The sequence below is a fragment of the Bufo bufo genome, chromosome 6 (assembly GCF_905171765.1).
Source record: "Bufo bufo chromosome 6, aBufBuf1.1, whole genome shotgun sequence".
Lineage (NCBI taxonomy): Eukaryota > Metazoa > Chordata > Amphibia > Anura > Bufonidae > Bufo > Bufo bufo.
This window is the reverse complement of record NC_053394.1, coordinates 236539018-236683196: the sequence shown is the minus strand read 5'-3', so window position 1 is coordinate 236683196 and position 144179 is coordinate 236539018. Positions and strand designations below refer to the sequence as shown.

Genomic DNA, 144179 nt, shown 5'->3' with positions numbered 1-144179 from the left:
AGTGTTAGTGAGAGCAGGGAGAGTGCTGCTGCTGCTGATTTAATAGGGAAATCGTTAGCTAGGCCAGTGTTCTGTGTCCACTCCAGTCCTCAAAGACTCATCTGATCTGCTGTAAGGACAGTGTCCTGACAGCTCCCCAAAAAGCCCTTTTTAGGGCTAGTACATCAGTCAGCTTTTTTTTTTTCTTCTCTGTAATATAATTAGTTCAACTAGATTAACACAGCCTGTTATCAACAGGGATATACCATATAAATATATATCAACTTAAAGGAGAAGCGGTACTCTATATTATCCATTAAAATAATTTGTTATTTTTATTAAATGACATAAAAGACATGTACATAAAACACATTAACACAAACATGAAATGCAGAGACCATACAGAGTGCCATAAAAACTATCCTCATGAACATCACTAAAATAGCTGCTATTAATTAAATATCTAGCTGTATGAGAGCTGTGTGAAAACGCCCAGGTCAGCATATAAATATATCAGCTGACTCCGGATGTGCTCACAGCAATCTGAGCTAAAGTACATCAGCATAAATATATAACAAATCTGGGTGATATTAAGGTGCTGTGGCCGACATGGAATAACTTATAAAGTGCATCTGCAGGTGCTACCATATCTATATTCGCAGGTCAGTCAAAGTTTCCTAGTTCTTACCCTGTATAAAGTAGTGTGTCAATCTGGATGAGTTCTGTTTGGCGTGCTCCTCGACGCACGTTTCGCTTTATTGCTTCATCAGGAGGGGCTGGTTTTCCAATGAATGGTGAGGTCTTTAAATACGGTTGTTGACCAATGGCTAGGTCTATATGTGTCATGTGATTCCACTGCCGTCGATTTCTTACGTGGCGCGTCATGCGATGGCTAGATGAGAATTCAAATAGGACTTCCGCCCTTCCGTCTGCGTGATCCAAGCGAGGGCAGAATACGTCTGACGTCACTGGGATCTTTGCCTGACGGGACGGCGAAAGTCCTCCCACCCGCAATCCATGACGCGCTCTGAAATCTCGGTGTGTTTACTGGTATATACGGAGAGGTAAAAATATCATGTGAGCTAGATATAGATGGTAAATTTCCCATTGTTTTATTCATACCATATATTGTCAGGTAGTGGCCGTACTTCCTAGATGTTATATATAAGAAACTCTGACTGATCCGCTACCATACATATGTAGCCCTGCATGATATCGCTATATTGACATGACCATCTCATATTTCATATATCATATGTTAACCCATCCCACATATACAATATAGATCTATAAATCCATATAAATAAAAGTGCATAACGTCTTCGTAATTATATCATGTTATATATGGTGCACGTGATAGAATCCCAAGTTGTATATTACTCAAAAATATAAATGTGATAACTAATACATATTGATCAAAATAATATAATTTAATATTTTTTATTCTTTATATATATCTACACTTTTGTGCATATTTTTTTATAATTATTTTTCTAAAACAATTTTTTATAATAAATATATATAGTTAAAGTGACATGTGCATATTTAGGCTATATCTACCATACATATATAAAGTGTTAAAGTGCATAATTAATCAATATAATCTTCAGTGACAATACATAAATATAGTGTTGCGGTAATATGTGGCACATATATATAGTATCATGCATATACATACTGTTGATTGCTATGGATCTGTCTAACTTGATCCCACTAAGTATGTCTTATTTTGTTTTGGATACCATAAATATTTATTCTTTTTATTCATAGTCTATTGTCAGATAGAGGTGGGTATATATGAATTATTACCCCCTATATATTATATTATCTCACTATTTTTTTCCCCTCTTAGGTATGTATATACTAGATACTCTATTTTTCATCTTTTTCTTAATCATTGTGCTCACACATTAGGCCACAAATCAGTGACATTCATATACATAGTCATATGAGATAACATGTGGATACTAACATCTCTCACAGATCTATGGTTCTGTTATTGATGATAGCTATACAGACATTATATAAAAGATAGTCAGGTATACTTATTAGGTATCCAATCTTTCCTATTGGTTTTTATGGGTTTCTTTATCTTTTCTCTTTCTTTTTCTCTTCGTATATTTCTTCAGTGGACCTCCCCCAGGACAACAGCCATCGGTCAATCCAATACGTACCGGTAAGTTCTACAATCATTGCAATAAGACAGTATTAAAATTTTATACATTAATTTCTAAACTTAAATATTAAAACTTATCTAAAACCTCCTACAGTTAAAGGAAGGAACTAAATCCAAGGGTTTCATTAAGTCCCCTAGGTGCCATCGTTCCCAGTCTAAAAATCCACTTGCTCTCGATTTGAGCCAGTCTTTTATTCAAGTCTCCTCCCCGTATTCCCATATGCACCTGATCTATGCCTGTAAATTTTAATAATTTTTCATCACTTTGGTGGTATAATTTAAAGTGCCTGGGTATATACCAGTAAACACACCGAGATTTCAGAGCGCGTCATGGATTGCGGGTGGGAGGACTTTCGCCGTCCCGTCAGGCAAAGATCCCAGTGACGTCAGACGTATTCTGCCCTCGCTTGGATCACGCAGACGGAAGGGTGGAAGTCCTATTTGAATTCTCATCTAGCCATCGCATGACGCGCCACGTAAGAAATCGACGGCAGTGGAATCACATGACACATATAGACCTAGCCATTGGTCAACAACCGTATTTAAAGACCTCGCCATTCATTGGAAAACCAGCCCCTCCTGATGAAGCAATAAAGCGAAACGTGCGTCGAGGAGCACGCCAAACAGAACTCATCCAGATTGACACACTACTTTATACAGGGTAAGAACTAGGAAACTTTGACTGACCTGCGAATATAGATATGGTAGCACCTGCAGATGCACTTTATAAGTTATTCCATGTCGGCCACAGCACCTTAATATCACCCAGACCTGTTATATATTTATGCTGATGTACTTTAGCTCAGATTGCTGTGAGCACATCCGGAGTCAGCTGATATATTTATATGCTGACCTGGGCGTTTTCACACAGCTCTCATACAGCTAGATATTTAATTAATAGCAGCTATTTTAGTGATGTTCATGAGGATAGTTTTTATGGCACTCTGTATGGCCTCTGCATTTCATGTTTGTGTTAATGTGTTTTATGTACATGTCTTTTATGTCATTTAATAAAAATAACAAATTATTTTAATGGATAATATAGAGTACCGCTTCTCCTTTAAGTTGATATATCTGTAATATAATTGCAGTTGCCTGCCAGTGTGTGTCAGGCCCACAGAGTGTACTGTGCCCACTGCCAGTGCCCACCACTCATAACTGGTGGCACAGTAGCTTGCAGTTAAAACAGTAAAACAATTTTTTCTCTGTAATATTTTTGCAGTTGCCTGCCAGTGTGTGTCAGGCCCACAGAGTGTACTGTGCCCACTGCCAGTGCCCACCACTCATATATGGTGGCACAGTAGCTTGCATTTAAAACAGTAAAACTATTTTTTCTCTGTAATATAATTGCTTTTGCCTGCCAGTGTGTGTCAGGTTCACAGAGTGTACTGTGCCCACTGCCAGTGCCCACCACACATATCTGGTGGCACAGTAGCTTGCATTTAAAACAGTAAAACAATTTTTTCTCTGTAATATAATTGCAGTTGTCTGCCAGTGTGTGTCGTCAGGCCCACAGAGAGTACTGTGCCCACTTCTAGTGCCCACCACTCATATCTGGTGGCACAGTAGCTTGCATTTAAAACAGTAAAACAATTTTTTCTCTGTAATATAATTGCAGTTGCCTGCCAGTGTGTGTCAGGCCCACAGAGTGTACTGTGTCCACTGCCAGTGCCCACCACTCATATCTGGTGGCACAGTAGCTTGCATTTAAAACAGTAAAACAATTTTTTCTCTGTAATATAATTGCAGTTGCCTGCCAGTGTGTGTCAGGTTCACAGAGTGTACTGTGCCCACTGCCAGTGCCCACCACTCATATCTGGTGGCACAGTAGCTTGCATTTAAAACAGTAAAACAATTTTTTCTCTGTGATATAATTGCAGTTGTCTGCCAGTGTGTGTCGTCAGGCCCACAGAGTGTACTGTGCCCACTTCTAGTGCCCACCACTCATATCTGGTGGCACAGTAGCTTGCATTTAAAACAGTAAAACAAATTATTTTTCTCTGTAATATAATTGCAGTTGCCTGCCAGTGTGTGTCAGGGTCACAGAGTGTACTGTGCCCACTACCAGTGCCCACCACTCATATCTGGTGGCACAGTAGCTTGCACTTAAAACAGTAAAAAAAAAATTCTCTGTAACATAATTGCAGTTGTCTGCCAGTGTGTGTCGTCAGGCCCACAGAGTGTACTGTGCCCACTTCTAGTGCCCACCACTCATATCTGGTGGCACAGTAGCTTGCATTTAGAACAGTAAAACAATTTTTTCTCTGTAATATAATTGCAGTTGCCTGCCAGTGTGTGTCAGGCCCACAGAGTGTACTGTGCCCACTGCCAGTGCCCACCACTCATATCTGGTGGCACAGTAGCTTGCAGTTAAAACAGTAAAACAATTTTTTCTCTGTAATATAATTGCAGTTGCCTGCCAGTGTGTGTCAGGACCACAGAGTGTACTGTGCCCACTGCCAGTGCCCACCACTCATATCTGGTGGCACGGTAGCTTGCATTTAAAACAGTAAAACAATTTTTTTTCTCTGTAATATAATTGCAGTTGCCTGCCAGTGTGTGTCAGGCCCACAGAGTGTACTGTGCCCACTGCCAGTGCCCACCACTCATATCTGGTGGCACAGTAGCTTGCATTTAAAACAGTAAAAAAAAAAATCTCTGTAATATAATTGCAGTTGCCTGCCAGTGTGTGTCAGGCCCACAGAGTGTACTGTGCCCACTGCCAGTGCCCACCACTCATATTTGGTGGCACAGTAGCTTGCATTTAAAACAGTAAAACAATTTTTTCTCTGTAATATAATTGCAGTTGCCTGCCAGTGTGTGTCAGGCCCACAGAGTGTACTGTGCCCACTGCCAGTGCCCACCACTCATATCTGGTGGCACAGTAGCTTGCATTTAGAACAGTAAAACAATTTTTTCTCTGTAATATAATTGCAGTTGCCTGCCAGTGTGTGTCAGGCCCACAGAGTGTACTGTGCCCACTGCCAGTGCCCACCACTCATATCTGGTGGCACAGTAGCTTGCATTTAAAACAGTAAAAAAAAAAATCTCTGTAATATAATTGCAGTTGCCTGCCAGTGTGTGTCAGGCCCACAGAGTGTACTGTGCCCACTGCCAGTGCCCACCACTCATATTTGGTGGCACAGTAGCTTGCATTTAAAACAGTAAAACAATTTTTTCTCTGTAATATAATTGCAGTTGCCTGCCAGTGTGTGTCAGGACCACAGAGTGTACTGTGCCCACTGCCAGTGCCCACCACTCATATCTGGTGGCACAGTAGCTTGCATTTAAAACAGTAAAACAATTTTTTCTTTGTAATATAATTGCAGTTGCCTGCCAGTGTGTGTCAGGCCCACAGAGTGTACTGTGCCCACTGCCAGTGCCCACCACTCATATCTGGTGGCACAGTAGCTTGCATTTAAAACAGTAAAATATTTTTTTCTCTGTAATATAATTGCAGTTGCCTGCCAGTGTGTGTCAGGCCCACAGAGTGTACTGTGCCCACTGCCATTGCCCACCACTCATATCTGGTGGCACAGTAGCTTGCATTTAAAACAGTAAAACAATTTTTTCTCTGTAATATAATTGCAGTTGCCTGCCAGTGTGTGTCAGGCCCACAGAGTGTACTGTGCCCACTGCCAGTGCCCACCAGTCATATCTGGTGGCACAGTAGCTTGCATTTAAAACAGTAAAATCATTTTTTCTCTGTAACATAATTGCAGTTGCCTGCCAGTGTGTGTCAGGCCCACAGAGTGTACTGTGCCCACTGCCATTGCCCACCACTCATATCTGGTGGCACAGTAGCTTGCATTTAAAACAGTAAAACAATTTTTTCTCTGTAATATAATTGCAGTTGTCTGCCAGTGTGTGTCGTCAGGCCCACAGAGAGTACTGTGCCCACTTCTAGTGCCCACCACTCATATCTGGTGGCACAGTAGCTTGCATTTAAAACAGTAAAACAATTTTTTCTCTGTAATATAATTGCAGTTGCCTGCCAGTGTGTGTCAGGCCCACAGAGTGTACTGTGTCCACTGCCAGTGCCCACCACTCATATCTGGTGGCACAGTAGCTTGCATTTAAAACAGTAAAACAATTTTTTCTCTGTAATATAATTGCAGTTGCCTGCCAGTGTGTGTCAGGTTCACAGAGTGTACTGTGCCCACTGCCAGTGCCCACCACTCATATCTGGTGGCACAGTAGCTTGCATTTAAAACAGTAAAACAATTTTTTCTCTGTGATATAATTGCAGTTGTCTGCCAGTGTGTGTCGTCAGGCCCACAGAGTGTACTGTGCCCACTTCTAGTGCCCACCACTCATATCTGGTGGCACAGTAGCTTGCATTTAAAACAGTAAAACAAATTATTTTTCTCTGTAATATAATTGCAGTTGCCTGCCAGTGTGTGTCAGGGTCACAGAGTGTACTGTGCCCACTACCAGTGCCCACCACTCATATCTGGTGGCACAGTAGCTTGCACTTAAAACAGTAAAAAAAAAATTCTCTGTAACATAATTGCAGTTGTCTGCCAGTGTGTGTCGTCAGGCCCACAGAGTGTACTGTGCCCACTTCTAGTGCCCACCACTCATATCTGGTGGCACAGTAGCTTGCATTTAGAACAGTAAAACAATTTTTTCTCTGTAATATAATTGCAGTTGCCTGCCAGTGTGTGTCAGGCCCACAGAGTGTACTGTGCCCACTGCCAGTGCCCACCACTCATATCTGGTGGCACAGTAGCTTGCATTTAAAACAGTAAAAAAAAAAATCTCTGTAATATAATTGCAGTTGCCTGCCAGTGTGTGTCAGGCCCACAGAGTGTACTGTGCCCACTGCCAGTGCCCACCACTCATATTTGGTGGCACAGTAGCTTGCATTTAAAACAGTAAAACAATTTTTTCTCTGTAATATAATTGCAGTTGCCTGCCAGTGTGTGTCAGGCCCACAGAGTGTACTGTGCCCACTGCCAGTGCCCACCACTCATATCTGGTGGCACAGTAGCTTGCATTTAGAACAGTAAAACAATTTTTTCTCTGTAATATAATTGCAGTTGCCTGCCAGTGTGTGTCAGGCCCACAGAGTGTACTGTGCCCACTGCCAGTGCCCACCACTCATATCTGGTGGCACAGTAGCTTGCATTTAAAACAGTAAAAAAAAAAATCTCTGTAATATAATTGCAGTTGCCTGCCAGTGTGTGTCAGGCCCACAGAGTGTACTGTGCCCACTGCCAGTGCCCACCACTCATATTTGGTGGCACAGTAGCTTGCATTTAAAACAGTAAAACAATTTTTTCTCTGTAATATAATTGCAGTTGCCTGCCAGTGTGTGTCAGGACCACAGAGTGTACTGTGCCCACTGCCAGTGCCCACCACTCATATCTGGTGGCACAGTAGCTTGCATTTAAAACAGTAAAACAATTTTTTCTTTGTAATATAATTGCAGTTGCCTGCCAGTGTGTGTCAGGCCCACAGAGTGTACTGTGCCCACTGCCAGTGCCCACCACTCATATCTGGTGGCACAGTAGCTTGCATTTAAAACAGTAAAATATTTTTTTCTCTGTAATATAATTGCAGTTGCCTGCCAGTGTGTGTCAGGCCCACAGAGTGTACTGTGCCCACTGCCATTGCCCACCACTCATATCTGGTGGCACAGTAGCTTGCATTTAAAACAGTAAAACAATTTTTTCTCTGTAATATAATTGCAGTTGCCTGCCAGTGTGTGTCAGGCCCACAGAGTGTACTGTGCCCACTGCCAGTGCCCACCAGTCATATCTGGTGGCACAGTAGCTTGCATTTAAAACAGTAAAATCATTTTTTCTCTGTAACATAATTGCAGTTGCCTGCCAGTGTGTGTCAGGCCCACAGAGTGTACTGTGCCCACTGCCATTGCCCACCACTCATATCTGGTGGCACAGTAGCTTGCATTTAAAACAGTAAAACAAATTTTTCTCTGTAATATAATTGCAGTTGCCTGCCAGTGTGTGTCAGGCCCACAGAGTGTACTGTGCCCACTGCCAGTGCCCACCACTCACATCTGGTGGCACAGTAGCTTGCATTTAAAACAGTAAAACAATTTTTTCTTTGTAATATAATTGCAGTTGCCTGCCAGTGTGTGTCAGGCCCACAGAGTGTACTGTGCCCACTGCCCAGCACTCATATCAGGGGGCACAGTACCTTGCAAGCATAGTACCACTAATCTAAAAAAAATGACAGGCAGAGGCAGGCCACCCGGCAGGGGCCATCGTGGTCGTTATGCTGTGATTTCCTTTGGCCCTAGAATAATGCCCAGTGTTCAGAGGCCACGTACCCTGAACTCTAAAAGTTCTGAGGACATAGTTGACTGGCTAACACAGGACAACTAATCTTCTACAGCTCCGCTCGGAACCTTGACGCACCATCCTCCTCCAGCTCAGCTTCGGGCACCTCTCAAGTTACCACTCGCCCGCCTGCCGCCACCACCAACACTAGCACCACAGCCGTTTCACTTGATCTGTCAGAGGAGTTATTTACACATCAGTTGGAAGAAATGAGTGATGCGCAACCATTATTGCCAGAGGATGTAGATAACAGGGATATGTCTCAGTCAGGCAGCATTACACACATGGACGTACGGTGTGATGATGATGATGTTGTACCCGCTGCTGCTTCCTTTGCTGAGTTGTCAGATACAAGTGAAGTTGGTGACACCGCCACGACTTGCAGGCATTCCTGCTGCCACCTCCTCTACTCCTCCTACTCCATCCTCTTTGCTAACCTCCTCGGCTGAGTCCTCTTCTGTTGCTCCGTCTTGCTCCACATCAACTGCACCCCCCAGCTCCCCAGGGGCTATTCCACATCCCGGATATGACAGTGTCACGCCGTCTTGGGGTTGACTTGCCTGAAAGCAGAGAGTCACACCGGAACAGCACTCCTGTCCGCCCTGAACGCAAAGGTGGATCAGTGGCTGACCCCGCACCAACTGGAGATCGGCAAAGTGGTGTGTGACAATGGAAGCAATTTGTTGGCGGCATTGAATTTGGGCAAGTTGACACGTGTGCCGTGCATGGCACATGTGTTGAATCTGATCGTACAACGCTTTGTGCATAAGTACCCAGGCTTACAGGACGTCCTCAAGCAGGCCAGGAAGGTGTGTGGCCATTTCAGGCGTTCCTACACGGCCATGGCGCACTTTTCAGATATTCAGCGAAGAAACAACATGCCAGTTAGGCGCTTGATTTGCGACAGCCCGACACGTTGGAATTCAACACTCCTAATGTTCGACCGCCTGCTCCAACAAGAAAAAGCCGTCAACGAGTATTTGTATGACCGGGGCTCTAGGACAGCATCTGCGGAGCTGGGTATTTTTTTGCCACGTTAGTGGACGCTCATGCGCAATGCCTGTAGGCTCATGCGTCCTTTTGAGGAGATGACAAACCTAGTCAGTCGCACCGAAGGCACTATCAGCGACATCATCCCATTTGTTTTCTTCCTGGAGCGTGCCCTGCGAAGAGTGCTGGATCAGGCCGTAGATGAGCGTGAAGAGGAAGAGTTGTGGTCACCATCACCACCAGAAACAGCCTTATCAGCATCGCTTGCTGGACCTGCGGCAACGCTAGAAGAGGAGTCTGAGGAAGAGGAGTCAGAGGAGGAATGTGGCTTTGAGGAGGAGGAAGACCAACTACAGCAGGCATCCCAGGGTGCTCATTGTCACCTATCTGGTACCCGTGGTGTTGTACGTGGCTGGGGGGAAGAACAGACCTTCAATGAGATCAGTGAGGACGAGGAACGGGACATGAGTAGCTCGGCATCCAACCTTGTGCAAATAGGGTCTTTCATGCTGTCATGCCTGTTGAGGGACCCTCGTTTAAAAAGGCTGAAGGAGAACGACCTGTACTGGGTGGCCACGCTACTAGACCCCCGGTATAAGCAGAAAGTGGCTGAAATGTTACCGAATTACCGGAAGTCGGAAAGGATGCAGAAGTTACAAAACAAGTTAAAAAGTATGCTTTACACAGCGTATAAGGGTGATGTCACAGCACAACGGGAATCTAACAGGGGAAGAGGTGAAAGTAATCCTCCTCCTACCACGACCATGCCGGCAAGGACAGGACGATTTACAGATGTGTTGTTGATGGAGGACATGAGGAGCTTTTTAAGTCCTACGCATCGCCACAGCCCTTCGGGGTTCACCCTCAGAGAACGACTCGACCGACAGGTAGCAGACTACCTCACCTTAACTGCAGATATCGACACTCTGAGGAGCGATGAACCCCTTGACTACTGGGTGTGCAGGCTTGACCTGTGGCCTGAGCTATCCCAATTTGCGATAGAACTTCTGGCCTGCCCTGCTTCAAGTGTCCTGTCAGAAAGGACCTTCAGCGCAGCAGGAGGTATTGTCACTGAGAAGAGAAGTCGCCTAGGTCAAAAAAGTCTAGATTACCTCACCTTTATTAAGATGAATGAGGCATGGATCCGGAAGGGACTGAAAGTGGGGGATGCATTTGACTAAAAAAGGCCTGATGAGATGCCTTGGGCTAAAAATGGTCCACACGCTGCAGTATTTAATCTCTGCACGCCGGATGACTTGCGTGACTTCTCCGCCACCAACTAGGGTTTAAGCCGCAATGTTTTACTGCACTTTCTGCCTGGAAACAGCTGCTGCAACAATACCTAATTTTTCAGGCATGTGTACATGCCTAATTTTTCTGGCGTCTGGTGCTGCACTGTGGCTGCAAAAACAAAACAAAAAAAAGGCATATACATGTGTCAATTCCCCTTCATGATCGTTACCTTGTTGTGGTGAAGGGGTTTGCGTATCACAATGAAGCGATCACCTCTATGAGTGTGTTGGCAATGGCAATGTTGGCACACCCCAGATGATAAGGTCGTTGCTTCATTGTGAACAGACCAAAAGCGATCGGCTGGATAATTTTGCATAGAAAAAACATACATTTTCTTTGTGATCATCTAAGGTGATCATTAAAGACTACTAGGCCAACAATGGGCCCACCCTGCAGAATCATTGTTTTCTGGGTCACTTAACTGTCACTGAACTACCTCAGCACGACCATAGGCTTTGAAAAACCGCCATCGCCTGCAATCTCCCAAACGTGCGCATGAGCACAGTCATCACTACACCAAGATTGACGCATAGAGAAATAAAATTTATGTCATGAGTGTGTCAACTATTGACAACTCTTTGCGGTTGTCTAAACTCTATTCGATACACGTCCCCTGATAGGGGACCTAACAGGGATTAAACTGATAAGAATAGTACTACTTAACACACCACTCATATAGGGTGGCACAATACATTGCACGGCGCACGCGCAGTGCCCCAAATTGGAATTAAGAGGACCGACCAAGCATCTTTTTCCATCTCCCGGTTCCTAAAATCTATTCCATACACCGGCCCCTGATAGTGGACGTAACAGGGATTAAACTGATAGGAATAGTACTACTTAACATACTACTCATATAGGGTGGCACAGTACATTGCACGGCGCACGCGCAGTGCCCCAAATTGGAAGTAAGAGGACCAACCAAGCATCTTTTTCCATCTCCCGGTTCCTAAAATCTATTCCATACACCGGCCCCTGATAGTGGACGTAACAGGGATTAAACTGATAGGACTAGTACTACTTAACATACTACTCATATAGGGTGGCACAGTACATTGCACAGCGCACGCGCAGTGCCCCAAATTGGAAGTAAGAGGACCAACCAAGCATCTTTTTCCATCTCCCGGTTCCTAAAATCTATTCCATACACCGGCCCCTGATAGGGGACGTAACAGGGATTAAACTGATAGGAATAGTACTACTTAACATACCACTCATATAGGGTGGCACAGTACATTGCACGGCGCACACGCAGTTCCCCAAATTGGAAGTAAGAGGACCAACCAAGCATCTTTTTCCATCTCTCGGTTCCTAAAATCTATTCCATACACCGGCCCCTGATAGGGGATGTAACAGGGAATAAACTGATAGGAATAGTACTACTTAACATACCACTCATATAGGGTAGCACAGTACACTGCACGGCGCACACGCAGTGCCCCAAATTGGAAGTAAGAGGACCGACCAAGCATCTTTTTCCATCTCCCGGTTCCTAAAATCTATTCCATACACCGGCCCCTGATAGGGGATGTAACAGGGAATAAACTGATAGGAATAGTACTACTTAACATACCACTCATATAAGGTAGCACAGTACACTGCACGGCGCACACGCAGTGCCCCAAATTGGAAGTAAGAGGACCTACCAAGCATCTTTTTCCATCTTCTGAGTTCCTAAAATCTATTCCATACACCGGCCCCTGATAGGGGACAAAACAGAGATTAAACTGGTAAGAACAGATTTTTTTTATTTAAATAAAAGAGTACAGCCTTTGCGGAGCTGGGAATTTTTTGGCCGCGTTACTGAATGCTCATGCACAATGACTGTAGGCTCATGCGTCCTTTTGCGGAGGTGACAAACCTGGACAGTCAAACCAAAAGCAAAATCATCGACCTCATCCCATATGTGTTTTTTCTGGAGCGTGCCCTGCGAAGAGTGCTGGATCAGGCCGTAGATGAGCATGAAGAGGAAGAGTTGTGGTCACCATCACCACCAGAAGCAGCCTTGTCGTCGTCGATTGCTGGACCTGCGGCAAAGCAGAGAGAGGAGTCTGAAGAAGAGGAGTCAGAGGAGGAAGGTGGCTTTGAGGAGGTGGAAGACCAACCACAGCAGGTGTCCCATGGGCTTGTTGTCACCTTTCGGGGACCCTTGGTGTTGTACGTGGCTGGGTGGAGGAAGAGACCTTCAATGACATCAGTGAGGACAAGGAACGGGACATGGCTAGCTTGGTATCCAACCTTGTGCAAATGGGGAGTTTGCGGTTGTGCAAATGGACTGTTTGCGGTTGTTTGCGGTGTGTTAAACGGGGAGTTTGGTCTGTCAGAGTTTGCTCTGTCACTGTGAAGCGGGTGTAACCCTTACACTACCTGATCGATACAACATCATACCTGATCGTATACACACACTGGATGTTTTAAAGCACGTTATTGCAAACAATTTAGGAATGTTAGGTGATTTATGTCCTTTATGGATTAAAACCCGACTCTGCGTCAACTACGTAATTTTCCATGGTAGTTTTGTCATGGATCCCCCTCCGGCATGCCACAGTCCAGGTGTTAGTCCCCTTGAAACAACTTTTCCATCACTATTGTGGCCAGAAAGAGTCCCTGTGGGTTTTAAAATTTGCCTGCCTATTGAAGTCAATGGCGGTTAGCCCGGTTCGCCTGTTCGCGAACGGAAAATTTTATGTTCGCGACATCTCTACTATAGGCCAGTAAGCCTGACATCAATAGTGGGGAAATTTATGAAAACCATACTTAAGGAGAGGATTGTGGAACATCTAAAATCCTATGGATTGAAAGATGAAAAACAGCATGGGTTTACTTCAGGGAGATCATGTCAAACTAATCTTATAGATTTTTTGGATTGGGTGACTAAAATAATAGATGGAGGAGGTGCAGTAGACATCGCTTATCTAGACTTTAGTAAGGCTTTTGATACTGTCCCACATAGAAGGCTTATCAATAAATTGCAGTCTTTGGGCTTAGACTCCCATATTGTTGAATGGATTAGGTAGTGGCTGAGGGACAGACAACAGAGGGTTGTAGTCAATGGAGTATATTCAGACCAAGGTCTTGTTACCAGTGGGGTACCTCATGGATATGTTCTGGGACCCATATTGTTTAATATCTTTATCAGTGAAATTGCAGAAGGCCTCGATGGTAAGGTGTGTCTTTTTGCAGATGACACAAAGATTTGTAACAGGGTTGATGTTCCTGGAGGGATACACCAAATGGAAAAGTATTTAGGAAAACTAGAGGAATGGTCAAAAATCTGGCAACTAAAATTGAATGTTGATAAGTGCAAGATAATGCACCTGGGGCGTAAAAACCCAAGAGCAGAATATAAAATCAGTGATACAGTCCTAACCTCAGTATCTGAGGAAAGGGATTTAGAAGTCATTATTTCAGAAGACTTAAAGGTAGGCAGACAACGTCATAGAGCAGCAGTAAATGCTAGCAGAATGCTTGGGTGTATAGGGAGAGGAATTACCAGTAGAAAGAGGGAGGTGCTCATGCCGCTCTACAGAGCACTAGTGAGACCTCCTTTGGAGTATTGTGCTCAGAACTGGAGACAATATCTCCAGAAGGATATTGATACTTTGGAGAGAGTTCAGAGAAGAGCTACTAAACTGGTACATGGATTGCAGGATAAAACTTACCAGGAAAGATTAAAGGACCTTAACATGTATAGCTTGGAAGAAAGACGAGACAGAGGGGATATGATAGAAACTTTAAAATACATAAAGGGAATCAACAAGGTAAAAGAGGAGAGAATATTTAAAAGAAGAAAAACTGCTACAAAAGGACATAGTTTTAAATTAGAGGGGCAAAGGTTTAAAAGTAATATCAGGAAGTATTACTTTACTGAGAGAGTAGTGGATGCATGGAATAGCCTTCCTGCAGAAGTGGTAGCTGCAAAAACAGTAAAGGAGTTTAAGCATGCATGGGATAGGCATAAGGCCATCCTTCATATAAGATAGGGCCAGGGGCTATCCATAGTATTCAGTATATTGTGCAGACTAGATGGGCCAAATGGTTCTTATCTGCCAACACAATCTATGTTTCTATGTTTCTATGTATTTGAATGTCTCAAAAGCACATATTTAATGCTAGTGCACTGAGCTTGCATAAAATGGCCGCCACCACCCACCTAACTAACAGACGGATAAAAAAAAAAAAAAATCTCTGTCACTGGGCTCAGAGCAGGGTAAAAAGATTGTGCACTGCACCCACACAACAAACTCTATGTAGATCGCTGGGTTCAATTGCAGTTCTGATTAAAGTTTCTTTCCTATTCTCTCCCTCACAGGCTCAGCATCCTCTCCCTACAGTACTAAGAGCAGAGTGACGTGCAGTGCTACATGACTCCAGCTTATATAGAGGCTGGGTCACATGCTGCACTGGCCAATCACAGCCATGCCATAAGTAGGCATGGCTGTGATGGCTTCTAAGGGAACAGAGTTAATCGCTCTGAAGCCTTTCAAAAAGCGCCATTAACTCGCTGAACACCAAACCCAAACCCAAACTTTTACTGAAATGTTCTTGTTCGGGTTCGGGGTCTAAAAATCCGAGTTCGTGTTTACTCAACCCTAGTTCTTACATCTCATGTAGAGCAAATAACTTCTGTATAGGACGTTCCAACTTGAGTGGAGTAGTGAGACATGTTTTTTTTTTTGTCAAGTTTTGAGTCTCGTATTTGTAACAACACTATTCTTACTAGTGTGTCTTCATCCTTTTGAACTTCTAGAACTTTGGCCAATTTCCATTGACTTCTAGGTAAATCTTCTTATTTTACTAATAATATGTCACCAACTTGGAAATTTCTTCTGGGTGTTTGCCATTTACTTCTTAGCATAAGATTGGCTAAGTACTCTTTCCTCCATCTATTCCAAAACTGTTCTGATGGTTGGGAGTTAAAGGGTCCAAACTTGTTGGGTCGTTGATATTATCAACTGTAAGTGGACGACTGTTAACAATAGACATTATTTCATAGAATAGGGTCCTAAGTGAAGCATCATCTATTCTTCTGGTGTTCTTTTTCAACACTGAACTTCAAATTCCAAGCCGCATGAGAAGCATTCATATTAAAATCACTAACAAATATTCTGTTACTTTTTCTCTACCAATCTCTTTAGAGCTTTCTTCAATTCATTCTTTGCTCCGACAAAATTTGATCCTTGGTCAGATCTAAGCTCTCTGACGGTACCTCTAATGGCTATGAAACATCTTAAGGCATTGATAAATGCATCAGTAGACATATCTTCGAACATTTCCAAGTGAATCACTCTGGAACTCAGACATGTAAATATTAGTATCTCTTGTACTCCTTGCGGTTCTGTTTGGTGATGAATGGGCTAAAACAATCCATTCCACTATAAAGAAATGGTGGTGATGGGTTTACACGATCTGCCGGTAAATCTGCATTCTTTTTTCATCTGTAGATCTACGTGCCTTTCTGCAGACTACACATCTACTTATATACTTTGCTATAACTTAGCTCATTTTCACAATCCAGTAACCGCCTGTCACGAGGGTGTCAAGAGCCACGCCTGACTCCGTTATACCCGGGGTCATGTCGGGTATTTATTTCATATAAGATATGAAATCATAAAAATTATGATTTTATATTTTTATGAAATATGAAAAATTAAAAATTAAAAATTTAATTGGCGGACATATAAACGCCAGTTCTTTTATTGATGAGATCTAAAGTTAATTTGTGCAGATAATGAAACAGGGTGCAATTAATTATATAAAATATAATTTATTACAAATAAATACATGCATTAAAAATGGCATACAAATGAATACAAGGATAATATCAAAATTGACCACAAGATGATGCTCCGCCGTTTACGCCGGGCTCACTTAATTTAGTACACCAAGTACAATATAATGTTATTCAAATTATTATCAAATTATTACCGATTAGTATACCGATTATTAAAATATTATAATGTAACAATAACAACAAAACAATAGAAATTAATCTGTGGAAAATCCCTTATGCTCAATCAAAGAATATGGCAGTAAGAGACATCTTATAAATACGCCCGTTGGCCTAACTACGGATAATAAAATCCGATCAGAGATTCCACTCTGATAGCAATATTACAAGAATTCTAATGATGTGCACGTTCATTAAAATTTCCCATAAAATTATTGTTTTAACACTATTGACCCACTAATAATGGGGTCTCAACTATATGCCAATTGGAGCGATTTATAATTACTGCAAATGAAATAGATTATACATTACCCCTGGCTTTGGGATAAAGAGCTTTTAGAATGGACCCAGCTTTCCAAGGTTCAGATATGTCCCGTCCTATGGTATGTTCCTGACGTGTGAAGTGATGCTGATGAATGAATCTTTGTGAAGTCCATGTGAAGTTTTTCTTTTGTGAAGTTTGTGAAGTGTCTGTGAAGAAGTTTTTTTTCTCTCCCCAAAAACTGGATCAGATATCCCCATCCTTATCTATGCCCATCCCCTCTTGGAATAGGGATTACCAATTAGATAAGGTGGGTGTGACGTATGTTAAACATGGGGATGATGTCACTTAACTGACATTCCTCAGAAACTTCTGCCCATCTGCCATTTGATGGCACTGTTGTATCATATACAATTTTAAAGAATTAACATATTATATTGCTTTATTATACCACTTAACCTCTGATCTTTTTCACCTTAAATCAATTAGGAGGGACTTTTTCTGACACTTTGCTCAGACTGACTGGCGGTATCAGAACTTTTCCTAATCCCGGTATTTATGGGGCAGATAGGAGTAATGATGGTTTTTCTGGTTTGTGTACCTTAACTGTCTTCAGCTATTGAGTAATGATGCTTGAAATAACATCAGCTCCTCTAAAATAAACCCTATTTAAGAAATTTCCACTTAAACACATTTTCTATATCCCCTAGAATATATCTTCTCAGTGGGATACAGACATATAAAGATACATTAATAATATTTGGTTATAATACATCAATATCACATAGTATATGTGAATCATTAATAAGTTCAAACGCTAAATAAATGCACACAGGAATATATATCTATATGCGAATATATGAATAGATATCTGTTCCACACCAGATGTGTTTTATGGACGTCTCTTATCAGATCATGGTTTAGCCATGAAACACCCATTGTTCCTCGGACAGACAAGTTTAGAGAAACCAGTGTAGATAAATCCATGTCTCTAAACAATAATAAAAGTATAGTCTTCTCTATATATCCTTTTTTAACACATTGAATTTGCTATGAACCCATCTTGGTTTTTTCAGGTTCATGCTGATCACATTCATGTTCATGCTGATCACATGTTAAAGGCAATGATCATCCATATTGAATATAGTATCATCAGAAATATTGTACACTTATGAAAATGCACAACAAATCCCCCTTCATTCCAAAATGTTCCATAAAATGTGAACGTATTTGGAATGCTAAAAAGGGCTTTTCATACATTTTCTTCGTGATTCCCTGAGCGCAGGCCTTGTTTGTGATGTTTTAACCATAGCTTGGCTACAGTTTTTTTTATAAATCTTATCCAACGTATCATTTGGATAGTCAACATACTCACCCATCCCATAGATCATGCAAAACAGGATATAAGTTCGATAAAGGTTTGTTTTGATTCTCCATCTCCACATGAATGTTTAATAGGTTCCTTTTCAATGAACCAATTTCAAGTTCCAATATCTTGATGGAAATGGAATCGGCAACTATCATACCGGTAGTTATAACAGTGCCCACTACGCCAAAGATTATGGCGGCTACGACTGCAAAAACATGAATCACTTTGGTTTGTAGAAAACTGTTCTCTGGTCAAAGTCTTCCTTGCTTGCTCCAGGATTTGCGTAATCTGTTCTTGGGAATATCCGATGTGCATCTGGTACCAGGCTTGGATTTCCGGTGACTGGATTTCGGACACGTTGAATTGCCTTTCGACGAAAACGCGTGGATCCAGGCTGATGTAGACCTTCTGGGATAATATCCTCTTGTTCGTCAAGATGAACCCCGCTGTATCTTGTAGCATGATCCCCGACGAAGCACCTGGCACAGCAATCGGCTCAGCATGGAATTCCTTCCCCAAGATCAGGACGACATAGATAATGGCAATCATCTTTGATGACATCTTACGTCCTTAAAATATTGTATGACACATATGAGTATATACATTTTTTTTAACTTTATCCTGCAAGAAAAGAGTTACTAATACCATATACCTCTGATTGGCATAAGTTCTTTTCTTGGACAGAGTAAGTTCTGGTTTCAGAGGTGAGTTAGGAGACATTTTGTTACAGAGGAAACATACATCAGGATGGGTTAGTATGCGTTAAAGATGTAGAATAACAGATAACGTTTTTCCGTTCATACGATACCAATCCTTATTTCCGTCTTTAGCTGGAACCATAAAGTCTTTTCACCTCTTTTCATCCAACTCCTTCAATCTCTCGAAGTCGTGCACTGGGATGACAAACACGTAGCTGATTAATGTGCACCCATTTTTCAATAAATTCATCCCCCTTAGGGATTTTGATCTTGTAGACCACTGGAGATAATTTGTCAGTGATGACATAGGGACCTTTCCAGGAAGGTAGGAATTTTCTCTCCTTCACTTGATCCCGAGCGAAGTTATAGAGATATACCCGATCGGAAATTTGATACTCCTTCTGTGTAGTCTTCAGATCATAGTATGTCTTAGCACTCACTGCGGCTTTCTCTATATTTTTCTGGGCGAACGCAAAAGCATGCTGAAGGTGCTTGCGTAAATTTTCCACATACTGATGCGACGTTGTAGCATTGATCAAGTTATGGTCTGTTGTCCTGTAAAGTAAATGCTGGGGTAACACCATCTTCCTTCCCGTGATCATCTCGAAGGGAGAAAGTTTAGTTGCTGCGCTTGGGGTGGCTCTGATGGCCATAAGCACCAAAGGCAATTTGACATCCCAGTCCTTACCAGATTCATTGACAAACTTTTTCAGGATGTTCACAATGGACTGGTTGTAACGTTCTACTCAACCACTAGAGGCTGGTCGATAAGCTATATGTAGCTTCCTCTTTACCCCCAGGATTTCCCACATCTTTGTCATCACCTCACTGGTGAAGTGACTTCCACGATCGGATTCGATGCGCTGGGGAAGACCAAATCTAGAAAATACATGGTTAATGAGTAGAGATGCACATGCGCTTGAACTGCATGTTTTGCACGGCAAACATTCCACCCATTTGGTGAACAAACAAGTTACGGTTAACATATACTTGTTGCCTCTTGATGAGGTTTTTACTGGTCCAATGAAGTCAATTTGGATGTCTGACCATGGCATGGACATCCCCCTTTTCATCAATGGTGCCCGATGAGTGGGTCCTTGTGGCTGGAATTGAGGGCAGATTAGACATCCCTGACAATATGTTCGCACATCTTGCAGCATATGTGGCCAGTAAGCGTAGTCCCGTAGTAACTCGTACGTTATTTTCTCACCTCGATGACCAGCTGTTGGGGCATCATGTGCATGTTGTAACATCAGACCTCGGTATGCTGCAGGTACTATCCATTGCGTGATACCATTCTTAGAGGTTCTTATCAGCAGTTCATCCTGTAATGAGAATTGGGACTTACCTTTCATCAAAATTCGTAACTCCTCCTTACCCACACAGTCTTCCGTGGTTATGGGATAGTTATGTGGATCCTCAATGTGCTTATAAAAGAGACCAATAATTGGATCCCCCTTTTGGCTTGCAATGAGATCCTCACTAGGGGAATTTTGGCTCCACTGCACCACATTGGCTTCAGCTCCCTTTTGGGCCTGACTCCTTGTCATAGCATCCACTTGGATAGTTCCCATGAGGTCATCAACGTCAAAGACTTCTCCGTCAATGGTTGCTTGCTTGGCAAGGGAATCCGCTAGGTCATTCCCCTCTTTATCCATGCCTGGATATTTTGAATGACCTCTTACCTTCTTCCAATAAATGGTAAGACTGTGGGCGGTAACCATCTCATCAATTTTACAAAACATCTTTCCATGCTTTACTAGCTTGTTATTACTTCTCATCCAGTCTGATCTTTTCCATCCGGGAAAGTACTCCACAAAGCTGTTACGAATATAGTCAGAATCTGTGATGATTACAAACTCCTTAACATTATATTCGATAGCCATTTGTACGGCTTTGTACACAGCAGTAAGTTCTGCAACTTGGCTGCTTTTGGAACCAATCTTGTATCCAACGGATACATCCAGGAATGTATTATTCCATACGACTCCAATACCTGCAACCAATGTACGTTCGGATCCTTTATCGACATGGAAGGAGCAGCCATCTACGTACACACATGGTAACAATTTGCAATACTCCTCTTCATAGGATTTATATGGTGATGATGATTGTTCATCCAGGAAATCATTTTCCGTTGATTCACTTTTACGTTCCGTATGGATACAGTCATGGAGGTCTGCTAATCCTTGAGCAACTGGGTTTTTATTATTTTGTTTGTACCTGATTTCCAATGGCCATCCCATTAAGGACATTGTCCAGGCGGTTATCCTGCTGTTTGACAAGTTTCCATCTCTTATACGATCACTCTGCAAGTATTGCAGTGGCTGATGTGCGGTCTCCACAATGATCCTTTCGCCTTGGATAAAACTCCTAAAATATTGCAAAGCCCACACAGTTGACAACAATGCTTTCTCACAATCATTGAATTTTACCTCAACGGTGACAAGGACTTGCTGGCATAGGCGATGATCTTGTTTCGGTTTTCCTGTTTTTGGAAAAGAACTGCACTTATGCTTTTATTAGTGAAACCTGTTTCCACGAAGAAAGGTTTTCCCCCTTCTGGATAAGCAAGGCATGGAGCCTGGATAAGTTTGGCCTTCAGCTCGATTACAGCTTGCTCATGACGCTCACTCCATTCCCATTTTACTCCTTTCTTTAGCAACGGTAAAAGAGGTTTTGTAATTTCGGCATAATTATCTATGAACTTACGTGAGTAGTTCATCATGCCCAGGAATGATCTCAACTCTTTGAGATTTGTAGGAGATTTTGTCTGGGTCACTGCTTCCACCTTCTTTTTCTGTGGGTTAATTCCATCCGCAGTGACTTCATGACCTAGGAAATCAACCTTGGTCCGGCACCATTGAGCCTTCTGCAAAGAAAGTTTTACACCTGCTTTCCTCAGTTGGGTTAGTACATGCCTCAACTCCTGAATATGTTCCTCAAAAGTTGTACTTTTTATCAGGATGTCATCCACATAGGATAAAGTACCTCGTTCAGTGGCATCAGGCATTGCCTTATGCATGAACACTGCAAACTCATGGCCTGCATTTATGTACCCGAAGGGCAGTCGGGTCCATGCATACTGTCGTTTGCCAAATGTAAAGGCCAGTTTGTACTGATCCCTTTCATCTATCTTAATCGTCCAATATCCTTGTGCACAGTCAAGGGCAGTGAAGATTTTGGATCCTTGTATTTGTGCCAAACACTGGTCAATATATGGCACGGGCCATCCGGACATATAAACACGTTTGTTCAACTGTCTTAGGTCCGAGCAGAGACGAAATTGACCGTTAGGTTTGAGGACTCCAAGTATCGGATGATTGAATGAACTGTGTACTGGACGGATGATACCTTTCTTCTCCAAGTTTTTGACGATTTCCGATAGTGACTCGTAAGCCGCCAGCGGAAGTCGGTATTGTTTGACAAAAACAGGGGGTGCATCGGGATCTGTCTGGATTCTTGTAACGTGTAGGTCTGTTTCCCCACAGTCATAAGAATCCTTGGCGAACATCTCCTGGAACTCTGCGAAGAGCATCGGAGCATGCGTCAGCCATGGAGATTTGTTCTTCCACCCGCTCCTGAAATTCTGGGAAAATCTCAGGCTGACTTAACTCGTAAGCTTCTTCAAGCTCACTAGTTAAATCGTTCTGGGTGTAGCATACCTTATCCTTTCCTTGCTGGTACGATTCATACTCTTTTTCATCGATCTCATGGTTGAAAACCAATGATGATTCTTCGATGAGGCATGTACCTTCTTCAGAGCTGAAAGGATAAACAGAGTGGATATTAAATAACCCCTCAGGGGTTGAGGAAAAATGTTGTTCCACTGTTTGTTCCTCTGTCAGGTATTCATCAGGAATTATTCCAATAACATCATTTTGGAATCCAAATGTGTAGTATTCCGAATCCATAGCCAAACCAATTACAGTGTCCTTTTGTAGGGATATGCTATGGGAAACCATGTTATGAATTACCATATGTAACGGATCCTGATGGATATTGATCAGGGGAGTAGGCTTTACCTTTAGGCCGAGTTGCTGTATTCTGTTGGATAAACAGATCAACGCGTCTGTGTTCTTCAGCTTCTGTCCCTTCTTTATTTTAATGGGTAGAAGAAATGGTTTGCATCCTTCAGGAATTTCAACTTTCTCAGCAACCATGATACTTACGGCATAGGGCATCTGTTGTCCCCATCGTAAGGCTTGTTCTATATCCTGGAATCCCTCTGGGTTTCCCGGCAATCTGGACCATAAGGTGTTATTCACCAGGTCAATCTGTACGGCAAATCGGTGCAGAAGGTCATTACCTATATACATTTGATACCGTGGTTCATTTATCACGATGAAAACGTGCTCCGTAGTTTTGTTTCCTATGGAGATAGACAAAACGCATCTTGCAACCACATTATGACTTTGGGAATCTCCATCCAGATCATGAACCCATTGATCCTGTGGAGAGAAACTTTTAATCATTTTAGGATTGGTGATCTGTTTCAAGAGTCCTAGGCTTATGTAACTTGCTTCGGATTTCAAATCCAACTTGGCAAATTTCACCTGGGCTATATTGTTTACCTGTAAGGGAAATCAATAAATTGTCATTGACCTTTTTAATCCGTACCATCGATTGAATGTGCCTTGTCAGGTCTGCGACTTCGTGATTACCCCTTTCAAGATAAATGGTTAATATATAATCATCCAGAGTTACCTTTTTGATTTTATCCCTCTGGATGGTAATGATGTGAGCGGCACCATTGACATCTTCCTCGGGCTTACCATTCTTCAGGATTGTGACCTCCGGTATTTGATTGTTCCTGAAATGCACTTCAATAGAGCTAGGTTTCTCTTCAATCACATGACAACTGTGTTGTGCTTGTGTGTTGCAAGAGTATTCATAGGCAATGGGTGCCTTCACCTGAGTCCATACTGCTTCATTAATGAAATCAACTATGGGACTCAATCTTTTTAATAAATCGATTCCTATGATCATCCGATCATATGGAAGATCCACAATCAATGTGGGATGTATAATTGTTTTCTTGCCAATCTTAAATGTCAACCAGGATGTTCCTTTTAGCTGTAAGGCATCTCCACCTACACTTATCAAAGAGCCATCAAATGACCTTAATCGTGGCTTCTTTGATGTTAAATTCAAAGTCTTTTGGAAATAACTGATAGATAAAATGGTGGCTTGTGATCCAGTGTCTATTAATCCTTTGATTGGTCCGATAAGTTCATTTTGGAGATATATCTCCACAAAGTATCGGCCATCTACCTGCAACAAATCACAGAGAAAGTTAGGATGTTTATCCATCTGTTGTCTGAGAGGTTGACCTCTTTGCAGCTCCGTGACCTCTGCATTCCTGAGTCTCGCTGGAGGAGCAGCGTCAGCCCCCCCCCTTTGTGACAAGCTGTGTGACACCACAAGTCACAGCTGGCTCACGGCTAGATGCTGGAACGATGGGATTACACACTGGAACAGACATCTGGTCATATGAATTGACATCATTAGACTGCAAGACAAATGACATATTAGACATTTCCCCCCTGGCCCTAATTTCAGGGTCAGGGGTACTGCAAGGAAATATAGAATTAGGAATCACATCAGATTCTACCACAATCAACTTAATATCCTTACAGTGGCCTGGGTTCTGACCCGGCCCAATTTGCTTTATGATGTTGAGCTGGGACCTGGTGTTGCCCCTAAAAAAGGCTCAGGCTGTTTTCCTGGAGATACCTGGGACAACTTTCTCACAATGTCGCTCAGCTGGGCCACTTGTTCTGCCAGCTGATCAAACCTGTTTGGTCTGGGCACATTTTGGCTTTGCTGGGCACCCTGGTTATCGGTAGGTGACCTACTCCTGGGTGAATTTGAGAATTCCTGCCTATCTTCCCTCTGTTGTCTGGGTCTATTATCCCAGCGCCTGTAACCCTGATAATTCCTATAGTTATAGGGCCCGTATCCTTGGGGGCCCCTATTGTAATAGGGACGGTAGTTAGACCTCCCACTACTTGAATTATTCCCCTCTGATCCATTAGTATTTTGGGGTTTGGTCTGTTTGGGCGGTCCTACCTGTTGTTGCTGGGCTTGTTGAGCAGGTCCTGTAGACTGAGGGAACCTTCGTGGCTGGCTTTCAAATCCCAAACTAGGGTTTACCTTAGTTTCAGCTACCTTTTGCTCTGGGGATTTTTTAAACCTTCTCTCCTCTGTTGCATGGCACTCACTGATATTATACAGCGTGGTGGCAGCAGTCACCAACCAATCCAAGGGGGCATCAATATCCAGATCTCTGGCTAAGTTAAATTTGATCTGGGTTGGCATAGCATCATAGAATAACTGTTTGAATTCTTCAGATTCCCATTTTGGGGATCTATATGCTAACCCATAGGCATTTTTGAGGACAGAGAGGAATTCACGGGGACTCTGATTGGGTCTACATGTAAGGCTATATATGTCCCGTTTTGCAGCAGTGGTGGTTCGGTACGGTCCGAATTCCAATTTAACCTCATGCAAAACACTTGGCCAATCTTGAATGCCTCTCTCCCCAAATGAGGTAAAGTAATGACGATACTTATCATCAAATGCCCATGGAAGGAATCTGATCCTGTCAGCATCAGAGTATAATTTTAAAGAATCCATAGTGGATTCATACATTTCCAAGTGATTGGCTATCTGAGAAGAACCTTTCTTGGAAAATTTGGATACTGTAGTATTCAAAAACTTAATTATGCTGGAGGAGCTCTGATCCTTATCTGAATATTGGGAATTTTTATTTCTAGAAACCACCTCAGCATATGTTGGTCGCCTGTGATCCTGTGGCAAGGAATAAGTCACATGCTTCCCCACATCACTGTCAGACTCACATGCCCTTTCAAGACATTCATGAGACTTATACGGCACAGGTGATTTAACCCTAACATCTCTTCTCAGGGGAACATGTGGTGGCATGTCTGGATAGTGGGGAGTAAGACATGGAGGATCAGGATATCCCACAGCGTTAGATGGATCCCTTTCAGCATTGACTATATTATGGGCTGATCCATCTGTCTGTTTAATTTTGGAATACTTGAGATATAAATCCTCTAAATCACTTTTTGCCTTTTGGTATGCATCATGGCTGTGACTAAGGTTGTACTCTAAGTCTTTGATCTTCGCTTCTGCGGATTGTAGTTCTGATTCCATCTTGGATACATATTTTTTTGTAGCCATTATAGACTCATACCTATCTTCGGAAAGGGTACTGACCGCCAACAATGCATACAAAACAGGTGGCAATGCACATAAGAGGTGTTGGTCACTTTTGGTATTATCAGTTGCCAAATCCATATATGTCAGGTATCTATCAACCATGCCACCTAACTTCCATATATCCCCACGTTCTTCATAGGCTCTTTCCAATAGCTCATTAGTCTATTCATCTATATTTTTATCTAACTTCAAACGGGAATAAATATACTTGATAACCTTAGGGATTATCTTTCCTGGATCAGATGGACTATCTGCTAAAACCTGGCCATTACCTGGGTCGCTGCCTGTTACACTCATGATTTTGATCAATAATCAATAACAACAACAATTTGACTTGCCAATAAGGATTAAGGAATATTTTCACTAATTGTACAAATTGGTTATAGAAATATCTCAATCAATCTCACTGGGGCCTCCAAAATATGTCGGGTATTTATTTCATATAAGATATGAAATCAGAAAAATTATGATTTCATATTTTTATGAAATATGAAAAATTAAAAATTAAAAATTTAATTGGCGGACATATAAACGCCAGTTCTTTTATTGATGAGATCTAAAGTTAATTTGTGCAGATAATGAAACAGGGTGCAATTAATTATATAAAATATAATTTATTACAAATAAATACATGCATTAAAAATGGCATACAAATGAATACAAGGATAATATCAAAATTGACCACAAGATGATGCTCCGCCGTTTACGCCGGGCTCACTTAATTTAGTACACCAAGTACAATATAATGTTATTCAAATTATTATCAAATTATTACCGATTAGTATACCGATTATTAAAATATTATAATGTAACAATAACAACAAAACAATAGAAATGAATCTGTGGAAAATCCCTTATGCTCAATCAAAGAATATGGCAGTAAGAGACATCTTATAAATACGCCCGTTGGCCTAACTACGGATAATAAAATCCGATCAGAGATTCCACTCTGATAGCAATATTACAAGAATTCTAATGATGTGCACGTTCATTAAAATTTCCCATAAAATTATTGTTTTAACACTATTGACCCACTAATAATGGGGTCTCAACTATATGCCAATTGGAGCGATTTATAATTACTGCAAATGAAATAGATTATACATTACACCTGGCTTTGGGATAAAGAGCTTTTAGAATGGACCCAGCTTTCCAAGGTTCAGATATGTCCCGTCCTATGGTATGTTCCTGACGTGTGAAGTGATGCTGATGAATGAATCTTTGTGAAGTCCTTGTGAAGTTTTTCTTTTGTGAAGTTTGTGAAGTGTCTGTGAAGAAGTTTTTTTTCTCTCCCCAAAAACTGGATCAGATATCCCCATCCTTATCTATGCCCATCCCCTCTTGGAATAGGGATTACCAATTAGATAAGGTCGGTGTGACGTATGTTAAACATGGGGATGATGTCACTTAACTGACATTCCTCAGAAACTTCTGCCCATCTACCATTTGATGGCACTGTTGTATCATATACAATTTTAAAGAATTAACATATTATATTGCTTTATTATACCACTTAACCTCTGATCTTTTTCACCTTAAATCAATTAGGAGGGACTTTTTCTGACACTTTGCTCAGACTGACTGGCGGTATCAGAACTTTTCCTAATCCCTGAATTTATGGGGCAGATAGGAGTAATGATGGTTTTCTGGTTTGTGTACCTTAACTGTCTTCAGCTATTGAGTAATGATGTTTGAAATAACATCAGCTCCTCTAAAATAAACCCTATTTAAGAAATTTCCACTTAAACACATTTTCTATATCCCCTAGAATATATATTCTCAGTGGGATACAGACATATAAAGATACATTAATAATATTTGGTTATAATACATCAATATCACATAGTATATATGAATCATTAATAAGTTCAAACGCTAAATAAATGCACACAGGAATATATATCTATATGCGAATATATGAATAGATATCTGTTCCACATCAGATGTGTTTTATGGACGTCTCTTATCAGATCATGGTTTAGCCATGAAACACCCATTGTTCCTCGGACAGACAAGTTTAGAGAAACCAGTGTAGATAAATCCATGTCTCTAAACAATAATAAAAGTATAGTCTTCTCTATATATCCACTTTTAACACATTGAACTTGCTATGAACCCATCTTGGTTTTTTTCAGGTTCATGCTGATCACATTCAGGTTCATGCTGATCACATGTTAAAGGCAATGATCATCCATATTGAATATAGTATCATCAGATACATTGTACACTTATGAAAATGCACAACAGTCAGAAAGTCGCAGCGGGTGGCTGCGCGCTCTATGTCTAAAGACAGTGCTGTTTATTAATGGTAGCTTTCTGGGTTTGCCTTGCAATCCTTTTTGGCTCACTCAGGGATCTGTAGCTTCTCCTCCTCAGCTGTTTCTTGTCCAGCGATCCCAACCTCCTTATATTCCCATCTCTCACTTCTCTGGTTGCCAGATATAAAGCTTCCTGCCTGGACTTCTATACTGACCCACTGGAGCTGTGTAGCTGTGTTCCCTGGTTGTTGTTCCAGAACGTTACCCTCCGGATCCCTGTTGGGCCTTGGTGGTCTGCTGTTGTCGCCCACCTGGTATTATATGTTTGTCTGTATTGTCTGTCCTCTCCTTGGTGTTTTCCTCTTCGTGTCAGTGGTGCGGACTAGTGATCCCACCGCCCTGTTCACTACATAGGGCTCATCTTAGGGAAAGCCAGGGTTTAGGCACGTGATCGGTGTACGGGTGAGGAACCCGTCTAGGGACGTCAGAACAGTCAGGTGCCAGCCGCAAGGTGAGTCAGGGGTCACCATCTTTCCCTCTCCCTTGGACAGGGCCTTCCCATTTCCCTCCCTTTGCGTGACGCCGGTCATTACACTACCTTCTCTCAAACAGCTTTGGGTAAAGCTTCTTCCTTGATGCAAGGATATGTTGTGGTAGTGATCAATAATCAATCTTGTGAAGGTCGGATTTTTGGGTAGAATTGTTGGATGCTTCACTCTGTTAGGTAACGATGCATTTCCCAGTCTCCCTCCCACCTTCAGTATACCATCCTGCAGAACAAGATTAAGCTTGTACAATGGGTGGTTGTTTGGAACCCTTTTAGGTTCTTCTCAAAGTCTCTTCAACTCTTCACTGTAGAGTCTCTGTTGAATGAGTATTATGACTGTTTCTTCAAATTTCATTTTTTCTTTTACATTTAATTCCTTTTTTCTGATTCCCTTTGCCAAACGTTGAATTCGAGCAACTACAATTATGCAACTGTCCATTTTAAAATAATTTGATAATTTCAGTGATTTCTTGTCTTTAATAAATATGTTTTGAAACACAAAAATGATACTAATGACAAAGCTTGTTGATTTTTAAATAGCTCAGGATGGAATTTGCTATATGTGTCAGCAAAATACAATCACATCTCCCTAACCTATTATTTATCTAGGCTCTTCCTTCATTTACTCATCCTAAAACTGGATCTTATTCATACAGTATTTAGGCACATTATTCAACAGGTGTATTCAAAATACCAGGATTTCTAAATCATTAGCCATAAAAGCACATTATTCTAGGATGTATATGACATGAGCTGTTCTCTTAGAAACACCCAACTACAAGAATATAATTATATGACAATAAACATTCTCTCAGTAATATCCTGATTTTCCATCTTGTAAAAACTAAAGGCGGTTTTGTTTACGCATGCCACACAGCATACCAAATTGTGTATATAAAAGGAAACTTTACAAAGGATCACTACAATCAACTGCAAATCTTCATATCTTGTGCTGTCCTAGGCAAAGATCACAAAAGCAAACATGTCTGGAGTTAAAGGAGGACATCAGAAAGCCCAATGCAAGGACCCGTGCCAGAAGCAGACAATCTGCCAGGATCCATGCCAGAAGCAAACCATCTGCCAAGATCCATGCCAGAAGCAGACTTTCTACCAGGATCCATGCCAGAAGCAGACCATCTGCCAGGATCCATGCCAGAAGCAGACTTTCTACCAGGATCCATGCCAGAAGCAGACCATCTGCCAAGACTCATGCCAAGATCGTAAGTAATACCAATATAAATTGAAGTACTAATTAAAAGACAAGAATCATAGTAGAGACTTCTTGTAGCTTATCAAAATATAGAAGGTTACATATTATGGACATTTCAAAGCATAAATTGTGAATCTTTTTATTTATTACTCATGCACATGAATGTATTTTGCGTCCGTGTCCATTCCCTTTTTTTTTCTTTTGCAGTTCATATGCAGAACCATTCCTTTCAGTGGGGCTGCAAATTTTTTTTACACCACTCACTCTAATTTAGAAAAGTGGGTGTAAATGTAGGTGTGCTTAGCTATGTTATTTGGTTTTCTTACAGATGTATCTCTGCAAATTTGAAGTCCAGTTTAGCGTGGCATAAAAATCTGGGTAGCTTTTCTAGACAAAAGTTTAAAGATGGGTCAAATTTAACAGACAATTTACAAGTGTACGACATACCAAAAAACTGTAAAATACACAATTTGCCATTTTTTGTCACCTCGTCCCCCTCCCTGAAAAAAATTGAATAACAGTGATCAAAATGTTGTATGCTCTAGACCCAAATATAAAAAAGTTAGGGCTGTCAGAAAATGGTGATGCAAAGAAATGTAGATTTTTTTCAAAGGTTTTTATTTCTTTAAAAGTAGTAAAAAAATATATTGAGCTGCAGAATAAGGACATCATGTAATTTTAACCCTGTAATATCTAAACCCAAAATATCTTGGCGGAATTGTGTGTTTTTTTCATAGCTAACCACACAAAGAATTTCTTTCCCCTTTTTACATTACAAGAGATGATAAACTAAAGGGAAAACCAAAAAGGGGCCCAGTACTTAAGAGGTTAAATATGGAAAATAATGTGAAGGGATACTATATTCTATTAGAAGTAGCCATTCGGTTATTTAACAAGGCATATTACATAACAGCTACTAACATGTATTGTTTCTTTCAGCCTGCAAGCCTATACAGCAGTGCCAAGGATATCAAAAAGGTATATACACTATAGATCATATTTAAATTTATATAAAATGATTAATTCTATTCTAAAAGGTGATATTTTACTGAGAAAATGTTTTATTTTAGGATGTTTCCGTTATGTTGATTTTACTATTTGTACTATATATTTAAAGACCAAATACCACAGCAGTTATTCATAGGATAAGAATAGCATGAGTATTTCAATTACAATAGTAAAACATTTTACAACAGTAAAAAAAAATTAAAGCTTAGATTTTTTATATTTTTTAAAATATTTTTAATTAACTCTTTTTGAGCAACTTAGTAAAATGCTGAGGGATGAGTACACTTTCTCCTAATGTATTTACTACAATTAAAGCTACCACATACAGGTGAAACTCGAAAAATTAGAATATCGTGCAAAAGTTCATTTATTTCAGTAATGCAAATTAAAAGGAATTGCATTAATGCAGCTTAAAACTTGAATTTTGTGAAAAGGTTCAATATTGTAGGCTCAAAGTGTCACACTATAGTCAGCTAATTAGTCCATACCACCTGAGCAAAGGGTACCTCAAAATTGTGACTTTGGGGTTTCATAGGCTGTAAGCCATAATCACCCAAATTATAAGAAATAAAGGCTTGAAATATCTCACTTTGCATGTAATGAGTCTATCTCATATGTTAATTTCACATTTTAAGTTGCATTACTTAAATAAATGAACTTTGCACGATATTCTAATTTTGAGAGTTTCACCTGTAAATTCCATAATCTCACGGAGACTCAAAGTGCAGTTTCTTTTGGCTGCATAACTAGGACCCTACATTTTGTGATGAAGGGCTCGTTCCCATGAACGTTATTTGTGTTCCGTATATGGGCCGTTTTTTGAGTTCCGTATAAGGTCCGTATACGGAACCATTCATTTCAATGGTTTTGCAAAAAAAATAAAACAATGTACTCCGTATGCATTCCGTTTCCGTATTTCCATTTTTCCGTTCCATTCAAAGATAGAACATGTCCTATTATTGCCCGCAAATCACGTTCCATGGCTCCATTCAAGTCAATGGGTCGGCAAAAAAAAAACTGAACACATATAAAATGTACCGTATGTCTTCCGTATCCGTTCCGTTTTTGCAGAGCCATCTATTGAAAATTTTATGCCCAACCCAATTTTTTCTATGTAATTACTTGATACTGTATATGCCATATGGAAAAACAGAACAGAAAAACGGAATGGAACCGGAAACACTACTGAAGCAAAAAATGGAAGAACGGATACGTTAAAAACAGGCCGCAAGACACTGAAAAAGCCATACGGTCATGTGAACAAGCCCGAAACTAGAGCAGCCAAAGAAAACCCACTTAAACCCAGAATCCATCCATTCTATATACTCAAGTAGCATCCTGGTTGGAATAAAATATGAATATTTATAGTTGTTTTATATCACTACAATTAAAACAGTGTATAGGAATGGAGTAGATTAAAAAGTAATATAAATGTTTATTTTCCTTGACAGATCCTTGCAACCCCTGTGTTCCTGATCCTTGCCAGTCTCAAGGAAAATATTACTGAAAGGACAAACCTGAGGCCATAGAGGAAGCAATGTTGCCTTTGATGTTAATAAGAACTTATATGCCTTAAATTATAAATGTAACTGAAATATTTTGCTTGCTTATCAATAAAAGTTTTCTGTTGCAAAATGTATTCTCTGTTTTTTTTTTTAAATCATATTTTATAAAGACAATACCTTTTTATATTCCTTGGCAGAGCAAATGGATGTTAAAGGGAGGGGTCCCCAAATCCATAAGAGCACATTTCATTCTGGTGAACTTGAACTGTTCATGTATTATATTGGTGGCCATTAGAGATGAGCAAAAATTGATTAGTTCATCAGAGTCCTTATGCAGCGAGTGACAGTCCCCACTCATGAGGCTCTCCCCTACCACTTGATTCACAGGATTAGACAATGGTCCAAGCCCAACAGCCTCGCGACCATCTAACATATTCTAGAAAAATATACTACAATTGTGGCTACAGAAAAATTCCATGATTTGAAAAATGGAGTAATAGTGATCAAAAAGACATATGTACCACAAAAATGGTAACAATAAAAACTACAGTTCATATTGCCAAAAAAAAAAAGCTTTCACACAGCTCTGTAAACTGAAATATAAAAAGTAATTTCTGTCAGAAAATAGCGATGCAAAGAAAAGTATGATTTTTATAAAGGTTTTTTTTTTAAAACAAAAAAACTAGACAAGTTTGGTATTGCTGGATTCATATTGAGCCACAGAATCATGTCCTCATCATTTTTAGTGCACAGTGAATGCCGGGATGTTAAAACCCGAAACATTGGTAGAATTATGTTTTGTTTAATCAATTTGACCTCACAAAGAATATATTTCCCGTTTGCCAATAAAAGACATGTTAAATTAAATGGTACCATTAAAAAAGACATCTTGTCCCATAAAAAAAATAAGCCCACATATGGCTATGCAAATAGGAAAATAAAAAGGTATGTCTATTGGAACGTGGGTTGGAAAAAACAAAAATGCAAAAACAAAAATGGGCCCGGTGCTTAGCAGCGCTGATGTGTGTAGGAGCATGTTGTCAGGAAAGTAGGATAGGGAACTTCGGGGCAAAGGGGGCCAAAACTCTGTGAGGTGGCACAAAAGTGTGCATAACTACACTGAGAGGGAACATATCTGCACATATCTGGTCATAACTACAATGAGGCGGCAGTGGGAACATATCTGGTTTAACTACTGTGAGGGGCACAAAGGTGGGCATAATTACTGCAAGGGAGAAAAAATATGGGCATATCTACTGTGAGGGGCACAAAGGTGGGCATAACTACTGTGAAGAGACACACAGATGAGCATAACTACCGTGACAAGCGCAAAGGTGGGCATAATTACTGTAAGGGAGAAAAAATATGGGCATATCTACTGTGAGGGTCACAAAGGTGGGTATAACTACTTTGAAGGGTCTCAAATATGGGCATAACTAGTAATACTATAGTGGGCACAATGATGAGATAAATACTGTGACAGGCACAAAAGTGGCATAACTACTGTGAAGAGGCACACAGATGGGCATAACTATTGTGACAGGCACAAAGGTTGGCATAACTACTGTGAAGGGTCCACAATGTGGGCATAACTACTGTGAGAAGGGCACATTTTAGGCATTTATGTAAAGTAGGCACAATGTGGGCATAATTATTGTGAAGGGGCACAATGTGGGTATTAGTACTGTGTGGTAGCACTAAGGGAAAATCCCTAGATTACCTGGTTATACATTGGGATGGCTCGGTCTTACAGGGCCAGCACAGTGCCCCTTCGTAGGTATTTCCCAGGTAGAGTCACCATCCCTTCCTGATGTGATTATTATTTTATCTCTATCACCACAGGGACCTAGTTCCGGATCCAGAGGACATTGCACCAATGCCAGTGATACCTTGCATGAGGTAGGACCAGTTGGGTCTTTTGTTTATTGCAAGAAGTATTTGTGCCACCATGTACCCTATGATAGATTTTATTTGGTGGGTGAGTATAGTTATGCATTGGGCAGAGTTAGAGCAGTGGCTTAACTACCCCCTCTTTATGTAAATTTGAGTTGCAGGGAAAGGGGGGAGGGGCAAATCGAAATCCTTGCGCCGGGTGCAGAAAAGCTTAGCTACACCCAACAGTGGCAAGACGAGGTCTATTCATGGGAATCACATGGAGGAGTGTGAAAATCCTCCAGAATCCAGGCTTGGTTCATTTTGACAAAAATGATGTTTTGGACACTAGTGGAGGACAACTTGGTCTGTGTGGGTGTCACCACTCCCCGTGCGGTGCTGAAAACCCTCACTTAGATGCTACTGGAGCATGGGCATGAAGGAAGATAGAGAGCGTGCTGTACCAGTCTGCCTGCCCAGAAATCCATAAGGTCAGGGAAATGGGTATGTGACAGAAACTTTCAATAGTTTAGGTAGGGCTGAACCTGGGCGTTGAAGCGGGAGCTGTTGGCTAGCTGCCTGACCTCAGTATGGTGTGGCACATGGAAAAACCGCTCCATCATGTTGAGGAGACTGCAGTGGCTGCTGTTGCTGCTACTGCTGCTGCAGCTTCTGCTGCTCTTGACGGTGGGAAGGGGGTGACTCTGCCAGGTGTGGAGAGGGGCTTCCCTTTCAGACACACCGGCGACAGGCGTCTGCTAACCATAAGCTGCGACAAGCTGCATGTACAGAGTTTCCAAGTAATAATGTTATTTGTCCTCCCTTTCTGCGAGAAGAAAACATTCCGCCAATTTGCCCTGGTAAGTAAGGGTCTAGAAGCATGGCTATCCAGTAATTATCAGACTGGTTTATATCGAGGATATGCCTGGCACTGTGTAAGCAAGCACGTCTAAAGGTCGCCATTCTGGCCCGTGTGCCCCAGGAGCTAGTTCTTTCCACCTCTGCTCTCCACTCAGACATTTGGGTGTCATGGCCAGTGTCACCGTCTTCATCATCATCCTCTTAGTCCTCCAACTTCCAATCCTCTTCCTCCTCTTCAAGTGGCAGCATCTCCTCTTCCTCCTCCCTCATGGGAGTTTCTCATTGTGGGTCCCCAACAGCTACAGGGTCACCTGTTGCATGAATGTCAGCATCTCGTCAAAAATACATATGAGTAATATGAGGGAAAATTGCAGCATCAATGAGATGAGCTGCTACTGCCCAACTACTACAGCGACTGAATCACCAGCAACTTGGCTAGGTAGACAAGCAAATTGCTGATGGAGAAAAGTTTTTTCATGGACAAACTTTCTGTTATACAGTGGGGGAAATAATTATTTGACCCCTCACTGATTTTGTAAGTTTGTCCAATGACAAAGAAATGAAAAGTCTCAGAACAGTATCATTTCAATGGTAGGTTTATTGTAACAGTGGCAGATAGCACATCAAAAGGAAAATCGAAAAAATAACTTTAAATAAAAGATAGCAACTGATTTGCATTTCATTGAGTGAAATAAGTATTTGAACCCTCTAACAAAAAAAGACTTAATACTTGGTGGAAAAACCCTTGTTTGCAAGCACAGAGGTCAAACGTTTCTTGTAATTGATGACCAAGTTTGCGCACATTTTAGGAGGAATGTTGGTCCACTCCTCTTTGCAGATCATCTCTAAATCCCTAAGGTTTCGAGGCTGTCTCTGTGCAACTCTGAGCTTGAGCTCCCTCCATAGGTTTTCGATTGGATTAAGGTCCGGAGACTGACTAGGCCACTCCATGACCTTAATGTGCTTCTTCTTGAGCCACTCCTTTGTTGCCTTTGCTGTATGTTTTGGGTCATTGTCGTGCTGGAACACCCATCCACGACCCATTTTCAGTTTCCTGGCAGAGGGAAGGAGGTTGTCGCTCAGGATTTCACGATACATGGCTCCGTCCATTTTCCCGTTTATGCGAATAAGTTGTCCTGTGCCCTTAGCAGAAAAACACCCCCAAAGCAAAATGTTTCCACCCCCATGCTTGACGGTGGGGACGGTGTTTTGGGGGTCATAGGCAGCATTTTTCTTCCTCCAAACACAGCGAGTTGAGTTAATGCCAAAGAGCTCTATTTTGGTCTCATCAGACCACAGCACCTTCTCCCAGTCACTCTCTGAATCATTCAGGTGTTCATTGGCAAACTTCAGACGGGCCTGCACATGTGCCTTCCTGAGCAGGGGGACCTTGCGAGCCCTGCAGGATTTTAATCCATTGCGGTGTAATGTGTTTCCAATGGTTTTCTTGGTGACTGTGGTCCCTGCTAATTTGAGGTCATTAACTAACTCCTCCCGTGTAGTTCTAGGATGCTTTTTCACCTTTCTCAGAACCATTGACACCCCACGAGGTGAGATCTTGCGTGGAGCCCCAGAGCGAGGTCGATTGATGGTCATTTTGTGCTCCTTCCATTTTCGAACAATCGCACCAACAGTTGTCACCTTCTCTCCCAGCTTCTTGCTAATGGTTTTGTAGCCCATTCCAGCCTTGTGCAGGTCTACAATTTTGTCTCTGACATCCTTGGACAGCTCTTTGGTCTTTCCCATGTTGGAGAGTTTGGAGTCTGCTTGATTGATTGATTCTGTGGACAGGTGTCTTTTATACAGGTGACTAGTTAAGACAGGTGTCCTTAATGAGGGTGACTAATTGAGTAGAAGTGTCTAACCACTCTGTGGGAGCCAGAACTCTTAATGGTTGGTAGGGGTTCAAATACTTATTTCACTCAATGAAATGCAAATCAGTTGCTATCTTTTATTTAAAGTTATTTTTTCGATTTTCCTTTTGATGTGCTATCTGCCACTGTTACAATAAACCTACCATTGAAATGATACTGTTCTGAGACTTTTCATTTCTTTGTCATTGGACAAACTTACAAAATCAGTGAGGGGTCAAATAATTATTTCCCCCACTGTAGATGTCTTACAATGGATCCGAGGAAAAAAAGGAGTCTTAGCAGAAGAAGAAAGTAATGATTAGAGATGAGCAAATTTAAAAAAAAATTGATTCGGATGGTTCACCGAATTTTCCAAAAAGATTTGATTTGATCCAAATTTATTATTGACGAATCGCATTACAGAAAAGCTATTTCCCGGGTGCAGAGAACCTATACATTGGTGTACAACACTGTGCATTGCAGAAACATGCATAGGTAGTCCGTTGTTGTAGTGAAACAGTTACTTTGCATCTATATGACAGGCAGTAGTCACAAACCAGTGGTGTGAACCCACTGTTTCACGTATCCTACCTTCTGTAAGGGCGTTGTCTAAGTGAACCCCTCGATTCTTCACAGTGCCCCAGATGGTGGGGATAGACTTTCCCAAAGGAATCACCAGGTTGTTACATCTTGAGGAGGATAGGCACACGAGGCAGCTGGTCCAAGCGGACCAGGAGATACCTGTGGCAGACTCAGCACTATGAAGTTCCTTTTGCGCTGTGGCATTGGAAGATTTTTGATATCTCTGACTTTTTTGTCTAATCAGACTGTCTATTACTCTGTAATTCCTCTAGCGTCGTTCTATGGAAACAGTAGGTTTAAATAGCACACCAAATGCTTGAAATAACTTCTTTATTAACTTCCACTTTTCTTCATATGTAAAACTGCCGCCTCCGCAGCAGATAGTCCATGTACAAGACACATGTTGAAAAGATATCACAAAATGGCGGTATGCATAAGATGGTGGTTCAACTGTTTAATCTTGGTATTCAACATAAAATGGTGGATATATTTCTCTCTTCGCTATCTGTACTCTCACTTTGTTATTTAAGTATTTTTTGATCTCTCTGAGAGGTATATCTGAGGTCTAACTAATAGTTCTGCTTGCTCAACTTGGTTTGCAGTATGCAATTGCTTATTATCTGGTATGAGCAGTTTGCAGTTTGTATGCAATTTGTATGGAATCTGGTTTGTATGCTTGCAATTTGTAGCTTGCAATTTGTATTTGCAATTGTATGGTTGCAATTGAATTTGGTGGAACTGTAAGTAAACACACATATAACAGGTTCAGTATACAGTTCTAATCACAATACTAACAATATGAACATTATATAACTGATTTATCTACCTATTTTGGCCTCTTGTTCCCATAGAACTCAGCTTTGAGTGGAGTGAATGTCTCTTCAGCTCCTGTCTCTGGTGAATAATGATTCTAGCAGCAGGGACTGGGGGAATTCCCAGACAGGCTGGGATTGGTAAAAACTCTTGCTGTGTGAGAAGCTGGCTGTGATTGGTCTAGACTTCTGTCCAGCAACAACAGATTAACACTATACTTTCTGTTGTTTCTGCTGTCACTGAGCTTACCTTACATTACTAAATGAATCTTAAAGGCATATTATCTTTTTCTCCTTCTGTGAACACAAAATATAACATTTGTATGGCATCCAAAACATGAAGTCACAGTGAATAACTCTGCCTTTGTCTTTAACACATAAACATAGGAACTGTATTAAGGCTATTGGCAGGTCTACCTGTATACACATATAAGCTATACTAGCAACCTAGGACAGGTCTTAGCTGGCCAGCTACACTCCCACTAAAATTACCTATAATTCTATGTTCTTAGTGGTAGGACTTGAACATGAATTTGAGGAATTTTCCATCAGGTTCTCACTAGAGTTGAGCGGACACCTGGATGTTCGGGTTCCACGGGTTCGGCCGAACTTCACAAAAAAGTTTGAGTTCGGGACCCGAACTTGACCCCGAGCCCCATTGAAGTCAATGGGGACCCGAACTTTTGAGCACTAAAATGGCTCTTAAAATGTCATGGAAAGGGCTAGAGGGCTGCAAATGCCAGCAAAATGTGGTAAAGAGCATGACAAGTGCTCTGCAAACAAATGTGGATAGGGAAATGACTTTAAATAACATAAAATACGTAAAAATAAAAAATAATAATCTTGATCTAGGAGGACTAGGTCCGTATGGAGTAGGAGGTTGAGGAGGCAATGGATGTGGCGGTGTAGGTGGAAGCGGAGGTGGAGAAGGAACAGGTAGCCAACACTGATTTTTGGTTTTAATTAATTTTATTTATTTATTTTTTTGTTTAAATTAGGGTGCACCCCAAAAGATTGGGAAATATACCTTGTGATAACCCCCTCCAGCCGTCCTAAACAAACATTCAGACAATACACTGGCTGCAGGGCAGGCCAGCACCTCCAAGGTGTAAAGGGCAAGCTCAGGCCATGTGCCCAATTTGGAGACCCAGAAGTTGCAGGGGGCAGACTCATCAGTCAGTTCGTGTAGGCGTGTGCAAACATATTGCCCCACCATGTCGCATGTCCTCGTGATGTTCACAATCAAATTGGATATCTGCTCTATCAACTTTCGATGTTCTTTTCTGCGCCTTCCATGTTGATCACAGTTAGCGGCGAATCAGGGTTCAATGCTGGAGAGGGAGCGTGAGAAAGAGAGACCACATCTTAGATCAATGGATGTAATTTTATTGTGATCGAGCAGAAATGTGGGAGAAGCTATTGAAATGGAAGAATTGAAGGTAAGGAGGGGGTGCGCGGCAATTACCCACTCCTGACTCGGGGAGGTAGTGACGATAAATATCAATACAGGACTCTTAAGATGCCCTGTTATTGGAATGATTAATAAAAAATTATAGGGAAGGTCACTGGGGTATTTTGGATTTGGAAACTTTAGACAGGAGAAGCCCTGCTGCCTTTTTGTTGACTCTAGATAACTTCTGCCTGATCGCACATCCCCGTGACGTCCAACATCCATTTGGATATCTTCTCTATCAACTTTCTATGTTCATTATTGAGCTTACCATGTTGATCATGGTTATCAGCAAATCAGGGTTTTCACGCCGGAGAGGGAGCAGAAGGATCGAATGAAAGGGCCAATTAAAGACGAATTTTACAAATTTAATTCCCTGCCACCTATGCAGAGCAAAGGTTTTTCATCAGCAGAAATGGGTTAATGTCACCCACTAATGGAACAGATGATTTTTTTAAATTTTATTCCCTGTCACCTATGCAGAGCAGGGGTTTATTCACGGCACAAATGGTAAAATGTCACCCAAGAATGTAACAGAAAAATTAATGATTTTTTTTTACCTGTCTGCTAGGTATAGCAGAGGTATTTTACACCCAAACATTGGTGAATTACACCCGAATATGTAACAGACAAATTAATGATTTATTTTTTTACCTGTCTACTAAGTATAGCAGTGGTATATCACAGCCAAAAGTTGGTGAATTTCACTTGAAAATGTAACGGACAAATTAGTGAATTTTTTTTACCTGTCTACTAGGTAGAGCATGGGTATATCACACCCAAAAATTGGTGAATTTCACCCGAAAATGTAACAGACAAATTAGTGAATTTCTTTTACCTGTCTACTAGGTAGAGCAGTGGTATTTCACACCCAAAAATTGGTGAATTCCACCCAAAAATGTAACAGACAAATTTGTGAATTTTTTTACCTGTCTACTAGGTATAGCAGTGGTATATCACACCCAAAAATTGGTAAATTTCTAACAAAAATGTAACCATTTTTTTTTTTACCTGTCTACTAGGTAGAGCAGTGGTATATCACACCCAAAAATTGGTGAATTTCACCCAAAAATGTAACAGACAAATTAGTGAAATTACATAAAATAAAATAGAATAAGTACAGATAAGAAAAAAAAACTTGATTTATGAGGTGGAGGTCCATATGGAGTAGGAGTTTGAGGAGGCGGTGGATGTAGGTGGAAGCGGCGGTGAAGGAGTACGAGGTAGCCAATACTGGTTTTTTGATGTCAGGTGAAAATGCCACCAGCACTGCGTCTACCAGCGTGTGCTTGTAATCGCGCATCTTGCGATCACGCTCCAGTGACGGAATTAAGGACGGTACGTTGTCCTTGTAAAGGGAATGCAGCAGCGTGGCCACCCAGTAATCAGCACAAGTTAGAATGTGGGCAACTCGGCGGTCGTTGCAGAGACACTGCAGCATGTAATCGCTTGTGCCCTGGCTGGACAATTGTGTACCTGGCGTTTGTGGGTGCAGGAACCCACCCTCGGAGCCACTTGTGAATGACTTGCCGGAAACCATATGTAATGATCCCTCCTACTCCTCCTCCTCCTGTGCCACATCCTCTTCCATCATCACCAGCAGTGTTTTCAAAACATCGCAACAAGGAACACAGGTCTCGCATAGAGGCCCAGTCATTGGTGGTGAAGTGGTGCTGTTCCGCAGAGCTACTCACACGTGCGTGCTGCAGCTGAAACTCCACTATCATCTGCTGCTGCTCGCACAGTCTGGCCAGCATGTGCAAGGTGGAGTTCCACCTTGTGGGCACGTCGCATATGAGGTGGTGAGCGAGAAGGCTGAAGTTACGCTGCAGCGATGACAGGTGAGCAGCAGCAGGATGAGAATGCAGAAAGCGCGCACAGATGGCCCGCACTTTATGCAGCAGCTCTGATATATTGGGGTAATTTTAAAGGAATCTCTGCACCCCCAAATTCAGCACATGCGCCAGGCAAGGGATGTGTGTCAAACCGGCTAGTCACAAAGCTGCTACGAGATTTCGCCCATTATCGCACACCACCATGCCGGGCTTGAGGCTCACTGGCACCAACCACTCATCTGTCTGTTGTTCAAGGCCCGTCCACAGTTCCTGCGCGGTGTGGGGTTTGTCCCCCAAAACAGATACATTTTAAAACTGCCTGCTGTCGTTTACCCCTGGCTGTGCTGAAGTTGGTGGTGAAGGTGTTATGCTGACCGGATGAGGAGCCGGTAGAGGATGAGGAAGCGGAAGCGGAGTAGGAGGAGGAAGCAACAAGAGGCAAACTGAAACGCCCTGCAATCCTCGGTGGTGGAAGGACATGCGCCAAACTGCTATCCGCCTCAGGCCCAGCCGTCACTGCATTTATCCAGTGTGCTGTTATGGAGATATAACGTCCCTGACCGTGCTAAATGGTCCACGTATCCGTAGTGAGGTGCACATTGCCACAGATGGCTTTTCGCAGTGCACACCTAATTTTGTCCCCGACTTGGTTGTTCAGGGAAGGGATGGCACGCCTGGAAAAGTAGTGGCGGCTGGGCACGACGTACTGTGGGACAGCCACCGCCATAAGGCTTTTAAAACTCTCCGTCTACACTATACGGAATGACAGCATTTCAAAGGCCAGTGATTTTGAAATGTTGGCATTCAGTGCCAGGGATCGCGGGTGGGTAGGGGGGTACTTCCTCTTCCGCTCCAGTGTTTGGGAGATGAAGAGTGTTGGTGGTGTTGCTGGCAGATCCTCTGTTTGCGGGGTGGCAAGTGGCACTGTCACTTCAGAGGTGGATGAAGAGGCCGAGACTGCAGCAGAAGAGGAAGCAGGAGGAGCCAGAGACCTTTCTTGGTTTTTAAGGTGTCTACTCCACTGCAGCTCGTGCTTTGCACTTAGATGCCTTTTCATGCAGGTGGTGCTTAGGTTGAGAACGTTTATGCCTCGCTTCAGGCTCTGATTGCACAGCGTGCAAACCACCACTACCAATAAAGGCTGCAAAATTATGATTTTTGCCCTAAAAGGGTGTTTTTTAAATAGCAGAATAGAACTGTCACGAGGGTGTCAAGAGCCACGTCTGACTCCGTTATACCCGGGGTCAGGAAGTCGCAGCGGGTGGCTGCGCGCTCGATGTACAAAGACAGTGCTGTTTCGTAATGGTAGCTTTCTGGGTTTGCCTTGCAATCCTTTTTGGCTCACTCAGGGATCCGTAGCTTCTCCTCCTCAGCTGTTTCTTGTCCAGCAATCCCAACCTCCTTATATTCCCATCTCCCACTTCTTTGGTTGCCAGATATAGAGCTTCCTGCCTGGACTTCTATACTGACCCACTGGAGCTGTGTAACTGTGTTCCCTGGTTGTTGTTCCAGAACGTTACCCTCCGGATCCCTGTTGGGCCTTGGTGGTCTGCTGTTGTCGCCCACCTGGTATTATATGTTTGTCTGTATTGTCTGTCCTCTCCTTGGTGTTTTCCTCTTAGTGTCAGTGGTGCGGACTAGTGATCCCACCGCCCCGTTCACTACACAGGGCTCATCTTAGGGAAAGCCAGGGTTTAGGCACGTGATTGGCGTACAAGTGAGGAACTGTGATTGGCGTACGGGTGAGGAGAAGTTGGGCAATGTGTTTTGGGGTGTTATTTTACATATACCCATGCTGGGTGAGAGAAATATCTTGGCAAAAGACAACTTTTCCAATTTTTTTATACAAAGTTGGCATTTGACCAAGATATTTATCTCACCCAGCATGGGTATATGAAAAATGACACCCCAAAACACATTGCCCAACTTCTCCTGAGTACGGAGATACCACATGTGTGACACTTTTTTGCAGCCTAGGTGGGCAAAGGGGCCCACATTCCAAAGAGCACCTTTCGGATTTCACCGGACATTTTTTACAGATTTTGATTTCAAACTACTTACCACACATTAGGGCCCCTAGAATGCCAGGGCAGTATAACTACCCCACAAGTGACCCCATTTTGGAAAGAAGACACCCCAAGGTATTCGCTGATGGGCATAGTGAGTTCATAGAAGTTTTATTTTTTGTCACAAGTTAGTGGAATATGAGACTTTGTAAGAAAAAAAAAAAAATCATAATTTTCCGCTAACTTGTGACAAAAAATAAAAAGTTCTATGAACTCACTATGCCCATCACCGAATACCTTAGGGTGTCTACTTTCCGAAATGGGGTCATTTGTGGGGGTTTTCTACTGTCTGGGCATTGTAGAACCTCAGGAAACATGACAGGTGCTCAGAAAGTCAGAGCTGCTTCAAAAAGCGGAAATTCACATTTTTGTACCATAGTTTGTAAACGCTATAACTTTTACCCAAACCATTTTTTTTTTTACCCAAACCTTTTTTTTTTTTTATCAAAGACATGTAGAACAATAAATTTAGAGAAAAATTTATATATGGATGTCGTTTTTTTTGCAAAATTTTACAACTGAAAGTGAAAAATGTCATTTTTTTGCAAAAAAATCGTTAAATTTCGATTAATAACAAAAAAAGTAAAAATGTCAGCAGCAATGAAATGCCAACAAATGAAAGCTCTATTAGTGAGAAGAAAAGGAGGTAAAATTCATTTGGGTGGTAAGTTGCATGACCGAGCAATAAACGGTGAAAGTAGGCTAGGTCAGAAGTATAAAAAGTGGCCTGGTCATTAAGGGTGTTTAAGCTAGGGGGGCTGAAGTGGTTAAGTGTTCCCTTTATTTTTTTGAGCAGTGTATTTAAAAGAGACAGACTTGGATGCTAGTGGGAAAAGAAGCTGTAGAAGTGTCAAGAATAAATCACAAAGTAATAAAGATCCTTTTACATAGGTCAAGGATTTGAGTGATTGTTAGGGGTAATTGTTTGCATGAATGGTTGTTTCCAGTAATTGCTGAGTGTGAATGTGCCACTGGTTATCCAATGGATAAGGAAACACTTGTTTATCAGGTTTTTGCCTTTTTTATGCGGCACATAAAATCATCATATGCCGGCAGCATATCTCCCTGTGCAAACTCAAATTGTGGTACTAACAAACAAAAAATTTAAATGGGGATGAGTGATCTCCATAGCAATCGTTCATCCCCATAGCAAGGACATAATTGTTGCAGGTAAATGCTTCTATGACCTCTGCTCAAGATTACTCAATTAATGTAAAAAATTGGTTCATTCCTGATTGTCTGTGCATTGGTCCATGTACTGTAACTGGGACTTTATAGTCCTCAAATGAAGCAGTCAGCTAGCTATTAACCTTCATTGATGCAGATATGATTAAAACAGTTGTGGGAGGATGTAGCATTTAAACCTGCTGTGTTCCTGAGTCTTCCTGTTCAACTGCATATACAGTGTATGCAGCAGGCACAGGGGCGCACTACTCACGTTTCTGCCATCCGTCCCCGCTCCTCTTCTTCCAACTCTGGTAGTTCCATCCACTATAGGCCTTGGCTATTATGTCTGATTTGTAGGCTTCCAGACCTGCTTCATAGGGCAGAGGCGCTCTTGGCCTCTTAAAAGGCAACCATGTGCACATTCAAATTGCTAGTCATCCACATGTATTCAAGATGTTCTCCCCAGTAGGAGGGTTCCTGAGCGTTCAGATTCCTAGTCTCTAGTGACCAGAAAAGGTGTATTCCCTGCTTGACTCCAGCCTGACAGCTGACTCCAATTTCTGGTCACCTGCCCTGACCTTAGCCTATTTTTCAAATTGCCCTAGTGCTGCCCGCCTTGACCTCTGACTAGCTTCTCAGATTTGTTTGTACGTGTTCTGCCCCCAACTTCGGCCTGTTACTGGACCTCGAATATTGCCTGTTCCTTGGTGCTGCGCATAAATGTCTGTTATTGATTCAGTATGAATCTATGAAAATAAAATGAAACTGTATGCCACCTATGGTATCAGAAGCACATGGAGTTCCATAAAACGATCTTTTGTGAAACAGCTGCAGGAAGAAACTTTTAACGTCTCTCTGAGAAACATAGATCGGATCTGTGTTGGCTGAGGATGATCTTGTACCCAAATAAAACAAATGTATCAGCTGAAAATAAATGTTTTATTCAGTAGCAGACTGTATTACAGAGAGCAGACAGAGACTGGATTTAAGGATGGTAAATCAAAGAAGACTATTATAGAAGAACAAGAGTGCAAGGAGAAGGGCATTCCATATTGTACTGTGATGTTTTCATTTATTAAAGGAGTAGCTTCCTTGATCCTGACAAGGGTCTGGACAGCAGGGATTGCAGGGATCTGCCAGGAAAGAGATAATAGTTTAGAACATGAGAAGAATACTACACTGCGTGCAGAATTATTAGGCAAATGAGTATTTTGACCACATCATCCTCTTTATGCATGTTGTCTTACTCCAAGCTGTGTAGGCTCGAAAGCCTACTACCAATTAAGGATATTAGGTGATGTGCATCTCTGTAATGAGAAGGGGTGTGGTCTAATGACATCAACACCCTATATTAGGTGTGCATAATTATTAGGCAACTTCCTTTCCTTTGGCAAAATGGGTCAAAAGAAGGACTTGACAGGCTCAGAAAAGTCACAAATAGTGAGATATCTTGCAGAGGGATGCAGCACTCTTAAAATTGCAAAGCTTCTGAAGCGTGATCATCGAACAATCAAGCGTTTCATTCAAAATAGTCAACAGGGTCGCAAGAAGCGTGTGGAAAAACCAAGGCGCAAAATAACTGCCCATGAACTGAGAAAAGTCAAGCGTGCAGCTGCCAAGATGCCACTTGCCACCAGTTTGGCCATATTTCAGAGCTGCAACATCACTGGAGTGCCCAAAAGCACAAGGTGTGCAATACTCAGAGACATGGCCAAGGTAAGAAAGGCTGAAAGACGACCACCACTGAACAAGACACACAAGCTGAAACGTCAAGACTGGGCCAAGAAATATCTCAAGACTGATTTTCTAAGGTTTTATGGACTGATGAAATGAGAGTGAGTCTTGATGGGCCAGATGGATGGGCCCGTGGCTGGATTGGTAAAGGGCAGAGAGCTCCAGTCCGACTCAGACGCCAGCAAGGTGGAGGTGGAGTACTGGTTTGGGCTGGTATCATCAAAGATGAGCTTGTGGGGCCTTTTCGGGTTGAGGATGGAGTCAAGCTCAACTCCCAGTCCTACTGCCAGTTTCTGGAAGACACCTTCTTCAAGCAGTGGTACAGGAAGAAGTCTGCATCCTTCAAGAAAAACATGATTTTCATGGAGGACAATGCTCCATCACACGTGACCAAGTACTCCACAGCGTGGCTGGCAAGAAAGGGTATAAAATAAGAAAATCTAATGACATGGCCTCCTTGTTCACCTGATCTGAACCGCATTGAGAACCTGTGGTCCATCATCAAATGTGAGATTTACAAGGAGGGAAAACAGTACACCTCTCTGAACAGTGTCTGGGAGGCTGTGGTTGCTGCTGCACGCAATGTTGATGGTGAACAGATCAAAACACTGACAGAATCCATGGATGGCAGGCTTTTGAGTGTCCTTGCAAAGAAAGGTGGCTATATTGGTCACTGATTTGTTTTTGTTTTGTTTTTGAATGTCAGAAATGTATATTTGTGAATGTTGAGATGTTATATTGGTTTCACTGGTAAAAATAAATAATTGAAATGGGTATATATTTGTTTTTTGTTAAGTTGCCTAATAATTATGCACAGTAATAGTCACCTGCACACACAGATATCCCCCTAAAATAGCTAAAACTAAAAACAAACTAAAAACTACTTCCAAAAATATTCAGCTTTGATATTAATGAGTTTTTTGGGTTCATTGAGAACATGGTTGTTGTTCAATAATAAAATTAATCCTCAAAAATACAACTTGCCTAATAATTCTGCACTCCCTGTATATGTATCATTATGCATCTACCATAACCTAATCATGTGTCATGATTTCCATAAAACTTGTTGGCTTGTAGGATCAAACCATGAGTACATAGTACAGAATTGTCACATTGATTGTAGTGTCCTTTCTGTGGTCTGCATATTATAGTGGAAGAGAGTCTGAGCAATCCATACATACTAAATTGTTGGAAAAAATTGCATTCCATGTAGTTTATTCAAATTCCTGTTAGCATTGGTTTAATTGTGTGCGAACATACATACAGAAATAGCTGTCAATCACTTATTGGGACCGACCACTGGACTCAAAGTTTCAAAATCAGCAGAGATTTTAATCAGTTACAAGTTGCGCTAAATCTGTTCTCTCAAAACTGCTCAATTATTACCCTACATCATCCTGCCCGCACATACTGTAGGATATGATCTTCAACTTGTACTGTATACAGTTATGCAAACCAGAACAGTTTTCATATACTCCAATCTATTGTCTACATGGTTTGCAAATATAATTGTCATATGCTTTAACATATGTTGGAAAATACAGCATTATGTATCAGTGTATGTAAGTCACAAATAAACAGAGGAAAACTATAATGGAAAGGTTTGAACCTCTTCCGTGTTTTTTTCACAATTCTGATTTTGGCTTACCAATATTAATGCATAATACCAACTAAAATCCTGGTAATCCCCTAATCTATACCCTGTGTGACGGGGAACCATATAAGTAATTTTGTTGCAGTAGTAACGGAGGCGTAGGGGGAAGGGGTGTTGAGTGCTGCATTCATAGTGTTATCTGCCTATCCATTTGTAGGCTTACAGAGGCTATGGAAACCTTCACCACTGTGCTGTAATTGTTTATGTGCTCCTGCACCACATAATACAAGAGAAGCACAACTTGTGAAGACATTGTTATAAAGCTTTTAAAGAGGTTGGTCACTTTCTATAAAAATTCCGAGAACCTGCTAACCTTGTGGACAGTAGCCTTGCTATGTCTTACCTGAGCTACCTGGTTCATTACCCCTCACTGCCCATGATTCCAGTCTGTAAACAGTCGATGCTGAAAACTGGCACATCCATGGCAATCAAGATGATAACTAGGCTTGAAGGTTTGTCAAGTAAATAATGGTTCTTAATCTGTTATTTTATGGTACTTCCCTTCTATTTTCTGTTTCAGAAATCCCCTTTAATCCATGCTTAGATACCCATCAATCTGGGACCCTTTATCTAAATGTTTCTGTCTGTATGTGTACAATGTTTTAAACCAGATAACATATTACATTGCATGCTTAGTTCTGTTTCATCTTCTCTTTTGCAATTCCCAGTTACAATACAGCACTTAGGCTTCATTCACACAGGAGGCAGAGCAATAGGGCAAACTGTTCCGGCAGACAAGGTCTCCGGATCCACCGTAGCCGGATAGTGCAGAATGCCCGCCGGACCCCATAGACTATAGTGGGCTCTAGTGGGAATCTCTATCCCTCCCCAGTATTTATGCCAGGATTTCGTTAGAAAAAATTTAAAGCATGTAACTAACAGTTTTTGTCTGCCCAAATCTTGGCATAAATAGAGGAAAGCAGCCGCAACCCTGCTAGATCCCCTTATAGTCAATGGGCTCCGACTCTTAATGGGGTTGTCCGGGTTCAGAGTTGAACCCGGACATATTACCATTTTCACCCAGGCAGCCCCCCTGACTTGAGCATCGGAGCCGTTCATTCTCCGATGCTTTCCTTTGCACTGCACTAAATCACGCAGGGCAAAGGCATTTTTGGGAGTTCCTGTTATCAACCGGGCTCTCCATGGGGCTTCCAGGCAAAAGGTTCTGCCCAGAAGTGAGCCCGGTGACGTCACCTGCACTGATGGGTAGGCTTTAGAGCTGCCCTATCCTGTAAAACGGCTAGGGCAACGCTAAAGCCCGCCCATCAGAGCCGATGACGTCACCAAATACCGGTAATTACATTTATTATAACATAAAAGTAAATGTCTTACAGTTTACATTTATTGTGTTTACTGCTGTGATATAAGCTTACCTTGCTTGTGGAAATGGTGTTGACCATGATGATTATGGTGAGAGCCAGGATTCTGAATTTCAAATTTACATGCTAAAAATACACAGAATGGGATTAAATTCATATTTACTGATGTATATTGTGCACAATTTTGTGTTACTTGTTCATACTGTGTATTAACAGACCTATTTATAAACTGTGGTAATATATCAGAAAGCATGTCCACATTTATACACCATTTTACAGTTTATACATGGACATAATCTATATGGATGGTTAAGCAACATTGGAAACAGTTAACAAGCTGGTCATCAGGCATGGTTCTTACAAATTAGCTGAGCTCATATAATATAGTGGTTGATTCCTACATCATAATGCTAAATTTTATATGGTGTTTCATATCATTCAAATCAATAGAGAAAGAATTGTGCAACCATTGAGTAAACCAAGGAATTCTGGAAGAATGAACATGTAAATCCATCACACCTGTGAATGCAGTTGTAAAAAGTCATATAGGTACTAATCAAAAAATTAAATTTATTAAAACTTTCATGTACTTTATATCCATGTAAAAACTATACAGTACAGTTTGATAAAAATTGATATTTGCTTTGGCTTTTATAGTAATATAATAGGGACTTTTTGGCAGGGGTCTTTGCATGGATTCTGGCACTGGATCTTTTGGCCACATCGTCCTCCTTTGATTCCAGACATGATTGGTTCCTGGTTCAGTTGTTTTGTCTTCTTGAAGAGTAGAAGCTTTTTTTCCCCAATGATGTTTGATTTCAGATTACTCTGTTTATATAAGGAAGCTGGAATCAGGATACATTCCTCGTATGGCTGGTCATAGCAACATTTACAAGGTGTTTACATATACACATGTCTGCAATAAAACTTAATTTAATATCACATGGAACATTCTTTTATTGATACATGAGCTAAATTAATAGTAATATCATGACTAGACATAAATAATTACAGATAAAATGTATCACATACCTTACTTATTGCATGTGCATGGAACAGAGGAGTTTGTCACACCTTGTGATAACAATTAATACGTGCAAACTAGAGATGAGCGAGTTTCTTGAAATTGGTTTTGGGTTCAATTTGTTGATTTTATTTCTTTTTTTTATAGATTTTTAGCTAAATTGTTTCTACACAAATCAAATATGTTCCAATTACTTATAAAATTGGTATATGACACCCTGAGATCTCCTAGGACTTTGATGTTTATATATTTTCGTTATCTTTTTTAAAAAGATTTCACAAATTTTTGCTCTTTCTCACAGAGACAGACATATATAGCTAAATGCTTGTTTGACTCTGTTAACTAACAGTGTGTTTAAAAATATACTGCACCGTCACATGTGTTTTTTCATATTAGAATTATTTTTAAAAAATGTACCTTATAGGGGGCAGATAGTGTTTAAACACACACAGTGTTATGCAGAAAAAAGCATCACCACCTCCTCAGGCAGAGAGTTCCATAGTCTCACTGCTCTTACCATAAAGAATCCTCTTCTATGTTTGTGTATAAACCTTCTTTCCTCCAGACACAGAAGATGTCCCCTCGTCACAGTCACAGTCCTGGGGATAAATAGATGATGGGAGAGATCTCTCTATTAGTGATGAGCGGCAGGTGCCATATTCGATTTCGACAAAATTTGCGAATATTTGATAGAATATTCGTTTCATATTCATCGAAAACGAATATTCGTCATTATTCTAGTTATCGCGATTATTATGCGATTTAAATAATCGCGTATTGCGATTTTAAATTAAGGCTACTTTCCTATTGGTTTGATATCTAGAATTAGCGAAGATGACGAATATGACAAATGTATTCGTCATATTCCTCAAAACGAAGATAACAAAGTATTCTACATCTTCATTTTAGCTACCTATTCGTCAACTTCGCTAATTCTAGCAATCAAATAGGAAAGTTGACTATAGAGACAGCTAAGTTTAATTCGCTATGCGATTATATTACTTTGCTTTTTTTTAAAAAAAATTGAATAGTTAAATACTTGATTATTATAATGATTCTATTTATAAAAAAAAAAAAAAGCAAAGTAATATAATCGCATAGCGAATTAAACACAGTGGTCTCTATAGTCAACCTTCCTATTTGATTGCTAGAATTAGCGAAGTTGACAAATAGGTAGCTAAAACGAAGATGGAGAATACTTCGTTATCTTTGTTTTGAGGAATATGACGAATACATTCGTCATATTCGCTAATTCTACCAAGCCAACCATAGTAAACCAGGTCCAAGTTGAAATAGCAATGCGATTAATTCAAGTTATAATAATCGAATTTCGATTTCAACTTAGCACTGCTATATTCCATATTAGGCTAGAATTAACGAATATGGAATATAGCAGTGCTAAGTTGAAATCGAAATTCGATTATTATAACTTGAATTAATCGAATTGCGATTTCAACGTAATTCTCAAATCCGACAGTACATTCTAGTATGGAGATGGTGATGGGCACGCTCCATGAGCACGGAAGTCGTCAGAAGCGGCAACGGGCACTGACTGGAGCAGCCAGGAAGCCAGGAATCCTAAGGACAGGTAAGAACTACTTTTGGGAAGTCGGAAAGGAAAAAATATAACAATAAAACAAAACAAAAAAAAACGAATATTCGAAATATCGAATTTATAGCACTATATTCGAAATATTCGCGAATTAGCGAAGTGCCGATATTCGCAAAAAAAATTTGATATTCGAATATTCGCGCTCAACACTACTCTCTATTGACCCCTGAGATATTTATACATTGCTATTAGATCTCCCCTTAGTCGTTTTTTTCTAAAGTGAATAACCGTAATTTTGATAATCTTTCAGGGTACTGTAGTTGCCCCATTCCAGTTATTACTTTAGTTGCCCTCCTCTGAAGCCTCTCCAGCACTGCTACATCTGCCTTGTTCACAGGAGCCCAGAACTATACACAGTACTCCATGTGGGGTCTGACTAGTGATTTGCAAAGTGGTAGGACTATGTTCTTATCACGGGCATCTATGCCCATTTGATGCAACCCATTATCTTATTGGCCTTGGCAGCAGCTGCCTGACACTGGTTTCTACAGCTTAGCTTGCCATTCACTAAAGTTCCTAGGTCCTTTTCAGTGGCGTGCCCAGGGTGTTTGGCACCCGGGCGGGTCCTTACTCTGCCCCTTCCCCCCAATACTTGACCACATACCTCTTATATCCAGGGACATCTCCTCTCATGTAGACCTTCTATTATCCCTTCTCCTCCGTTAGAAGCCATGACAAATTCTTTCAGTCGCATCTCGTCTCTACAGAGTTTGTAATACAGACACGTTAGATTTCTCAATTTTTCCATCAACCTCCCCATCCTGGTGTCCCCACAGTGTCATCCTGCTGCCACTCCCAATACTGTGCCCATTGTGCCCCCCAATGCCCCAGGTACTATACTGCTGAAAAAGTAGTGACCCCAGTAGACATAATTGGGGTCATTTATCAAACTGGTGTAAAGTAGAACTGGATTTCCAAAAGAGCTGTCAAATATGAAAAGTGAGATCTGATTGGCTGCTATGGGCAACTAAGCCAGTTATTCTTTACACCAGTTTGATAAATAACCCCAAATGTCCCTATAGTTTCCACAGCAGCTATAATGTCCCCTAGAGTGCCCCCCGTAATAATAACACCCTATATTGTGCTCCAGGTAATAATCCCTGTATAGTGTCCCCAGAAATAATAGAATTGCCCCTACAGTGCCTCCCCAATAGCAAGGACCACCACATTGCGCCCATATAGCAATTTCTCCCACACTACCCCATATAGTAATTTCCCTCAAGCTGCCCCATACAGTAATTTCCCCCACACTGCCCCCACACATTCATTTCCCCCACACTGCCCCATACAGTAATTTCCCCCACACTGCCCCATACAGTAATTTCCCCCACACTGCCCTATACAGTAATTTCCCCTTACACTGCCTTCCACAGTAATTTCCCCCACACTGCCCCATACAGTAAATTCCCCCACACTGCCCCATACAGTAATTTCCCCCACACTGCCCCATACAGTAATTTCCCCCACACTGTCCCTCTACAGTAATTTCACCTTACACTGCCTCCCACAGTAATTTCCCCCACACTGCCCCATACAGTAATTCCCCCCACACAGTAATTTCCCCCACACTGCCCCATACAGTAATTTCCCCCACACTCCCCCTATACAGTAATTTCCCCCACACTGCCCCTATACAGTAATTTCCCCCACACTGCCCCTATGCAGTAATTTGCCCCATACAGTAATTTGCTCCACACAGTAATTTCCCCCACACGCCCCATACAGTAATTTCCCCCACACTGCCCCCATACAGTAGTGTCCCCCACACTGCCCCCCACACAGTAGTGTCCGCCACACTGCCCCCACACAGTAGTGTCCCCCACACTGCCCCCACACAGTAGTGTCCCCCACACTGCCCCCCACACAGTAGTGTCCCCCACACTGCCCCCACACAGTAGTGTCCCTCACACTGCCCCCCACACAGTAGTGTCCCTCACACTGCCCCCCACACAGTAGTGTCCCTCACACTGCCCCCCACACAGTAGTGTCCCCCACACTGCCCATATAGTAATTTTTCCCCCACATAGTAATCCCTCCCATAATAATTTGCCCCCACACAGTATCCCACCATATTTCCCCCCCACGTCCTCCTGTGTGCACCCCCCTCATGTCCCCCAAAGTTGCCACATAAAATAAAATAAAAAATGTTGCCCCCACACAGTATCCCACCATATTCCACCCCCCCACGCGTCTTCCTGTGTGCACCCCGGCCCCCTCATGTCCCCCAAAGTTTGCACATAAAATAATAAAATAGAAATAAAAAAAAACTAAACGCTAAATACTCACCTGCGCTTGCTCACAGAGTCCCGTCACTGTGCTGCTGAGTCCCGACACAGGGGCGCGCAATGACGTCATCAGGCCTACTAGGCTTGAAACCTATGGTGGTGATCGGCGGCAGGGCAGGGAACTATGCGCTCCACTAATGTGCCCCGCCGCAGTATGTGGGTGTCAGCACTTCAGCAATAAGCGCTTCCATCTGTATTGATGGAAGCGCTCATTGCTTCTGGGCCTGCTGGCACCCCTGTGAGAGCGGCACCCGGGGCGGACGCTCTGCACTGCTTCTGTTTGGAACAGGATGATGTTCCTGGAAGAGGACATGGAGTAGGTAGGCAAGAGCCTTTTGTGAAAACCAGACTGACACAAACTTGGAGGTTTCAATAGGACTTAGTCTTGCTGCTGCAGTGCTGTTTCACTGTGAAGAACATTGACCCAGTGAGCAATGAAATACACTACTGTCTCCACCACTGTCTTTACTACTGTGAATGAATGATGTGACGGACTGAACCGTCACTGGGGCTGCTGGAGGAGCCTCCTTCCTACAGACTATGGACCGAGAACAATGGAGACCCCCTCAGACCTTTTGGGGTTACAAGGAACTATGAACCCTGATTTATGTGTGTAATTTATATGCCACATAATTCCTATGGCCCATAAAAAAGGCATGGTGTGGATTCAGCAACACAAAAAGGGTTAACTCTGCACTGAGACTCCCACTGATTGTGTTAGTGATGGGATTAAGATAGTTGATTATAATAGCAGCCGACTCCTATGATACACTCAGGAGATAATCCCATCACATGTGTCTCCTCGTCCCCTATTCATTCATTATGGAGGGGGTGAAGATATCTGTTTGCATGTTAATTGTTGATTGCGTCAAAGAAAATGCCAGTGTGTTTGTTAATTGCGTCACAGACAATGCCATTGTGTTTGTTGAATAGGGTTAGTTTTGTGTTTAAACTGTACAGGAATGGCAGCTATGTCATGTCCTCAGTATGTCATGTGTATATAAGTCAATGCTGTGTGTTCAATAAAGAGTTCCTGTTTTACCCTTCATCATGTTGAGGCTGGTGTTTGGGTAACTGATCAACACTGGGGATTGCTATACGCTGAACATTTGCTATACTCCCCTGGCTATAACTACTAGCTTTTGTAAGAGCTGTTCCTGCTCTCTGGATTTAGAAGAGGTTCACCCACTGGAGCCTTGAGCCTTGTCGTAGGTCCAGGGTGGGTAGGAGACGGCGAGACCTCAACCAAGCTTCGGCGGTTCGTGGGGTCTGTGTGCTTACAGTGTCAAGTGGAGTGCTTGGAGTCCTCGGGAAGCACTAGGAACAGCTATCGACGGAGGTACCCGGTCGGGGTGCCAGGAGATCCGTTACATTGGTGGCAGCAGTGGGATGGCGTCCTAGTGAGAGGAAAAGCAGCTCGTAGACACCATTCGTGGATTGACAAAATTGAGGGCAACGCTAGTATCCGTACAGCGCCCCTGGCTACAGCAGCATGATGGAACCAGCAGTGGCATACGATGAGGAAGACCTGGATGGCCGGGATGCATTAAGGAAAGGCATCTGGTACCAGATCCCTGGGTAATGTAAAATACCAGCGAGGTGAGAGTCTCCCCAGTGGAGAGCAGCGATTGCAGAAGCAAGTGGCCCTGCGGATGCCCTTCCTGGGAGAGCAGCCCCTGGAGGAATGGGTGAAGGAACTAGAGTACCGGGTATGGCAGGAGCTATGTTTGGAGGAGGCCTACCCGGCGCTCTGGTGGTATATGGCACAGTATATACCCTGGACAGCTGAGTATGACAAGCCAGAGGGAGAGGAGTTTGATGGTCCTGGCTTGTTATGGGAGTCCTTTGCAGAGCCTGACTTCGGGAGCCCTGCACAGTCCAGACTTCAGAACATTTTCTACGAGAGGGAGGCTAGGCAGGATTGGGATGACCCCCATGAGGTAGAGAAAGACTTGGCTCACCTAGCAACCCTGGAGTTTGAACTGGAGCAGGACTACCGAGATCTCTTCCACTCCATTGGGAAGGCTCAGCAGGACAGCAAGAAGTCAGACCCAGGTCCAGAGCCCTTTAGCTGGGAGGATATTGTGGATGTTTACTGGGAAGAACCCCAGGTGGCCGGTGGAGATGGGACCGAGGTCTCTCCACTGCTCCTGCAGGGAATTGGGAGCCCAGTCTCCATTCCCCAGCGCCAGGTTGAGTTACAGGGGACAGAGACAGTCGGTCCTTTCCCCCAGCGGCAATGGGAGTTATTGGGAATTGGGAGCCCAGTCTCCATTCTCCAGCGGCCATGTGATATGCAGGGAATTGGGAGCCCAGTCTCCATCTCCAGCGGCAGTGAGATATGCAGGGAATTGGGAGCCCAGTCTCCATTCCCCAGTGGCCGTGTGATGTACAGGGAATTGGGAGCCCAGTCTCCATTCCCCAGCGGCAGTGTGATATGCAGGGAATTAGGAGCCCAGTCTCCATTGCCCAGCGGCCGTGTGATATGCAGGGAATTGGGAGCCCAGTCTCCATCCCCCAGCGGCAGGCTGAGTTACAGGGGACAGAGACAGTCGGTCCTGTCCCCCAGCAACAGAGGGTTTTATTGGGAGAGGAGAGCTTTGTCCTTCCACCCCAGCGGCAGAGTGTCCAGCATGGAATAGAGAGCCCAGTCTCCTTTCCCCAGCAGCAGGACACTGTATTGGGAGCGGAGACGGTCAATCGCCCTCCCCAGCGGCTGGAAGTATGTATGGGAGAGGAGCTTGTTACCCCCTCTCTCCAGTGGCAGCTTAATGTACCAGGGGGAGACAGTAAGCCCCACAACAGTGGAGATGGAACCGAAGTCTCTCCACCGACCCTACAGGGATGCTGGGCAGTCGGCCAAGATCCCCAACGGCAGCCGGATTTTCAGGGAGTAGGGACAGTCGGTCCTGCTCCCCAGCGGCAGTATGTTTTGCAGGGAGAGAAGATCATCATCTTCATTCCCAGCAGCAGTGTACCTTGAAGGGAGAGGAGACAACCGGTTTCTCTCCCCAACCACAGGGGGACAGCACCCCTAACTCCGATGGTGCAGATGGGACTGCAGTCTCTGCACCAGGCCTACCGGGATGCTGGACGGCCGGTACAGATCCCCCACCAACCCCGCAGGAATACCAGGAGGAGAAGGTAAGCGCTCCATCCTCTCCACAGCTGATCTGCAACAAGGTCCTGGGGGTAGGATTCAATGACCCCATCCCAGCGGAAGAGCTGGCATCTGGGCAGAGTGCAGTTGGCCTCTGCCCTCCCCTATCCTCTTGTCCAGAGCCTGACTCCCCACTGGCTACCCCAGCGGTAGAGCTGGCATCTGAACAGAGCGCAGTCGGCCTCTGCCCACCAAGTACCTACAACTCCAAGCTAGAGAACAACAATGAAGCAAAGAGTAGCAGATGCCCACTCAACAGCTGGGGACATACAGAACAGTGCCAGGCCCCAGAGTTCAACAGGACCAGTGTTTGTTTATGGGTGAGCTACTCGACTAACTTAGGCATCGACCGACAGGAGGTCAGGTACCTGGTTAGTCTACTGTTGGGAGGGGAGAAATGTGACAGACTGAACCGTCACTGGGGCTGCTGGAGGAGCCTGAGGGCTAGCCTCCTTCCTACAGACTATGGACTGAGAACAATGGAGACCCCCTCAGACCTTTTGGGGTTACAAGGAACTATGAACCCTGATTTATGTGTGTAATTTATATGCCACATATTTCCTAGGGCCCCTTAAAAAGGCATGGTGTGGATTCAGCAACACAAAAAGGGTTAACTCTGCACTGAGACTCCCACTGATTGTGTTAGTGATGGGATTAAGATAGTTGATTATAATAGCAGCCGACTCCTATGATACACTCAGGAGATAATCCTATCACATGTGTCTCCTCGTACCCTATTCATTCATTATGGAGGGGGTGAAGATATCTGTTTGCATGTTAATTGTTGATTGCGTCAAAGACAATGCTAGTGTGTTTGTTAATTGCGTCACAGACAATGCCATTGTGTTTGTTGAATAGGGTTAGTTTTGTGTTTAAACTGTACAGGATTGGCTGCTATATCATGTCCTCAGTATGTCATGTGTATATAAGTTAATGCTGTTTGTTCAATAAAGAGTTCCTGTTTTACCCTTCATCATGTTGAGGCTGGTGTTTGGGTAACTGATCAACACTGGGGATTGCTATACGCTGAAGATTTGTTATACTCCCCTGGCTATAACTACTAGCTCTTGTAAGAGCTGTTCCTGCTCTCTGGATTTAGGAGAGGTTTACCCACTGGAGCCTGGAGCCTTGTCGTAGGTCCAGGGTGGGTAGGAGATGGCGAGACCGCAACCAAGCTTCGGTGGTTCGTGGGGTCTGTGTGCTTACGGTGTCAAGTGGAGTGCTTGGAGTCCTCGGGAAGCACTAAAAGCATCTATCGATGGAGGTACCCGGTCGGGGTGCCAGGAGATCCGTTACAAATGATTTTTAGCGCAATGTACAACTCAAAAATAAAAAATTTCCCCAAAGGTGTACAGATCTAGCCAAGCTAAAATTGTCTTTGATAACACGTCACAGTGTTATTTTGTGACAAAAGCCATTGCAATCCATTGAAAAGGTCAATTAACATTTTCTTGTCATTGTTTACTTAACATGTTAAACATTAAGGTTATCTCAGCTACATCTGTACACAGCTTTTAAGAAGACTTATCGCTCTCCTGACATGCCTGTTTTAGTAACTACTTGCATTCCCTATGTAATAACAACTTGGGAGCAACTATTCTTATGTGTCTATATTGTGCCTTTCCTCTGTTATTTCTACTAGAAGTTATGAATAAATTGTCAGAAGCTTGCTGTAAAGGTACAGATTAGTGTAAACAGTTGGGTGGTTGTCCCTGCACAGTCTGACACCAGCAGCACGGATTGGACAGAGTCAGGCACGCCTGCTAATGGTAACACCCAGCAGTGCCTTCACTGCAATGTTTTTGTAAAATTCTAGCAGAAATAATACAGAAATGGCACAGCAAAAACGTTAAATTAGTTTGGCGGGAAGATTTTTATGTAATTCGTAACTAGGGATGAGCGAACCCGAACTAAATATTGTCTTTAAAAAAGAAATAATTATGGTTAGAGTTGAGCGAACCCGAACTGTAAAAGATCGTACCGAACTTTAGGTTTTTCGGCACCCGGACCAGAACCCGAACATTTACGTAAAAGTTCGGGTTCGGTGTTCGGCGCTTTCTTGGCACTTTTTGAAAGGCTGCAAAGCAGCCAATCAACAAGCGTCATACTACTTGCCCCAAGAGGCCATCACAGCCATGCCTACTATTGGCATGGCTGTGATTGGCCAGTGCAGCATGTGACCCAGCCTCTATTTAAGCTGGAGTCAGGTAGCGCCTCACGTCACTCTGCTCTGATCAGTGTAGGGAGAGGATACAGCTGCTGTTAGGGCGAGATTAGGCAGGGATTAATTCAGCAAAAACACTTAATGAAGTGATCGATCTACAGCCGTGAATCATTCAACTTCTGCTAGTTAATTGCTCACTGTTTTTAGGGTGCCCAGAGCGTTTTTCTGTCACTTTTTTCTGAGGTGATCGGCCCACATTTTGTGTCTTGTGGTGCGCCAGCACAAGCTGCCACCAAGTCCATTTAACCATCAATAGTAGTTTTTTTTTTTTATATATATATATCCTACATCAGGGGCTTGGCTGTGCTTATTGTCACCCCTAGAAACTCAGGATAGAATTTTCAATATTGTATTGAGGGGTGAAATTCACTTGCAAAAATAGCAATCCCCTAAATCTGGTGTTCCAGCTGTGGCTAGCCAAGTGTAATACTGTCTGCTGTCTGGAAAAAGATATATTTTTTTCTGGGGTGAAATTCAATTGCCAAAATAGCAATACCCTAAATCAGTGGTTTCTGGTGTTGCAGGCCAGGTTTAAATCTGTCTGTAAAAGGGTATATTACACAAACTGTTAAATTACAATTGCTGAAAGCATAAGCCTTTAAAATTGCACGCACTATTGTGCATCTCACATAGTGTATTTCTGTCCGTAAAAGGGTATATTACATTCAAGGTGCAAATTCAAGTGCTGATAGGGTCATCCTCAATAGAACTTCACACGCTACCGTGCATCTCCAAGTGTAATTCTGTCCGTAAAAGGATACCTTTCATCCAGGGCCTAAATACTAGGCCTACAATTTATATTCCCTAAATCTGTGGTTACTTCTGTGCCTGTATTAGTGTAATACGGTACTTAAATAGATAGCCAGATAGTGTTAGGTGCCTGTAAAAAAAGGCCTGAATTTGAATTCAATACATTGGGCCAAATCATTTTTTTCTTATTGTGGTGAACGGTAACAATGAGAAAAACATCTAGTAAGGGACGCAGACATGGTCGTGGTGGTGTTAGTGGACCCTCTGGTGATGGGAGAGGACGTGGCGATATTTTACAGCGATATTTGGTGGGGCCCAATGCCGTTCTAAGGATGGTAAGGCCTGAGCAGGTACAGGCATTAGTCAATTTGGTGGCCGACAGTGGATCCAGCACGTTCACATTATCTCCCACCCAGTCTTCTGCAGAAAGCGCACAGATGGTGCCTGAAAATCAAGCCCATCAGTCTGTCACATCACCCCCATACATATCAGGGAAACTGTCTGAGCCTCAAATTATGCAGCAGTCTCTTATGCTGTTTGAAGACTCTGCTGGCAGGGTTTCCCAAGGGCATCCACCTAGCCCTTCCCCAGCGGTGGAAGACATAGAATGCACTGACGCACAACCACTTATGTTTCCTGATGATGAGGACATGGGAATACCACCTCAGCACGTCTCTGATGATGACGAAACACAGGTGCCAACTGCTGTGTCTTTCTGCAGTGTGCAGACTGAACAGGAGGTCAGGGAGGAAGACTGGGTGGAAGACGATGCAGGGGACGATGAGGTCCTAGACCCCACATGGAATGAAGGTTGTGCCACTGACTTTCAGAATTCGGAGGAAAAGTCAGTGGTGAGACCGAGCCAACAGCGTAGCAAAAGAGGGAGCAGTGGGCAAAAGCAGAACACCCGCCGCCAAGAGAGTCCGTCTGCTACTGGCCACCGCCATCTGGGACCGAGCACCCCAAAGGCAGCTTCAAGGAGTTCCCTGGCGTGGCAGTTCTTCAAGCAATGTGCTGATGACAAGACCCGAGTGGTTTGCACTCTGTGCCATCAGAGCCTGAAGCGAGGCATTAACGTTCTGAACCTTAGCACAACCTGCATGACCAGGCACCTGCATGCAAAGCATGAACTTCAGTGGAGTAAACACCTTAAAAACAAGGAACTCACTCATGCTCCCTCTGCTACCTCTTCTGCTGCTGCCGCTGCCTCGACCTCTTCCTCCGCCTCTGGAGGAACGTTGGCACCTGCCGCCCAGCAAACAGAGGATGTACCACCAACACGACCACCTCCATCACCAAGCATCTCAACCATGTCACATGGCAGCGTTCAGCTCTCCATCTCACAAACATTTGAGAGAAAGCGTAAATTCCCACCTAGCCACCCTCGATCCCTGGCCCTGAATGCCAGCATTTCTAAACTACTGGCCTATGAAATGCTGTCATTCAGGCTGGTGGACACAGACAGTTTCAAACAGCTCATGTCGCTTGCTGTCCCACAGTATGTTGTTCCCAGCCGCCACTACTTCTCCAAGAGAGCCGTGCCTTTCCTGCACAACCAAGTATCCGATAAAATCAAGTGTGCACTGCGCAACGCCATCTGTGGCAAGGTCCACCTAACCACAGATACGTGGACCAGTAAGCACGGCCAGGGACGCAATATCTCCCTAACTGCACATTGGGTAAATGTAGTGGCGGCTGGGCCCCAGGCGGAGAGCTGTTTGGCGCACGTCCTTCCGCCGCCAAGGATCGCAGGGCAACATTCTTTGCCTTCTGTTGCCTCCTCCTCCTACTCGGCTTCCTCCTCCTCTTCTTCCACCTGCTCATCCAGTCAGCCACACACCTTCACCACCAACTTCAGCACAGCCCGGGGTAAACGTCAGAAGGCCATTCTGAAACTCATATGTTTGGGGGACAGGCCCCACACCGCACAGGAGTTGTGGCGGGGTATAGAACAACAGACCGACGAGTGGTTGCTGCCGGTGAGCCTCAAGCCCGGCCTGGTGGTGTGCGATAATGGGCGAAATCTCGTTGCAGCTCTGGGACTAGCCGGTTTGACGCACATCTCTTGCCTGGCGCATGTGCTGAATTTGGTGGTGCAGAAATTCATTCACAACTACCCCGACATGTCAGAGCTGCTGCATAAAGTGCAGGCCGTCTGTGCGCGCTTCCGGCGTTCACATCCTGCCGCTGCTCGCCTGTCTGCGCTACATAACTTCGGCCTTCCCGCTCACCGCCTCATATGCCACGTGCCCACCAGGTGGAACTCCACCTTGAACATGCTGGACAGACTGTGTGAGCAGCAGCAGGCCATAGTGGAGTTTCAGCTGCAGCACGCACAGGTCAGTCGCACTGCGGAACAGCACCACTTCACCACCAATGACTGGGCCTCCATGCGAGACCTGTGTGCCCTGTTGCGCTGTTTCGAGTACTCCACCAACATGGCCAGTGGCGATGACGCCATTATCAGCGTTACAATACCACTTCTATGTCTCCTTGAGAAAACACTTAGGGCGATGATGGAAGAGGAGGTGGCCCAAGAGGAGGAGGAGAAAGAGGGGTCATTTTTAGCACTTTCAGGCCAGTCTCTTAGAAGTGACTCAGAGGGAGGTTTTTTGCAACAGCAGAGGCCAGGTACAAATGTGGCCAAACAGGGCCCACTACTGGAGGACGAGGAGGACGAGGATGAGGAGGAGGTGGAGGAGGATGAGGATGAAGCATGTTCACAGCGGGGTGGCACCCAACGCAGCTCGGGCCCATCACTGGTGCGTGGCTGGGGGGAAACGCAGGACGATGACGATACGCCTCCCATAGAGGACAGCTTGTCCTTAACTCTGGGCAGCCTGGCACACATGAGCGACTACATGCTGCAGTGCCTGCACAACGACAGCAGAGTTGCCCACATTTTAACGTGTGCGGACTACGAGGTTGCCACCCTGCTGGATCCCCAGTACAAAGACAATGTGCCCACCTTACTTCCTGCACTGGAGCGTGATAGGAAGATGCGCGAGTACAAGCGCACGTTGGTAGACGAGCTACTGAGAGCATTCCCAAATGTCACAGGGGAACAAGTGGAAGCCCAAGGCAAAGGCAGAGGAGGAGCAAGAGGTAGCCAACGCAGCTGTGTCACGGCCAGCTCCTCTGAGGGCAGGGTTAGCATGGCAGAGATGTGGAAAAGTTTTGTCACCACGCCACAGCTAACTGCACCACCACCTGATACGGAACGTGTTAGCAGGAGGCAACATTTCACTAACATGGTGGAACAGTACGTGTGCACACCCCTCCACGTACTGACAGATGGTTCGGCCCCATTCAACTTCTGGGTCTCCAAATTGTCCACGTGGCCAGAGCTAGCCTTTTATGCCTTGGAGGTGCTGGCCTGCCCGGCGGCCAGCGTTTTGTCTGAACGTGTATTCAGCACGGCAGGGGGCGTCATTACAGACAAACGCAGCCGCCTGTCTACAGCGAATGTGGACAAGCTGACGTTCATAAAAATGAACCAAGCATGGATCCCACAGGACCTGTCCATCCCTTGTGCAGATTAGACATTTATAACTACCTCCCCTTAACCATATATTATTGTACTCCAGTGCACTTCCTCATTTAATCCTTTTTTTATTTTCATTTTACCATTATATTGCAGGGCAACCCAAAGTTGAATGAACCTCTCCTCTGTCTGGGTGCCGGGGCCTAAAAATATCTGACAGTGGCCTGTTCCAGTGTTGGGTGACATGATGCCTGATTCTCTGATATGACATGAAGCCTGAATCTCTGCTATGGGACCTCTCTCCTCTGTCTGGGTGCCGGGGCCTAAAAATATCTGACAGTGGCCTGTTCCAGTGGTGGGTGACATGAAGCCTGATTCTCTGCTATGGGACCTCTCTCCTCTGTCTGGGTGCCGGGGCCTAAATATCTGACAGTGGCCTGTTCCAGTGGTGGGTGACATGAAGCCGGATTCTCTGCTATGGGAACTCTTTTTTATTATAAAATTACAAAACGTTACATAAATAATTACAAGTACAGACATACAAAACTTAAACATAGACAGCATTCCAGCTGCCCCAGCCACATTCACACACACATTCATACCTACACATAAAACTACAAACCTACAATCTACAATAAATAACCTACAATAAATAACCTAAAATAAATAAAACTTACCCAGCCGGTTCGGCCGAAATAACCTAACCCAAAGAAATTGAAATAAAACACAGAATAAAATCAAACTCAAACGAAAATATGGCTACTTCGCCGTAACTCAACACCAGGCAACTTGCCCCTAAGCAAAAAAAATATATAGATTTTTTTTATTTTTTTTTATTTATTATTATTATTTTTTTTAAATATATATATAAACAACACTACAAACTACAAACTTACCCTAACCTAACCTGTCCCTAGCCATTCCCTATCCTAAACTAAAACCCCCAGGACTGACCTCCGCCTCATGTCCTTTGCATGTCCGCATAGTCCGAGGCCAGCCCTACCTCCACCACCCACATCCAGCCCTCGCCCCATGTCCTCCCATGTCCGCGTAGTCCAGGACTGGATGTAGGCCTCCCCACACTTTGTAAGTGTCCCCCCCCTCACCCTAACCCACCCAACCTAACTAACTAACCCCCGCTTACCCTATCTTTCAACATAATATACACAATATATACAATATACCATACAATAAAGATTACTATAACCACACATAACCACTCCCGAAGGACCAAGTTCAGCCTTTGCAAGCCTTTCAAAAACCATACACTTTATCCAAAACAAAAATCTAAGGTGAGAGTATCAGCCCACCACCAGGAAGAGTACTACTAGGCTATGGTACGCTAAAAGCAAAACCTCTGGCCCTGCTGGTACCCAGTCTTTCGTACTCGAGAGAACGTACCTTCACCAGGTCTCCCAGAATGTTCCTACACACCTCATCCACTGGGAGGACTTTCTGCCTTGTTGAAACTAAACACCGTGCGTTCCACGTGTAGTACCTAACCACTATGCTAACTAAAAAACATGTGCACAGGTCCCTTCTGCCCAGGTCTCTGAGCACTCCATAGGCCCACTCCGCATAGGAGAGGCTGGCTAGCCTAGGCCAGCCAATGGAAGCTCCCACCCGTTTGTACACCTCTGTATTAAAGGGACACTGGAGCAGGAAGTGCTCCATACTTTCCAGTATGGAGCCGCACTCCTCCCGGGGACAACCCCTTTCATCAGAGTTCCTGTACTTCAGATTGTCCCTTACATACAGCCTCCCGTGAAAGCAGCGCCAAGCCAAGTCCCAAAACTTCAAGGGGATCCTTGCAGAATTTAGCAACTGTAACCCCTTGTCTAGATCCCGGCTTGGGCAATCCTTGAGGGCCAGGGGCTTCTGGAAGTGGGACAACAAGACCCTCTCGTCAAGGGACCTCCTTGACAGAGTCCTGATTTCCCCTACCTCCAAACCCCACCGGCGGATTACCTTCAGAATCGGGGTGACGTAAGCCGGAAGATATCCGTGAGGCGTACGCAAGTCCTTCACTTGCCCTCCTGTCTCCCATTCCTGGAAGAAAGGCCGAAACCACCCCCGGCAGGAGACTACCCACGGAGAAGCCCTCTCCATCCAGAGGTTCGCCAGATTTACTTTAACAAATGTGTTTACAAGAAACACCACGGGGTTGACCATAGATAACCCCCCTAATCTCCTCGTGCGGTAAGTCACCTCCCTCTTGATCAGGTTCAGTCTATTCCCCCATAAGAGCTGGAAGAACAGACTGTAAACCCGAGTCCAGAGAGGCTCTGGCAAGATACACACACTGCCCAAATAGATAAGCAGAGGGAGCAGGAAAGCCTTGATCAGGTGCACCCTTTCCCTGAGGGTCAAAGACCAGCCCTTCCACTGGTCGACCTTCTGAGCGGCGATCTTAAGCCTGTCGTCCCAATTTTGAGTGGGATAATCCCCATGACCGAAATGGATGCCTAGGACTTTGGCTGACGACTGGGGCCCTGGGAGGGTGTCCGGGAGATCAAAAGCTGGATCACCCCCTCCCAGCCAGAGACTCTCACACTTATCCCGGTTGATCATGGACCCGGATGCTTCCGAGTAGCGATCCACCTCAGACATCACATATTCCGCCTCCCCTTTCGAGGACACGAAAATGGTGACATCGTCGGCGTACGCTACTGACCTCAGAGTGGCTTCCGGCGCCGCCGGATCCATCCCGACTCCCGCCAACGGTCCACGATTGACCCTCTTAAGAAAGGGATCAATCGCGAACACGTATAAAAGCGGGCTCAAAGGACAACCCTGGCGAACGCCGGACCCAACCTCAAAAGGGCAGCCAGACCAACCGTTCACAAGCGGGAAACTCTCCGCCCCCGCATACAAGATCTTTAACCAATCGACAAACCCCCCCGGCAGGCCATACTTCAGAAGGACCGACCAGAGGTACTCATGGTTCACCCGATCAAATGCCTTTGCTTGATCTAAGGACAGCATGTACCCCCTCCAGTGGCCTGCTCTACTCTGTTCCACTGCCTCTCGGACACCGAGCACAGCACTAAAAGTGCTGCGGCCTGGAACCGAGCAATGCTGAGCCACCGAAAGGAGTTGAGGCGCAAATTTCACCAGCCTGTTAAACAGTATCTTGGCCAGAATCTTTCTGTCCGTATTGAGAAGTGCTATGGGACGCCAGTTCTCAATACGGCTCGGATCTTTACCTTTTGATAGGAGGATCAGGGCTGACCTCCTCATTGACTGAGGCAGAGTGCCCGAGGATAGACACTCATTGAATACCTCAGTCAAGAGGGGACATAAAGAGTCCTTAAAGGTCTTATAAAACTCGGATGTTAAGCCATCCGGGCCTGGCGACTTCTTCAGAGCTAACCCTTCCACCGCCAGGATAACTTCCTCCTTCCTGATCTCTTCTACCAAACCGTCAAAAGAGAGGTGAGCTTCTGACTCAGGGGTGATTTCAGCCAGGAAATCCGACATCTTGTCCCGATCCAGATCCCTCTTTCCCAAGAGGCACGAGTAAAAGGATCTGACGACTTCCAGGATCCCTGATCTGGACCTGTTCAGGGAACCCGTACTGTCAACCAGTCCTGTCACTAACTTACTCTTCACTGACATCTTACAGTTTCTGTAGGGGTCGGGCGAGCGGTACCTCCCGAAGTCCCTCTCAAAAACTAAAGATGTGTGCCTATCATACTGGCACCTCTTGAGCAAAGATTTCACCCTGGAGATATCCTCGCGGCTACCTCCAGTCGAGACCAGATCTTCGAGTTTCCTCCTCAGACCCTGATACAGGCGGTACCTGTCCAGGGACCTGAGGCTCGAGAGCTGGCGGAAGAATTTTGCGGCCCGGTCTTTGAATATCTCCCACCACTCTGACTTAGTGTCACAGAGATTCAGCAAAGCTACCTGACTCTGAAGAAAGTGCTCAAAGGATTGTCTTACCTCTGCTTCCTCCAGGACTCCCGCATTCAGCTTCCAGTAACCTCTTCCCATTTGGGGGGATTCTGAAATATTCAGAGAGAACATAATCAGACAGTGGTCGGAGAATTCTACCTCCACAACCCTCAAGGGCGAGAAAGTAGCCTCCTCCTTCAAAAAAAACCTGTCTATTCTAGACCTAATCCTATCTCCTCTATAGAAAGTGAAACCCCCGTGGTCTGGGGTGTGCCTAATGTGGACATCCACCAGACAAGCCTCACTAGCTATGCTATTTAAAGCTATACTATCATAAGCCAGCGGGTTTCTGGTGCCTCCCCTATCTTGGGACCTTATGATGGTGTTAAAGTCCCCACCAAAGACCACTTGCCGGCTTGTAAAAAGGAAAGGCTTGATCCTCATAAAGAGACATTTCCTGTCCCACCTGGACTGGGGCCCATAGATATTGATCAGGCGCAGTTCCTGTCCCTTCATGAGGATATCCAAGATCAAACACCTCCCCATTTCCAGCTCAACCACCCGTCGGCATTCTACCGGTACGGTGAAAAGAACCGCCACTCCGCTATACGACTCAGCCGCAAGAGACCAGAAGGAGGGCCCAGATCTCCACTCCCTCTTCGCCTTGTGGACTTCTGCCAAGTTTGACAGTCTGGTCTCCTGCAAAAATAAAACATCAGCTTCAACTCGGCTGAAAAAATCAAAGGCTGTGTAGCGAGCCGCATCAGATTTAACGCTGGCGACATTAATGGTCGCCAGTGTCAGCTGAGTGGGTACCGCCATACTTGGTGTTTAAGCTGAATGTCCTCCTTCCTTCCCGACCCTCTTACCCCTCCCGGGGCTATCCTCTAAGGCGGCGCGTCCTCTTTTGAGAGAGACGGTGGTGTCCATTCCATCTGTCACCACCGCTCCCTCTTGCGTACCGCCCCTGTCTTTCTCAGTTCCAGGAATCAGATTTGCCTCCTCTTCTGGGGACCTTACATCCACACCAGAGAGGGGCACGGGGCCTCCTGGAAGCCCTCCCACCTTCGCCCCCGGTACCCCCACTTCTTACCTCCTCCCCGCATGAAGAGGAGGCAGAGGTCTCATCCAAAGTGAGATACCGGTTGGAGAGCTCAAGAGGGGAGCCAGTTACGGCACTCCTCCCGTGGACAACCCCTTTCATCAGAGTTCCTGTACTTCAAGTTGTCCCTCACATACAGCCTCCCGTGAAAGCAGCGCCAAGCCAAGTCCCAAAACTTCAAGGGGATCCTTGCAGAATTTAGCAACTGTAACCCCCTGTCTAGATCCCGGCTTGGGCAATCCCTGAGGGCCAGGGGCTTCTGGAAGTGGGACAACAAGACCCTCTCGTCAAGGGACCTCCTTGACAGAGTCCTGATCTCCCTCACCTTCAAACCCCACCGGCGGATCACCTTCAGAATAGGGGTGACGTAAGTCGGAAGATATCCGTGAGCCGTACGTAAGTCCTTCACTTGCCCTCCTGTCTCCCATTCCTGGAAGAAAGGCCGAAACCACCCCCGGCAGGAGACTACCCACGGAGAAGCCCTCTGCATCCAGAGGTTTGCCAGATTCGCTTTAACAAAGGTGTTTACAAGAAACACCACGTGGTTGACCATAGATAACCCCCCTAGTCTCCTCGTGCGGAAAGTCACTTCTCTCTTGATCAGGTTCAGTCTATACCCCCATAAGAGCTGGAAGAACAGACTATAAGTCCGAGTCCAGAGAGGCTCTGGCAAGATACACACGCTACCCAAATAGATAAGCAAAGGGAGTAAGTAGGTCTTGATCAGGTTTACCCTTTCCCTAAGGGTCAAAGACCAACCCTTCCACTGGTCGACCTTCTGAGCGGCGATCTTAAGCCTGTCGTCCCAATTTTGAGTGGGATAATCCCCATGGCCAAAATGGATGCCTAGGGCTTTGGCTGACGACTTGGGCCCTGGGAGGGTGTCCGGGAGATCAAAAACTGGATCACCCCCTCCCAGCCAGAGACTCTCACACTTATCCCGATTGATCATGGACCCGGATGCCTCCTATAGCGATCCACTTCAGACATCACGTACTCCGCCTCCCCTCTCGAGGATTCGAAAATGGTGACATCGTCAGCGTACACTACTACCATCAGAGTGGCTTCCGGCGCCCCCCGGTCCATCCCGACTCCCGCCAACGGTCCACGATCAATCCGCTTAAGAAAGGGATCAATCGCGAACACGTATAAAAGCAGGCTCAAAGGACAACCCTGGCGGACGCCAGACCCAACCTCAAAAGAGCAGCCAGACCAATCGTTCACAAGCGGGAAACTCTCTGCCCCTGCATACAAGATCTTTAACCAATCGACAAACCCCCCCGCAGGCCATACTTCAGAAGGACCAACCAGAGGTACTCATGGTTCACCCGATCAAATGCCTTTGCTTGATCTAAGGACAGCATGTACCCCCTCCAGTAGCCTGCTCTACTCTGCTCCACTGCCTCTCGGACACCGAGTACAGCACTAAAAGTGCTGCGGCCTGGAAACGAGCAATGCTGAGCCACCGAAAGGAGTTGGGGTGCAAATTTTACCAGCCTATTAAAAAGTATCTTGGCCAGAATCTTTCTGTCCGTATTAAGAAGTGCTATGGGACGCCAGTTCTCAATACGGCTCGGATCTTTACCCTTTGATAGAAGGATCAGAGCTGACCTCCTTATTGACCGAGGCAGAGTGCCCGAGGATAAACACTCATTGAATACCTCAGTCAAGAGGGGACATAAAGAGTCCTTAAAGGTCTTATAAAACTCGGATGTTAAGCCATCCGGGCCTGGCGACTTCTTCAGAGCTAACCCTTCCACCTCCAGGATAACTTTCTCCTTCCTAATCTCTTCTACCAAACCGTCAAAAGAGAGGTGAGCTCCTGACTCAGGGGTGACCCCAGCCAGGAAAGCCGACATCCTGTCCCGATCAAGATCCCTCCTCCCCAAGAGGCACGAGTAAAAGGATCTAACGACTTCCAGGATCCCTGATCTGGACCTGCTCAGAGATCCCGTACTATCGATCAGTCCTGTTATTAACTTACTCTTCACTGACATCTTACAATTTCTGTAGGGGTCGGGCGAGCGGTACCTCCCGAGGTCCCTCTCAAAAACTAAAGATGTGTGCCTATCATACTGGCACCTCTTGAGCAAAGATTTCACCCTGGAGATATCCTCGCGGCTACCACCAGTCGAGACCAGATGCTCGAGTTTCCTCCTCAGACCCTCATACAGGCGGTACCTGTCCAGGGACCTGAGGCTCGAGAGTCGGCGGAAGAACTTTGCAGCCCGATCTTTGAATTTCTCCCACCACTCTGACTTAGCATCACAGAGATCCAGTAAAGGTACCTGACTCTGAAGGAAGTCCTCAAAGGATTGTCTCACCTCTGCTTCCTCCAAGACACCCGAATTCAGCTTCCAATAACCTCTTCCCATTTGGGGGGATTCTGAAATATTCAGAGAAAACATAATCAAACAGTGATCAGAGAATTCCACCTCCACAACCCTTAAGGGCAAAAAGGTAGCCTCCTCCTTCAAAAAAAAACCTATCTATTCTAGACCTGGTCTGACTACCTCTATAGAAAGTGAAACCCCCGTGGCCTGGGGTATGCCTAATATGGACATCCTCCAGACGAGCCTCACTAGCTACTCTATTCAGAAAAATACTATCATAAGTCAGCCGGTTTCTGGTGCCTCCCCTGTCTTGGGGCCTTGTGACAGTATTAAAGTCCCCACCAAAAACCACCTGCCGGCTTGTAAAAAGGAAAGGCTTAATCCTCATAAAGAGACATTTCCTGTCCCACCTGGACTGGGGCCCGTAGATATTGATCAGGCGCAGTTCCTGTCCCTTCATGAGGACATTTAAGATCAAACACCTCCCCATTTCCAGCTCAACCACCCGTCGGCATTCTACCGTTACGGTGAAAAGAACCGCCACTCAGCTATACGACTCAGCCGCAAGAGACCAGAAGGAGGGCCCAGATCTCCACTCCCTCTTCGCCTTGTGGACTTCTGCCAAGTTTGACAGTCTGGTCTCCTGCAAAAATAAAACATCAGCTTCAACGGACCGCTCTTGGTCTTCACTGATCCCTTAACTCGACTGTCTCCGCCAGCACCCGCCTCAACCGAAGAGACCTCCCGGCCCACTCCTGCGTGAGCTCGGGTCGCATTGACCTCTGAGAGGGGACAGCGACTAAATGGGTGTCCGAGCACACCACACAAGTTGCACCTAATCTCCACACAAGATGCGGCAAGGTGACCTGTCCCTCCACACAACGCGCACTTCTGCACTTGGCAGCTGGCACTGAAGTGTGAAGGGCTGCCGCACTTGTGACAGAGCTTAGGCTGCCCACTGTAGAAAAAGAGAATCCTATCCCGGCCGATGAAGGCAGAGGATGGAATGTGGGAAACCGTGCTTCTTAGACATTTCAACTTCACATTGAAAGTCCAGGCTCCCGACCAAATGCCAAATTCGTCCAGGTTTTTCGATGGTACACCCTGGACGTCCCCATACCTGCTTAGCCACGTCAGAATATCAACGCAAGAGAGCGATTAATTACGGGTCAAAACGGTCACTTTCTTGACGTTGTTCTGCCGGGTTATCGCCTGAGCGAAAAAACCCTTCCAATCCGGTAAGTTCTTCACCAGCTCATACCCGGACCAGAAAAGCTCTAGGCCCTCCGGCCGGGCAAAGCTGATGTCAAACTCCCTGGAACCATAGGGATGTATCAGGGCGAAGATGTCAGCCACCCTGAAACCCATCTCAAGCAGGAGCTCCACCACCCTCTTTCTCGTAGGGCAGGCATCATTGCTTCTCCACTTGAGACAGACTACATTCCGTCTGGTCCCAGGGCCGGTTGTGGGCAGGGACCAGGCGGTCTTGCCCCCCCTTTCCTCTCGGAAAGCTCGCAGGCCGTGCCTGTCTATCCATAAGGATAGGTCCACCTTCTCACCCTCTACTGTCATTGAACTCTCCCTCTTTTTCAGGGCCTCCAGGAGCCGCCGTTGCAAGTCGCCAACCGCGACTCCTGGGAATGAGAAAGCCAACGAGGATAGCCCCTCCCCCTACACGGCCACAGCCACACTGGCATAACTTCTGCCAGGTGTTACGGCCGCAGGAGGGGCAACCGAACCGGCCCCCCCACTACACTAGCACCAGACACCACACCGGACCCCTCCGGAGGGCGGACACCAGGAGCCGCAGCCACCGCTTTCTCAGCGACGGTCCGCTGACTCCCAGCATCCATCCCACAATTGGGACCAGATGCAACACCTCCACCAACACCCCTACCACCACCCTGCTCACATGCACCCTTTCTCTCTGCTGGGACAGCTGGTGCAGCAGGTGCAGCAGGTGTCATTTTACCTTTATTTTTTTTATTATTATTTGCCTTATCATTTTTTTCTCTACTATGCTCCTTGCCACCCTCATTGCCACTGGTCAAGCCCCCCCCTGCTGCCCTTGAGACCTGGGCAGTGATCATCACACTCCTCCCCTCCCCAGCACTTAATTCAGCGCTGGAGGAGGAGGCGGAGACAGAGGGGGCGTGTCCAGTGGCAATGTACATGGCCACTTGTTCTGGTGCAACACAACCTTTCTTAGTGGACCGGAGCGCCGCAGTCATATCCTCCCCGGCAGCTCCGGCCCCCAAATCTTCAATACGCAGGCGTTTACTGCCTGCACCTGCACTTTCACTTTCTTCAGCTACTGGAGCGCGTCCAGAAGCACGGCCGGGCACCCCCCCAGCCACGCTCACATGCGCGCCGATAGGAGGATGCCCGGACGCACCTCCAGACACACCCCCGGCCACGCCTCCTGCTTCATTCACCGCCGCCGCCTCCCTTGATCCGCGCCGCACGTTGGCAGCTGCAGGCGGGGACCCAGAACTATCACCGCCCCGTGTAGGAGGGACGGTGACCTCATCATCACACCGCCCAAGTACCACCCCACATACCTGAACGGCAGGGCGGCAGCCAGAGCGGTGGGCGGAGCGGCTGGCAGAGTGGTGGGCGGGGCCTCCCGATGTTTTTGCCCGCCCCCCCCACTTTCAATGGGTGACTGTCAGTTCCCTCTATCTGCCAGCACCTCCTCCCTGCCCCCGCATGCAGGGACGGCGTCCGGCTCCATTTTGGGTTGCACAATCTCCCCGCTCCTCCGCTCAGGCACCACCTCAGATGCCGAGCCAGGGAGTTTAGCGGGATACATGCCTGGTGAGGACTTTTCAGCCCCCACCAAGCGTGTACAGACATAACGTGTCTGGATGTTTTCTTCCCTCTTGTTCTTGTTCTTGTTCTTCTTTTTCTTCTTGCCGCAGCTTTCGTCCTCGTCCAGCAGGTCTTCTCCAAAGGCAAAACCCCGAAAGTCCACCACGGGCGACTCCAACATCCAGATCTCTCTTAGCAGACCACCATCCTCATCGCTGCCCTCCATAGCTGATGCCTCATCCGAAGATGGCAATGCTGGTAAGCGCAGTTGTTCTTTCTCTGGCGGAATGCCACTGTACGCCTCCGTTACTGGGGTTACCGGGAGGGCCGGTTCAGACTGAGAGGTTTGGGAACCTGCCTGGGATGCCAGAGATTTGGAGTTTTCCAACTCCTCCACCTCGCTCTCCACACCCCCGCACGGCTCCCCTCTCCTCGCAGCCTCCATCTCCCTAAATCGATCCCCGTTTAATAGCTTTTCTCTGAAGGGCCCACTGCCCTCCAGCAACTGGTCCTGCCGTTTCAGGGAGGCCTCCAGGTCCTCTTTCAGGACCCTAATTTTTTCTCTGAGGGGGGGCCTCTTTGAATTAGAGGAGATAGTGGACCTGGCCGTCGTCTCCTTCAGATCCTTTCTTACGGCTTTGAGGTGCCGTCCCAGCTCATCGTATTCTCGCAGGTGGGCAGCTATACGAGAGCTGTAGGTGAGGGTACTCTCTCCCTCCCACCGAGACCCCCAACCTACCTGGGACGACACCTCTCGGCTTCCTGCTGGTAGTCTTTTTCCTCCTGATGTCCTCGGGTCCTCAGGGGGGACTTGGCTACCACCGCGTCCAGATGTTTTCACCCTCTCGCCGCCATCGCTCAGAGTCGGTCGCCACCCGTCCATGCTCCCCTCCGAAGCACGCCGGGGAGCAGGGGCACCCTTCCGGGAGCTCATGGCCACAGGACCCCACCAGCTCCCTAGGGAGAGGCAGGGCCTGGGCTGGGGAAAAAGATGGAACTCTCCCCACAAGTCTGGAACTCCTCCTGGGGAGCAGATGTTAGGAAACTCCCCAGAGAGGCCTGTGCTTGGAAGTTGCAGAGAGCTCAGCAGACACACCTCCTCTCACTGTGGCTGCTGGCACCAGACACACCCAAGCCTGATTATCTGCTATGGGACCTCTCTCCTCTGTCTGGGTGCCGGGGCCTAAAAATATCTGACAGTGGCCTGTTCTAGTGGTGGGTGACATGAAGCCTGATTCTCTGCTATGGGACCTCTCTCCTCTGTCTGGGTGCCGGGGGCTAAAAATATCTGACAGTGGTCTGTTCCAGTGTTGGGTGACATGAAGCCTGATTCTCTGCTATGGGACCTCTCTCCTCTGTCTGGGTGCCGGGGCCTAAAAATATCTGACAATGGCCTGTTCCAGTGGTGGGTGACATAAAGCCTGATTCTCTGCTATGGTTACTCTCTCCTCTGTCTGGGTGCCGGGGCCTAAATAGCTCACAGTGGCCTGTTCCAGTCGTGGGTGACATGAAGCCTGATTCTCTGCTATGACATGAAGCCTGAATCTCTGCTATGGGACCTCTCTCCTCTGTCTGGGTGCTGGGGCCTAAAAATATCTGATAATGGCCTGTTCCAGTGGTGGGTGACATGAAGCCTGATTCTCTGCTATGGGACCTCTCTCCAATTGATATTGGTTATTTTTTTATTTTTTTTTAAATTAATTTCCCTATGCACTTTTGTTTGCAGGGGATTTACCTACATTTTTCTGCCTTTTGCAGCCCTCTAGCCCTTTCCTGGGCTATTTTACAGCCTTTTTAGTGCCGAAAAGTTTGGGTCCCCCATTGACTTCAATGGGGTTCGGGTTCGGGGCGAAGTTCAGCAGCCGAACTTCTCGAACCCGAACCTCCAGGTGTTCGCTTAACTCTAATGACAAGGTATTGCCGAAGAGGCAGTAGGCGTGCCCTGCCGCCGGATGGCCAGTCGGGCGGTAGTATACGCAATTCCTCCCCATGACGCGGCGGTCACATGATGGCCAGTCACGTGACCGCTCACGTCACATGTCAGAAAGGTCCTTAAACCATAGTGCAGAAATATTCCTGCACCAAAAACATTCTCAAAGTTCGATGGTATATTAAATTTAGGGGCATAAGTTGGATACCGCTTTATATAGATGCGGATATCCCAACATATATTGACAGAATAGTAATAGTGAATAAATATAAGTAAATGACTGCATAATCGATTCATGTTCATATACAATAAGTAATGATTGATAAAAAAGTGCTAAAAAAGAGGAAAAAGATAATTCATAATAGAATACAAAGTGCTTCTAATTGCTGATTAGAGACGTGAAACATCACATCTCCTATTTATACCCAGTGCCATACTTTGTGATGGATAGTAATATAATGCATAATGAAACATACAATAAATAATAAATAATAGAGATGGGACGGGGGATTCGTCGAATCCACGAATCCCTCGAATCTTGCTGGATTCGTTGGATTCGTGGACTCGAATCCCGACGTAATTTACCTCATACGAATCCGGTGGGAGGGACTGGGAGGAGGAGCTGGGGGCCGGTGCGTTCACTGTGCTCCGGCCCCTCCGCTCCAGTACAGTTATAAAATCTGTATTCTATTAATAATAATAATTCATGCTGCCCCCTCTGTCTGTAGTACATTCAATATATCCGACTTACAGGGATACTGACATCGTAATGCAGGCCGCCCGGGCAGACGAGCGGCAGAGTGACTGACTGACGTCACGTGCCTGCGCCGCCTGCTTCATTCATAAAGCAGGCGGCGCAGGCAGGTGACGTCAGTCAGTCACTCTGCCGCTCGTCTGCCCGGCCGGCCTGCATTACGATGTCAGTAGCCCTGTAAGTCGGATATATTGAATGTACTACAGACAGAGGGGGCAGCATGAATCATTCATTATTAATTAAATTACACACTTTATAACTGTACTGGAGCGGCAATGGGGGGGTCTGTGGATTACACTGTTAAGGGGTGGGGGGGGGGGGGGTCTGTGGATGGTACTGTTATGGGGTGGGGGGATCTGTGGATGGCACTGTTATGGGGTGGGGGCGGGTCTGTGGATGGCACTGTTATGGGGTGGGGGGGTCTGTGGATGGCACTGTTATGGGGTGTGGATGGCACTGTTATGGGGTGGGGGGGTCTGTGGATGGCACTGTTATGGGGTGGGGGGGTCTGTGGATGGCACTGTTATGGGATGGGGGGGTCTGTGGATGGCACTGTTATGGGGTGGGGGGGTCTGTGGATGGCACTGTTATGGGGTGGGGGGGTCTGTGGATGGCACTGTTATGGGGTGGGGGGGTCTGTGGATGGCACTGTTATGGGGTGGGGAGGGGTCTGTGGGTGGCACTGTTATAGGATGGGGGATCTTTGGATGCCAAGGGGAGAGGTGAGAGACACTATGATACTGGCACATTGGGGGGGAGGCACTATGATACTGGCACATTATGAGGGGAGATGGCACTATGATACTGGCACATTATGGGGGGAGATGACACTATGATACTGGCACATTATGGGGGGAGATGGCACTATGATACTGGCACATTATGGGGGGAGATGGCACTATGATACTGGCACATTATGGGGGGAGATGGCACTATAATACTGGCACATTATGGGGGGAGATGGCACTATGATACTGGCACATTATGGGGGGATATGGCACTATGATACTGGCACATTATGGGGGGAGATGGCACTATAATACTGGCACATTGGGGGGGAGATGGCACTATGATACCGGCACATGGGGGGAGGAGAGAGGCACTCCGCACTTGATACTGGCACATGATTAGGGGGGCATCTATGGGGACACTTACTGCCACATTATTGGGTGGCACTGTGGGGCCACTTCTTATTGGCACATTATTGGGGGGCACTATGGGGGCATCTACTGAGGCCACAAAGAAGGGGTATTTTATATGGGGGCTCTGTGTGGTACTAGTATTATCAGGGGTATTATCTGTTTCTGCAGTATAGTATTGGGGAGCACAGCGGCACAGTATTGGGGGTGTTAGGATGATTTGTCCAGAAGATGGGAGGATGATGGAAAAGTAGTAAACTAAGATTTTTTTTTGTCAAACTGCAGAGACGAAAAATGGCCGAAAAATGGTGTCTGGTCTGAAGTTCTGAAAGGAGAAGATGAGGAAAGAGAACATCTACCTCAAAGGAGACGTCACTGGATGTAAGAGGTATGTGGCGCTGTATTACCCTGTATGTTCTGTAGTGATAGGAGCAGGGGTCATAGCAGGGGTCATCGCGGTCATATAGGGTGCGACCGTGACTGGGAGGTGGATGTTCAGACAAACTCACGCGGTCTGACTTTGTTTCTTACACCGTGCGTTCACACAATTATGTACAGGATTCGTAGGATTCGAGATTCGAAAGATTAGATATATTCGAGAACCTTTTCAGATTCGAAAAAAATTGGATTTGTCCCACCTCTAATAAATAATATATGTGATATATAAAGGGGATGAAAAAACATCACAACACCCATAAGTGCACCAGGATTGTGCATAAAGTACAAAGCCCTGTGGTATAATAAATAATGTAAAATAGATAAAAAGTTTAAAAAAAATCATATATATACACAGATATAAGTGTACAAAAGTATATAAATACAAAAGAATAGTAAAAAAATATGAAATGAATAAATACAGAGGTATATAGTGCAAAATGTGTCTCATTCATAGATGAAGAATATCTCATATATAGACAACCAATCATCCATACTCATGAGCACATACACTCACCTAAAGAATTATTAGGAACACCTGTTCTATTTCTCATTATTGCAATTATCTAGTCAACCAATCACATGGCAGTTGCTTCAATGCATTTAGGGGTGTGGTCCTGGTCAAGACAATCTCCTGAACTCCAAACTGAATGTCAGAATGGGAAAGAAAGGTGATTTAAGCAATTTTGAGCGTGGCATGGTTGTTGGTGCCAGACGGGCTGGTCTGAGTATTTCACAATCTGCTCAGTTACTGGGATTTTCACGCACAACTATTTCTAGGGTTTACAAAGAATGGTGTGAAAAGGGAAAAACATCCAGTATGCGGCAGTCCTGTGGGCAAAAATGCCTTGTGGATGCAAGAGGTCAGAGGAGAATGGGCCGACTGATTCAAGCTGATAGAAGAGCAACGTTGACTGAAATAACCACTCGTTACAACCGAGGTATGCAGCAAAGCATTTGTGAAGCCACAACACGCACAACCTTGAGGCGGATGGGCTACAACAGCAGAAGACCCCACCGGGTACCACTCATCTCCACTACAAATAGGAAAAAGAGGCTACAATTTGCACCAGCTCACCAAAATTGGACTGTTGAAGACTGGAAAAATGTTGCCTGGTCTGATGAGTCTCGATTTCTGTTGAGACATTCAAATGGTAGAGTCCGAATTTGGCGTAAACAGAATGAGAACATGTATTCATTCTCTGATGGCTACTTCCAGCAGGATAATGCACCATGTCACAAAGCTCGAATCATTTCAAATTGGTTTCTTGAACATGACAATGAGTTCACTGTACTAAAATGGCCCCCACAGTCACCAGATCTCAACCCAATAGAGCATCTTTGGGATGTGGTGGAACGGGAGCTTCGTGCCCTGGATGTGCATCCCTCAAATCTCCATCAACTGCAAGATGCTATCCTATCAATATGGGCCAACATTTCTAAAGAATGCTATCAGCACCTTGTTGAATCAATGCCACGTAGAATTAAGGCAGTTCTGAAGGCAAAAGGGGGTCCAACATCGTATTAGTATGGTGTTCCTAATAATTCTTTAGGTGAGTGTATATCTACATGTTGATAGCAGCAATTCAAGTTGGCCAGAATAATAGGCCTTCAATATATATTTTTTTCTTTTCTCCAGAGTCTCTTCGGGGGTCATCAAAAAAGGTAGAAATAACGACATATACATATGATGAAGTGAGTGAGCTAGGTAAAGACATAGAAAAAAGTATTAGCTAAAAATACATACACAAAGGACGAACACAGTATATTCAAACTATATAAAATAATTTTCTAAAATTATTTTTTATTTATATATAAAAAATTATCAAATATACAAAAATAATAAACAAATATTTAAAAGTTGGCGTGGCACTCAGAGAAAAGGAGCAAAACCCAGGACATCATTAAGACCCCTCGGTTGCATAGTATCCAGGGTCCAAATCCACCTTGTCTCACGTTGGGCAAGCGTTTTCATAACATTTCCACCCCTCATTCCCAAATTCACGTGGTCAATGCCACATACTTTCAGAAGGGATGAATTTCCCTGGTGAAATATCTTAAAATGTTTGGGAATGGGTTTCAAAGTAAATAGCTCGTCAACATCATTGGCCTTCTTAATGTCTCGAATGTGTTCCCTTACCCTAATTTTTTATTCCCTAGTAGTAAGGCCTATGTAAATTTTTGGGCATGGACAGGTTGCATAGTATACCACTGCTTTGGTGGTGCAAGTGATGTGTCTAATCGGATACGTTTTAGTTTGATCTGAATTTGTAAACTCAGTAGCCTTATCTATATTTGGGCACGCTACGCATCTACCGCACGGGGAACTACCCCATTTTGGTCCCCTAGAGCCAAAAATTTCACCACTTTCTATAGGTCTATAGTAAGACTTGACTAGGTGATCGCGTAAACTCCTCGAACGCCTAGCTACCAATGATGGATGGGAAGACAGATATTTAGCCAAGATCGAATCCGTCCTCAGGATTGGCCAAAACCTCCTTAGTAGCTGATATATATCTTCCCATTGGGCAGAAATGGGTTAATGTCACCCACCAATGGAAAAGATGATTTTTTTTAAATTTTGGTCCCTGTCAACTATGCAGAGCAGGGATTTATTCACGGAAAAAATAGTAAAATGTCACCCAAGAATGTAACAGAAAAATTTCTGAATTTTTTTTACCTGTCTACTAGGTATAGCAGTGGTATATTACACCCAAACATTGGTGAATTACACCCGAATATGTAACAGACAAATTAGCGAAATGTTACCTGTCTACTAGGCAGAACAGGGGTATATCACAGTCAAAAATTGGTGAATTTCACCTGAATATGTAACAGACAAATTAATGATTTTTTTTTACCTGTCTACTAAGTATAGCAGTGGTATATCACAGGCAAAAATTGGTGAATTTCACCTGAAAATGTAACAGACAAGTTAGTGAATTTTTTTTAACCTGTCTATTATGTAGAGCATGGGTATATCACACCAAAAAAATTTTTTATTTCACCCGAAAATGTAACAGACAAATTTGTGAATTTCTTTTACCTGTCTACTAGGTAGAGCAGTGGTATATCACACCCAAAAATTGTTGAATTCCACCCAAAAATGTAACAGACAAATTAGTGTTTTTTTTTTTTACTTGTTTACTAGGCATAGCAGTGGTATATCACACCCAAAAATTTGTGAATTTCAACCAAAAATGTAACAAATTTTATTTTATTTTTTTACCTGTCTACTCTCCCAGGATTGTACCGCACTCTTTTCAATTATGGATTTGTCTGTCATCTCCCTTTGTATGTTTTAATCATGTACTTCAATAAATAATATTCTTATAGCTTATCAACTCTCAGTGTTATCGTATAGGTCTTTCTAGTTATTTCTGAGTTAGCTGTTTTTGCTGAGAGGCTTTTTTGCCATGTTGTTGCTTTACGCATCCCTTTATGTAACCTATTTTGAATCTAACTGGTTTATCCACTGTGGTTTCCACAGACTTTGTTTGGTTGCAGGCCCCATGGATTTTAGAACAAGAGAACGTACTTGGCAGTCTCGTCTCGTGGAGGTTTTAAGAGATGACAGCTCATCTGTTGATTTTAATATACGCAGAGATGTGGGCGTTTTGCAGGGCACATTGAGGTCTCAACTCCACCATAAATTAAAAACTTGGTGGAACAAGGCCTCTCTAGAAAATTATATACAGAGGGGTTTAGTCCCTAGGGGTTTACGCATCCAAGTGTTCCCGTCCTTTCCGATAGAGGATGAAATATTTATAGACAAATGGGAGGAGATTTGCACAAACAGCTCTATGAAGTTCATGGAGCTACTGATTGGCTTAAATGCCAATACCCTCTTAATATTGGATAAAGAAATTGAGACAACACAAAATCATTTACAGGCGGCCATTTCGAATGAGGAATGGACCTCCTTTAATCTCCAATTAGAGGCACAATTTGAGACGTGGGAAAGGGACATTCAACAATTGAAGTCCAAGAAATTTAATAGGGCCCTCATTGATGCACAGAATAAAAAGATGTATCGGTGGCGACGTGTCCAACGATCTGACACACTTGTTTGGTCTTCGTCCATCTCATCACTATCTGCAGCAAGTAACACAGGTAGTCAGGCGAGCGGACACACTAGCCCTGGGATGATGACTAGATGGAGGGGCCAAAACAAAAGGAAGTGGAAACACAGAACTCAACCTTATAAGAGGACAGAGAAATGATCCACATCAGGACAAGAATCTAAAGGTAATCAACCTCTATGATCATCATCTATCCATCTCTGTCTTACAGAAAGGACTTAGCTTCTCACCCTCTGCCCCTCTTGATACCTTTACAGCGATAAAAGAACTCCATCTGTTCGGCCGATCACAAATTTTAAAGAAGTGGTTCTTCAAACCTGAAGAAGAAAATTCCTCAGGCTTACCCACAGAAGAAGAAACTTTGGATGTTTTGGAGAGTTTATTGGAGGAACAGAGAGAAACTTCGGGTAAGGTTCCCACGGTTATCAGAAAACGCTCTGACAAATTCCCCTCCTTGTCACTTTGTCCAGCAGTAGACCTTTTTGTGAGATCGGTATCCAAAGAACTTTCACAATTGACTGATAAAAGAACTCATGACAATTTGACATTTGATCAACGTAAAAGTTTGAAGAATCTACGGTCCTGGAAGGACGTGGTCTTCAAACCAGCGGACAAGGGGGGGAATATCGTCATCTAGCCCCATAAAATGTACGCGACAGAGGCCTAATGTCAATTGAGGGATATGGCGTGTTACAAAAAGTTAACCTTTAACCCCCTTTCCTCCTACAGTCAACTACTGCTGGACTTATTAGAAGCAGCAGTAACTGATGATGTTATATCTCAACAACTATGTGAGGCATTAACTGTACGACATCCTTCAATACCCACCCTATATCTCTTGCCCAAGATCCACAAGAGCCCTACAAAACCAACAGGTAGGCCGATCATGTCAGGTTGTGGGGGCTTTCTGGAGAATGTATGCAAGTTTTTAGATCATAACTTAAAGCCTCTGGTAGAAGGCTTACCATAATATATGCGGGATACCGCAGATCTGCTCCAGAAGATCGATGGTATCCATCTCTATTCTGACATGCTGCTGGTGACATGTGATGTCGAATCACTGTACACCAGCATCAACCATAGGGATGGTATACGAGCCGCCTCTTATTTCCTGTCTATGACCAACAGTGATAAGAACTTCTCTGCCTGTCTTATTGATTTATTACAGTTTGCCCTCACGCACAACTTTTTCACCTTTAATAGCTCCTTCTACCTGCAGCTCCGGGGGACTGCAATGGGGGCGGCTTGTTCGCCCTCATATGCCAACCTCTTCCTGGGGCTGTGGGAGAGGGAGCTCTTTATGTCTGATGGGCACACGTCGATGGACCGGGTCATTTTTTGGGCCCGGTACAGCGACGATATCTTTTTAATATGGCAGGAAACTCCTAACACTCTTGGCTGTTTCATGGACAGTCTTAATAACAACAAATACAATATCCATTTGACCTACAAATATGATATGGAACAAATAGAATTCTTGGATGTTCTAATTAAACGTGACTCCTCGGGCCTTTTGCAAACTGACATATACAGAAAAGAGACTGCGGTCAATGCACTCTTACATGCATCATCCTCTCACTCTCCCCAGACAATTAAAGCAATACCTACTGGCCAATTTATTAGGATCAGAAGAGTGTGTTCCACCAATGAGGATTTTGAGGCCTAGTCAAACATCTTACTACAACGGTTCCTAGAAAGTGGATATAGCAAGAGATCAGTGAAGAGAGCATACAATCGGGCTAAACATTCAATACGACAAGATCTCATCTATTCTAAATCAAAGAAGGAAACAACTGATACAGTAAGATATATCACCCCTTACCACATGCAAGGAATTTTGGAGAGATTTTGGCCAATACTGAGGGCGGATCCAATTTTGGACAAGATATTGCCTTCGTATCCATCTGTAGTGGCTAGGAGGGCGAAGAATTTGGGAGACCATTTGGTTAGATCCTATTATGCCCCTCAAGTGCAGGGCACAATTTTTGGCTCTAAGGGGGTTGCTCCTCTTGTGGTAAATGTGTGGCCTGTGACAACATCTTGAGGACCACCGAGTTTATGAATTCCATGCAGACTAAAACATACAAAATTACCCATTGTATCTCATGTACCACTAAAGGGGTAATTTACCATGCCACTTATCCCTGCACGAAAATTTACGTTGGTTTGACAAGCAGGGAACTAAAAATACGAGTCCGCGAACATGTCCGAGACATTGTGAAATCAAAAGATTCCACTGATGTGAACGACCTTAAACCTATTGCTAGACACTTTAGGAGTTTTCATGACAGTGACCCCTCACTCCTGAAAGTCTGTGGGATAGACCACATAGACTTGGGGATGCGAGGTGGCAATCTGATGAAATGTTTGGCCCAACTAGAGACAAAGTGGATTTGGACGTTGGATACCATGCAACCTAGAGGCCTCAATGATGCCCTGTCTTACGCCCCTTTTCTGCAGTGAACATGTAAATATACTTTTAATTAATATAGAATAAAATTTTCTTGGAACTTTGTTTGCTTTTTAACAGGTTTCATGTTCCTGTATATTCTTTCTGTATCTTCCTACTAGAGATTTTTTATTAACGCTGTCTTTCTTTCTTTATTTTTTTTAAACTCTTTTATTGAGCAGAATTAAAATACATAGAAACGTAGATACATTTCAGAGGTGGAGTCAACAGGTCTCCAACAGAAAACATTGAGCTTACAGTGGATAAATTATCATTAGATGAAAGGTCATCAGGTCACTTATTAAGTTCAGTCTCTAAGGCAAAACATATGCATTCAAGGTAGTAGATCTAGGTTACCTTGGTTAAGGGTCTGAGGTGGATTGAGTGTAGTATCTCCGAAAGCTGCGACAGGTGACAAACGGGAAAGTGAAAACAACAGCCTCACGAGCAAGTAGCCCGTGCATTGAGGTGTAAGATAATTGTTGAGAGCATTAGGTCTCGTATCCTCTGGAGGATTTCCAACCCTTCCATGTCTTGACAAAAGTATGATGCGATCTCATCTCCCATGAAGATATCTCCTCCAGTCTATAAATTTGGTCAATTTTAAGGTACCATTGTTCAAAGGAAGGGACTTCTGAGCACAGCCATAAGGTCGGAATCAGGAGTTTGGCTGCACTTAGTAAGTACTTAAACAATCTTAAACGTTGTCTTTCTGCATATAGGTTAACATATCTGCTTTCCCTCCTCTATAAGGACCTTGGGTATATCTGATCGAACCATCTTCGTTATCAAGATCAAAATTGAAGATGGAAATTCCATATCACTTTTTTCTTATTAATTATGGTTTCATTTATCTACAGTCGTGGCCAAAAGTTTTGAGAATGACGCAAATATTCGTTTTCACAAAGTCTGCTGCTAAACTGCTTTTAGATCTTTGTTTCAGTTGTTTCTGTGATGTAGTGAAATATAATTACACGCACTTCATACGTTTCAAAGGCTTTTATCGACAATTACATGACATTTATGCAAAGAGTCAGTATTTGCAGTGTTGGCCCTTCTTTTTCAGGACCTCTGCAATTCGACAGGGCATGCTCTCAATCAACTTCTGGGCCAATTCCTGACTGAATTCATAATCACTTCTTGGAGTTTGTCAGAATTAGTGGGTTTTTGTTTGTCCACCCGCCTCTTGAGGATTGACCACAAGTTCTCAATGGGATTAAGATCTGGGGAGTTTCCAGGCCATGGACCCAAAATGTCAACGTTTTGGTCCCCGAGCCGTTTTGGTCCCCGAGCCACTGATCATTTTTGTCTTATGGCACGGTGCTCCATCGTGCTGGAAAATGCATTGTTCTTCACCAAACTGTTGTTGGATTGTTGGAAGAAGTTGCTGTTGGAGGGTGTTTTGGTACCATTCTTTATTCATGGCTGTGTTTTTGGGCAAAATTGTGAGTGAGCCCACTCCCTTGGATGAGAAGCAACCCCACACATGAATGGTCTCAGGATGCTTTACTGTTGGCATGACACAGGACTGATGGTAGCGCTCACCTTTTCTTCTACGGACAAGCCTTTTTCCAGATGCCCCAAACAATCGGAAAGAGGCTTCATCGGAGAATATGACTTTGCCCCAGTCCTCAGCAGTCCATTCACCATACTTTCTGCAGAAGATCAATCTGTCCCTGATGTTTTTTTTATGAGAGAAGTGGCTTCTTTGCTCCCCCTCTTCCAAAAGCCATCTTCCAAAAGTCTTCGCCTCACTGTGCATGCAGATGCGCTCACACAAGCCTGCTGCCATTCCTGAGCAAGCTTCATAACATTCTGGAGTATATGCAAATTGCTATTATAAAAACTTAAGCAGCAACTTTTCCAATTTCCAATATTTATGTAATTCTCAAAACTTTTGGCCACGACTGTACACAGCATTATTATTGCTATATACATATACTTTCTCTAGCACTTTTATATTGTATTTCATAGTTTACTCTTACCAACAAATGTCACAACATATTGTTTATGTCACTGGGCATGTTTATGAACTATACTGATCATGTGATCCCCTTTTCTTGCGCTTCATTCTTCGGTCTGAGCCCTGGCACGGATCATGTGATCGCAACTTGCGATCATGTGATCCATCCCCTTGACTTCGCCGGCCACGTGACAGGCCATCACGTGGCCGCCGAATATCTTGCGGGATTATGACATCATCGAAGGTCCTTGACTGGTGAGCGCAGCTGCATTCGTGCGATTGGCCACCGCACGGTCCACCTGTGTTTCCCACCCTTAGAAGTATGGCGATAGGGCAGAGGGTCTTATTGACACCACATGCCTGTATTCTTCACTGATTGGTGTACTCTGATTGGAGGAACATCTATTTAAATATAGCCTCTCTAGTAGGAAGATCGTACCCCCAGAGAAAGGTTTCTACCGAAACGCGCGTTGGGGTGTGCGGTCTTCCTGTGGAGTCATTACTTTAAATTACGGTATGTGACCTCTTCTGCTTACCTTGTATATACCACCATTTGTTGAGCCTTTTGAATAAGTCCTTACCATGCTTTTTTGCCACTTGTTTGTGGCTTGCACATGCAATTTATTATGGTATCTATTGCACCTTACTAAATAGATGTCTATCAGTGATTTACGTACTCGCAAAGCTGCTATTTTTTACTGCTTATTTTACAGTTTGCACTTGCACTTTATAATCGATGGCAGCTTTTGCTCTCACTGATTAGGAAATCTATATGTAAATAAATATTTTATGCAGTAGAATCTTGTCTGTAGGCTCCATTGTTGGGTCACTTGTTTTATCAAATTTTTGTACTTCATAAACTCTCCCAGGATTGTACCACACTCTTTTCAATTATGGATTTGTCTGTCATCTCCCTTTGTATGTTTTAATCATGTACTTCAATAAATAATATTCTTATAGCTTATCAACTCTCAGTGTTCGCTTATAGGTCTTTCTAGTTATTTCTGAGTTAGCTGTTTTTGCTGAGGGGCTTTTTTGCCACGTTGTTGCTTTACGCATCCCTTTATGTAACCTATTTTGTATCTAACTAGGTAGAGCAGTGGTATATCACACCCAAAAATTGGTGAATTTCACCCGAAAATGTAACAGACAAATTAGTGAAATGACATAAAATAAAATAAAACACGTACAAATAAGAAAAAAAAAACTTGATTTATGAGGTGGAGGTCCATATGGAGTAGGAGTTTGAGGAGGCGGTGGACGTAGCGGTGTCGGTGGAAGCGGCGGTGAAGGAGGACGAGGTAGCTAACACTGGTTTTTGGTTTTAATTTTTTATTATTTTTTTAATTCCAAAGAGTGTGAAATATCCAAAATACAAGAATGAGCAATTGCACTGTAGTATACCAATGGCTGGTTAAGGCCGGTATACATGTCTATTCTGCACAAGGTACGGACAAGTCCTGTGGGATCCATGCCTGGTTCATTTTAATGAACGTGAGCTTGTCCACATTGGCTGTGGACAGGCAGCTGCGCTTGTCTGTGATAACGCCCCCTGCCGTGCTAAATACACGTTCAGACAATACACTTGCTGCAGGGCAGTCCAGCACCTTCAAGGCGTAAAGGGCAAGCTCAGGCCATGTGCCCAATTTGGAGACCCAGAAGTTGAAGGGGGCAGACCCGTCATTCAGTACGTGTAGGCGTGTGCACACATACTGCTCTACCATGTTGGTGAAATGCTGTCTCCCGCTAAGACATTCCATATCAGCTGGTGGTGCTGGTTGTTGTGGCATGCTGACAAAGCTTTTCCACATTTCGGCCATGCTAACCCTGCCTTCTGAGGTGCTGGCGGTGTCCCAGCTGCGTTGGAGACCTGTTCCTTGTCCTCTGCCTTCGCCTTGTGCTTCCACTGTGCCCCCGCTGTCAGGTGGGAATGCCACCAGCAGCGCGTCTACCAGCGTGCACTTGTACTCGTGCATCTTACGATCACGCTCCAGTGACGGAATTAAGGACGGTACGTTGTCCTTGTAATGGGAATCCTGCAGCATGGCCACCCAGTAATCAGCACAAGTTAGAATGTGGGCAACTCGGCGGTCGATGCGGAGACACTGCAGCATGTAATCGCTCATGTGTGCCAGGCTGCCCAGAGGCAACGAAAAGCTGTCCTCTGTGGGAGGTATATCGTCTGTGTGCTCTGTATGCCCCCAGCCACGCATCAGTTATGGCCATGAACTGGTCTGGGTGCTACCCTGCTGTGAATATGGTTTCTCCTCCTCCATCTCTTCCTCCTCATCCTCCACCTCGTCATCCTCCAGAACTGTGCCCTGGCTGGACAATTGTGTATCTGGCGTTTGTGGGTGCAGGAACCCACCCTCAGAGCCACTTGTGAATGACTGGCCGGAAACCCTATGAAATGATGCCTCTTCCTCCTCCTCCTGTGCCACATCCTCTTCCATCATCGCCAGCAGCAATTTTTCGATGGAGGCATAGAAGTGGGATAGTAACGCTGAGAATGGCGTTATCGGCACTGGCCATGTTGGTGGAGTACTCAAAACAATGCAACAAGGAACACAGGTCTCGCATGGAGGCCCAGTCATTGGTGATGAAGTAGTGTTCCGCAGAGCTACTCACCCGTGCGTGCTGCAGCTGAAACTCCACTATTCAAAATAATCAAGAGGAGAAAGCGCTGCCGGCACTGCTACACCTGACCAGTATGCAGGATTACAATATAACAAAACAATAACAAACATAGGTGCACTCTGCAGTCTCACTAATTCTCAAACTGATTTTAAAATTGAGAGATTAGTCAACATGTCCTACGGTGTAGAACATGTCTTAAGCCCGGACACCACGACAAGGTTTCTCAAGTAGCCCGGGACCCTACACTCTCCGGGCTACTTGAGAAACCTTGTCGTGGTGTCCGGGCTTAAGACATGTTCTACACCGTAGGACATGTTGACTAATCTCTCAATTTTAAAATCAGTTTGAGAATTAGTGAGACTGCAGAGTGCACCTATGTTTGTTATTGTTTTGTTATATTGTTATATTAATTATCACATCCGCACTTGTTACCTTGTGTAGGATGTCTATTGTGGTACTTGTGGTTCGCCGCGGGCATCCTCCATTGTATGCATTTTGCTGGGGATTGCCATTAGCAACGGGCCACAAGTGCAGGATTTGCTCCCCTATATATATGCACAACTGCATGTGGGTTTGAGCAGCTCCTGCTGATGCCAACCTGTCTTCTTAGTTTGTATATATAGATTCTTGGAGGTGTATAAACTCCTATTTAAATGTGCCTGTTTTCCATCTACAGGTCACATTTAGGTGCACCTGTGAAGCCTGGGCTATATCAGCAAGTCTTGAGTGGGACTCACAGACTCCTCCCTCCTCCCATTTCAAGCATGGCCACATGCTGGAGGTAACTGGTGAGTTGTTTGCGAGTCGGCCCTATGCTCCTGTAATTTGCCCACTGGCTCCTGGTATTGCCCATATGGCTCAGGTAGGAGAGTGTAGGGTCCCGGGCTACTTGAGAAACCTTGTCGTGGTGTCCGGGCTTAAGACATGTTCTACACCGTAGGACATGTTGACTAATCTCTCAATTTTAAAATCAGTTTGAGAATTAGTGAGACTGCAGAGTGCACCTATGTTTGTTATTGTTTTGTTATATTGTTATATTAATTATCACATCCGCACTTGTTACCTTGTGTAGGATGTCTATTGTGGTACTTGTGGTTCGCCGCGGGCATCCTCCATTGTATGCATTTTGCTGGGGATTGCCATTAGCAACGGGCCACAAGTGCAGGATTTGCTCCCCTATATATATGCACAACTGCATGTGGGTTTGAGCAGCTCCTGCTGATGCCAACCTGTCTTCTTAGTCAGTATGCAGGATTGCAAGGGAGACACAGGTAATGCGGTTCAGCAAATGGATACGGTGGTGCTCTGCTGAGATAGACACAATAGTGTATTCAGGAGAGAGATGAGAAGGAGACAGCGGCACTCACCAATTCCAAGATAAAACGTCCAGTTTATTAGGCTTCTATAAAATAGGGTACAGGCAGGTCTGTGCACATAGGTCAAATGGAGGTACAGTCTGGCCAGCATGTGCAAGGTGGAGTTCCACCTTGAGGGCACGTCGCATATGAGGCGATGAGCGGGAAGGCCGAAGTTACGCAGCAGCGCTGACAGGCGAGCAGCAGCTGGATGAGAACGCAGAAAGCGCACACAGACGGCCCGCACTTTATGCAGCAGCTCTGACATACTGGGATAATTTTAAAGGAATCTCTGCACCACCAAATACAGCACATGCGCCAGGCAAGGGATGTGCGTCAAACCGGCTAGTCACAGAGCTGCTACGAGATTTCGCCCATTATCGCACACCACCAGGCCGGGCTTGAGGCTCACTGGCACCAACCACTCATCGGTCTGTTGTTCAAGGCTCGTCCACAGCTCCTGCGCGGTGTGCGGTTTATACCCCAAAACAGATACATTTTAAAACTGCCTGCTGTCATTTACCCCTGGCTGTGTTGAAGTTGGTGGTGAAGGTGTTACGCTGACAGGATGAGGAGCCGGTAGAGGATGAGGAAGCGGAGTAGGAGGAGAAAGCAACAGGAGGCAAACTGAAGTGCCCTGCAATCCTTGGTGGTGGAAGGACATGCGCCAAACTGCTATCCACCTCAGGCCCAGCCGCCACTGCATTTACCCAGTGTGCTGTTATCGAGATATAACGTCCCTGACCGTGCTAACTGGTCCACGTATCCGTAGTGAGATGCACCTTGCTACAGATGGTGTTTTTTGCAGTGCACACCTGATTTTGTCCCCCACTTGGTTGTGCAGGGAAGGGATTGCACGCCTGGAAAAGTAGTGGCGGCTGGGCACGACGTACTGTGGGACAGCCACCGCCATAAGGCCTTTAAAACTCTCCGTCTCCACCAGACGGAATGACAGCATTCAGGGCCAGGGATTGTGGGTGGGTAGGGGGGTACTTCCTCTTCCGCTCCAGTGTTAGGGAGATGGAGAGCGTTGGTGGTGTTGCTGGCAGATCCTCTGTTTGCGGGGTGGCAGGTGGCATTGTCACTCCAGAGGTGGATGAAGAGGCCGCGACTGAAGCAGAAGAGGAAGCAGGAAGAGCCAGAGACCTTTCTTGGTTTTTGAGATGTCTACTTCACTGCAGCTCATGCTTTGCACTTAGATGCCTGGTCATGCACTTTGTGCTCAGGTTGAGAACGTTTATGACTCGCTTCAGGATTGCACAGCATGCATAAAACCACCACAACAAAGGCTGCAAAATTATGATTTTTGCCCTAAATGGGTGTTTTTTTAATAGCAGAATAGAACAACAGTATCTAAAGGGTATATCTCACACGTACAGATGCAGACAAGGTCGCAAATTTAGATTTTTACCCAAACTGGGTGTTTTTTTAATACCAGAATAGCACAGCAGTATCTAAAGCGTGTGTTTTACACATACAGATGCAGACAAGGCCGCAAATTAAGATTTTTGCCCTAAATTGGTGTTTTTTTATACCAGAATAGCACAGCAGTATCTAAAGCGTGTGTTTTACACGTACAGATGCAAACAAGGCCGCAAATTAAGTATTTTACCCTAAATGGGTGTTTTTTGAAACCCAGAAAATTAAAGCTGTATTTCGAGCTTAAATTGCACACTGACTAATGCGGCAGAGGCCCCAGATAGAGGGTATTGCAAAAAGGTGGTGTTTTTTAAAACCCAGAAAATTATTGAAGTATTTCAAGCTTGTTTTAACAAAAACAGATACAGCAAAGACTGCAATATTAAGTACTTTGCCCAAAATGGGTGTTTTTTTTTAATAACAGAATATGACAGCAGTATATAATGCTTGAATTTCACACGTACAGATGCTGAGAAGGCTGTAAATTAAGTATTTTGCCCAAAATATGTATTTTTTTATACCAGAATAGCACAGCAGTATCTAAAGTATGTATCTCACACTGACAGATGCAGATAAGGCCGCAAATTAAGTATTTTGCCCTAAATGGATGTTTTTTAAAACCCAGAAAATTATAGCTGTATTTCTAGCTTAAATTGCACACTGAGTAATGTGGCAGAGGCCCAAGATGGAGGGTATTGTCAAAAATTGGTGTTTTTTAAAAGCCAAAAAATTATTGAATTTCAAGCTTGTTTTTACCAATCACAGATGCAGCAAAGGCTGCAATATTAAGTATTTTGCCCAAAATGGGTGTTTTTTTAAGAACAGAATATGACAGGAGTATATAACGCTTGAATTTCACACAAACAGATGAAGCAAGGGCTGTAAAATTGAGTATTTTGCCCAAAAAGGGTGTTTTTTAAAATCCAGAAAATTATAGCTGTATTGCTAGCTTAAATTGCACACTGACTATGCTGCAAAGGCATCAGTTGTAGGATATTGACAAAAATTTGTTTTTTATTAAACCCAGATTATTATTGCAGTATTTCAAGCTTGTATTTGCAATGAGGTTTCAAAGGTGAAAGAAGCTTTTCACACACTTGGAAAGGATATACGGGAGGTTGCATCAACTGTTTCATTATCTGCAGTTTTGCCTGTGTATAACCTTCAGCATGACAGGAAGATGCGCATTAAGGAATTCAATGTATGGCTTGGTGAATGGTGTCTGAACCAAGGGTTTGGCTTTGTGTCTCATGTTAGCTCTTGTTGGAATGGAAAAGATGTCACGAGGGTATCAAGAGCCACGTCTGACTCCGTTATACCCGGGGTCAGGAAGTCGCAGCGGGTGGCTGCGCGCTCTATATCTAAAGATCACGTTGTTTCTCAGTGATTGTTTTCTGTGTTTGCCTTGCTATCCTTTTTGTCTCTCTCAGGGATCCGTAGCTTCTCCTCCTCAGCTGTTTCTTGTCTGCCACTCCCTACCTCCTTATATTCTCCCCTCACACTTCTCTAGTTGCCAGTTATAGAGCTTCCTGCCTGGACATCTATACTGACCCACTGGAGTGGTTTATCCTGGTTGTCGTTCCTGAGTGCTACCCTCCGGATCCCTGTTGGGCTTATTGTTGTCTCCTGTTGTCGCCCACCTGGGAATATATGTTGAGTCTGTGTTGTCTGTCCTCCCCTTGGTGTTTTCCCTTAGAGTCAGTGGTGCGGACTAGTGTTCCCATCGCCCTGTTCACTACCTAGGGCTCAGCTCAGGGAAAGCCAGGGCTTTAGGCACGTGATCGGCGTACGGGTGAGGAACCCGTCTAGGGACGTCAGGGCAGCCAGGTGCCAGCCGCCAGGTGAGTCAGGGGTCACCATCTTCCCTCTCACTTGGGCAGGGCCTTCCTCGTTCCCTCCCTCTGTGTCACGTATGTGATAGCCACGCCGACCGTGATATTATAACTGGCCCTTACTTTTTGAGAAAAAATAAATAAATTAAAAAAAAAAATTTATATAATTTTTTGTTTGTTGTTTTTTTTTCTCTCTCTACTTAGAATCCAATATAGATCCTATTGATGCCTTGGCAGAACAGCTTCAAAGCCTGTCTTTGGAGGTGGCAGGATTGAAGGCGTCTGTTCTCCAACAACAGCAGCAAATGCAGCAGACCGCACCCCCAGCGGTTGCTATGGGTAACCAGGTTGTCACTGAACCCAAGGTTGCTCTTCCCGACAGATTTTCTGGGGGAAGGGACAAATTTGCGACGTTCCGTGAGGCCTGCAAATTATATTTTAAGTTGCGCCCTTACTCCTCAGGTCATGAAGAACAGCGGGTAGGGATTGTCATTTCCCTGCTTCAGGGGGATCCGCAATCCTGGGCGTTCTCGTTACCCCCTGGTTCTCAGGCTCTTCGGTCAGTGGAGGGATTTTTTGGGGCTTTGGGTCTCATATATGATGACCCTGACCGAGTCGCCCTGGCTGAGTTGAAGTTACGGAGACTCCTACAGGGAGATCGGTCAGCAGAGGAATATTGCTCAGAGTTCCGTAGGTGGGCTACGGATACTCAGTGGAACGACCCGGCTCTCAGGAGTCAGTTCTGCTCTGGGTTATCTGAAAGGGTTAAGGATGCACTGGCGCTGTATGAGACCCCCCTTTCCCTTGATGCTGTTATGTCCCTCTCTATCAGAATAGATAGACGTCTTAGGGAGAGATCGAAAATTCCGGAGCAATTGGTTACCTCTCCCAAGCAACAGTCAGCCTGTACTGACTTAGATGAGCCTATGCAGCTAGGCGGAACTTCTCGTCAGGTCCGTCCTCCCGAGGTTCGCCGTAGAGGGGGGGTCTTGTTTTTTCTGTGGGGGGAGGGGTCATTTTATTAATGTCTGTCCCTCCTTTCTCAAAAACAAAAGACCGTCGGAAAACTACTAACCCCGGGCTGTGCGGAGGATGTCAGCCGGGGGGTATACGTTTCCTCCATACGAACATCTCAATTTGTGTTACCAGCGGTTATTGTTTTTGGTGTTAAGACGGAGTCTATTTCTGTTTTTCTAGACAGTGGAGCAGGGGTAAACTTGATTGATGCCCATTTTGCCCGCACTATGGGTTTGTCTCTCTGTACGCTGCAGAGACCTATTCCCGTATTCGCTATAGATTCTGCTCCTCTGTCTCAGAGAAACCTCACCCACATTGTTCGTAATTTACACCTTCGGGTAGGGGACCACCATAATGAGTGTCTTTCATGTTACGTTCTGGAGGGCCTTCCCTCTCCGGTGGTATTGGGTCTTCCCTGGCTGGTAGCGCACAATCCAGTGGTGGATTGGCAGGCCAGGGAGATATTGGAGTGGAGTGAGCATTGCAGAGAGAATTGCTTAAATAACAATTGCTTAATCGCCTCCATAGCTTCCCTACCTACATTTATTTCGGACTTTGAGGACGTTTTTTCTGAAAAGGGTTGTCAGAAACTACCACCTCATCGTCCTTATGATTGCCCGGTTAACCTGATTCCCGGGGCAAAATTACCCAAGTCCAGGTTGTATAATCTTTCGGGTCCCGAGAGACAAGCCATGAAAGATTATATCTCCGAGAGTCTGGCTAAGGGACACATCAGACCCTCTTCTTCACCCGTGGCTGCAGGGTTTTTCTTTGTTAAAAAGAAAGATGGGGGCCTGCGTCCTTGCTTAGATTTCCGTGAGTTAAACCAGATAACCATCCGTGACCCATACCCTCTTCCTCTCATTCCTGACCTTTTTAATCAGATTGCGGGTGCTAAGTGGTTCTCCAAACTTGATCTTAGGGGGGCCTACAATCTGATTCGTATCAGGGAAGGGGATGAGTGGAAGACAGCTTTTAACACCCCTGAGGGGCATTATGAAAATCTAGTTATGCCTTTCGGTCTGACCAATGCCCCTGCTGTCTTCCAACATTTCGTTAATGATATTTTTAGTCATCTCATCGGCAGGTTTGTAGTCATATACCTAGATGATATCTTAATTTATTCGGCTGATCTGAAAACACATGAGGTGCATGTCAGGCAAGTACTGCAGGTCCTACGGACGAATAAATTATATGCGAAAATTGAAAAATGTGTCTTCGCTGTTCAGGAATTACAGTTCCTGGGATATCTATTATCTGCTTCAGGTTTCCGCATGGATCCTGGGAAGGTCCAGGCAATTTTAGATTGGGATCTTCCTGAGAACCTTAAAGCCCTACAACGGTTTTTGGGTTTCGCTAATTTCTATAGAAAGTTCATTAAAAATTATTCAGTGATCGTTAAACCCCTTACTGACATGACTAGGAAGGGGACGGATTTTTCCAAATGGTCTGACGCTGCTAAAGATGCATTTTCCTCTCTAAAGGAGAGGTTTACCTCGGCACCTGTTCTAATTCAACCTGATGTCTCCCAGCCTTTTATTGTCGAGGTAGATGCGTCAGAGGTGGGAGTGGGAGCTGTATTGTCTCAGGGTCCGTCTCCTGGCAAATGGCGTCCTTGCGCTTTCTTTTCCAAAAAATTATCTTCTACGGAGAAGAATTATGATATTGGAAATAGGGAACTGTTGGCGATTAAACTGGCGCTTGAAGAGTGGCGTCACTTCTTAGAGGGAGCTATCCACCCCGTCACGGTGATTACGGATCACAAGAACCTTCTGTACCTAGAATCGGCTAAGCGTCTCACCCCTAGACAAGCTAGGTGGTCGCTATTCTTTACCAGATTTAACTTTGTAATCACCTATCGTCCTGGGGCAAAAAATACCAAGGCAGACGCATTATCTCATAGTTTCCCTGGAGGGGGTAATGTTTGTGATCCGGTACCTATTTTACAAAGAGGAGTGGTTGTCTCTGCTGTACACTCTGTTCTGGAGGGGAAGGTGTTAGAGGCCCAGGGGGACGCCCCGGCCTCTTGCCCCTCAGAGAAATTGTTTGTACCGTTAAACCTGCGTCTTGAATTATTAAAAGAACATCATAATTCGGCACTTGCTGGACACCCGGGTAGTAAAGCAACCTTGGAGCTTTTATCTCGTTGTTTTTGGTGGCCAAGGTTGCGTCAGGATGGAATGGATTTCGTGTCTACTTGTTCTACTTGTGCACGCGCGAAAGTCTCTCATACACGTCCAGCAGGGTCTTTATTGCCACTTTTCATCCCCAATAGGCCATGGACACATCTGTCAATGGATTTCATCACTGACTTACCGTTGTCGGCGGGTAAAACTGTTATCTTGGTAGTAGTAGACAGGTTTAGCAAAATGGTACACTTTATTGCGCTACCCGCACTTCCTAATGCTAAAACTCTCGCTCAGGTGTTTATCAGTGAAATCGTGAAGCTTCACGGGGTCCCTTCCGATGTGGTTTCGGATTGGGGAACCCAGTTTATTTCTAAGTTTTGGAAAGCTTTTTGTTCCCGTTTGGGGGTTCACTTGTCCTTTTCCTCAGCTTTCCATCCTCAGTCGAATGGACAGACTGAGCGTACCAACCAAAATCTAGAAACATATTTAAGGTGTTTTGTGTCTGAAAACCAAGAGTTGTGGTCATCATATTTACCGTTAGCTGAGTTTGCCATAAATAATCATTATCAGGAGTCCACTGGCAAGTCACCATTCCTTGGTGCATACGGTTTTCATCCCCAATTTTGTACTTTCAAAGAGGGGGGGTCTTCTGGGGTTCCCGAAGAGGAAAGGTTTTCTTCATCTCTTTCATCGGTATGGCAGAAGGTGCAAGTTAACTTGAAAAAGATAAGTGGTAAATATAAATGCATGGCCGATAAGAAACGGTCGCCAGGTCCGGACCTAGGAGTGAATGACTATGTGTGGTTGTCTACTAGGAATATTAAGTTGAAGGTTCCTTCTTGGAAACTGGGTCCTAGGTTCATTGGTCCCTATAAAATAGTAGCCGTCATTAACCCTGTGGCTTTTCGCCTGGAGCTACCTCAGACTTTTAAGATCCATAACGTCTTCCATAAATCGTTACTCAAGAAGTATGTTCCACCTCTAGAACCATTGCCGCTGCCACCTCCTCCTGTCATTGTGGCTGGTAATCTGGAGTTTCAAATAGCCAGAATTGTTGATTCTCGTCGGGTCCGCCGCTCTCTTCAGTATCTGGTGCATTGGAGGGGTTACGGTCCCGAGGAAAGAATGTGGGCTCCAGCGTCAGAGGTAAACGCCAACAGGTTAATTCAGACTTTCCATGCCTCTCATCCGGAGAGACCTGGTCCTGAGTGTCCGGAGGCCCCTCGTGAAAGGGGGGGTACTGTCACGAGGGTATCAAGAGCCACGTCTGACTCCGTTATACCCGGGGTCAGGAAGTCGCAGCGGGTGGCTGCGCGCTCTATATCTAAAGATCACGTTGTTTCTCAGTGATTGTTTTCTGTGTTTGCCTTGCTATCCTTTTTGTCTCTCTCAGGGATCCGTAGCTTCTCCTCCTCAGCTGTTTCTTGTCTGCCACTCCCTACCTCCTTATATTCTCCCCTCACACTTCTCTAGTTGCCAGTTATAGAGCTTCCTGCCTGGACATCTATACTGACCCACTGGAGTGGTTTATCCTGGTTGTCGTTCCTGAGTGCTACCCTCCGGATCCCTGTTGGGCTTATTGTTGTCTCCTGTTGTCGCCCACCTGGGAATATATGTTGAGTCTGTGTTGTCTGTCCTCCCCTTGGTGTTTTCCCTTAGAGTCAGTGGTGCGGACTAGTGTTCCCATCGCCCTGTTCACTACCTAGGGCTCAGCTCAGGGAAAGCCAGGGCTTTAGGCACGTGATCGGCGTACGGGTGAGGAACCCGTCTAGGGACGTCAGGGCAGCCAGGTGCCAGCCGCCAGGTGAGTCAGGGGTCACCATCTTCCCTCTCACTTGGTCAGGGCCTTCCTCGTTCCCTCCCTCTGTGTCACGTATGTGATAGCCACGCCGACCGTGATAAAAGAACTGTACAAGAAAGATGGTTTGCATCTTTCTCTCAAGGGAACGAATGTCCTCGGTGAACAGTTCCAAGTATTTGCTAAGGAGCATTTAAACTAGGAATGGGGGGCAAAAGAGTAATAATCCAGCAGTCCAACTGCCCCCCGGAACAATGTCAGAAGATGCCAGTAGCACAAAGGTTAAGAAATGAAAAGCTCAGATTCTTGTCTACAAAATCTCGCAGTTTAGGGAATAAGATCAATAAACTTGAGGCTATAATGGCATCTGAGAATATAGATGTAGTGGCTGTTACTGAGACGTGGTTCAAGGGGAGTAATGACTGGGATATAACAATACCAGGGTTCTCTCTATACAGGAAAGACAGAGAAGGCAAGAAGGGGGGAGGGGTGGCCCTGTATGGGAAAGATAGCATAAAATCTAATTTGATACAAGTAAGCGAGAACAATTTAGAGTCAGTTTGGGTTACCTTGCAGCTTGATAATCATAAGGTAACTCGTGTAGGTGTGATATATAGACCACCTAGCCAAGTCAAAGAATTAGATGATCTACTAGTTGAGGAAATAGCTAAAATGACATTGAAGGGGGAAGTTATCATTATGGGAGACTTCAATCTTCCTGATGTAAACTGGAAAACCAAAATAGCTAGTTCTGCCAGGAGTACAGATATTCTAAATTCCCTACTGGGATTATCTCTACAACAAGTAGTTGAGGAGCCAATCCGGATGGAGGCCATTTTAGATTTAGTATTCACAAATGGGAATTTGGTATATGATATTACTGTAGGGGAAAGCTTGGGATCTAGTGATCACCAGTCAGTGTGGTTTACTATAAGTACAGTGACTGAGTCACACCACACAAAAACAAAAGTTTTAAATTTTAGAAAAACTGACTTTTCTAAAATTAGATTAGTGGTATACGAGTCGCTATCAGATTGGAACAGTTTCATTGGAGTCCAGGAGAAATGGGACTACTTAAAAGTGGCACTATTGAAGGCAACAGAAAATTGCATTAGGCTTGTCAGTAAAAGCAAAAAAAGGAAGAGACCACTGTGGTACTAAGCAGAAGTGGCCAAAATCATTAAAAACAAAAAGATAGCATTTAGGAATTATAAAAATAAAAAAAACGAGGATGACAGGCAAATTCATAAGATTAGGCAGAGAGAGGCCAAACAAGTTATAAGAGCTTCTAAAGCACAGGCAGAAGAGAAATTAGCTCAGTCAGGGAAAAAAGGCGATAAGGCATTCTTCAGATACATAAATGAAAAAAGGAAACTAAAACAAAGAATTACCAAATTAAAAACAAAAGAAGGAAGGTATATGGAAGAAGATAAAGAACTAGCTGACTGCCTCAATGAATACTTCTGTTCAGTTTTCATGAAGGAAAATTAAGGAAAAGGACCTCAGTTAGGAAAGAAGACTAATGAATCTTTTGATGCATGTGTCTTTACAGAGGAAGAGGTTCTAAGTCAGCTGTCTAAAATTAATACAAATAAGACACAGGGGCCTAAAGGAATACACCCAAAGCTATTAAAAGAGCTCAGCGGTAAACTAGCAAAACCATTTTAGCAAAAATAGAAGAAAAGCTCCAGCACCACGATGGACATTGTGAAAATCCTGATCTTTATTGTCACCAAAATTCAGGTAGATACAGCAATCAAAAACACTGGTGCCCACCGGTTCCCAAGATCTGCGCGTTTCGAACAGTAGTGTGCTTAGTTATGATCCTAAGTGTCTGACATGTTCCAAGCTAAAATACGGCTCACCTCCAACATCTCCGCCCCCCTAAGAGGGGTGTACTGAGGACTGGCTTGAGTCCACCCTGTGCACCGCAGTGCAGGACGCGAAGGTGAGCTGGCTGTAACCTTTTCTATACCGTAGCAAAACCATTAACAGATTTATTTAACCAATCACTGGCAACAGGAGTCGTCCCAGAAGTTTGGAAATGAGCAAATGTTGTGCCTATTCACAAGAAAGGTAGTAGGGAAGAATCAGGCAACTATAGGCTAGAGATGTCCCAAACTATTCGCCGGCGAACATCGCTTGTTCACGTTCGCCGTGGCGGGCAAACATATGCGATGTTCGGTCCGCCCCCTATACATCATCATTGAGCAAACTTTGACCCTGTACCTCACAGTCAGCAGACACATTCCAGCCAATCAGCATACCCTCCCTCCCAGACCATCCCACTTCCTGTCAAAAAGCAAGGACAGCATCCATCTTAGATTCATTCTGAAGCTGCAGTGTTAGTGAGAGCAGGGAGAGTGCAGCTGCTGCTGATTTAATAGGGAAATCGTTAGCTAGGCCAGTGTTCTGTGTCCACTCCAGTCCTCAAAGACTCATCTGATCTGCTGTAAGGACAGCGTCCTGACAGCTCCCCAAAAAGCCCTTTTTAGGGCTAGTACATCAGTCAGCTTTTTTTTTTTCTTCTCTGTAATATAATTGCAGTTGCCTGCCAGTGTGTGTCAGGCCCACAGAGTGTACTGTGCCCACTGCCAGTGCCCACCACTCATATCTGGTGGCACAGTAGCTTGCAGTTAAATCAGTAAAACAATTTTTTCTCTGTAATATAATTGCAGTTGCCTGCCAGTGTGTGTCAGGCCCACAGAGTGTACTGTGCCCACTGCCAGTGCCCACCACTTATATCTGGTGGCACAGTAGCTTGCATTTAAAACAGTAAAACAATTTTTTCTCTGTAATATAATTGCAGTTGCCTGCCAGTGTGTGTCAGGCCCACAGAGTGTACTGTGCCCACTGCCAGTGCCCACCACTCATATCTGGTGGCACAGTAGCTTGCATTTAAAACAATAAAACAATTTTTTCTCTGTAATATACACTCACCTAAAGAATTATTAGGAACATCATACTAATACGGTTTGGACCCCCTTTTGCCTTCAGAACTGCCTTAATTCTACGTGGCATTGATTCAACAAGGTGCTGATAGCATTCTTTAGAAATGTTGGCCCATATTTAAAAGGATAGCATCTTGCAGTTGATGGAGATTTAAGGGATGCACATCCAGGGCACGAAGCTCCCGTTCTACCACATCCCAAAGATGCTCTATTGGGTTGAGATCTGGTGACTGTGGGGGCCATTTTAGTACAGTGAACTCATTGTCATGTTTAACCACCTCAGCCCCCAGTGCTTAAACACCCTGAAAGACCAGGCCACTTTTTACACTTCTGACCTACACTACTTTCACCGTTTATTGCTCGGTCATGCAACTTACCACCCAAATGAATTTTACCTCCTTTTCTTCTCACTAATAGACATTTCATCTGGTGGTATTTCATTGCTGCTGACATTTTTTGTTATTAATCGAAATTTAACGATTTTTTTTGCAAAAAAATGAAATTTTTCACTTTCAGTTGTAAAAATTTGCAAAAAAAACGAGATCCATATATAAATTTTGCTCTAAATTTATTGTTCTACATGTCTTTGATAAAAAAAAAATGTTTGGGTAAAAAAAAAAATGGTTTGGGTAAAAGTTATAGCGTTTACAAACTATGGTACAAAAATGTGAATTTCCTCTTTTTGCAGCAGCTCTGACTTTCTGAGCACCTGTCATGATTCCTGAGGTTCTACAATGCCCAGACAGTACAAACACCCCACAAATGACCCTATTTCGGAAAGTAGACACCCTAAGGTATTCGCTGATGGGCATAGTGAGTTCATAGAACTTTTTATTTTTTGTCACAAGTTAGCGGAAAATGATGATTTTTTTCTTTTTTTTTTTTTTCTTACAAAGTCTCATATTCCACTAACTTGTGACAAAAAATAAAAAATTCTAGGAACTCGCCATGCCCCTCACGGAATACCTTGGGGTGTCTTCTTTCCAAAATGGGGTAACTTGAGGGATAGTTATACTGCCCTGGCATTCTAGGGGCCCAAATGTGTGGTAAGGAGTTTGAAATCAAATTCTGTAAAAAATGGCCAGCGAAATCCGAAAGGTGCTCTTTGGAATGTGGGCCCCTTTGCCCACCTAGGCTGCAAAAAAGTGTCACACATCTGGTATCTCCGTATTCAGGAGAAGTTGGGGAATGTGTTTTGGGGTGTCATTTTACATATACCCATGCTGGGTGAGATAAATATCTTGGTCAAATGCCAACTTTGTATAAAAAAAATGGTAAAAGTTGTCTTTTGCCAAGATATTTCTCTCACCCAGCATGGGTATATGTAAAATGACACCCCAAAACACATTCCCCAACTTCTCCTGAATATGGAGATACCAGATGTGTGACACTTTTTGCAGCCTAGGTGGGCAAAGGGGCCCATATTCCAAAGAGCACCTTTCGGATTTCACTGGTCATTTTTTACAGAATTTGATTTCAAACTCCTTACCACACATTTGGGCCCCTAGAATGCCAGGGCAGTCTAACTACCCCACAAGTGACCCCATTTTGGAAAGAAGACACCCCAAGGTATTCGCTGATGGGCATAGTGAGTTCATGGAAGTTTTTATTTTTTGTCACAAGTTAGTGGAATGAGACTTTGTAAGAAAAAAAAATAAAAAATCATAATTTTCCACTAACTTGTGACAAAAAATAAAAAATTCTAGGAACTTGCCATGCCCCTCACGGAATACCTTGGGGTGTCTTCTTTCCAAACTGGGGTCACTTGTGGGGTAGTTATACTCCCCTGGAATTCTAGGGGCCCAAATGTGTGGTAAGGAGTTTGAAATCAAATTCTGTAAAAAATGACCAGTGAAATCCGAAAGGTGCTCTTTGGAATATGGGCACCTTTGCCCACCTAGGCTGCAAAAAAGTGTCACACATCTGGTATCTCCGTATTCAGGAGAAGTTGGGGAATGTGTTTTGGGGTGTCATTTTACATATACCCATGCTGGGTGAGAGAAATATCTTGGCAAAAGACAACTTTTACCATTGTTTTATACAAAGTTGGCATTTGACCAAGATATTTATCTCAACCAGCATGGGTATATGTAAAATGACACCCCAAAACACATTCCCCAACTTCTCCTGAATACGGAGATACCAGATGTGTGACACTTTTTTGCAGCCTAGGTGGGCAAAGGGGCCCAAATTCCTTTTAAGCGGGCATTTTTAGACATTTGGATACCAGACTTCTTCTCACGCTTTGGGGCCCCTAAAATGCCAGGGCAGTATAAATACCCCACATGTGACCCCATTTTGGAAAGAAGACACCCCAAGGTATTCAATGAGGGGCATGGCGAGTTCATAGAAACAAAAAAATTTTGGCACAAGTTAGCGGAAATAGATTTTTTGGATTTGTTTCTCACAAAGTCTCCCTTTCCGCTAACTTGGGACAAAAATTTCAATCTTTCATGGACTCAATAAGCCCCTCAGCAAATACCTTGGGGTGTCTTCTTTCCAAAATGGGGTCATTTGTGGGGTGTTTGTACTGCCCTGGCATTTGAGGGTCTCCGCAATCATTACATGTATGCCCAGCATTAGGAGTTTCTGCTATTCTCCTTATATTGAGCATACGGTAATGAGATTATTTTTTTCCGTTCAGCCTCTGGGCTGAAAGAAAAAAAATGAACGGCACAGATTTCTTCATTCGCATCGATTAATGTGGATGAAAAAATCTCTGCCAAAAAAAGAAAAAGGAGGGGAAAGGCGTCTGCCAGGACATAGGAGCTCCGCCCAACATCCATACCCACTTAGCTCGTATGCCCTGGCAAACCAGATTTCTCCATTCACATCAATCGATGTGGATGAATAAATCATTGCCGAGATTTTTTTTTTTATATATATATATATACAAAGTGTTTGCCAAAGTATATGAACACCGCCACCTCCTCAGCTCATATGCCTCGGCAAACGTATCTTTTACTGCAGAGGAGAAATCTCGTCTTGCAGCGCCGCATACACTGACTTGCGTGTAATCTGACAGCAGCGCAATGCTTCTGTCAGAATGCACATCAGTGCTGCAGCTAGTCGATCGGTTGGTCCACCTGGAAGGTAAAAAAAACAAAACAAAAAAGAAAAAAACAGGCCGCAACGCAATAACTTTATTAACTTTAGAACAGAACATATTAACTTTTTTTTTACTTTTTTACCTTTTTTACTTACCGGTAATTTTTTTTTTGTTTAGTTTTTTTTACCTTTATAGAACAAACCTCTCCTTCCCCATGGGACAATGTGCAAAGTGCAAATCGCCCAAAGATGTGGCGAAGTACGTTATGCACTTTATCCCAGATGAAAGGAGAGGTTTGCAGCAGCTGTGAGTAAAAGGGCCCTAATAGCCCTGTGTGCCTGTCCTGTGAGATGCAATCCCTATGCTAGGTGTACCTGTGTGTGGTACTTCCGGAAACACTCACCAAAGCATAGGGCAGGGTGGTCAGGACAGTCAGGACAGAAATAGCGGGTGTCACGCCTTATTCCACTCCTGCTACAGACACGACATCTTTTTCGGGGTGACGGTTGGGTTGAGGTACCAGGAACGACACTGGGGAAATGTCGCTCGTGTAGACGGCTAACTACACTGGTGGATGGGGCCACGGAACCTCCTGGATACAGGAGGTTCTCGATGATCTCTTCCTGGAATTTGAGTAAGGATCCTGTTCTCCCAGCCTTACTGTAGAGAACAAAACTATTATACAGCGCCAATTGAATTAAATATACAGACACCTTCTTATACCAGCGTCTGGTTCTGCGGGAAACTAAATACGGAGACAACATCTGGTCATTGAAGTCCACCCCTCCCATGAGCGCATTATAGTCGTGGACACAGAGGGGCTTTTCAATGACACGGGTTGCTCGCTCAATTTGGATTGTCGTGTCTGCGTGAATGGAGGAGAGCATGTAAACGTCATGCTTGTCTCTCCATTTCACCGCGAGCAGTTCTTCGTTACACAAGGCAGCCCTCTCCCCCCTTGCAAGACGGGTGGTAACGAGCCGTCGGGGGAAGCCCACGCGACTAGTTCACGCGGTGCCACAGGCGCAAATCCGTTCTAGAAACAAATGCCTAAAGAGTGCCACACTTGTGTAAAAATTGTCCACATAAAGATGGTACCCCTTGCCGAATAAGGGTGACACCAAGTCCCAGACTGTCTTCCCACTGCTCCCCAGGTAGTCAGGGCAACCGACCGGCTCCAGGGTCTGATCTTTTCCCTCATAGATCCGAAATTTGTGGGTATAGCCTGTGGCCCTTTCACAGAGCTTATACAATTTGACCCCATACCGGGCACGCTTGCTTGGGATGTATTGTTTGAAGCCAAGGCGCCCGGTAAAATGTATTAGGGACTCGTCTACGCAGATGTTTTGCTCGGGGGTATACAAATCTGCAAATTTCTGGTTGAAATGGTCTATGAGGGGCCGAATTTTGTGGAGCCGGTCAAAAGCTGGGTGGCCTCTGGGACGGGAGGTGGTGTTGTCGCTAAAATGCAGGAAACGGAGGATGGCCTCAAATCGTGCCCTGGACATAGCAGCAGAGAACATGGGCATGTGATGAATCGGGTTCGTGGACCAATATGACCGCAATTCATGCTTTTTAGTTAGACCCATGTTGAGGAGAAGGCCCAAAAAAATTTTAAGTTCGGAAACTTGGACTGGTTTCCACCGGAAAGGCTGGGCATAATAGCTTCCCGGGTTGGCGGATATAAATTGTGTGGCATACCGGTTTGTCTCTGCAGAGACTAAGTCCAAGAGCTCCGCAGTCAAGAACAGCTCAAAAAATCCCAGGGCCGAACCGATTTGAGCCGTCTCAACCCGAACTCCAGACTGGGCGGTGAAAGGGGGAACTAATGGTGCGGCTGAAGTTGGTGACTGCCAATCAGGGTTTGCCAGCACCTCAGGGATTCTAGGGGCTCTACGGGCCTGTCTGTGGGGTGGCTGCGACGGGGTAACTACTGCACGTGCCACCGTACCAGCTTCAACTGCCCTTCTGGTGCTCGCCACGTCACCATGTTGTACGGCAGTGCTGGTACTAGGTCCAGGGAGGGCTGCGCTGCTGGTGTATGCCTCACCACGTGATCCGGCAGTGACAGCCCCACTCTGCTGCTCTTGAAGCGGATCCTGCATAACCTGTGGTCTAGCGACACGGGGCCTGGTACGCCTGGTGCTATCAGGGACCTCCACCTCCTCGTCCGAACTTTGGGTCAGAGAGCCACTGCTTTCCACAGGTTCATATTCTGACCCGCTAGATTCATCAGATGAGGGTTCCCACTCCTCATCCGACTGGGTCAGAATCCTGTAGGCCTCTTCAGAAGAATACCCCCTGTTTGACATTTTGGACTACTAAATTTAGGGGTATTCCCTGAGACTACCCAAGAAAAAAAGCAAACCTGTCTTACAAAGGGGAGGCTAGGGAAGTACCGCCGCAGTGCGTGTAAAATGAATGTGCAGTGATCAAAAAAATATATATTTTTTGTCACTGCGGTGGGGCGGGCGTGGGTGAACGCACGTGTGGGCGACCGATCAGGCCTGATCGGGCAAACACTGCGTTTTGGGTGGAGGGCGAGCTAAGGTGACACTAATACTATTATAGATCTGACCGTGATCAGTTTTGATCACTTACAGATACTATAAAAGTACAAATGCTGATTAGCGATACGCTGGGCGCTAACTCACGCTAAACTACCTAACCAAGGGGCCTAAACTATCCCTAAAACCTAACAGCCAATACTAGTGAAAAAAAAAAAGTGACAGTTTACACTGATCACTTTTTTTCCTTTCACTAGTGATTGACAGGGGCGATCAAAGGGGTGATCAAAGGGTTAATTGGGGTGCAGGGGGGTTATCTGGGGCTAAGTTGTAGTGTTTGGTGTACTCACAGTTCAGTCTGCTCCTCTGCTGGATCCAACCGACGAAAAGGACCAGCAGAGGAGCAGACAAGCCATATAACAGATCATATTTACTAATATGATCTGTTATATGACTTGTGATTGGATTTTTTGAAAATCGCCAGCCTGCCAGCCAATAATCGTTGCTGGCAGGCTGGTGACGAACTTGTTCTTTAAATTTTGCCGGCCTGCGATGCGCATGCGCGGGCCGGCTTTGAGCGAAAGCTCGCGTCTCGCGAGATGACGCGTATATGCGTGATTGTGCGCAGCGCTGCCACCTCCGGAACGCGAATCTGCGTTAGGCGGTCCGGAGGTGGTTAAGAAACCAATTTGAAATGATTCGAGCTTTGTGACATGGTGCATTATCTTGCTGGAAGTAGCCATCAGAGGATGGGTACATGGTGGTCATGAAGTGATGGATATGGTCAGAAACAATGCTCAGGTAGCCCGTGGCATTTTAATGATGCCCAATTGGCACTAAGGGGCCTAAAGTGTGCCCAGAAAACATCCCCCACACCATTACACCACCACCACCTGCCTGCACAGTGGTAACAAGGCATGATGGATACATGTTCTCATTCTGTTTACGCCAAATTCGGACTCTACCATTTCAAAGTCTCAACAGAAATCGAGACTCATCAGACCAGGCAACATTTTTCCAGTCTTCAACAGTCCAATTTTGGTGAGCTCGTGCAAATTGTAGCCTCTTTTTCCTATTTGTAGTGGAGATGAGTGGTACCCGGTGGGGTCTTCTGCTGTTGTAGCCCATCCGCCTCAAGGTTGTGCGTGTTGTGGCTTCACAAATGCTTTGCTGCATACCTCGGTTGTAACGAGTGGTTATTTCAGTCGACATTGCTCTTCTATCAGCTTGAATCAGTCGGCCAATTCTCCTCTGACCTCTAGCATCAACAAGGCATTTTTGCCCACAGGACTGCCGCATACTGGATGTTTTTCTCTTTTTCACACCATTCTTTGTAAACCCTAGAAATGGTTGTGCGTGAAAATCCCAGTAACTGAGCAGAATGTGAAATACTCAGACCGGCCCGTCTGGCACCAACAACCATGCCACGCTCAAAATTGCTTAAATCACCTTTCTTTCCCATTCTGACATTCAGTTTGGAGTTCAGGAGATTGTCTTGACCAGGACCACACCCCTAAATGCATTGAAGTAACTGCCATGTGATTGGTTGACTAGATAATTGCATTAATGAGAAATAGAACAGGTGTTGCTAATAATTCTTTAGGTGAGTGTAATTGCAGTTGCCTGCCAGTGTGTGTCAGGCACACAGAGTGTACTGTGCCCACTGCCAGTGCCCACCACTCATATCTGGTGGCACAGTAGCTTGCATTTAAAACAGTAAAACAATTTTTTCTCTGTAATATAATTGCAGGTGTCTGCCAGTGTGTGTCAGGCCCACAGAGTGTACTGTGCCCACTGCCAGTGCCCACCACTCATATCTGGTGGCACAGTAGCTTGCATTTAAAACAGTAAAACAATTTTTTCTCTGTAATATAATTGCAGTTGCTTGCCAGTGTGTGTCAGGCCCACAGAGTGTACTGTGCCCACTGCCAGTGCCCACCACTCATATCTGGTGGCACAGTAGCTTGCATTTAAAACAGTAAAACAATTTTTTCTCTGTAATACAATTGCAGTTGCCTGCCAGTGTGTGTCAGGCCCACAGAGTGTACTGTGCCCACTGCCAGTGCCCACCACTCATATCTGGTGGCACAGTAGCTTGCATTTAAAACAGTAAAACAATTATTTCTCTGTAATATAATTGCAGTTGCCTGCCAGTGTGTGTCAGGCCCACAGAGTGTACTGTGCCCACTGCCAGTGCCCAGCACTCATATCTGGTGGCACAGTAGCTTGCATTTAAAACAGTAAAACAATTTTTTCTCTGTAATATAATTGCAGTTGCCTGCCAGTGTGTGTCAGGCCCACAAAGTGTACTGTGCCCACTGCCAGTGCCCACTACTCATATTTGGTGGCACAGTAGCTTATTTGGTGGCAAAGTAAAATAATTTTTTCTCTGTAATATAATTGCAGTTGCCTGCCAGTGTGTGTCAGGCCCACAGAGTGTACTGTGCCCACTGCCAGTGCCTACCACTCATATCTGGTGGCACAGTAGCTTGCATTTAGAATAGTAAAACAATTTTGTTTTACTGCCCACAGAGTGTTCTGTGCCCCCTGCCAGTGCCCACCACTCATATCTGGTGGCACAGTAGCTTGCAGTTAAAACAGTAAAACAATTTTTTCTCTGTAATATTTTTGCAGTTGCCTGCCAGTGTGTGTCAGGCCCACAGAGTGTACTGTGCCCCCTGCCAGTGCCCACCACTCATATCTGGTGGCACAGTAGCTTGCATTTAAAACAGTAAAACTATTTTTTCTGTGTAATATAATTGCAGTTGCCTGCCAGTGTGTGTCAGGTTCACAGAGTGTACTGTGCCCACTGCCAGTGCCCACCACTCATATCTGGTGGCACAGTAGCTTGCATTTAGAACAGTAAAACTATTTTTTCTCTGTAATATAATTGCAGTTGCCTGCCAGTGTGTGTCAGGCCCACAGAGTGTACTGTGCCCACTGCCAGTGCCCACCACTCATATCTGGTGGCACAGTAGCTTGCATTTAAAACAGTAAAAAAAAAAATCTCTGTAATATAATTGCAGTTGCCTGCCAGTGTGTGTCAGGCCCACAGAGTGTACTGTGCCCACTCTGCCAGTGCCCACCACTCATATTTGGTGGCACAGTAGCTTGCATTTAAAACAGTAAAACTATTTTTTCTCTGTAATATAATTGCAGTTGCCTGCCAGTGTGTGTCAGGACCACAGAGTGTACTGTGCCCACTGCCAGTGCCCACCACTCATATCTGTTGGCACAGTAGCTTGCATTTAAAACAGTAAAACAATTTTTTCTCTGTAATATAATTGCAGTTGCCTGCCAGTGTGTGTCAGGCCCACAGAGTGTACTGTGCCCACTGCCAGTGCCCACCACTCATATTTGGTGGCACAGTAGATTGCATTTAAAACAGCAAAATATTTTTTTCTCTGTAATATAATTGCAGTTTCAGTGTGTGTCAGGCCCACAGAGTGTACTGTGCCCACTGCCAGTGCCCACCACTCATATCTGGTGGCACAGTAGCTTGCATTTAGAACAGTAAAACAATTTTGTCTCTGTAATATAATTGCAGTTGTCTGCCAGTTTGTGTCAGGCCCACAGAGTGTTCTGTGCCCACTGCCAGTGCCCACCACTCATATCTGGTGGCACAGTAGCTTGCAGCTAAAACAGTAAAACAATTTTTTCTCTGTAATATAATTGCAGTTGCCTGCCAGTGTGTGTCAGGCCCACAGAGTGTACTGTGCCCACTGCCAGTGCCCACCACTCATATCTGGTGGCACAGTAGCTTGCATTTAAAACAGTAAAACAAATTTTTCTCTGTAATATAATTGCAGTTGCCTGCCAGTGTGTGTCAGGCCCACAGAGTGTACTGTGCCCACTGCCAGTGCCCACCACTCATATCTGGTGGCACAGTAGCTTGCATTTAAAACAGTAAAAAAAAAAATTCTCTGTAATATAATTGCAGTTGCCTGCCAGTGTGTGTCAGGCCCACAGAGTGTACTGTGCCCACTGCCATTGCCCACCACTCATATCTGGTGGCACAGTAGCTTGCATTTAAAACAGTAAAACAATTTTTTCTCTGTAATATAATTGCAGTTGCCTTCCAGTGTGTGTCAGGCCCACAGAGCGTACTGTGCCCACTGCCAGTGCCCACCACTCATATCTGGTGGCACAGTAGCTTGCATTTAAAACAGTAAAATATTTTTTTCTCTGTAACATAATTGCTGTTGCCTGCCAGTGTGTGTCAGGCCCACAGAGTCTACTGTGCCCACTGCCATTGCCCACCACTCATATCTGGTGGCACAGTAGCTTGCATTTAAAACAGTAAAACAAATTTTTCTCTGTAATATAATTGCAGTTGCCTGCCAGTGTGTGTCAGGCCCACAGAGTGCACTGTGCCCACTGCCAGTGCCCACCACTCACATCTGGTGGCACAGTAGCTTGCATTTAAAACAGTAAAACAATTTTTTCTTTGTAATATAATTTCAGTTGCCTACAGTGTGTGTCAGGCCCACAGAGTGTACTGTGCCCACTGCCCAGCACTCATATCAGGGGGCACAGTACCTTGCACGCATAGTACCACTAATCTAAAAACAAATGACAGGCAGAGGCAGGCCACCCTACAGGGGCCGTCGTGGTCGTGGTGCTGTGATTTCCTTTGGCCCTAGAATAATGCCCAGTGTTCAGAGGCCACGTACCCTGAACTTTAAAAGTTCTGAGGACATAGTTGACTGGCTAACACAGGACAACTAATCTTCTACAGCTTTCGCTCGGAACCTTGATGCACCATCCTCCTCAAGCTCAGCTTCGGGCACCTCTCAAGTTACCACTCCCCCGCCTGCCGCCACCACCAATACTAGCACCACAGCCATTTCACTTGATCTGTCAGAGCAGTTATTTACACATCAGTTGGAAGAAATGAGTGATGCGCAACCATTATTGCCAGAGGATGTAGATAACAGGGATATGTCTCAGTCAGGCAGCATTACACACATGGACGTACGGTGTGATGATGATGATGTTGTACCCGCTGCTGCTTCCTTTGCTGAGTTGTCAGATACAAGTGAAGTTGGTGACACCGTCACGACTTTCAGGCATTCCTTCTGCCACCTCCTCTACTCCTCCTACTCCATCCTCTTTGCTAATCTCCTCGGCTGAGTCCTCTTCTGTTGCTGCGTCTTGCTCCACATCAACTGCACCCCCCCAGCTCCCCAGGGGCTATTCCACATCCCGGATATGACAGTGTCACGCCGTCTTGGGGTTGACTTGCCTGAAAGCAGAGAGTCACACCGGACCAGCACTCCTGTCCGCCCTGAACGCACAGGTGGATCAGTGGCTGACCCCGCACCAACTGGAGATAGGCAAAGTGGTGTGTGACAATGGAAGCAATTTGTTTGCGGCATTGAATTTGGGCAAGTTGACACATGTGCCGTGCATGGCACATGTGTTGAATCTGATCGTACAACGCTTTGTGCATAAGTACCCAGGCTTACAGGACGTCCTCAAGCAGGACAGGAAGGTGTGTGGCCATTTCAGGCGTTCCTACACGGCCATGGCGCACTTTTCAGATATTCAGCAAAGAAACAACATGCCAGTGAGGCGCTTGATTTGCGACAGCCCGACACGTTGGAATTCAACACTCCTAATGTTCGACCGCCTGCTCCAACAAGAAAAAGCCGTCAACGAGTATTTGTATGACCGGGGTTCTAGGACAGCATCTGCGGAGCTGGGTATTTTTTTGCCACGTTAGTGGACGCTCATGCGCAATGCCTGTAGGCTCATGCGTCCTTTTGAGGAGGTGACAAACCTAGTCAGTCGCACCAAAGGCACTATCAGCGACATCATCCCATTTGTTTTCTTCCTGGAGCGTGCCCTGCGAAGAGTGCTGGATCAGGCCGTAGATGAGCGTGAAGAGGAAGAGGAAGAGTTGTGGTCACCATCACCACCAGAAACAGCCTTATCAGCATCGCTTGCTGGACCTGCGGCAACGCTAGAAGAGGAGTCTGAGGAAGAGGAGTCAGAGGAGGAATGTGGCTTTGAGGAGGAGGAAGACCAACTACAGCAGGCATCCCAGGGTGCTCATTGTCACCTATCTGGTACCCGTGGTGTTGTACGTGGCTGGGGGGAAGAACAGACCTTCAATGAGATCAGTGAGGACGAGGAACGGGACATGAGTAGCTCGGCATCCAACCTTGTGCAAATGGGGTCTTTCATGCTGTCATGCCTGTTGAGGGACCCTCGTTTAAAAAGGCTGAAGGAGAATGACCTGTACTGGGTGGCCACGCTACTAGACCCCCGGTATAAGCAGAAAGTGGCTGAAATGTTACCGAATTACCGGAAGTCGGAAAGGATGCAGAAGTTACAAAACAAGTTAAAAAGTATGCTTTACACAGCGTATAAGGGTGATGTCACAGCACAATGGGAATCTAACAGGGGAAGAGGTGAAAGTAATCCTCCTCCTACCACGACCATGCCGGCAAGGACAGGACGATTTACAGACGTGTTGTTGATGGAGGACATGAGGAGCTTTTTAAGTCCTACGCATCGCCACAGCCCTTCGGGGTTCACCCTCAGAGAACGACTCGACCGACAGGTAGCAGACTACCTCACCTTAACTGCAGATATCGACACTCTGAGGAGCGATGAACCCCTTGACTACTGGGTGTGCAGGCTTGACCTGTGGCCTGAGCTATCCCAATTTGCGATAGAACTTCTGGCCTGCCCTGCTTCAAGTGTCCTGTCAGAAAGGACCTTCAGCGCAGCAGGAGGTATTGTCACTGAGAAGAGAAGTCGCCTAGGTCAAAAAAGTCTAGATTACCTCACCTTTATTAAGATGAATGAGGCATGGATCCGGAAGGGACTGAAAGTGGGGGATGCATTTGACTAAAAAAGGCCTGATGAGATGCCTTGGGCTAAAAATGGTCCACACGCTGCAGTATTTAATCTCTGCATGCCGGATGACTTGCGTGACTTCTCCGCCACCAACTAGGGTTTAAGCCGCAATGTTTTACTGCACTTTCTGCCTGGAAACAGCTGCTGCAACAATACCTAATTTTTCAGGCATGTGTACATGCCTAATTTTTCTGGCGTCTGGTGCTGCACTGTGGCTGCAAAAACAAAACAAAAAAAAGGCATATACATGTGTCAATTCCCCTTCATGATAGTTACCTTGTTGTGGTGAAGGGGTTTGCGTATCACAATGAAGCGATCACCTCTATGAGTGTGTTGGCAATGGCAATGTTGGCACACCCCAGATGATAAGGTCGTTGCTTCATTGTGAACAGGCCAAAAGCAATCGGCTGGATAATTTTGCATAGAAAAAACATAAATTTTCTTTGTGATCATCTAAGGTGATCATTATAGACTACTAGGCCAACAATGGGCCCACCCTGCAGAATCATTGTTTTCTGGGTCACTTAACTGTCACTGAACTACCTCAGCACGACCATAGGCTTTGAAAAACCGCCATCGCCTGCAATCTCCCAAACGTGCGCATGAGCACAGTCATCACTACACCAAGATTGACGCATAGAGGAATAAAATTTATGTCATGAGTGTGTCAACTATTGACAACTCTTTGCGGTTGTCTAAACTCTATTCGATACACGTCCCCTGATAGGGGACCTAACAGGGATTAAACTGATAAGAATAGTACTACTTAACACACCACTCATATAGGGTGGCACAATACATTGCACGGCGCACGCGCAGTGCCCCAAATTGGAATTAAGAGGACCGACCAAGCATCTTTTTCCATCTCCCGGTTCCTAAAATCTATTCCATACACCGGCCCCTGATAGTGGACGTAACAGGGATTAAACTGATAGGAATAGTACTACTTAACATACTACTCATATAGGGTGGCACAGTACATTGCACGGCGCACGCGCAGTGCCCCAAATTGGAAGTAAGAGGACCAACCAAGCATCTTTTTCCATCTCCCGGTTCCTAAAATCTATTCCATACACCGGCCCCTGATAGTTGACGTAACAGGGATTAAACTGATAGGACTAGTACTACTTAACATACTACTCATATAGGGTGGCACAGTACATTGCACGGCGCACGCGCAGTGCCCCAAATTGGAAGTAAGAGGACCAACCAAGCATCTTTTTCCATCTCCCGTTTCCTAAAATCTATTCCATACACCGGCCCCTGATAGTGGACGTAACAGGGATTAAACTGATAGGACTAGTACTACTTAACATACAAATCCTATAGGGTGGCACAGTACATTGCACGGCGCACGCGCAGTGCTCCAAATTGGAAGTAAGAGGACCAACCAAGCATCTTTCTCCATCTCCCGGTTCCTAAAATCTATTCCATACACCGGCCCCTGATAGGGGACGTAACAGGGATTAAACTGATAGGAATAGTACTACTTAACATACCACTCATATAGGGTGGCACAGTACACTGCACGGCGCACACGCAGTGCCCCAAATTGGAAGTAAGAGGACCTACCAAGCATCTTTTTCCATCTTCTGAGTTCCTAAAATCTATTCCATACACCGGCCCCTGATAGGGGACAAAACAGAGATTAAACTGGTAAGAACAGATTTTTTTTATTTAAATAAAAGAGTACAGCCTCTGCGGAGCTGGGAATTTTTTGGCCGCGTTACTGAATGCTCATGCACAATGGCTGTAGGCTCATGCGTCCTTTTGCGGAGGTGACAAACCAAAGGCAACATCATCGACCTCATCCCATATGTGTTTTTTCTGGAGTGTGCCCTGCGAAGAGTGCTGGATCAGGCCGTAGATGAGCATGAAGAGGAAGAGTTGTGGTCACCATCACCACCAGAAGCAGCCTTGTCGTCGTCGATTGCTGGACCTGCGGCAACGCAGAGAGAGGAGTCTGAAGAAGAGGAGTCAGAGGAGGAAGGTGGCTTTGAGGAGGTGGAAGACCAACCACAGCAGGCGTCCCATGGGCTTGTTGTCACCTTTCGGGGACCCTTGGTGTTGTACGTGGCTGGGTGGAGGAAGAGACCTTCAATGACGTCAGTGAGGACAAGGAACGGGACATGGCTAGCTTGGTATCCAACCTTGTGCAAATGGGGAGTTTGCGGTTGTGCAAATGGACTGTTTGCGGTTGTTTGCGGTGTGTTAAATGGGGAGTTTGGTCTGTCAGAGTTTGCTCTGTCACTGTGAAGCGGGTGTAACCCTTACACTACCTGATCGATACAACATCATACCTGATCGTATACACACACTGGATGTTTTAAAGCACGTTATTGCAAACAATTTAGGAATGTTAGGTGATTTATGTCCTTCATGGATTAAAACCCTACTCTGCGTCAACTACGTAATTTTCCATGGGAGTTTTGCCATGGACCCCCCTCCGGCATGCCACAGTCCAGGTGTTAGTCCCCTTGAAACAACTTTTCCATCACTATTGTGGCCAGAAAGAGTCCCTGTGGGTTTTAAAATTTGCCTGCCTATTGAAGTCAATGGCGGTTAGCCCGGTTCGCCTGTTCGCGAACGGAAAATTTTATGTTCGCGACATCTCTACTATAGGCCAGTAAGCCTGACATCAATAGTGGGGAAATTTATGAAAACCATACTTAAGGAGAGGATTGTGGAACATCTAAAATCCCATGGATTGAAAGATGAAAAACAGCATGGGTTTACTTCAGGGAGATCATGTCAAACTAATCTTATAGATTTTTTGGATTGGGTGACTAAAATAATAGATGGAGGAGGTGCAGTAGACATCGCTTATCTAGACTTTAGTAAGGCTTTTGATACTGTCCCACATAGAAGGCTTATCAATAAATTGCAGTCTTTGGGCTTAGACTCCCATATTGTTGAATGGGTTAGGTAGTGGCTGAGGGACAGGCAACAGAGGGTTGTAGTCAATGGAGTATATTCAGACCAAGGTCTTGTTACCAGTGGGGTACCTCATGGATATGTTCTGGGACCCATATTGTTTAATATCTTTATCAGTGAAATTGCAGAAGGCCTCGATGGTAAGGTGTGTCTTTTTGCAGATGACACAAAGATTTGTAACAGGGTTGATGTTCCTGGAGGGATACACCAAATGGAAAAGTATTTAGGAAAACTAGAGGAATGGTCAAAAATCTGGCAACTAAAATTGAATGTTGATAAGTGCAAGATAATGCACCTGGGGCGTAAAAACCCAAGAGCAGAATATAAAATCAGTGATACAGTCCTAACCTCAGTATCTGAGGAAAGGGATTTAGAAGTCATTATTTCAGAAGACTTAAAGGTAGGCAGACAACGTCATAGAGCAGCAGTAAATGCTAGCAGAATGCTTGGGTGTATAGGGAGAGGAATTACCAGTAGAAAGAGGGAGGTGCTCATGCCGCTCTACAGAGCACTAGTGAGACCTTCTTTGGAGTATTGTGCTCAGAACTGGAGACAATATCTCCAGAAGGATATTGATACTTTGGAGACAGTTCAGAGAAGAGCTACTAAACTGGTACATGGATTGCAGGATAAAACTTACCAGGAAAGATTAAAGGACCTTAACATGTATAGCTTGGAAGAAAGACGAGACAGAGGGGATATGATAGAAACTTTAAAATACATAAAGGGAATCAACAAGGTAAAAGAGGAGAGAATATTTAAAAGAAGAAAAACTGCTACAAAAGGACATAGTTTTAAATTAGAGGGGCAAAGGTTTAAAAGTAATATCAGGAAGTATTACTTTACTGAGAGAGTAGTGGATGCATGGAATAGCCTTCCTGCAGAAGTGGTAGCTGCAAATACAGTGAAGGAGTTTAAGCATGCATGGGATAGGCATAAGGCCATCCTTCATATAAGATAGGGCCAGGGGCTATCCATAGTATTCAGTATATTGTGCAGACTAGATGGGCCAAATGGTTCTTATCTGCCAACACAATCTATGTTTCTATGTATTTGAATGTCTCAAAAGCACATATTTAATGCTAGTGCACTGAGCTTGCATAAAATGGCCGCCACCGCCCACCTAACTAACAGACGGATAAAAAAAAAAAATTCTGTCACTGGGCTCAGAGCAGGGTAAAAAGATTGTGCACTGCACCCACACAACAAACTCTATGTAGATCGCTGGGTTCAATTGCAGTTCTGATTAAAGTTTCTTTCCTATTCTCTCCCTCACAGGCTCAGCATCCTCTCCCTACAGTACTAAGAGCAGAGTGACGTGCTGTGCTACATGACTCCAGCTTATATAGAGGCTGGGTCACATGCTGCACTGGCCAATCACAGCCATGCCATAAGTAGGCATGGCTGTGATGGCTTCTAAGGGAACAGAGTTAATCGCTCTGAAGCCTTTCAAAAAGCGCCATTAACTCGCTGAACACCAAACCCAAACCCAAACTTTTACTGAAATGTTCTTGTTCGGGTTCGGGGTCCAAAAATCTGAGTTCGTGTTTACTCAACCCTAGTTCTTACCTCTCATGTAGAGCAAATAACTTCTGTATAGGACGTTCCAACTTGAGTGGAGTAGTGAGACATGTTCTTTTTTTGTCAAGTATTGAGTCTCGTATTTGTAACAACACTATTCTTACTAGTGTGTCTTCATCCTTTTGAACTTCTAGAACTTTGGCCAATTTCCATTGACTTCTAGGTAAATCTTCTTATTTTACTAATACTATGTCACCAACTTGGAAATTTCTTCTGGGTGTTTGCCATTTACTTCTTAGCATAAGATTGGCTAAGTACTCTTTCCTCCATCTATTCCAAAACTGTTCTGATGGTTGGGAGTTAAAGGGTCCAAACTTGTTGGGTCGTTGATATTATCAACTGTAAGTGGACGACTGTTAACAATAGACATTATTTCATAGAATAGGGTCCTAAGTGAAGCATCATCTATTCTTCTGGTGTTCTTTTTCATCACACTGAACTTCAAATTCCAAGCCGCATGAGAAGCATTCATATGAAAATCACTAACAAATATTCTGTTATTTTTTCTCTACCAATCTCTTTAGAGCTTTCTTCAATTCATTCTTTGCTCCGTCAAAATTAGATCCTTGGTCAGATCTAAGCTCTCTGACTGTACCTCTAATGGCTATGAAACATCTTAAGGCATTGATAAATGCATCAGTAGACATATCTTCGAACATTTCCAAGTGAATCGCTCTGGAACTCAGACATGTAAATATTAGTATCTCTTGTACTCCTTGCGGTTCAGTTTGGTGAGGAATGGGCTAAAACAATCCATTCCACTATAAAGAAATGGTGGTGATGGGTTTACACGATCTGCCGGTAAATCTGCATTCTTTTTTCATCTGTAGGTCTACGTGCCATTCTGCAGACTACACATCTACTTATATACTTTGCTATAACTTTGCTCATTTTCACAATCCAGTAACCACCAGTCACGAGGGTGTCAAGAGCCACGCCTGACTCCGTTATACCCGGGGTCAGGAAGTCGCAGCGGGTCGCTGCGCGCTCTATGTCTAAAGACAGTGCTGTTTATTAATGGTAGCTTTCTGGGTTTGCCTTGCAATCCTTTTTGGCTCACTCAGAGATCCGTAGCTTCTCCTCCTCAGCTGTTTCTTGTCCAGCGATCCCAACCTCCTTATATTCCCATCTCTCACTTCTCTGGTTGCCAGATATAAAGCTTCCTGCCTGGACTTCTATACTGACCCACTGGAGCTGTGTAGCTGTGTTCCCTGGTTGTTGTTCCAGAACGTTACCCTCCGGATCCCTGTTGGGCCTTGGTGGTCTGCTGTTGTCGCCCACCTGGTATTATATGTTTGTCTGTATTGTCTGTCCTCTCCTTGGTGTTTTCCTCTTAGTGTCAGTGGTGCGGACTAGTGATCCCACCGCCCTGTTCACTACATAGGGCTCATCTTAGGGAAAGCCAGGGTTTAGGCACGTGATCGGCGTACGGGTGAGGAACCCATCTAGGGACGTCAGGGCAGTCAGGTGCCAGCCGCATGGTGAGTCACGGGTCACCATCTTTCCCGCTCCCTTGGACAGGGCCTTCCCATTTCCCTCCCTTTGCGTGACGCCGGTCATTACACCACCTTCTCTCAAACAGCTTTGGGTAAAGCTTCTTCCTTGATGCAAGGATATGTTGTGGTAGTGATCAATAATCAATCTTGTGAAGGTCGGATTTTTGGGTAGAATTGTTGGATGCTTCACTCTGTTAGGTAACGATGCATTTCCCAGTCTCCCTCCCACCTTCAGTATACCATCCTGCAGAACAAGATTAAGCTTGTACAATGGGTGGTTGTTTGGAACCCTTTTAGGTTCTTCTCAAAGTCTCTTCAACTCTTCACTGTAGAATCTCTGTTGAATGAGTCTTATGACTGTTTCTTCAAATTTCATTTTTTCTTCTACATTCAATTCCTTTTTTCTGATTCCCTTTGCCAAACGTTGAATTCGAGCAACTACAATTATGCTACTGTCCATTTTGATAAAATTTGATAATTTCAGTGATTTCTTGTCTTTAATAAATATGTTTTGAAACACAAAACTGATACTAATGACAAACCTTGTTGATTTTTAAATAGCTCAGGATGGAATTTGCTATATGTGTCAGCAAAATACAATCACATCTCCCTAACCTATTATTTATCTAGGCTCTTCCTTCATTTACTCATCCTAAAACTGGATCTTATTCATACAGTATTTAGGCACATTATTCAACAGGTGTATTCAAAATACCAGGATTTCTAAATCATTAGCCATAAAAGCACATTATTCTAGGATGTATATGACATGAGCTGTTCTCTTAGAAACACCCAACTACAAGAATATAATTATATGACAATAAACATTCTCTCAGTAATATCCTGATTTTCCATCTTGTAAAAACTAAAGGCGGTTTTGTTTACGCATGCCACACAGCATACCAAATTGTGTATATAAAAGGAAACTTTACAAAGGATCACTACAATCAACTGCAAATCTTCATATCTTGTGCTGTCCTAGGCAAAGATCACAAAAGCAAACATGTCTGGAGTTAAAGGAGGACATCAGAAAGCCCAATGCAAGGACCCGTGCCAGAAGCAGACAATCTGCCAGGATCCATGCCAGAAGCAAACCATCTGCCAGGATCCATGCCAGAAGCAGACTTTCTACCAGGATCCATGCCAGAAGCAGACCATCTGCCAGGATCCATGCCAGAAGCAGACCATCTGCCAGGATCCATGCCAGAAGCAGACTTTTTACCAGGATCCATGCCAGAAGCAGACCATCTGCCAAGACTCATGCCAAGATCGTAAGTAATACCAATATAAATTGAAGTACTAATTAAAAGACAAGAATCATAGTAGAGACTTCTTGTAGCTTATCAAAATATAGAAGGTTACATATTATGGACATTTCAAAGCATAAATTGTGAATCTTTTTATTTATTACTCATGCACATGAATGTATTTTGCGTCCGTGTCCATTCCCTTTTTTTTTCTTTTGCAGTTCATATGCAGAACCATTCCCTTCAGTGGGGCTGCAAATTTTTTTTTACACCACTCACTCTAATTTAGAAAAGTGGGTGTAAATGTAGGTGTGCTTAGCTATGTTATTTGGTTTTCTTACAGATGTATCTCTGCAAATTTGAAGTCCAGTTTAGCGTGGCATAAAAATCTGGGTAGCTTTTCTAGACAAAAGTTTAAAGATGGGTCAAATTTAACAGACAATTTACAAGTGTACGACATACCAAAAAACTGTAAAATACACAATTTGCCATTTTTTGTCACCTCGTCCCCCTCCCTGAAAAAAATTGAATAACAGTGATCAAAATGTTGTATGCTCTAGACCCAAATATAAAAAAGTTAGGGCTGTCAGAAAATGGTGATGCAAAGAAATGTAGATTTTTTTCAAAGGTTTTTATTTCTTTAAAAGTAGTAAAAAAATATATTGAGCTGCAGAATAAGGACATCATGTAATTTTAACCCTGTAATATCTAAACCCAAAATATCTTGGCGGAATTGTGTGTTTTTTTCATAGCTAACCACACAAAGAATTTCTTTCCCCTTTTTACATTACAAGAGATGATAAACTAAAGGGAAAACCAAAAAGGGGCCCAGTACTTAAGAGGTTAAATATGGAAAATAATGTGAAGGGATACTATATTCTATTAGAAGTAGCCATTCGGTTATTTAACAAGGCATATTACATAACAGCTACTAACATGTATTGTTTCTTTCAGCCTGCAAGCCTATACAGCAGTGCCAAGGATATCAAAAAGGTATATACACTATAGATCATATTTAAATTTATATAAAATGATTAATTCTACTCTAAAAGGTGATATTTTACTGAGAAAATGTTTTATTTTAGGATGTTTCCGTTATGTTGATTTTACTATTTGTACTATATATTTAAAGACCAAATACCACAGCAGTTATTCATAGGATAAGAATAGCATGAGTATTTCAATTACAATAGTAAAACATTTTACAACAGTAAAAAAAAATTAAAGCTTAGATTTTTTATATTTTTTAAAATATTTTTAATTAACTCTTTTTGAGCAACTTAGTAAAATGCTGAGGGATGAGTACACTTTCTCCTAATGTATTTACTACAATTAAAGCTACCACATACAGGTGAAACTCGAAAAATTAGAATATCGTGCAAAAGTTCATTTATTTCAGTAATGCAAATTAAAAGGAATTGCATTAATGCAGCTTAAAACTTGAATTTTGTGAAAAGGTTCAATATTGTAGGCTCAAAGTGTCACACTATAGTCAGCTAATTAGTCAATACCACCTGAGCAAAGGGTACCTCAAAATTGTGACTTTGGGGTTTCATAGGCTGTAAGCTATAATCATCCAAATTATAAGAAATAAAGGCTTGAAATATCTCACTTTGCATGTAATGAGTCTATCTCATATGTTAATTTCACATTGTAAGTTGCATTACTTAAATAAATGAACTTTGCACGATATTCTAATTTTGAGAGTTTCACCTGTAAATTCCATAATCTCACGGAGACTCAAAGTGCAGTTTCTTTTGGCTGCATAACTAGGACCCTACATTTTGTGATGAAGGGCTCGTTCCCATGAACGTTATTTGTGTTCCGTATATGGGCCGTTTTTTGAGTTCCGTATAAGGTCCGTATACGGAACCATTCATTTCAATGGTTTTGCAAAAAAAATAAAACAATGTACTCCGTATGCATTCCGTTTCCGTATTTCCGTTTTTCCGTTCCATTCAAAGATAGAACATGTCCTATTATTGCCCGCAAATCACGTTCCGTGGCTCCATTCAAGTCAATGGGTCGGCAAAAAAAAAACTGAACAAATAAAGAATGTACCGTATGTCTTCCGTATCCGTTCTGTTTTTGCAGAGCCATCTATTGAAAATTTTATGCCCAACCCAATTTTTTCTATGTAATTACTTGATACTGTATATGCCATATGGAAAAACAGAACAGAAAAATGGAATGGAACCGGAAACACTACTGAAGCAAAAAATGGAAGAACGGATACGTTAAAAACGGGCCGCAAGACACTGAAAAAGCCATACGGTCATGTGAACAAGCCCGAAACTAGAGCAGCCAAAGAAAACCCACTTAAACCCAGAATCCATCCATTCTATATACTCAAGTAGCATCCTGGTTGGAATAAAATATGAATATTTATAGTTGTTTTATATCACTACAATTAAAACAGTGTATAGGAATGGAGTAGATTAAAAAGTAATATAAATGTTTATTTTCCTTGACAGATCCTTGCAACCCCTGTGTTCCTGATCCTTGCCAGTCTCAAGGAAAATATTACTGAAAGGACAAACCTGAGGCCATAGAGGAAGCAATGATGCCTTTGATGTTAATAAGAACTTATATGCCTTAAATTATAAATGTAACTGAAATATTTTGCTTGCTTATCAATAAAAGTTTTCTGTTGCAAAATGTATTCTCTGTTTTTTTTTTACAATCATATTTTATAAAGACAATACCTTTTTATATTCCTTGGCAGAGCAAATGGATGTTAAAGGGAGGGGTCCCCAACTCCATAAGAGCACATTTCATTCTGGTGAACTTGAACTGTTCATGTATTATATTGGTGGCCATTAGAGATGAGCAAAAATTGATTCGTTCATCAGAGTCCTTAAGCAGCGAGTGACAGTCCCCACTCATGAGGCTCTCCCCTACCACTTGATTCACAGGATTAGACAATGGTCCAAGCCCAACAGCCTCACGACCATCTAACATATTCTAGAAAAATATACTACAATTGTGGCTACAGAAAAATTCCATGATTTGAAAAATGGAGTAATAGTGATCAAAAAGACATATGTACCACAAAAATGGTAACAGTAAAAACTACAGTTCATATTGCCAAAAAAAAGCTTTCACACAGCTCTGTAAACTGAAATATAAAAAGTCATTTCTGTCAGAAAATAGCGATGCAAAGAAAAGTATGATTTTTATAAAGGTTTTTTTTTTTAAACAAAAAAATCTAGACAAGTTTGGTATTGCTGGATTCATATTGAGCCACAGAATCATGTCCTCATCATTTTTAGTGCACAGTGAATGCCGGGATGTTAAAACCCAAAACATTGGTAGAATTATGTTTTGTTTAATCAATTTGACCTCACAAAGAATTTATTTCCCGTTTGCCAATAAAAGACATGTTAAATTAAATGGTACCATTAAAAAAGACATCTTGTCCCATAAAAAAAATAAGCCCACATGGCTATGCAAATAGGAAAATAAAAAGGTATGTCTATTGGAACGTGGGTTGGAAAAAACAAAAATGCAAAAACAAAAATGGGCCCGGTGCTTAGCAGCGCTGATGTGTGTAGGAGCATGTTGTCAGGAAAGTAGGATAGGGAACTTCAAGGCAAAGGGGGCAAAAACTCTGTGAGGTGGCACAAAAGTGTGCATAACTACACTGAGAGGGAACATATCTGCACATATCTGGTCATAACTACAATGAGGCGGCAGTGGGAACATATCTGGTTTAACTACTGTGAGGGGCACAAAGGTGGGCATAATTACTGCTAGGGAGAAAAAATATGGGCATATCTACTGTGAGGGGCACAAATGTAGGCATAACTACTGTGAAGGGTCTCAAATATGGGCATAACTAGTACTACTATAGTGGGCACAATGATGGGATAAATACTGTGACAGGCACAAAAGTGGCATAACTACTGTGAAGAGGCACACAGATGGGCATAACTATTGTGACAGGCACAAAGGTTGGCATAACTACAGTGAGGGGCCGCAAGGAGGACATAACTACTGTGAAGGGTCCACAATGTGGGCATAACTACTGTGAGAAGGGCACATTTTAGGCATTTATGTAAAGTAGGCACAATGTGGGCATAATTATTGTGAAGGGGCACAATGTGGGTATTAGTACTGTGTGGTAGCACTAAGGGAAAATCCCTAGATTACCTGGTTATACATTGGGATGGCTCGGTCTTACAGGGCCAGCACAGTGCCCCTTCGTAGGTATTTCCCAGGTAGAGTCACCATCCCTTCCTGATGTGATTATTATTTTATCTCTATCAACACAGGGACCTAGTTCCGGATCCAGATGACATTGCACCAATGCCAGTGATACCTTGCATGAGGTAAGACCAGTTGGGTCTTTTGTTTATTGCAAGAAGTATTTGTGACACCATGTACCCTATGATAGATTTTATTTGGTGGGTGAGTATAGTTATGCATTGGGCAGAGTTAGAGCAGTGGCTTAACTACCCCCTCTTTATGTAAATTTGAGTTGCAGGGAAAGGTGGGGGGGGGGGGGCAAATCTAAATCCTTGCGCCGGGTGCAGAAAAGCTTAGCTACACCCAACAGTGGCAAGACGAGGTCTATTCATGGGAATCACATGGAGGAGTGTGAAAATCCTCCAGAATCCAGGCTTGGTTCATTTTGACAAAAATGATGTTTTGGACACTAGTGGAGGACAACTTGGTCTGTGTGGGTGTCACCACTCCCCGTGCGGTGCTGAAAACCCTCTCTTAGATGCTACTGGAGCCTGGGCATGAAGGAAGATAGAGAGCGTGCTGTACCAGTCTGCCTGCCCAGAAATCCATAAGGTCAGGGAAATGGGTATGTGACAGAAACTTACAATAGTTTAGGTAGGGCTGAACCTGGGCGTTGAAGCGGGAGCTGTTGGCTAGCTGCCTGACCTCAGTATGGTGTGGCACATGGAAAAACTGCTCCATCATGTTGAGGAGACTGCAGTGGCTGCTGTTGCTGCTACTGCTGCTGCAGCTTCTGCTGCTCTTGACGGTGGGAAGGGGGTGACTCTGCCAGGTGTGGAGAGGGGCTTCCCTTTCAGACACACCGGCGACAGGCGTCTGCTAACCAAAGGCTGCGACAAGCTGCATGTACAGAGTTTCCAAGTAATAATGTTATTTGTCCTCCCTTTCTGCGAGAAGAAAACATTCCGCCAATTTCCCCTGGTAGTAAGGGTTTAAATAGCACACCAAATGCTTGAAATAACTTCTTTATTAACTTCCACTTTTCTTCATATGTAAAACTGCCGCCTCCGCAGCAGATAGTCCATGTACAAGACACATGTTGAAAAGATATCACAAAATGGCGGTATGCATAAGATGGTGGTTCAACTGTTTAATCTTGGTATTCAACATAAAATGGTGGATATATTTCTCTCTTCGGTATCTGTACTCTCACTTTGTTATTTAAGTATTTTTTGATCTCTCTGAGAGGTATATCTGAGGTCTAACTAATAGTTCTGCTTGCTCAACTTGGTTTGCAGTATCCAATTGCTTATGATCTGGTATGAGCAGTTTGCAGTTTGTATGCAATTTGTATGGAATCTGGTTTGTATGCTTGCAATTTGTAGCTTGCAATTTGTATTTGCAATTGTATGGTTGCAATTGAATTTGGTGGAACTGTAAGTAAACACACATATAACAGGTTCAGTATACAGTTCTAATCACAATACTAACAATATGAACATTATATAACTGGTTTATCTACCTATTTTGGCCTCTTGTTCCCATAGAACTCAGCTTTCAGTGGAGTGAATGTCTCTTCAGCTCCTGTCTATGGTGAAAAATGATTCTAGCAGCAGGGACTGGGGGAATTCCCAGACAGGCTGGGATTGGTAAAAACTCTTGCTGTGTGAGAAGCTGGCTGTGATTGGTCTAGACTTCTGTCCAGCAACAACAGATTAACACTATACTTTCTGTTGTTTCTGCTGTCACTGAGCTTACCTTACATTACTAAATTAATCTTAAAGGCATATTATCTTTTTCTCCTTCTGTGAACACAAAATATAACATTTGTATGGCATCCAAAACATGAAGTCATAGTAAATAACTCTGCCTTTGTCTTTAACACATAAACATAGGAACTGTATTAAGGCTATTGGCAGGTCTACCTGTATACACATATAAGCTATACTAGCAACCTAGGACAGGTCTTAGCTGGCCAGCTACACTCCCACTAAAATTACCTATAATTCTATGTTCTTAGTGGTAGGACTTGAACATGAATTTGAGGAATTTTCCATCAGGTTCTCACTAGAGTTGAGCGGACACCTGCATGTTCGTGTTCCACTGGTTCGGCCGAACTTCACAAAAAAGTTTGAGTTCGGGACCCGAACTTGACCCCGAGCCCCATTGAAGTCAATGGGGACCCGAACTTTTGAGCACTAAAATGGCTCTTAAAATGTCATGGAAAGGGCTAGAGGGCCAGCAAAATGTGGTAAAGAGCATGACAAGTGCTCTGCAAACAAATGTGGATAGGGAAATGACTTTAAATAACATAAAATACGTAAAAATAAAAAATAATAATCTTGATCTAGGAGGACTAGGTCCATATGGAGTAGGAGGTTGAGGAGGCAATGGATGTGGCGGTGTAGGTGGAAGCGGAGGTGGAGGAGGAACAGGTAGCCAACACTGATTTTTGGTTTTAATTAATTTTATTTATTTATTTTTTTGTTTAAATTAGGGTGCACCCCAAAAGATTGGGAAATATACCTTGTGATAACCCCCTCCAACCGTGCTAAACAAACATTTAGACAATACACTGGCTGCAGGGCAGGCCAGCACCTCCAAGGCGTAAAGGACAAGCTCAGGCCATGTGCCCAATTTGGAGACCCAGAAGTTGCAGGGGGCAGACTCATCAGTCAGTTCGTGTAGGCGTGTGCAAACATATTGCCCCACCATGTTGCACATCCTCTTGATGTTCACAATCAAATTGGATATCTGCTCTATCAACTTTCGATGTTCTTTTCTGCGCCTTCCATGTTGATCACAGTTAGCGGCGAATCAGGGTTCCACGCTGGAGAGGGAGCGTGAGAAAGAGAGACCACATCTTAGATCAATGGATGTATTTTTATTGTGATCGAGCAGAAATGTGGGAGAAGCTATTGAAATGGAAGAATTGAAGGTAAGGAGGGGGTGCGCGGCAATTACCCACTCCTGACTCGGGGAGGTAGTGACGATAAATATCAATACAGGACTCTTAAGATGCCCTGTTATTGGAATGATTAATAAAAAATTATAGGGAAGGTCACTGGGGTATTTTGGATTTGGAAACTTTAGACAGGAGAAGCCCTGCTGCCTTTTTGTTGACTCTAGATAACTTCTGCCTGATCGCACATCCCCGTGACGTCCAACATCCATTTGGATATCTTCTCTATCAACTTTCTATGTTCATTATTGAGCTTACCATGTTGATCATGGTTATCAGCGAATCAGGGTTGCACGCTGGAGAGGGAGCAGAAGGATCGAATGAAAGGGCCAATTAAAGACGATTTTACAAATTTAATTCCCTGCCACCTATGCAGAGCAAAGGTTTTTCATCAGCAGAAATGGGTTAATGTCACCCACTAATGGAACAGATGATTTTTTTAAATTTTATTCCCTGTCACCTATGCAGAGCAGGGGTTTATTCACAGCACAAATGGTAAAATGTCACCCAAGTATGTAACAGACAAATTAATGTTTTTTTTTTTTACCTGTCTACTAAGTAGAGCATGGGTATATCACACCCAAAAATTGGTGAATTTCACCCGAAAATGTAACAGACAAATTAGTGAATTTCTTTTACCTGTCTACTAGGTAGAGCAGTGGTATATCACACCCAAAAATTGGTGAATTCCACCCAAAAATGTAACAGACAAATTTGTGAATTTTTTTACCTGTCTACTAGGTATAGCAGTGGTATATCACACCCAAAAATTTGTAAATTTCTAACAAAAATGTAACAATTTTTTTTTTTACCTGTCTACTAGGTAGAGCAGTGGTATATCACACCCAAAAATTTGTGAATTTCACCCAAAAATGTAACAGACAAATTAGTGAAATTACATAAAATAAAATAGAATAAGTACAGATAAGAAAAAAAACTTGATTTATGAGGTGGAGGTCCATATGGAGTAGGAGTTTGAGGAGGCGGTGGATGTAGGTGGAAGCGGCGGTGAAGGAGTACGAGGTAGCCAATACTGGTTTTCGGTTTTCATTTTTTATTATTTTTTAAATTAGGGTGCACTCCAAAAAAGTGTGAAATATCCAGAATACAAGAATGAGTAACTGTAGTATAACAATGGCTGGTTAAGGCCGGTATACATGTTTATTCTGCTCAAGGTACGGACAAGTCCTGTGGGATCCATGCCTGGTTCATTTTAATGAATGTGAGCTTGTCCACATTGGCTGTGAACAGGCGGCTGCGCTTGTCTGTGATAACACCCCCTGCCGTGCTAAACACACGTTCAGACAATAGACTGGCTGCAGGGCAGGCCAGCACCTCCAAGGCGTAAAGGGCAAGCTCAGGCCATGTGCCCAATTTGGAGACCCAGAAGTTGAAGGGGGCAGATCCGTCATTCAGAAAGTGTAGGCGTGAGCACACATACTGCTCGACCATGTTGGTGAAATGCTGCCTCCTGCTAAGACGTTCCATATCAGCTGGTGGTGCTGGTTGTTGTGGCGTGCTGACAAAGCTTTTCCACATTTCGGCCATGCTAACCCTGCCTTCTGAGGTGCTGGCGGTGCCCCAGCTGCGTTGGCCACCTCTTCCTCCTCCTCTGCCTCGCCTTGTGCTTCCACTGTGCCCCCGCTGTCAGGTGGGAATGCCACCAGCACCGCGTCTACCAGCGTGCGCTTGTAATCGCGCATCTTGCGATCACGCTCCAGTGACGGAATTAAGGACGGTACTTTGTCCTTGTAAAGGGAATGCAGCAGCGTGGCCACCCAGTAATCAGCACAAGGTAGAATGTGGGCAATTCGGTGGTCGTTGCAGAGACACTGCAGCATGTAATCGCTTGTGTGTGCCAGGCTGCCCAGAGGCAACGAAAAGCTGTCCTCTGTGGGAGGTGTATCGTCTGTGTCCTCTGTATTCCCCCAGCCATGCACAACTGATGGTCATGAACTGGTCTGGGTGCCACCCTGTTGTGAACATGATTCCTCCTCCTCCATCTCTTCCTCCTCATCCTCCACCTCGTCATCCTACAGAACTGTGCCCTGGCTGGACAATTGTGTACCTGGCGTTTGTGGGTGCAGGAACCCACCCTCGGAGCCACTTGTGAATGACTTGCCGGAAACCCTATGAAATGATCCCTCCTACTCCTCCTCCTCCTGTGCCACATCCTCTTCCATCATCACCAGCAGTGTTTTTTCAAGGAGGCATAGAAGTGGGATAGTAACGCTGAGAATGGCGTTATCGGCACTGGCCATGTTGGTGGAGTACTCAAAACATCGCAACAAGGAACACAGGTCTCGCATAGAGGCCCAGTCATTGGTGGTGAAGTGGTGCTGTTCCGCAGAGCTACTCACACGTGCGTGCTGCAGCTGAAACTCCACTATCATCTGCTGCTGCTCGCACAGTCTGGCCAGCATGTGCAAGGTGGAGTTCCACCTTGTGGGCACGTCGCATATGAGGTGGTGAGCGAGAAGGCCGAAGTTACGCTGCAGCGCTGACAGGTGAGCAGCAGCAGGATGAGAACGCAGAAAGCGCGCACAGATGGCCCGCACTTTATGCAGCAGCTCTGATATATTGGGGTAATTTTAAAGGAATCTCTGCACCACCAAATTCAGCACATGCGCCAGGCAAGGGATGTGTGTCAAACCGGCTAGTCACAAAGCTGCTACGAGATTTCGCCCATTATCGCACACCACCATGCCGGGCTTGAGGCTCACTGGCACCAACCACTCATCTGTCTGTTGTTCAAGGCCCGTCCACAGTTCCTGCGCGGTGTGGGGTTTGTCCCCCAAAACAGATACATTTTAAAACTGCCTGCTGTCGTTTACCCCTGGCTGTGCTGAAGTTGGTGGTGAAGGTGTTATGCTGACCGGATGAGGAGCCGGTAGAGGATGAGGAAGCGGAAGCGGAGTAGGAGGAGGAAGCAACAAGAGGCAAACTAAAGTGCCCTGCAATCCTCGGTGGTGGAAGGACATGCGCCAAACTGCTATCCGCCTCAGGCCCAGCCGTCACTGCATTTATCCAGTGTGCTGTTATGGAGATATAACGTCCCTGACCGTGCTAAATGGTCCACGTATCCGTAGTGAGGTGCACATTGCCACAGATGGCTTTTCGCAGTGCACACCTAATTTTGTCCCCCACTTGGTTGTTCAGGGAAGGGATGGCACGCCTGGAAAAGTAGTGGCGGCTGGGCACGACGTACTGTGGGACAGCCACCGCCATAAGGCTTTTAAAACTCTCCGTCTACACTATACGGAATGACAGCATTTCAAAGGCCAGTGATTTTGAAATGTTGGCATTCAGTGCCAGGGATCGCGGGTGGGTAGGGGGGTACTTCCATTTCCGCTCCAGTGTTTGGGAGATGAAAAGTGTTGGTGGTGTTGCTGGCAGATCCTCTGTTTGCGGGGTGGCAAGTGGCACTGTCACTTCAGAGGTGGATGAAGAGGCCGAGACTGCAGCAGAAGAGGAAGCAGGAGGAGCCAGAGACCTTTCTTGGTTTTTAAGGTGTCTACTCCACTGCAGCTCGTGCTTTGCACTTAGATGCCTTTTCATGCAGGTGGTGCTTAGGTTGAGAACGTTTATGCCTCGCTTCAGGCTCTGATTGCACAGCGTGCAAACCACCACTACCACAAAGGCTGCAAAATTATGATTTTTGCCCTAAAAGGGTGTTTTTTAAATAGCAGAATAGAACTGTCACGAGAGTGTCAAGAGCCACGTCTGACTCCGTTATACCCGGGGTCAGGAAGTCGCAGCGGGTGGCTGCGCGCTCGATGTACAAAGACAGTGCTGTTTCGTAATGGTAGCTTTCTGGGTTTGCCTTGCAATCCTTTTTGGCTCACTGTTTCTTGTCCAGCAATCCCAACCTCCTTATATTCCCATCTCCCACTTCTCTGGTTGCCAGATATAGAGCTTCCTGCCTGGACTTCTATACTGACCCACTGGAGCTGTGTAACTGTGTTACCTGGTTGTTGTTCCAGAACGTTACCCTCCGGATCCCTGTTGGGCCTTGGTGGTCTGCTGTTGTCGCCCACCTGGGATTATATGTTTGTCTGTATTGTCTGTCCTCTCCTTGATGTTTTCCTCTTAGTGTCAGTGGTGCGGACTAGTGATCCCACCGCCCCGTTCACTACACAGGGCTCATCTTAGGGAAAGCCAGGGTTTAGGCACGTGATCGGCGTATGGGTGAGGAACCCGTCTAGGGATGTCAGGGCAGTCAGGTGCCAGCCGCAAGGTGAGTCAGGGGTCACCACCTTTCCCTCTCCCTTGGACAGGGCCTTCCCATTTCCCTCCCTTTGCGTGACGCCGGTTATTACATTATATCTGGCCCTTATTTTGTGTAGGTATAAAAAAGAAAGAAAAAAAAAACATTTTTCTTTCAACCTACTTAGAATCCAGTATGGATCCAATTGCTGCTTTGTCAAAGCAACTTCAAGGCCTGTCTTTGGAGGTGGCAGGATTGAAGGCGTCGGTCCTCCAGCAACAGCAGCAATTGCAACAGACCGCAAGCCCAGCGGTTGCTACAGGTAACCAGGTTGTTGCGGAACCCAAGGTTGCTCTTCCTGACAGATTTTCTGGGGGAAGAGACAAATTTGTGACGTTCCGTGAGGCCTGTAAATTATATTTTAACCACCTCATACTTTTACAATACTTTTTTTGTTATTAATCGAAATTTAACGTTTTTTTTGCAAAAAAATGACATTTTTCACTTTCAGTTGTAAAATTTTGCAAAAAAAACGACATCCATATATAAATTTTGCTCTAAATTTATTGTTCTACATGTCTTTGATAAAAAAAATGTTTGGGTAAAAAAAAAATGGTTTGGGTAAAAGTTATAGCGTTTACAAACTATGGTACAAAAATGTGAATTTCCGCTTTTTGAAGCAGCTCTGACTTTCTGAGCACCTGTCATGTTTCCTGAGGTTCTACAATGCCCAGACAGTACAAACACCCCACAAATGACCCCATTTCAGAAAGTAGACACCCTAAGGTATTCGCTGATGGGCATAGTGAGTTCATAGAACTTTTTATTTTTTGTCACAAGTTAGGTTTTTTTTTACTGTCTGGGCATTGTAGAACCTCAGGAAACATGACAGGTGCTCAGAAAGTCAGAGCTGCTTCAAAAAGCTGAAATTCACATTTTTGTACCATAGTTTGTAAACGCTATAACTTTTACCCAAACCATTTTTTTTTTTTACCCAAACCTTTTTTTTTTATCAAAGACATGTAGAACAATAATTTAGAGAAAAATTTATATATGGATGTCGTTTTTTTTGCAAAATTTTACAACTGAAAGTGAAAAATGTCATTTTTTTGCAAAAAAAATCTTTAAATTTCGATTAATAACAAAAAAGTAAAAATGTCAGCAGCAATGAAATACCACCAAATGAAAGCTCTATTAGTGAGAAGAAAAGGAGGTAAAATTCATTTGGGTGGTAAGTTGCATGACCGAGCAATAAACGGTGAAAGTATGCTAGGTCAGAAGTGTAAAAAGTGGCCTGGTCATTAAGGGTGTTTAAGCTAGGGGGGCTGAAGTGGTTAAGTGTTCCCTTTATTTTTTTGAGCAGTGTATTTAAAAGAGACAGACTTGGATGCTAGTGGGAAAAGAAGCTGTAGGAGTGTCAAGAATAAATCACAAAGTAATAAAGATCCTTTTACATAGGTCAAGGATTGGAGTGATTGTTAGGGGTGATAGTTTGCATGAATGGTTGTTTCCAGTAATTGCTGAGTGTGAATGTGCCACTGGTTATCCAATGGATAAGGAAACACTTGTTTATCAGGTTTTTGCCTTTTTTATGCGGCACATAAAATCATCATATGCCGGCAGCATATCTCCCTGTGCAAACTCAAATTGTGGTACTAACAAACAAAAAATTTAAATGGGGATGAGTGATCTCCATAGCAATCGTTCATCCCCATAGCAAGGACATAATTGTTGCAGGTAAATGCTTCTATGACCTCTGCTCAAGATTACTCAATTAATGTAAAAAAATGGTTCATTCCTGATTGTCTGTGCATTGGTCCATGTACTGTAACTGGGACTTTATAGTCCTCAAATGAAGCAGTCAGATAGCTATTAACCTTCATTGATGCAGATATGATTAAAACAGTTGTGGGAGGATGTAGCATTTAAACCTGCTGTGTTCCTGAGTCTTCCTGTTCAACTGCATATACAGTGTATGCAGCAGGCACAGGGGCGCACTACTCACGTTTCTGCCATCCGTCCCCGCTCCTCTTCTTCCAACTCTGGTAGTTCCATCCACTATAGGCCTTGGCTATTATGTCTGATTTGTAGGCTTCCAGACCTGCTTCATAGGGCAGAGGCGCTCTTGGCCTCTTAAAAGGCAACCATGTGCACATTCAAATTGCTAGTCATCCACATGTATTCAAGATGTTCTCCCCAGTAGGAGGGTTCCTGAGCGTTCAGATTCCTAGTCTCTAGTGACCAGAAAAGGTGTATTCCCTGCTTGACTCCAGCCTGACAGCTGACTCCAATTTCTGGTCACCTGCCCTGACCTTAGCCTATTTTTCAAATTGCCCTAGTGCTGCCCGCCTTGACCTCTGACTTGCTTCTCAGATTTGTTTGTACGTGTTCTGCCCCCAACTTCGGCCTGTTACTGGACCTCGAATATTGCCTGTTCCTTGGTGCTGCGCATAAATGTCTGTTATTGATTCAGTATGAAAATAAAATAAAATGAAACTGTATGCCACCTATGGTATCAGAAGCACATGGAGTTCCATAAAACGATCTTTTGTGAAACAGCTGCAGGAAGAAACTTTTAACGTCTCTCTGAGAAACATAGATCGGATCTGTGTTGGCTGAGGATGATCTTGTACCCAAATAAAACAAATGTATCAGCTTAAAATAAATGTTTTATTCAGTAGCAGACTGTATTACAGAGAGAAGACAGAGACTGGATTTAAGGATGGTAAATCAAAGAAGACTATTATAGAAGAACATGAGTGCAAGGAGAAGGACATTCCATATTGTACTATGATGTTTTCATTTATTAAAGGAGTAGCTTCCTTGATCCTGACAAGGGTTTGGACAGCAGGGATTGCAGGGATCTGCCAGGAAAGAGATAATAGTTTAGGACATGACAAGAATACTATATGTATCATTATGCATCTACCATAACCTAATCATGTGTCATGATTTCCATAAAACTTGTTGGCTTGTAGGATCAAACCATGAGTACATAGTACAGAATTGTCACATTGATTGTAGTGTCCTTTCTGTGGTCTGCATATTATAGTGGAAGAGAGTCTGAGCAATCCATACATACTAAATTGTTGGAAAAAATTGCATTCCGTGTAGTTTATTCAAATTCCTGTTAGCATTGGTTTAATTGTGTGCGAACATACATACAGAAATAGCTGTCAATCACTTATTGGGACCGACCACTGAACTCAAAGTTTCAAAATCAGCAGAGATTTTAATCAGTTACAAGTTGCGCTAAATCTGTTATCTCAAAACTGCTCAATTATTACCCTACATCATCCTGCCCGCACATACTGTAGGATATGATCTTCAACTTGTACTGTATACAGTTATGCAAACCAGAACAGTTTTCATATACTCCAATCTATTGTCTACATGGTTTGCAAATATAATTGTCATATGCTTTAACATATGTTGGAAAATACAGCATTATGTATCAGTGTATGTAAGTCACAAATAAACAGAGGAAAACTATAATGGAAAGGTTTGAACCTCTTCCGTGTTTTTTCCCAGATCTGATTTTGGCTTACCAATATTAATGCATAATACCAACTAAAATCCTGGTAATCCCCTAATCTATACCCTGTGTGACGGGGAACCATATAAGCAATTTTGTTGCAGTAGTAACGGAGGCGTAGGGGGAAGGGTTGTTGAGTGCTGCATTCATAGTGTCATCTGCCTATCCATTCGTAGGCTTACACAGGCTATGGAAACCTTCACCACTGTGCTGTAATTGTTTATGTGCTCCTGCACCACATAATACAAGAGAAGCACAACTTGTGAAGACATTGTTATGAAGCTTTTAAAGAGGTTGGTCACTTTCTATAAAAATTCCGAGAACCTGCTAACCTTGTGGACAGTAGCCTTGCTATGTCTTACCTGAGCTACCTGGTTCATTACCCCTCACTGCCCATGATTCCAGTCTGTAAACAGTCGATGCTGACAACTGGCACATCCATGGCAATCAAGATGATAACTAGGCTTTAGCAAATCAAACTCTGGAACCTAGATCAAACCTTGATCAAACCCGACTCCGGATTGCTCATTTTAAATTTCTTTAAAGATGCAGAAATTAATACCAAATTCATTCACCGAAGTCTTGCATGACTTCGGGTGAAACTACTTTTGCCTCCAAGGAGGCAATACATGTTAATGCTATAGAGAGACAGGTCAAACGAAGTGTTTCAAAGAATCGATTTCGGATTTATGATGTCAACACTAATGATGACAGTCCCATGATTAACACATAGCGTCACCTGCTTATATATTTTTAGGATTGTGCTAAAAGCATTCAGTTTAGTCACAGATACATGCAGTGACATTAGCACAGAACAGCATACGTCCAGGGCAGTGGTCTCTGTGGATGTGACCACCACCATCTTTATTACCTTTAATGCCTTTAATGCATGTCAGCATTCACCATTTCCAGAACAGATCTATGGGCAGCAGGGGACACTGATCTGGGGTTATCAGATAAAGCATGAGGAAGCTTAGGTTTTCCTAGCCTGGTGCCCACAAGATTAGACTGTTATAAGCATTTTCTCATTCGTTTCAGTGCCACCGCAGCAGTGGTGAAGCCATACACTGCTGCGGCTATTCACTGATTGGTTACAGTGGTTAAAGTGGTTACACAGGTGTACAACGCATCACCCCTCCAGGCAAATAATAATAAAAAAAAACTAAGTGGACCACTGGAGTGAGTGCAATACTGAGATGGCAGACGGTTTGTCAAGTAAATAATGGTTCTTAATCTGTTATTTTATGGTACTTCCCCTCTGTTTTCTGTTTCAGAAATCCCCTTTAATCCATGCTTAGATACCCATCAATCTGGGACCCTTTATCTAAATGTTTCTGTCTGTATGTGTACAATGTTTTAAACCAGATAACATATTACATTGCATGCTTAGTTCTGTTTCATCTTCTCTTTTGCAATTCCCAGTTACATAACAGCACTTAGGCTTCATTCACACAGGAGGCAGAGCAATAGGGCAAACTGTTCCGGCAGACAAGGTCTCCGGATCCACCGTAGCCAGATAGTGCAGAATGCCCGCCGGACCCCATAGACTATAGTGGGCTCTAGTGGGAATCTGATCCCTCCCCAGCATTTATGCCAGGATTTCGCTCGAAAAAATTTAAAGCATGTAACTAACTGTTTTTGTCTGCCCAAATCCTGGCATAAATAGAGGAAAGCAGCCGCAACCCTGCTAGATCCCATTATAATCAATGGGCTCCGACTCTTAATGGGGTTGTCCGGGTTCAGAGTTGAACCCGGACATATTACCATTTTCACCCAGGCAGCCCCCTGACGAGCATCAGAGCCGTTCATTCTCCGATGCTTTCCTTTGCCCTGCGCTAAATCGCGCAGGGCAAAGGCATTTTTGGGAGTTCCTGTGATCAACCGGGCTCTCCATGGGGCTTCCAGGCAAAGGGTTCTGCCCAGCAGTGAGCCCGGTGACGTCACCTGCACTGATGGGTAGGCTTTAGAGCTGCCCTATCCTTTAAAACGGCTAGGGCAAAAGCCCGCCCATCAGAGCCGATGACGTCACCAAATACCGGTAATTACATTTATTATAACATAAAAGTAAATGTCTTACAGTTTACATTTATTGTGTTTACTGCTGTAATATAAGCTTACCTTGCTTGTGGAAATGGTGTTGACCATGATGATTATGGTGAGAGCCATGATTCTGAATTTCAAATTTACATGCTAAAAATACACAGAATGGGATTAAATTCGTATTTACTGATGTATATTGTGCACAATTTTGTGTTACTTGTTTATACTGTGTATTAACAGACCTATTTATAAACTGGTGGTAATATATCAGAAAGCATGTCCACATTTATACACCATTTTGCAGTTTATACATGGACATAATCTATATGGATGGTTAAGCAACATTGGAAACAGTTAACAAGCTGGTCATCAGGCATGGTTCTTACAAATTAGCTGAGCTCCTATAATATAGTGGTTGATTCCTACATAATAATGCTAAATTTTATATGGTGTTTCATATCATTCAAATCACTAGAGGAAGAAGTGTGCAACCATTGAGTAAACCAAGGAATTCTGGAAGAATGAACATGTAAATCCATCACACCTGTGAATGCAGTTGTAAAAAGTCATATAGGTACTAATCAAAAAATTAAATCTATTTAAACTTTCATGTACTTTATATCCATGTAAAAACTATAAAGTACAGTTTGATAAAATTGATATTTGCTTTGGCTTTCATAGTAAAAACTTACTGTCTTGGCATGGATTTACACAGATAGGGACTTTTTGGCAGGGGTCTTTGCATGGATTCTGGCACTGGATCTTTTGGCCACATCGTCCTCCTTTGATTCCAGACATGATTGGTTCCTGGTTCAGTTGTTTTCTCTGGATCCAGAGATATTGAAGAGTAGAAGCTTTTTTTCCCCAATGATGTTTGATTTAAGATTACTCTGTTTATATAAGGAAGCTGGAATCAGGATACATTCCTCGTATGGCTGGTCATAGCAACATTTACAGGGTGCTTACATATACACATGTCTGCAATAAAACTTAATTTAATATCACATGGAACATTCTTTTATTGATACATGAGCTAAATTAATAGTAATATCATGACTAGACATAAATAATTACAGATAAAATGTATCACATACCTTACTTATTGCATGTGCATGGAACAGAGGAGTTTGTCACACCTTGTGATAATAATTAATACGTGCAAACTAGAGATGAGCGAGTTTCTTGAAATTGGTTTTGTGTTCAATTTGTTGATTTTATTTCTTTTTTTTATAGATTTTTAGCTAAATTGTTTCTACACAAATCAAATATGTTCCAATTGCTTATAAAATTGGTATATGACACCCTGAGATCTCCTAGGACTTTGATGTTTATATATTTTCATTATCTTTTTTTAAAAAGATTTCTCAAATTTTTGCTCTTTCTCACCGAGACAGACATATATAGCTAAATGCTTGTTTGACTCTGTTAACTAACAGTGTGTTTAAAAATATACTGCACCGTCACATGTGTTTTTTCATATTAGAATTATTTTTAAAAAATGTACCTTATAGGGGGCAGATAGTGTTTAAACACACACAGTGTTATGCAGAAAAAAGCATCACCACCTCCTCAGGCAGAGAGTTCCATAGTCTCACTGCTCTTACCGTAAAGAATCCTTTTCTATGTTTGTGTACAAACCTTCTTTCCTCCAGACACAGAGGATGTCCCCTCGTCACAGTCACAGTCCTGGGGATAAATAGATGATGGGAGAGATCTCTCTATTGACCCCTGAGATATTTATACATTGTTATTAGATCTCCCCTTAGTCGTTTTTTTCTAAAGTGAATAACCGTAATTTTGATAATCTTTCAGGGCACTGTAGTTGCCCCATTCCAGTTATTACTTTAGTTGCCCTCCTCTGAAGCCTCTCCAGCACTGCTACGTCTGCCTTGTTCACAGGAGCCCAGAACTATACACAGTACTCCATGTGTGGTCTGACTAGTGATTTGCAAAGTGGTAGGACTATGTTACCCCTTTTTGATGCAACTCATTATCTTATTGGCCTTGGCAGCAGCTGCCTGACACTGGTTTCTACAGCTTAGCTTGCCATTCACTAAAATTCCTAGGTCCTTTTCAGTGGCGTGCCCAGGGTGTTTGGCACCTTACTCTGCCCCCCCCCCAATACTTGACCACATACCTCTGACATCCAGGGACATCTCCTCTCATGTAGACCTTCTATTATCCCTTCTCCTCCATTAGAAGCCATGACACACAGTATCCCACCATATTCTCCCCCCCACGCGTCCTCCTGTGTGCACCCCGGCCCCCTCATGTCCCCCAAAGTTGGCACATAAAATAATAAAATACAAATAAAAAAAAACTAAAAGCTAAATACTCACCTGCGCTTGCTCACAGAGTCCCGGCACTGTGCTGCTGAGTCCCGACACAGGCGCGCGCGATGACGTCATCATGCGCGCCTGCGCCTGGATTTTACTACCGCATAGGCTTCAGGCCTACTAGGCTTGAAACCTATGGTGGTGATCGGCGGCGGGGCAGGGAACTATGCGCTCCGCTAATGTGCCCCGCCGCAGTATGTTGGTGTCAGCACTTCAGCAATAAGCGCTTCCATCTGTATTGATGGAAGCGCTCATTGCTTCTGGGCCTGCTGGCACCCCTGTGCAAGCCTTCTACAAGATCATAAATAAATATATAGAAGAGAATAGGGCCAAATACTGACCCCTGTGTTAGCCCCAGTAGTGACAGTGACCTAATCTTTTAGAAAACCTTCAAACAGTTTACCCATGACAGATCTTAAACTTACCGGCCTATAGTTTCCAGGCTCTGTGTGATACATTTTTGCATGAATATAATTAACACATGCAGCATGCAGGTAGCATGTATTTTTTTCTCAAAATGAACCATGGCTATGATGTTCCAGCCATTTTTAATGACTACTTTACCCAGATTAAGCTGGCAGGGAGGCAGCCAGCAAGATGTTTGCTGCTTGATGCACTTTTGCAACAGTTCAGCTGTGTTGCCTCTCTCGCCCAGCTCTAACACAGCATGCCAATGCTTAGCCTTTTGTGAAAACCAGACTCACAAAAACTTGGAGGTTTCAATAGGACTTAGTCTTGCTGCTGCAGTGCTGTTTCAATGTGAAAAACATTGACCCAGTGAGCAATGAGATACACTACTGTCTCCACCACTGTCTTTACTACTGTGAATGAATGATGTGACGGACTGAACCGTCACTGGGGCTGCTGGAGGAGCCTGAGGGCTAGCCTCCTTCCTATACGCTGAAGATTTGCTATACTCCCCTGGCTATAACTACTAGCTCTTTTAAGAGCTGTTCATGCTCTCTGGATTTAGGAGAGGTTCACCCACTGGAGCCTGGAGCCTTGTCTAAGGTCCAGGGTGGGTAGGAGACGGCGAGACCTCAACCAAGCTTCGGCGGTTCGTGGGGTCTGTCTGCTTACGGTGTCAAGTGGAGTGCTTGGAGTCCTCGGGAAGCACTAGGAGCATCTATCGACGGAGGTACCCGGTCGGGGTGCCAGAAGATCCATTACAATGGTGGCAGCAGTGGGATGGCATCCTAGTGAGAGGAGAAGCAGCTCGGAGACACCGTTCGTGGATTGACAACATTGAGGGCAACGCTAGTATCCGTACAGCGCCCCTGGCTACAGCAGCAGGATGGAACCAGCAGTGGCATATGATGAGGAAGACCTGGATGGCCGGGATGTATTAAGGAAAGGCATCTGGTACCAGGCCCTGGGTAATGTACAATACCAGCGAGGTGAGAGTCTCCCCAGTGGAGAGCAGCAATTGCAGAAGCAAGTGGCCCTGCGGATGCCCTTCCTGGGAGAGCAGCCCCTGGAGGAATGGGTGAAGGAACTAGAGTACCGGGTATGGCAGTAGCTATGTTTGGAGGAGGCCTACCAGGCGCTCTGGTGGTATATGGCACAGTATATACCCTGGACAGCTGAGTATGACAAGCCAGAGGGAGAGGAGTTTGATGGTCCTGGCTTGTTATGGGAGTCCTTTGCAGAGCCTGACTTCGGGAGCACTGCACAGTCCAGACTTCAGAACATTTTCTACGAGAGGGAGGCTAGGCAGGATTGGGATGACCCCCACGAGGTAGAGAAAGACCTGGCTCACCTAGCAACCCTGGAGTTGGTACTGGAGCAGGACTACCGAGATCTCTTCCACTCCATTGGGAAGGCTCAGCAGAACAGCAAGAAGTCAGACCCAGGTCCAGAGCCCTTCAGCTGGGAGGATATTGTCGATGTTTACTGGGAAGAACCCCAGGTGGCCGGTGGAGATGGGACCGAGGTTCCTGCAGGGAATTGGGAGCCCAGTCTCCATTCCCCAGCGGCAGGCTGAGTTACAGGGGGCAGAGACAGTCGGTTCTTTTTCCCCAGCGGCAATGGGAGTTATTGGGAATTGGGAGCCCAGTCTCCATTCCCCAGCGGCCGTGTGATATACAGGGAATTGGGAGCCCAGTCTCCATCCCCCAGCGGCAGTGTGATATGCAGGGAATTGGGAGCCCAGTCTCTATTCCCCAGTGGCCGTGTGATGTACAGGGAATTGGGAGCCCAGTTTCCATTCCCCAGCGGCAGCTTGATATGCAGGGAATTGGGAGCCCAGTCTTCATCCCCCAGCAGCAGGCTGAGTTACAGGGGGCAGAGACAGTGGGTCCTGTTCCCCAGCAGCAGAGGGTTTTATTGGGAGAGGAGATCTTTGTCCTTCCACCCCAGCGGCAGAGTATACAGCAGGGAATAGAGAGCCCAGTCTCCTTTCCCCAGCAGCAGGACACTGGATTGGGAGCGGAGACGGTCGGTCGCCCTCCCCAGCGGCTGGAAGTATGTATGGGAGAGGAGCTTGTTACCCCCTCTCCCCAGCGGCAGCTTAACGTACCAGGGGGAGACAGTAAGCCCCACAACAGTGGAGATGGGACCGAGGTCTCTCCATCGACCCTACAGGGATGCTGGGCAGTCGGCCCAGATCCCCAACGGCAGTATGTTTTGCAGGGAGAGAAGAGCATCGTCTTC

At 44.3% G+C, this 144179-nt stretch overlaps 3 protein-coding genes across 5 annotated transcripts; 2 read left to right on the top strand and 1 right to left on the bottom strand.

The window, feature by feature from the left end:
* Positions 1-29986: 29986 nt before the first annotated feature.
* LOC121004377 (cornifin alpha-like) lies at positions 29987-32824 on the top strand. Its single transcript, XM_040436560.1, has 3 exons — positions 29987-30298; positions 31228-31266; positions 32748-32824. The coding sequence occupies exons 1-3, from the start codon at positions 30061-30063 to the stop codon at positions 32801-32803; spliced, it is 333 nt and encodes a 110-aa protein (XP_040292494.1). The 5' UTR covers positions 29987-30060; the 3' UTR covers positions 32804-32824.
* A 13395-nt stretch (positions 32825-46219) lies between these two features.
* On the bottom strand, positions 46220-140049 carry LOC121004158 (proline-rich protein 9-like). Of its 2 annotated transcripts, none has more exons than XM_040436298.1 (3): positions 139884-140049; positions 50061-50132; positions 46220-46432 (listed from the first exon to the last, which is right to left on the bottom strand). In XM_040436298.1, exons 1-3 carry the CDS (start codon positions 139987-139989, stop codon positions 46368-46370), a joined length of 243 nt encoding a protein of 80 aa, XP_040292232.1. In that variant the 5' UTR covers positions 139990-140049; the 3' UTR covers positions 46220-46367. The 2 variants fall into 2 exon arrangements, with proteins under 2 accessions (XP_040292232.1, XP_040292231.1); XM_040436297.1 differs by lacking the exons at positions 46220-46432; positions 50061-50132 and adding exons at positions 136268-136480; positions 139270-139341.
* On the top strand, positions 121937-124810 carry LOC121004157 (cornifin alpha-like). 2 transcript variants are annotated; one of them, XM_040436296.1, is made up of 4 exons: positions 121937-122204; positions 122235-122283; positions 123214-123252; positions 124734-124810. In XM_040436296.1, the coding sequence occupies exons 1-4, from the start codon at positions 122016-122018 to the stop codon at positions 124787-124789; spliced, it is 333 nt and encodes a 110-aa protein (XP_040292230.1). In that variant the 5' UTR covers positions 121937-122015; the 3' UTR covers positions 124790-124810. The 2 variants fall into 2 exon arrangements, with proteins under 2 accessions (XP_040292230.1, XP_040292229.1); XM_040436295.1 differs by having other exon boundaries at positions 121937-122283.
* Positions 140050-144179: the final 4130 nt, after the last annotated feature.

Bases quoted from the DNA above. Each gene is read 5' to 3' on its own strand.
- LOC121004377 (XM_040436560.1), top strand. From the start codon at position 30,061: ATGTCTGGAGTTAAAGGAGGACATCAGAAAGCCCAATGCAAGGACCCG. The intron at 30,299-31,227 runs GTAAGTAATACC...TGTTTCTTTCAG, and splicing joins CCAAGACTCATGCCAAGATC to CCTGCAAGCCTATACAGCAG. The intron at 31,267-32,747 runs GTATATACACTA...TTTCCTTGACAG, and splicing joins GTGCCAAGGATATCAAAAAG to ATCCTTGCAACCCCTGTGTT.
- LOC121004157 (XM_040436295.1), top strand. From the start codon at position 122,016: ATGTCTGGAGTTAAAGGAGGACATCAGAAAGCCCAATGCAAGGACCCG. The intron at 122,284-123,213 runs GTAAGTAATACC...TGTTTCTTTCAG, and splicing joins CCAAGACTCATGCCAAGATC to CCTGCAAGCCTATACAGCAG. The intron at 123,253-124,733 runs GTATATACACTA...TTTCCTTGACAG, and splicing joins GTGCCAAGGATATCAAAAAG to ATCCTTGCAACCCCTGTGTT.
- LOC121004158 (XM_040436298.1), bottom strand. From the start codon at position 139,989: ATGTCTGGAATCAAAGGAGGACGATGTGGCCAAAAGATCCAGTGCCAG. The intron at 50,133-139,883 runs GTAAGTTTTTAC...GTGTATTTTTAG, and splicing joins TGTAAATCCATGCCAAGACA to CATGTAAATTTGAAATTCAG. The intron at 46,433-50,060 runs GTAAGCTTATAT...CTTTCCTGGCAG, and splicing joins ACACCATTTCCACAAGCAAG to ATCCCTGCAATCCCTGCTGT.